Source organism: Ornithodoros turicata, chromosome 8, assembly GCF_037126465.1.
Source record: "Ornithodoros turicata isolate Travis chromosome 8, ASM3712646v1, whole genome shotgun sequence".
NCBI classification, from domain to species: domain Eukaryota; kingdom Metazoa; phylum Arthropoda; class Arachnida; order Ixodida; family Argasidae; genus Ornithodoros; species Ornithodoros turicata.
The window spans coordinates 19,581,541-19,724,846 of NC_088208.1; the positions used below are offsets into that span (position 1 = coordinate 19,581,541).

The 143,306-nt window shown below is 45.8% G+C and overlaps 6 protein-coding genes across 12 annotated transcripts in view; 2 read left to right on the plus strand and 4 right to left on the minus strand.

Moving 5' to 3' along the window:
- The window catches only part of LOC135366615 (gliomedin-like), a 17,439-nt gene extending 13,611 nt beyond the window's left edge, over positions 1-3,828 (minus strand). The window contains exons 1-3 of the mRNA XM_064599399.1: positions 3,394-3,828; positions 2,639-2,717; positions 1,629-1,745 (exon numbers count right to left, since the gene is read on the minus strand). Of these exons, the coding sequence (XP_064455469.1) occupies positions 1,629-1,745; positions 2,639-2,717; positions 3,394-3,768 (571 nt within the window). The 5' untranslated portion in view covers positions 3,769-3,828. The remainder of the gene's footprint in view (positions 1-1,628; positions 1,746-2,638; positions 2,718-3,393) is intronic.
- A 1,672-nt stretch (positions 3,829-5,500) lies between these two features.
- LOC135366617 (NADH dehydrogenase [ubiquinone] 1 alpha subcomplex subunit 10, mitochondrial-like) lies at positions 5,501-14,643 on the minus strand. Its single transcript, XM_064599405.1, has 8 exons — positions 13,988-14,643; positions 11,208-11,294; positions 11,005-11,126; positions 10,849-10,937; positions 9,871-9,925; positions 7,259-7,374; positions 6,965-7,079; positions 5,501-5,754 (listed from the first exon to the last, which is right to left on the minus strand). Exons 1-8 carry the CDS (start codon positions 14,526-14,528, stop codon positions 5,629-5,631), a joined length of 1,251 nt encoding a protein of 416 aa, XP_064455475.1. The 5' UTR covers positions 14,529-14,643; the 3' UTR covers positions 5,501-5,628.
- A 1,066-nt stretch (positions 14,644-15,709) lies between these two features.
- LOC135366616 (heme transporter FLVCR2-like) lies at positions 15,710-86,448 on the minus strand. Of its 5 annotated transcripts, none has more exons than XM_064599403.1 (10): positions 86,299-86,448; positions 36,416-36,527; positions 29,693-30,030; positions 26,835-26,999; positions 24,758-24,899; positions 24,051-24,185; positions 22,543-22,610; positions 19,669-19,772; positions 19,492-19,602; positions 15,710-16,690 (listed from the first exon to the last, which is right to left on the minus strand). In XM_064599403.1, the coding sequence occupies exons 2-10, from the start codon at positions 36,453-36,455 to the stop codon at positions 16,393-16,395; spliced, it is 1,401 nt and encodes a 466-aa protein (XP_064455473.1). In that variant the 5' UTR covers positions 36,456-36,527; positions 86,299-86,448; the 3' UTR covers positions 15,710-16,392. The 5 variants fall into 5 exon arrangements, with proteins under 5 accessions (XP_064455473.1, XP_064455474.1, XP_064455471.1 ...); XM_064599404.1 differs by lacking the exon at positions 86,299-86,448 and adding an exon at positions 63,674-63,799; XM_064599401.1 differs by lacking the exons at positions 36,416-36,527; positions 86,299-86,448 and adding an exon at positions 33,077-33,236.
- Positions 38,818-62,795, plus strand: LOC135366039 (polycystin-1-like protein 2). Of its 2 annotated transcripts, XM_064598691.1 has the most exons (12): positions 38,818-39,297; positions 43,056-43,242; positions 46,226-46,391; positions 47,150-47,372; positions 49,869-49,999; positions 51,196-51,393; positions 53,413-53,658; positions 57,392-57,727; positions 58,224-58,367; positions 59,190-59,386; positions 60,042-60,273; positions 61,944-62,795. In XM_064598691.1, exons 1-12 carry the CDS (start codon positions 38,880-38,882, stop codon positions 62,469-62,471), a joined length of 3,006 nt encoding a protein of 1,001 aa, XP_064454761.1. In that variant the 5' UTR covers positions 38,818-38,879; the 3' UTR covers positions 62,472-62,795. The 2 variants fall into 2 exon arrangements, with proteins under 2 accessions (XP_064454761.1, XP_064454762.1); XM_064598692.1 differs by lacking the exons at positions 46,226-46,391; positions 47,150-47,372 and having other exon boundaries at positions 49,864-49,999.
- Positions 86,449-86,886: 438 nt separating the features above from the next.
- On the minus strand, positions 86,887-109,927 carry LOC135366619 (coiled-coil domain-containing protein 93-like). 2 transcript variants are annotated; one of them, XM_064599406.1, is made up of 18 exons: positions 109,788-109,927; positions 109,314-109,421; positions 109,150-109,244; positions 107,212-107,323; positions 105,596-105,697; positions 105,111-105,170; positions 104,752-104,931; positions 103,529-103,579; positions 100,253-100,339; positions 98,936-99,028; positions 96,368-96,430; positions 92,388-92,702; positions 92,028-92,136; positions 91,872-91,954; positions 91,764-91,801; positions 89,427-89,511; positions 87,200-87,313; positions 86,887-87,114 (listed from the first exon to the last, which is right to left on the minus strand). In XM_064599406.1, the coding sequence occupies exons 1-18, from the start codon at positions 109,806-109,808 to the stop codon at positions 87,052-87,054; spliced, it is 1,779 nt and encodes a 592-aa protein (XP_064455476.1). In that variant the 5' UTR covers positions 109,809-109,927; the 3' UTR covers positions 86,887-87,051. The 2 variants fall into 2 exon arrangements, 1 of the variants encoding a protein (XP_064455476.1); XR_010414230.1 differs by lacking the exon at positions 86,887-87,114 and adding an exon at positions 87,769-87,937 and having other exon boundaries at positions 87,228-87,313.
- A 276-nt stretch (positions 109,928-110,203) lies between these two features.
- LOC135366620 (insulin-induced gene 2 protein-like) lies at positions 110,204-120,179 on the plus strand. The gene is made up of 6 exons (XM_064599407.1): positions 110,204-110,357; positions 110,893-111,090; positions 112,267-112,385; positions 113,893-114,059; positions 114,932-115,031; positions 116,825-120,179. The coding sequence occupies exons 2-6, from the start codon at positions 110,904-110,906 to the stop codon at positions 116,867-116,869; spliced, it is 618 nt and encodes a 205-aa protein (XP_064455477.1). The 5' UTR covers positions 110,204-110,357; positions 110,893-110,903; the 3' UTR covers positions 116,870-120,179.
- The last annotated feature ends 23,127 nt before the right edge of the window (positions 120,180-143,306 follow it).

Sequence of the window (143,306 nt, forward strand, 5' to 3'; positions counted from 1 at the left end):
GGTATAATACCGGCCTGGTGGCAACCCTAGTGGCATAACCCTTTGCGGAAATGCTTGCTGGGGATGCAACAGCGAACGCGCGGCGCTATTTTATTCAACCGTCCAAACTTCGACAAAGCATCTGCAACAAAGGGGTCAGGAGAACCTTTGCCTGTTTGCTGTGCTATGCACAGACAATCCAGGGTTGGACAATCGTCGTCGCTATATGCCTTCCTTCATATACCTGTTTCTGTGGGCCAGGTGGCCCGAGTGAGCGGCAACGTCAGTGCGCCAAAGTACGCAACGCGCGGTAGTTTAGCAGACGACGACGGCGGCGCCTTCAAATACATGGGCTCGAGCTGTTCGCACTTGGCAAGGCGCACCACTTTGTCTGTTGATTATCTACACTCTACATGTTTTTGGAGCTTCCCTTGGCGCCATTCCGCCTGAAACACCATGCAGAATTCGTTGATGAAACTACCTGTTATTGCATCCGTATAGCCGCTTGGGCCCAAAATGGCGCTGCGCTCGATTTGGCGTACTTCGCTGCAGCAGCGGCCAGACTTGTACGTAACGCGTTACTAGTAATTGCGTTACTTGTAATCAATTACTTTTCTGAGTAATTTTTCGAGTAATCAGTTACTTTACTGTCAAAGTAATTTTTCGAGTAATCAATTACTTTTCTGAGTAATCGATTACTCAGTAATTGATTACTTTTCCGGCAGGTATTAGCTTATCTTTTAGATGTTCTGCCCCAAGTCAAGCCCCCGGTGCCGTCAGCCTTTGTTGGGCTGTTGCTGTTCTACTATAGCAAGCGCAGGTCATTGTAATGACGTTCTGGAATTTCAGGGTCTCTCTCTCTAATCCCTTCCTACACCAGTGTGATGGTACCTGAAGATTTGGAGGTTTAGTGAGTCATGGGGAAGTTCCACGCAATGCTCTTCCACAATCGGGTCAACGTCTTCCCTTGCGATAAATACAGTAGACATACAGATCTCCTTATCCTAGGCGTTTTTGTTTTTGTTGTCATCTCAGCTGTTCCGCTGTCGAACCTTTCTTTGTTTGTTCTTTTTTTTTTTTTTTTTTTTTCTTAGGCACACAAATTTGCGTGAATGCAGAGTAACGACTGGAGTAACGCGTTACTTTTTTACTCGTTGCTCAATTACATTTGGAGTCGAGTAATTGGTAACGGTAATCAATTACTTTTCCCGCAGAAGTAACGGTAACGGTAATCAATTACTTTCTTCGAGTAACGGGCACAAGTCTGCCTGAGCAGCCCCATACTCATATCTGATGTAGTTCGTCAAGGTCCCGTAGCCCAGGGATCCACCGTGCTAAGGATCCCAAGTTATTCCTCCCTGCGGGTGACTGCCAGCACAAGCAGGGACGTAGCTCTGAGAGACCCCAGAGAGATTCCGGCCGCGCGATTCCTTTTCTCCATCCTTCACGTGCACGTCGCTCCCTACCAGTGTTTCACACTGCGATGTAATGTGTTCGACAAGCGTAATTTCCAAGCCTGCGTTCTTTTGTTTTGTTTTATCTTGCCCAACAGGTGGAAATCGAACTGATCATACACCGTACCGTTTATATACGCCCTTCAATATTCCTACACACGTATAGGAGGATGGGATGAACAGCCAGAGACGAACCTTTCTCTCCTCTTTGCCCTGGTCTACCTTCATTGCCTTTCAGCCCAGGTGGACCTACTGGTCCTGGAAACCCTGGAAGCCCCATGTCACCCTTCAAGCCAGGCATCCCTGGTATTCCTGAAATAATATTGCTTGTTCAAGCAGTGCTATATATATAGGCTAAGCGATTGAATCAACTGATTTCGGGGAGTTGATTTTACCATAGGAGAACATGAAAAATCGTAAACATTTTTCCCCCTGAGGACTGGGAAGAGTATTTAGACACTTTGTGACCAGGAGAAAAAACATGCGCAAAAATCTGTCTTGTCAGAAAATATGTTTTTTTTTTCATTTTTGCCCGCAGTTTAAATTTGACAAAGTTCACAGTTTTAAGGCAGTGACGTGGGCAAGTTGGTACATCTTGAACGGGGAATTCCATTGTTTCCTACAGCGTGTGCTTTGCGTGGAGTTATCTTTCTTTTCTTTTTTTCTCGCGGTAAGAAAGAACGCGTGCGAAATCCGAAAGTGTACCGCGTGACACGAGGCGGACGCGTCTCGACACACTACCCTCGACTTCAGAGCCCTCAAACGCACACAAAACGGACTACATCCGTCATCTACCGAGAAGCCACCTACAGGTGAGCTCTGACCTGAAGGTCGTTTCTCGGCATATAATAGATGTAGTTATCTTTCTGTACATTTGAGGGCTCTGACATCGAGGCGCCAAGCACAGGACCTTCTGGACAGAGCTGATGGGCAGCTGGCGTTCGTCGGTTGCACGGTCGTCCCACCAGTTGATGCCGTGCGCCACAAGCATATCGTATACGAAGTAAAGCAGTGTTACCCACAAGATGACACTACTTTCAAAAGGTCTTAGTCTTCTTTATTCCTGAATAGTCGTAGATGGTCAAATTTTCAATGGCGGTCTAATTTTCTTGGTTTTTAGAGGCACAAAAAACAGAGAGAGAGAGAGAGAGAGAAATGGAAGTCATGCACTGAACAACATAATAAACAACTTTTTTTCTGCTTACCCGGGATGCCTGACTCCCCTTTGTCATTGGGGCCGCAGTACTCCTTTGCCGTTGTACAGAACTCTTCCAGTACTGGAACCTTCAAAACATGTCACATTTTACGATGCCTGGAAATTAACTTCACAGTGCAGACTATATGCCGTGGATCAGCCGTACAAGACATTTCGTAGCAGACGACAGGGCCGATGGTGTCGCGCCCACACGATTTACGCCTATGTCAGGCGGGTGGACCAGGACACGAGGCTATGGGTTGTATATACGTCACCCTTTTGGGAAATGGTTCTTCCGCGAAAAACTTCGATATGTAATATGCTCTGACCCCTTCGTGACACTTTTTGCAATACACAACGCTGCTGCTATATGCCGGAAAGTTGCGGTATTTCTTTTTCACGCGAGGGCTTTCAGAACTCTCGTATTGTGGCGAATCTGCCTTTGTGCACTGACATTATCTGACATTGAGGTGTCATACCAAAGACAAGCATAAATAACATCGTTACATGCAATTATTTCATATCTTATATTATAACCAGTGTGCCCTGGGGTAGTGAACGAAAAATCAAGTAGCAAATTTCATCATTGATCCTCTCTACACGTTGCCGTTGTTCGCAACTCTCTCTAGAAATATTGTCGGAAACCGTCTCCGCACGCGTTGTTGTCGCCGATATAGCAGACCGTCACCCGCTCTGCGTGATCGATACCCAGTTCCTTCAATGCTAACATTGCACCACACAATGCACACGCCTGCAGAAACTTACCGGAATCCTCGCGTACGAACTGACCAGCATGGTATTCCCAGCAGCATCCGTCATGTCCTGTCTAGGAAAAAATTCCACATTCGGCACTGGGGTCTCGGAGGTCTTCGTGTATCCAAATCCTTGCACAGGTTTCTCATCACGCTTGCTCCGGCCGTAAACGCGTCCACCGCGTTCAACGTCTGCTGCGACTGCGAGGAATTCGTGCAAGAAGTGCTGTTTCAAGTATATCCCATCACAGCGCGTCTGCAACTCAGCAATGTCGCAGCTGAAGCGGAGGTACACAACCACGTTGACAATAACGCCGAGTATGTAGAGGAGAACGATGACGAAGCACAAAATAACGGTAGTTTTGCTGTAAGACGGTTCTGGAGGCATACTGGCGTTTCTTCTGCGTGGACTCCGGAAGCAGGAGGCGTCGTCTGCGAAGAGACGGAGGCATGTCTGGGGTCTTTCAGGCGCTTTGAAATCTGATGCGATAACGTTATGCTTTTATCCGGGTCACATGCGCCTTGCGGTCGCCTTATATCTTTGTTAGATTTATGTGGACGATATTTTATGAAGACACTCCTTTGTTCGAAGCACATTGGACAAGCGCGAGTGTCTGGATGATTGGAAGGTGACTGAAACCTCCACAAAGATCAAAGACTTACGAGTTTGTTTGTTGTTTTCTCTCTAGCTTTAAAAGGGCACTAGAGTGCAAAAATATCCTAGTGGAATGAAAGACGCCGTTACTCTGATGTCAAAACAAAGGGAACGGCAGCCATCCGCTGCGTCGTTCGTGATTTATGAGGGTTGAAAAAAAAAATAATAATAAAAGAACGCAATTGAAGCTTTCCTTCTCCTTCTCAAAAAGGCCGACAACGCGGCGCGTGCTCTCATTGGCCTTTGGTCAAACGATTTGTCCAATCGTCGCGGGAGATCGTTTGAAGAGACCAATCCGAGGCCTCTTCTCACTGTCGTGCTTCTTGTGAACGAGAGGGAGAGTGAAAGCGTACATTGCGGTTTCTTTTATAAGTCACGAACGACGCATAAAAAAAAATGTTAACCTTCGTTATACGCGTAATCGCTTTATTCGAATTATCGCGTTGTCCCTACGCTGTCCAGACCGAAATGCCTGCATTTTGAACCGGATTATTTACTCCGTTTCCGAAGTGCAATCTGGTGAAGGCCCGTTCTGCAAACCAGCTTAGGTTTTTTCAAGGCTTGTTCTTGAGAGGTACTCTCACCGTGGCACTTCCTCTTTTATGGAATTTTCGCGTATATCGAATATTTCCGCTTATATAGATTTTTTTTCCCGTCCCACTGGCATCGTTTTACGAGGGTTTACTGTAATTGAATCTTTTGCCAGCGTGCATATTTCCGTGCCATCGCGTCACCATCAGCAGCTTAAACTCCAGACTAAACTGCCGATTATGTTTTTAGCAAATTCCTAAACTGTTCATTGTCCCTGTCATCCGACAGGTCATCCGAGATTATCCTAGACAAACGTAAAAGACATGTCTTTGCACCGATTTGAAACTGCATTGAAAGTTTCACAGCGAGGAAGGTAATAGAAGCGGAGAAAATGAGCGTCGCGAATATCGAAACTCATGCGCGTCTGACATCACAGGTCACGCCGCCGCCAGTGAGGGAGCACACAAGAGGTCAGGTGCTTATGGCTGCCAATAAGATTGTGCGCAACTCTGAGCCCTGTGGCGTTTGCGCTTTGCTCGGGAGTGCGTTCGAGGGCTTTTATTTCGCTAGGCACGACATGCAGTATTCATTGTTCATTGTCTCCTGAGTATTCTGGCGCGCAACACCATGCGTCCATCGTACAATGAACCACACGTATAAAACTTCCAAGCAGCATAAACGATCGAAAATCGTAAATCCAAATTGTCCTCCTTCCTACTTTATACTGTCCAGTTAACCTGCTAGGGCCTGCCGTTCGGCACCCTCTCTGGTGAGGGCGCCCGGGGCACCTGCCCCCCCCCCCCCCCGTCGCTACGGCTCTGGTAGGAAGTAAGAAGAACAAAGTAGGTTGAAGAACTTTGCACCTGACAATCTGCTGTCCCACCCGGTACCACCTGATTTCTGCCCACTGGATTTTCACAAAACACAAAACACGTAAACGCGGGTGCCTAAATGCCTACCCCGGGGAACTGTTCTTTGCAACTGAAGGAGCTCTATTTATTTCAGCAATCCACAACACTCTACAGTACACCATACACCCCCTGTTCTGGCCCAGATGATGTGCTAAAGCCTGGAAAGCTGCACAGTGTTGGTATCCATAAAGTGCCACTTGTTGTATCCCATCTTGAACAAGACGCTGTCTCCCAGTTGGGGGTTGTAGCCCTTCTGGTATATTTGCCTGTTTTGAATCTGCACGTGAAAGTCAAAGGCGAGATTCAGCACCACACATGACAACAGAACACACCAATGAGCCTCACCACGGCTAGCACCGTACGTCAAGGATTGGAACCGTTCTTTTTTTTCTTTTTGTTTGGTTTCGGTTCAGGCAGCTGGTGAAATCAAGCCCCGCCAGACCCCAAAAATAACATAGCTGAATGACTGCAACAACTGCGAGGAGGAAATACCAAATACCTTGCGCATTTGGGTTGCAGTTTGGTTTTGTTGAGTTTTGGCTTCGGCTTTGTTGGGCAACGCGTCTCAATCCGTTTTGTAAGTTGTAGTTCCGATCTGTCACAACGCACGTTACGTTTTAACCATTTTGCAAACCAGTAACTGCCTACATTTCTTTTTTTTTGTCAGATCCAGTCCAGCGAAAAATACGGGATTTTAGCGGTTTTCGGTTCGGGTTCAGTTTGGGCTCCAATCCCTGCCGTATGTTACACCTCTTTAGAAATTCATTCAGCATGAAATCATGGTGCACCTCATTCACAGCTCATCACATTGCACTACTTCCACAATCCACCTTTTGACATCAACTTCACAAGGCTTCAACTTCAAAACCCTTCACTGGAATTCAACTTCAAAGCCTATCACTAACGTTTAAATTCGAAACCCATCATTGAAATTGAACTTTGAAACCCACCACTGGAATTCAATGTCGAAGCCCACCACAAGAATTCAACCTCAAAGTCCATAATATGGCTTCAATTTCGCATCACATCACACGACAGGCCGTTATTCGACGTCGACTTCAACATCACGTCATATCACAGCTCATCGCTCTACATCACAACATTCTCCATGATGTGGTAAATGATGTCCAGCCATGATGAGACCATCATGAGTGAATTTGCCAACCTATGGCTAGCACTCTTTCAAGGGCTGGAAACCATCACGCCGGTTACCGTATTCGATAGCCCGGACCGGAGAAAAGGGGTGGGGGGTGGGGGGGGTGGGGGCAAAGGTGTGGACGTGTGCATGTTAGAATAAGGTAAACGCGGTTCTCTTTGTGGATTCTTTTTTTTTCTTTTTTACTACAATCAGTCTAACGCTGCTTTGGCACTGGAGTTTGAGCAATACTAGCACTTTGAAGCCTGTCTGGAACAACATCAACAACAACAACAACAACAAAAAATAAAATAGAGAAAGAAGAACGTGTCGTCCTTCACCTGCTACCTACTTTTTCTACGGCCCATTCGTACTCCAACTGATCCTCCCCGCTTACGACCAGCTCAGGCACCTTCGACGCCGGTAAGACGAAGAGACCAAGAATTTGGCCCTTGCATGTTGTGACACTGTAATTGCACGAGCACTGCTTAATGCCAGCACAAATGAGCACAAATCTGACTTGCTCGGGTTAAACCGCATTCCTCCCGACCACGCATCTGGGCAAGTTCGTTTACGGGGTCTGCCCCGAGGGACATGTGGCGGGGAGGCATGGGATACCACGTGCACACGACATGTGGCTACGTACTAGTAGCGGTACTCAGTCCAGGCCTCCTCGTGGGGTTTCTTCCAGTCATGGAACATTGGGCTGTGCTTGTCGTCCAGGTTTTTCTCAAAGTTGATTCTTTCAATGTCCTCGACCACCTAGAAGGGAGACGTGGCAGGCCTTGAATCACCGTTTAATTTTGTGTTGTAGCATTTGATTTCAAACCAAGCACATGGCACGGAACAAGGCTGTAAACTGATATTGCAACTCAGTATGAAACACCCACACTTCACGAGGCAAAGGCAACAGCATGTGGATTAAAGAAGGCCTTTGCTCAATGACCCCTGTCTCACCTTTGCCTACAATCTAGAAAGGGAAGAGAACCTCACTGTACATCGTGCTCACAGGCAACTGCTGCCACTCCTTTTTGTGACAATGTGAACATATTAATTGCCACAAGAAGGCGTACGCCCCGCTCTCCTTTCAGATCACGGGCAGTAACTGTATCGTTCGACGCAGTGCTTGGCGTAGTGTGTCGTGTCGCAAAGGTTCTGTTTTTTAGTTGGTGCAGACACTTGAACTCCAGTATCATCTGGTTCAACCAATCACTCCAGATCCCAAACACAGAACGTCTGTATTTTGAATTCGCTGTCTCCATGGTTGACTCTGAATGGGAAGGTCATGCTTGAATCCTTCAGTAGAGGTCAGGCATTCTGCAGTCTAAATGGCATTTGCAAAGGGGCTCACTTTGAAGGGGTTGCAACCAGGGGGCAGGTCCACAAGCTCACTCTCGGGGGTGCTGTTTCTTTACGTGACGGGGAAGGGTAGAGGTGAACCAAATGTTTAACCCCGATGACATGCGGGGCGGTTGCTCAGTTTCCTTTCTCTTATTTTCCCAGCAATTTGTGGAACTCTATGCCTTCTGAGCAAGGTGACTCCATGTCTACGAGTTTATTTAGACAAAGGTCTTCTATCCATTGAATAGTAATTATTAGTTTGTACGTTCTCATCAATCGTCAGACGTTTATGAGTTTTCTGCTTCCTACGTGTATTTTGCTCCGGGGCTGTTGTGTACCCGCATTTATTACTATTTTGAGCTCCCTCACAGGCTTGCCTTATGGCTCTATTTGTATGATGCGTCTGCGCATGATGTATTCAAATAAATAAGGTTGGAGTTATATATGTATGCTACATCCTGGTTGCGACCTACCAGGTTATAACGACCATATCATAATCGGCAACCCCTACGAGGAGCCCGTCGGCACGATCTGCTAGGGGCGCTACTCATCGGCCCGCGAGGTCTACATCGTTATTGGACAATGGAAATTTTAATTTTGAACGTGCAGAAGCGGAAGTACGACTACCCTAGCAGACGACAGCAACAGCTCTTATGAAAACGCGTAGAATGATGATGATAATCAACTTTAGAAAGAACCCTCTCCCGTGCGATGTCCACTGCTTGTACAGAAATACTAAGGTAAGCTGAAGTACGAAGTATTGTAGAAAGTGAGGGAGCAATAACCAGGTCGATGAGTGGCGCCACCGCTAGCTTAAGTAAGCAAGCCAAGTAAGTAAGTAGCTAAGTAAGCTTAGTAAGTAAGGTGACCGCCTTAGGCCCCGCGCACGAACCCCTCAACCAGGGATTACTTTTTTTTTTTTTTAAATATAAAGTACGCACTTAATCGTGTGAAACATGCCCCGCGACGTGCCTTTGCCTCAAGCCCCGCACACCCCTAGCACCGGCCCTGCTCTGCAGGAAAGTCTTGTTCATTTTTAAGTGTAACAAAGTGGTCCTGCCAGATTTACCTCCCTGAGTGTAATCACAGTTAATAGGACTTTGCCACCGCTTTTTACTCCTTGTATTGTATTGCGTATGTGGCCAGTTTGGATTCATAGCCTATCTGCTTTTGGTTCAGTCTTAAAATTACTATTCTCGCAGTCCTACAAATGAGGCACAACCTTGCTTTATGTACTGATATTTACTCTTAAACATCAACTGGCTATGCTACAGTCAAACAGCGCCTTGTTAGACTTTGCGATAATCGACAGACATGCGCACAGGCACACTTGGACACATGACAGGTATCAAAAACATTTCTCAACCGTTTAGATTATGCGCTTCCTTGGAAGTGGAGCTGGGGCCATGTTTACCTATGGGTCTTTCGCCACAGTGTTATCTTCTGCGCGCTGTTACTACCCAGTCGAAAATCACAAGCTGGAACCATTTGGAAACTCAAGTGGTTCATCTAAGCTGGTTTATGGAACAAATCCCAGTATAGACTACCTCAGATGGATCGACCATCCCAAGCAGCACAACATCTTGGACCAATACTGGCAATACTGGCCCAACATTCATCCAATGTTGGGCCGACTTTGCCAATATTGGGCCAAGACGTTGTGCTGCCAGCTAGAACCAGTCTTAATGGATACAGCTGGAACCCATTCAACTGGGTATTATCCAGCTTAAACCAATTGTACATGGACCCCAATTCTGCTGGAACCATCTCAGCTAGTCAGATTTCCTGCTTAGACCAGCTCAGCTGGCCTCCTGTGGTAAAGCTGGAACCAGTTCAAAAACCGTTCAGAACCAGCATGGTCTCTAACTTGTTCCGGCTTGTGATTTCTTGGCTGGGATAGTAGCACTGTTACTTTACCACTTCAGTGTCTCCAAAAGAGCTCCAGTCATAGATGAGTAGCTCTGAGGAGTCCCTGAAAGACAGAAAAAGTCGCTGGTAATTTATGTACCTTAAGCACAACAGAAACATGATGCACAGCGCTCTGACCAAGCAACCCGATTTCCAGGGAACATAACTGGGAAGCTAGGACAATGTTAGGTCACAAGCTCCCCTTTTCACGCAAAAGGGGTGCGTAAACAAAGATAACGTCGCAACACAAGCTTTCTCGATCGGGGTGAATTAGTTCCAAGTCCTCATTGTGCAGTCCCCACTCAATCGTCTCTGCCCCTCTGACATTTTGTTGACAGCAGTCGCTCTCCATCAGCTGTTCAACGGCTAGAAAATCGTCAGGTTCGAGGTGACGCGAGTCTCAAAAGATTTTGAAAGATTTTGTGTGTGTCTGGTTTGCCCAAGACAGCAGCATAATTAGGGTGACATTGCTGAAAAAAAAAAGAAAAGGTAGATTTAAAATAGTAATTATCATGTCATTATAAATTCATGCCTTGCCTTTATAATGTGTCTTTACACCATAAGTGCTTCATCCCTCCCTCCTTAAAAAAAATAATGGCGCCGTGACGTTACACGTAAGATTTGTCTGCCTATAGTCCTCCTCATAACGAAGGATGTAACGATAATAATAATACGTAACGCGGAATTCACGTTGTTAGATAACATATCCTTCCTTTGTTTTCCTGCCAATCTTCACACTGCTAGTACGTGAAAACTAAAGTAGGCATCTTCGCAAGGTCAATGCACTGCTCAATAAAGATGTCCCCGATGCGTACACGTCGGCTTTTCTGTGACCAACACAATCTATATCTACGAATGCTGCTACGGGCGCTGAGTGATACAGCGTACAGATCTCAATTCACGACCGAATACATGGTCAAATGCTACGCTCGCACAACGGTCCAAGCAGTCCGTTTGCAGCCGCAACAGGACTTTGCTCTCACAAACCTTATTGACTTCAAGTAGTTAAACTTGTACTGGCGGTCTATTTCATCGAGGTAGTCTTTCGTCAGGACCTCACTGTTCACTTCGTACGGCTGCAAAAGAAAAGAAAAAGACGCTGCGTATCCTTTCAAGCTGGAACTAACTCTCGGCAATCCTTACGATGTTCCTCTGCTTGATCCTCTTCAAGCTGATGTCGCTGGGGACGTCCAAATAGATGACCAGATGGGGACGCAAAAGTTCGGGGGTGGTGTTGTTGCGCAGCACGTGGTAAGTATCAAGGGCTGGGAGACAACACAAGAACAACATTCCATAACAAATAACAAAGAGAGAAAATATTTTTGCAATACAGTATGCCAACTCACCTGGTTTGCTCATGTACCCAAATCTGTTCATTGTGTTGGCAAAGACCATGTCACTGAAGGCACTTCTCTCAAGCACAACCCCCTGACCTATGTCACACAGAAATACGGAGTTAGACACCATTTAGATAAACATGCTACACACCGCTCCCTGTCCCCCGTCGAAGAGTCGCGCAGAATTACGCTGACGAAGTCGGGACATCGTGTCGTGCTTATCAGTGATTCAGTTTCCCACAAAAGTTATTTAGTTTACTTATTAACTTTTCATTCACTTACGAACGTACCTGATAGACCGTGGATTGGAGGTTCACACACGGGGGAGAATAAAATATGTACAACAATTTCAGTGACACTATCATAACACATATCTAATAGGGTTGAGAAATATGCGATATAATATACGCCATATTCGTAACTAGACAAAAGTGTAAGTGCAAAAGTGACAAGCGAGCATGAACAGTGACGAGCAAAATTATAGATTACATACTATAATCTGTTTAGCATGCATCTGTCACCCGGAAAATGACTCTTCGCCTTAACAAGTGTCGTTCTATGTCTTTCCTGGGTCGCATTTCTGACCACATCCCCACCTTCCACTACTCACTCAGCAATGCAATTCTCACTAAGGTTGAGATGTACGGGTATCTCGGGTGTCGAAGACGATGTATTGATTTGCGATTTTTGGAAAAAGTAATTAACGGTGAAATCGACTGTCCCATGTTGTTATCATCCGTTAATTTTCTGTGTACAACAAGGACAAGGGCACGAAATTTGTTCTACATTAGTCATTCAGACGTTGCTTCTCCTTTGTCTCGGTTACTGAAAGTGTATAATGACTATGGTTCTGATCATGCGACATTTCGATAGTATATCTTTCTCTTAATTTAGTTATCCCAGAATCTTTAATTAGCCAGCATTATGCATGTGTAGTTCCCTGTTGTATGTAGAGTATGTATTGTGTTTCGTGCGCCACACTAAAGGCCACGGCTGTTTGTGGGCACTTTAAATAAAATCAATCAATCAATCAATCAATCAATCTCGGCGTATATCTCTCGGATGACCTGACGCGGAAAAAAAACATATCGAGTCCATCACAAGTAACGGTAACCGTTCTCTCCGATATACCAGGCGTACCTTTAAAGGAGCACAGAAAGCACTTCACTCACGACAATTTTTTTTCAAACTGAGCCGTTAACCTGACTGCTAAAGTGCACCATGCGAAGCGATTCCCTCGATAGATGCATACATACGTATCGTGGAATTCGATTTTCAAAATCACGACCGCGTGCGACGGTGGCAGCTGGCCGCCGCAGTGGTTTTGACGTCTTCGCGGTGCAACTAGGGTTGCCACCAGGCCGGTACTGTACCGGCACGGCCAGTTATTTGGGCGCTCTGCCGGTTGCTGGTGGGAAGGTGATACCGGCAGGCTTTTGCCGGTATTTGTGGCTCAGGACCTTTCATAAGGGCTTTTATGGGATTTTCTCTTAAACATTCCGCTACAGCTTGAATAAATCTGGAACACAGACCCAGCTCCGCAGTCACCAGTCGTTTTCTTAGTTATTCATTCCTATTATTATTCATTGTTATTACTATTATCGTCGTTATTTCTAGCATCAATGATACAGCACCACACAGGAACATATGTTTCCTCGTATTATCTTGAGCGAGCACGCTCTCTCTCTCTCTCTCCATGCGTGTGCTCGCCCACCCCTCACCCACTTTCCCTTTTCCACGAGCCTTTCCCTTTCCCTCTATTTCACGTCCTCTCCCTCAGCCGGTATTTTTCACTACAAAAGGTGGCAACCCTAGATGCAACCCACTAACTCAGGGGTCGGGAACCTGTACAGTTTATCTAAGGGCTGTTTTTTCCTTTTCTTTTTGCTGAGCAACTTCATGCACAATTCTTGATCCAAATATTGTATTTGGTGTTCTTTATGTATACCAATTCGTTCATGTAATTCCAGTCTCCCATGTAATGTCTCTTGACCTTAGGGGTACCTCGAATAAATAAATAAATGAATAATGTGTAGCACTAGTCCAGGTTTGAATGTTGCTGCCTTTTCAAGAACATTCGTACTACCATTTGTCTGTCTGTTTTCGGTCCGTACCCCAATGCGAAGTTCTGGCAACAATGTTCCAGAACCTGCTTATCAGGAAACATTCCAGGGCATTCAGTGGTATTTTCACTGTCCAGGAATAATGTCGTATTTCGTGGAAGCCTTCTGCGCGCCACCTGAATCTTCGTTGTCCACGAGGTCAGTCAGCTTGAACCTGTGCCGACAGATGATGTCGACAGTTCCCGAAATGCGAGATGGGACTTTAATATTTACTGGGCAGAAAAAGTCGACGTGCAAGCTTCGGCTTTCCACCAGACAACACTTCCAGCCTAACAAAGCTGTGCCGATCGCTGATGCCGCCGGCAGATACATACCATTTACGTTTACGAGGGCAAGTGGCTTTCCAACAACCCTTCATCGATCACAAGTAAAACATGCGTGGATATCCATGCCCGCAGTACATGAAGAAGCATGTCCTACTTGGTTTGGTGAATGTGAAGGTGACATGCACCCCCACCCCCTTAGCCCCCCGTGTTTTCACCACTGCAAGCTCATCATCAAAGATGCCAAGGTTTATAGAACCTTAAGTTCGCTGAAATTCGCCATACAGAGGATTGAAGGTGGGGACAGTGGTGTCCGGATAAGCAGGACATGACCGTATGTAAATTTGCATGCAGTACGCAAGCTGCTGTCTAACGAAACACATTGTAAAAACCCGTAGCTCACCCGTATTGAGGACGTGCGCCAACGCTTGTAGGTACTGTTCGACCCGCATGCGGTACATCAGAATTTGCATGTTTGCAACATTCAGGTTATGCGGGTCTTCGTAGAATTTTTTTATGTCGCACGTCCTACATGACTCTGGCACCAAGTGATCGATACTTCGGTAGTCAAAACCGTAGTCATCCACGTAGATGAGGTCAAAACTCGGTTCAAAATAGGGCCTCAAGTCGAACTCTTCCGCTATGGTCTTCACAAGCGTCGTCTTGCCAGCACCGATGTTACCATCGACGACGATGACCTTGGTGTTTTCGTCAAACCTCGAAAGTGTGTCCTCGAATATACCATGGTACCATCTGAATGTCTTCGTTTCGTACGGAAATGGCTTAGGTTTCTCCGTAGGTTCCCTGTACTGCTTACTCGTCATAGAAGCCGTCAGCACTCGGGTTGGAACTGAAGTGACGGCCAAGATCTTTGGTGCATGGCCGACTGGTAACTTGGCAAAGGGTGCACCGCACAAGGTGAGGCGAGATATAGATCCTGCCATGCCTGACCACTGTTGTGCGAGGACGGAAGCACCCGTACTTTTATTGTGAAAATACGGCAGACGATGTCAGCAACGACCTCACTCGCACAGACGAGCCAAACCAGAACTGGATTGATTTGGATTGGCTGGAGCCTCGTTGATGACGCCGCGCCGCTGTGATCGGCTGCTGGCTTTTTGACAGTCATAAATATTTGGTCATGAGAGGATAGAGATAAGATAGAGATAATTGGTCATAATCACGCCCTACTATAACTACGATGTTACGTACAATATATAGTAGCTTATCTTTCACTCGAAATTCCAGTCCAGTCTATTATTGACAGTATTGATCTTGAGGCCAGTGAGGTCGCTCGCGTCGCCATTAGTATTCTTTAGGTAAGAGAAAGCGTGCTCGTTTGTGTAAGTTTTCTGAAAATGACTCCAGAGATGAAGCGAAAGGTGGAAGTACTGCTTTGCATTGCCAGGAAGGCGTTCCATTGGGGATTCATGCCGACTGTAATTTACCTTGGTAGGTTTCCTTACGCCTTCGAAGGCGCGGACCATGCTTACTTAACCGGCTACGTATTTGTTCGCCTTCGTTTTCCTACGTATGGACTACGGTTTGTTTCCCTATTATTTGACCTCTTGATACTTGTGATTCACTTCAGGATTCAGGAAAGGATCCGATCCAGGGATGCCAGAAATTTCACCGCTGAGGTAAGCCATGACAGGATGATGTAGTCGAAAGGTTTGTAATCGTTCGTCTTACGTTTCAGTCTCCTATGGCAGTAACGAAGCGACGCGACCATAAAACCATAGCTCATCAAACATCCTCATAGCTTCAATGGCCGGCTCCATCCACTAAGCTGGTTAAAAGCATCACGTAGCACTGTTTTTCACTTGAAAACTTAGCTACATAGCTATATGAAAGACTGAAGACGTCTGGTGGGATACCATTTCGCACGGGGAGCAGTTTGCTTTTTTTTTTTTTTTGCCTGTAGAATTTTGTTTATCTGATGAATATATAAATGTCCACATTGCTTGTGCTCCACCATGTGAGCAAGAAATGTGGTTCACACTTACTTTGGTGTGTGATTTTGTAACATACACACTGTTGTAAGCCTGCACATGTTGCGATGCATGCAGAGTTTCTGGTTGAGTATAGCTGCTTAAATAAAACTGTTGCGTGTTAGTTCAGAAGGTTGTGCGGTTTTATAAAACATTTTATTTTCTTCAATCACTTTTAATGTACAGAAGAAAATGGCCTACATGGAAGAGTTTTAATACTCCCCCATGTAGTCAGATGCTATATAACAGTCATGAGTTGAGACCAAGGTTTCCACAGCAGTACAGTCAGGTTGAGTACAAGGAAGAAACCTGTCTTTGCCGAACCTGTTCAACTGACCTGCACATACTTGTGACTAAGCAATCAAACTCTTTTGTAGCGTGTAAACTAACTGCACTTGTTAAACGAAAATGAACTCCTAACATGGCAAGCACATTTTCATGAGCGACGCACGTGGAAGCACATTTTTTTCCCCCCCGTGTAATGAAGTTCACGCTGTCTATAATTTGAGTTATATAAAGCACTTCCAAAACTTCAGTATGTAGCAGGTATAGTTTTATGAAAATACTAACCAGTGGTAAACAGTAGGTGACACTTTCATTTGGGTGAACTGAAAGAACACGGTATTTGTTCGAAAAACCCCTTCTCAAAGGCACATTCGGAGATCCGAAAGACCCCCTCCAGCACCCTCTTCATTCTTGAGGTTTGCTCCAATGAATACTGTGGAAGCACAGGATAAACAACAACACTGCTACTGCACAGAATGCTCAAAATCAACCTGCTTTAGTGTGTGGCTCCACAAAGTCTAGTCACACTCTGTCACGTGTCAAGAGCACCGGGAGACTGGTCGTTGCTTCCCAACTGAGCCCTGCACCGCCTCAAATCCGACTTGATGAGGGCGGTGAGGATGGCACCAATTAACATGGACACCGAGAGTGCTATGTTGGCCGTACGATCCCCGTACAGTTTCATCACGGCGGAAGCGGCCATGGTGAACGTGATGCCGAACACCTGTGCGGAGGCGTTGAGGATTCCAGAAGACGTCCCCTCGGGCGCGGGGTAGGTCAACTCGGAGGCAAACTCGAAGCCGAGTGGGAGGTAGCCCGTCATGAAGAACCTTGAAACGCGCAGGCAGATGAAATTTGATGGCAAAGCAGGAATGGGCATAATTATGTTGTTTTGTGTGTTTTAATATAAATACTCTGCTTAACTACATGTATTTAAATATGCTGCGTAATTACTCTGCATAAATACACTGCGTATAGAAATAAAGGTTTTTACGCACAGGATATAAATACAATCGACCCCTGTTTATCCGGACTTCCGGTTCTGGACAAGATTTTTCCAGGAACCACTATAGGAAAGTGTCCAACATCCTGCTTCGCTTATCCCATCCTGGGTCAGAGTCAGTGTGCGACACACATTTTCACCAACCTCGAGGGTAGAGTCAATGCCGCCTAGATACGGAAAACTTGTGCGCTCGTCGACGTGACGTAACAATTAAGAGTCGGCCAATGAGGATCGTGTTTTCAACGGGCGTAGCCAATCGCAAACGTTCTTTCAGCAGTCGTGGCCATGGAGAAGAACCACCGTCGTCTGCGAGTTGTAATCGAACGTCCCCGCGTACTAAATGGAAAAAAATTTGGAAATAAAGCGCAAAACGGTCTCAATCTTTCTCAGAACTGATTTTCTGGAAAGCATCCTGGCCTTTTTGTCTAAATATTTAGGTCTGCAGGTTCCAGGCGAGCTGCAATAATTTGAGGGCTCTTGAATTCGCAGAACAGTGAATCGCAGTAGCAGAAGAGTTCTGACTCTTAATTGAAAGAGGGAGAGCAGGCAATGCACAGGCTTTATCTATCTAGGTGGTGGTAGAGTGAACTACTGCACACTATGCTTCAACGATTTTCCCATTGTACCTCTTCGGGGTGTTGACCGAACAAGTTGTTTGGAGCTGCAGAGGAAGGAAGGGCCTTCGGTGCGAAAGTAGGAAAGGCAGTCAAAAAGTCCGCCAGCCGATTTCCAGTAACTCGACGTGGACAGCTCCGAGCACTCCGGAAAACATGACTCTTTTGCTCAAAAAACACCAGCGCGTGCCATCATACAGTAAAACCCGCGGATAACGTTATCTCGTATAACGATATCCCTTGTAAAACGATGGTTTATGATTTTACCGTCAAAATATACATTGTTTCTATGGGGAAACTACCCGCGTACAGCGATGGAGACCGCGGTTCCGAGTACTCTTCTAACGATGTTGGACGATGTTGTTCGAAAGCGAGCTTCTCCTAAAGCACGCAGGCGTTGGGTGAAGCCGACTTGCGGAATGGTGACGTGTAATGTTGCCTGTAGTTGTCCTGATAGGTTCCCTCCACGAGTCCTGGTCGCTGTTTTCCCAAGCCAGTGCGATGTCACACAGCTTCGCGTTGTTTTTTAAGCATCCGTTTCTTTTTGCTTTGCTATACGCGGGCTGGAGCGCGACTTTTCGGGGACGCGCTATTTAGGTCAACCCTCGTTTAACGATGTACCCCGAATAACGATGGAATTCGCAATTACCGTCAATATCGTTATACGCGGGTTTCACTGTATCTGGTGAACATGTCGTCGATATTGTCAGCGGCACTGATGACAGCCCCGAGTCAGATGACGACGCTGAAGAAGCACATCTGCGGGGACGCACCAAGAGGCCCGGAATGCCCTCAGAGCTCCCCTGGTGTTTCTTTGAGCAAAAGAGTAATGTTCCTGAAGTTAGTGCCATAACTAAGAGCTCGGTACTTTAGTAGTCTCGCACAAAATGAGTATGGTGAGTTTCGTGCGCATTACGAAATAAATACGGGCGTCGTGGACAGCTCAAGATAGTGTGTTTCGCTTATCTCGACGCCCCGCTGTGCGGGCGTTTTCACTGGGAACAGTCAAGTCCAGATAAACGGGGGTCGACTGTACAGTGAAATCGCTCCATTACGGACACCCACGGGACCAGGAGTCTTGTCCGCTGAAGGGAGGTGTCCATACACGAGAGGTACTGAAGTAAGAGCATTAAAGCTTGCCGGGGGAAACCCAGCTGTCTGCTGTTACGGGAGTACAGTCGCTGTCCGATTTTTCGGACTCTGCGGGAATCGCGCAAAAGTACGAATAATTGAGCAGTCCGAAAAAACGAATTTCGCTTCAAAATAAACTTTGCTAAGCACTAGTACGCTGGAAAAATATGTTTCTAGCTCTGCTTGATAACATCAGCTTCTATTTCCCGAAGCGACATTTTGTCACTGTACACTGACAGAGGCACCGCCGTCATCAAGTTCGCAAGTCGGCTTCACCTAACGCATGCGTGCTTTAGGTGAAGCACGCTTTACAGCGCTGTCGCGCGATACGGTGCTGGCCGTTTTGAATCAAGCCGTTGGCCAAAAACGAAGACTCAAAAGCTTTACAACAGACCGCTTCTACTCAGAGAAATGGAAAATGAACAATCATTGCCTATTTTTTGCCTCAATATTTTAGTTGGTTGATTTCTTTTGATACGAATTTCGGATGATACCAATATGTTCCGTCGCCCCAAGAGAGAAATTCGCTGGTTGGGCAAACAGAGTCCGAAATACCGAGCGACGGGGCTGCACGGCGTCCGAAATTTTGGACGTTCTTATACATCAACTCTATGGGACCCGCGGCCGTTCCGCGAAAAAGTCCGAATAATCGAGCATGTCCGAAAAATCGGGTTCGCGACTGTATTCGCCTTGGAGAGGTGTCCGTAATGGGAAGTCTCACCGGCCACAAGGCTGCTGTATTGTGTAGCTCTTTTTTTTCATACTTCCTTTCTCTTTTCTAAAAGGCTTTAATAATGCACCACAAGCGCCTACATTTCGAGAATTTTGTGTAACTGATAAACTCTCCATAAGGCCACTTTTCCACCTGCTTTATCAAACTCACCCTAACGAAGAGGTAATCGCAAATGTCGGCCACAGCGACCCTGCACTCAGGACAAACGTATAGGCAACCATGCCCGCCAGGGACAGAATGTACACCACCAAGGTCGTCTCCCTGGAACGATCAAAGCGACAAACATTTTGCTTATACGGTTTGGGTTGCTCCTTGAGCTCTGCGTACTTGAACCTGTGAGTGCGATCCAGGACAACGCCACAGGCCACGGACCCCGCCATGCCTGCGACAACCAGAGACAGCCCCATCCAGCCAACGTTGGCCTCTTCACCCTTTGGAAGACAAAAGGATGACAACGTCAAGATCAATCAAGGAACCGAGTATCTTCAATATACAGGATGCCTTCTTGATTACGAGTACAGATTTCTTTTTTTAAAAGGTTATTAGAGCAGCACAGATGCCAGTTTTGCAGCTCTCTTGTACAGAAGCGTATACGGAGAGGGGAGTCAAGTCCTGTATATCACATAAACAAAATACAGAAGCCGACACTCAGGTACAAAGGACTTTGTACCTGAGGAAGCGTGGACCCCCATGCGAAAGCTTGTACAAATTAAACTTAAACAAAAATCTTCAGTGTCGGCTTCTGTACCCTCTTGTACGGCGAGGCAAATATTGTGTGAAAAAGTGTAACGACTAAATGGCTGCTCAGCTAAATCCATTCATTATGACTTTTCACTAAATTTTTGGAGGAAATGTGAGATAGCAGGATTAGAACAAACTACTTCGCGAGGATTCGAAAAAAATTCGGTGAGCATCATACTGAGCACTAACCATCCCCTCGATACCGAATACAACATTCGCTTTCATTTTGCACGAGTAATTAATTCGTAAATGATGACAATAGCAAACCGAAACCCAAATGCGAAGAGCCGAAACCAGAGCCCTCTAATACGGCGGTTCATCCGGAGGAGGATACCGTGATGTCACCCGGCATTGTCGTCTGCTTCGACGCCTGCATTTTTTCTGCCGGATGATGTCAGCAGTGCGTTGCTGTCAGCGCCCTCTTGCTTCACACAGGCATGGCGCTCGCTTCGTAATAGATTCGTTCGAGTAAAATCTGCGCAGTTTTGGACCGAGATATTTCGTACACATGTTCGTGGCATCCCAAAGATTACGGATATACAGTGAAACCTGCGTATAGCGATATTGACGGTAATCGCCAATTCCATCGTTATACGGGGTACATCGTTAAACGAGGTTTGACCTAAATAGTGCGTCCCAAAAAGTCGCGCGCCACCCTGCGTGTAGCAAAAGAAAAAGAAACAGATGAAAAAAAAAAAACTCGAAGCTGTGTAACATCGCACTGGCTTGGGAAAACAGCGACCAGAACTCGTGGAGGGAACCAGGGAACATACTAGGACAACTTCTGGCAACATTACGCGTCACCGTTCCGCAAGTCGGCTTCACCTAACGCTTGCGTGCTCTAGGAGAAGCTCGCTTTAGAACACTGTCGCGCGACTCGCGGGTGGAAAGCACGTGCTGGGCCTTTTGAATCATTTCGCGAATTTGAGCAGCATTGGCCAAATACGGAGACATAAAAGCGTTACCACCGACCCCTTTCACTGACACTACTGGAAAATGGACAGTCGCTGTCTATTTTCTTGCCTCAATTTCTATTTTGGTTTAATTCTTTCGATACGAATTTCGGATGATAAGAATTTTTTCCTCTACCCCGTGAGATTCGTATCATCGAGATATTGCATCTTATCTGCGAGGTTACGCGCACAGGCAGCGTCCAACATCGTTGTACGAGTACTCGGAACCGCGGTCTCCATCGCTGTACGCGGGTCGTTTTCCCCGTACAAACAATGTATATTTTGACGGTAAAATCATAAACCATCGTTTTACGAGGGATATCGTTATACGAGATACCGTTATCCGCGGGTTTTACTGTATCACAACCTTTGTGGTGATTTTGTTGCAGAGTCCCATTCTAAAGGCTCATTCACACATGCGTTTCAAAAAGCGGCGCCGCCTCAGCGTTCGCAGCGCCGCCGAGAGGGGCCTGTCACACATAGCCGAGCCGCCATCCTGGAAACGCGCTTCATTGTTGTTGCTACGTGAAGATCGTACCGACACTTCCAGCTCCCTTCCTCAAAATTTACATTGTGAAGCATGTTATCCATTTTATACTTATCGTGAAGCATTTCTGCTGGAATCATCAATCGTTGGGACGACAAACGCGACACAATAGCAGAGAAAGAACGGCAGAAGAAGCGAGACACATGTTCACATACCGACGACCAACACACGGTTACACACAAGTCGTATTTATTTTCGTCGATTCCGTGGTTTGCGCAAATTCCCAGCTCATCGTTGACAGCTCAGACACCAAGCAACTATTGGTGACAAGGAATTTACTCACGCGGAAGCACCAAACACATACACACGCACAAATGACAAAAGATCCCAGCGCGGTATCGGGAGGCCCGCCATTGCCCGCCGGCGCCAAAAGGACGCCACCTCCACCCCTCCGAGCGCTCCGATTGGCTGGATGAAAAGCGTTCGCGTTTCTGCCCTCCGAAGCTGCAGCACGGAGCGGTTCTCAAAAAGCGGCTGGAAACGCTCCGCGGCTCGCGTTTCGCGGCGCCGCGAACGCGAAACGCGCTCAAAAAACGCATGTGTGAATCCAGCTTAAGAATCCTGAAAGAACCACCACTTTCCACAGATATCCGTCACCAATTTCTGAAGTGCAAATGAGCAGAAACGGAAATCACACACGTCAGGAGTGCAGGTAGAACACGACCATGGGCACCTGTGGCTTATCTTGGCCGCAAGCGAGCATTGCGACGTAGTGCGAGCATTGTTTTTCCTGCACTCGTGATGCACGTCTCCCTTCCTTGTATACGCGAGCATCATCATAATGTTTTCCAAGGGAGGGGCAAAGCGATTCTGGGGGGGGGGGGGGGGGGGGGCATTTGGCTGAAAACATGGTGCCCCCCTCTTTCAGTGCCACCTTTCTGTTGCATGTCAGAATCATCGTTCAATTATTTTTCTTCATCAACATCACTGTTCTACTTCTGTTTTTCCAAGATGACTCACCGGATAGTATGCGAGAACCACCTGGTTCAACAAGGTTGAGATGGCATAAAATGTTCCCACGTTGATTCCTGTAGGAAGGTAAGAAGAAGCGGAGTTGAAGACCTTCAGTATTAGTGTAGAAGGTGAGGCAATGCACATGTTTTGCTATGTCTACTAATTAAGAAATACTTGATGTAGTTCGAGATGAGTTCAATTTGAAAACTTCAGTAAAAAAAAAGTATTTAGCTAACTGAGGCAGTACAGTAGCTGCCCTCAGTGATGCCATCCCAAGTGTCAGATCATAAAGCTTTAGAACAATACATTTTCTGGTACACCATCACAGAATCCACAGGAACATGCATGCCATTTCACATGATTTCCTGGCTCAGTTTCACTCCAGTGAACACTTTTAGAGAGTCTTGAGACTGTTTACCTAAGCACTTTGGGGTACCAATGAAACTGGAGGACTTCACTGTACATGCCGAGAAACCCTATCTTTCAGGATATACACTACTTTTTAGAATAACGTGTGCCGTTCTTCGAAGGAGAAAGCTATTTTCTTACAAGAAGCTACCCAAGCAACAACATCACAGCCCAATACTGGCTGGATGTTTGCAATATTGGCCCAGTATTGGAACTGGACGTAGAAGCACGGAGAGAAAAAAGTCAGGTCTTCGGAAATCAAACACCACTAAAAAAAGTAGACACTGAAGCTTATTAGATTAATTAAAGGTACTAGGTTTCTTGGGGTGGACCACACTTCTTCAGGTACGGACCAGTATTGGACCACTATTGCCGGTACCCAGCCAACATTGGGCGAAGACACTGTGCTGCTTGGGTTTTTTTTTTTAAATAGGTGAAGAATACTCAAAAACTCGCCTTAAAGCGAACCTGCATCACCCTGACATGGCGTGAGACGTTGTGAGAGAACAGGAGTGACGGAGAAGCAGTAAAAGAAAAAGACAATGAGGGCCAAAACTTGTACATATTTTGCTAAATTAAACAAATTTTGTGAACAAAATGAACTGTGGCTAGCACATGATGGTTATGAAAGTGCTAGGTACATGCATTCCAGGTTGGAGTGGGAGGCCTCATTTTTAAACTCTCTCTCAATCAATCAATCAATCAATCTATCAAATAGGGTTTATTGTTGATCAAACAAAATACATACAGTGAATATACAGATGGAGAATTCCCAGGCGGTGGTTGACTGTGACACACAGTCTTTATTTGAGGACAACATCTCACAATATTACAGAGCGTTATAGGTTTTTCCTTATTGTTCGTGTCCTTTTTAATTTGTGTGATTATCTGTTCATTGCATGTCTTCTGTATTCGCGTTTGTACTGTCCCTCCTTCTATGGCATTCATGCCAGAAGTATTACAAATAAATAAATAAATAAATGGAGGTCCTATAGTTAAAAACTAGTCTCAAGTTGCCTTTGCTTGTGTCCGTCGTACACCCCATTTGTCGGTACTCTAAACTTGTGCCCACCAGCTATGCTATGTGCATAAAAAGACGCTCTTACCATATGTGATGACTAGAAGCATGTAATTCCAGTTACGTAGCAGATCCCCCAGCGACCTTCGGTAAGAGACGCTATCAGATTCCAACCGGGACACCTGAGCCTGGCTCGGAGGAGTGGGAGGTCGGTCACGAAAACCTGCCAAATTTTCTATGTCAAAATTTCTATGTTTATATCAATGTGGTAGTGCAATAGCTGCCTGTTGATTTTTTAATTGTCGACTGTTGAATTTTGATTTCAATTCAATTCAATTCAATTCAATCTTTATTCCTCTTTCAAGTGGAAGAGTAGCTAAAAGCCCAAATGGCCCTGATTATTTGGCTATTGGTTTCCCTAATTTGATATTTCCCTTTTTGAATTGATTTTTAATTTCTGATTGAATTGAGCGATTGATTTAATTTGTATTTCATTGAATTTGAAATGAGTTTGAATTTGAATTGATTTTGATGTGATTTTTGAAACTGAATTTTGATTTGATTTCCCAAATTTGATATTCCTTTTGGAATTGATGTTTAATTTTTTATTGAATTTGAACTGATTCTGATTGAATTTGTATTTCACTGACTTTGAACCAATTTTTGAATTTTGATTTTTGACTTGAATTGTCGACTGTTGGTTTTTGTACATGTCAAATTTCCACGTCGATATCAATGTGGCACTGCATTATGTGCTAGCTGATTTTTTAAACATGAAACTTCAATACACCATACCAAGCAAGATGGCCACGAGTAAAATGGAGGTGAAGATGGCAACACCGTAGACCAACTGATTCAGGCCCGTGCCAATTACATCTTTGTCCTCGCTGTTCTGGACCACCTGGGGAGGTACCAGGAATCCGAGAGCAATGCCCAGCTGAAATTATGTAACGTAAGTGATGTCAATTTCCACGCCTGATGCAAAGCCAACAGTTCTTTGCACTTTGACAACCACGGGACTAGTTAAGGGAGCACTAAACAGCAAAATTTTTTTCTTGCGGAATGGATGATGCAGTTACCTTTACACCAGCACAGAAAGAACGAGATTCATTGGTAGCGCCGTTCGTGATTTATGAGCGAAAGAATTTGTGCCAAACACCAATGGTCAGATTCACAAAAAGTTTGTATGACGGAATCGGTCGTAACACGGTCGTACGAGGAAGTTAGGACGCAGTCTAAATTCACGAAGGGCACGCGTCGCAAAATCCTTACAATTTACGTCGGAATCCTGCGAGAGCTCCCGAGCGGCCTTACGAGGAAAGATGGCGGCGTACTTGGCAGCGGTGCATTTGGAGACGGCAAGCAAAGGCTCGGTAATGTGCGCCCATGCATTGCACTTTGCAACAGGCCCTTGGGGACCATCCCCCGTAGCACCAACGGCAGCACTTGTTTGCTCGATAATCCTCAACAAGTGCTTCAATTTCGCACTCCGTAAAATTGGACCGTCCAACACATTTTGCCTGTGATTGCATGGCACCCACTATCAAGCTTGACTACCCAAAGACAACTGGGGACAGATTTACTACTACTTCTTCTAACGGAACAACTCTAATTGGTAAGATTGCAGATTTTTGTCATACCATACCCATTGGCAGTTTCTCTCTGAGTTGCATGGGACAGGAAATGAGTAACTCTCTCTTCCTCGGCGAAAGGGGAACCCTCTCCACTACGATGGCTTTGTGAATCGTGCTTACAACCACTTACCACGCCTTCATACATGTGTCGCAGGCTGCAATGTCTTAGGCGCATCTTGTCGTGACTTACGACTGTGTTTGTGAATCCGTCCCCAGTACAGTTAGTTTGAGTAACTGAGCCCCCCCGATTTCTCCCTGAATTTAGCATGCTGAAAGGTTTTCCATCCGAGTTCGCGTGAATGTAGATCACGTTTATGTACCCAATTTTTACCCCCCCGAATTTAGAAAAAAATATTTCCCAAAAACTTCAGGCTCTAGACATGCAGTTACCTTTACACTAGCACAAAAGATTCATCGATTCATGCGCCGTTCGTGATTTACGGGCGAAAGAAACTGCAACTTACGCTTTCCCCTCCCTCTCATTCTCAAGAAGCAGGACAATGCTGAGAGGCCTCGGATTGGCCTCTTCAAACGACCTCCCGCGATGATTGGACAAAAACTGTTTGAGGAGACCGATGGCAGAATGCTTCGCGTTGCCAGCTTTCTCGAGAAAGAGAGGGAAGTGTAAATTGCAGTTTCTTTCGCTCATAATTATAGAGCCTGAAGTTCTAGGGTTTTACCCGATTCTTCCCCGAATTTGCACCCCGAATTGAAGGCTACCTCTTTAGGGTGAAACCCGATTTTTACCCGGCAAACTGCCCTCACTGGGACATGTGTAGGAAGGCACTAACTTAATTGTTTGGCAGCAAATGCAGTTACATCACCATTTGTACCAAACCAACTGAGCCCGATTTCTCCCTGAATTTAACATACTGGAAGTTTTTCCACCCGAATTCGCATGAATTCAGTGCACATGTTTATTTACCCGATTTTTACCCCCCCGATTTAAAAAAAAAATTTTTTCCGAAAACTTCAGGCTCTACTCATAAATCAACCAACGACGCAATAGACCAATTCCATTCCTTTTGTGTTGATGCCAAGGCAACGACATCTTCCATTCCACCAGGATAAATTTTTGCACGTCAGTGCCCCTTTAAGTAAGGTCTTCTGTTGTCCCCCTTGTTCCATGTGTTGTTTGCGTATCCCTCAAGCTCAACAAAATGCTGCCCTTTCCGACGGTACATTGACTCGTTTGTGTTCTTCGGACTAGTAACGTTGGAACTAGTTCACCAACTGACCTGGTTCCCGAAGACTCCGACGGCACAGGCGCGGGAAACTTCTTTAGCGCTGAACCAGACCACAGCCAGGCGTGGCGGAATGCTGAGGATGAAGATCTGTGACATCGCCACCACAGTCTGTCCGACTAGGCACACCACAAACCGGTCGGGGTGCACGCTGAATACCTGGCATAACAAAGGGATTAGTACGAGTACACAATGATACCGCGCACAACATGATGATTACGATGATGATGATGATGATGATGTACAATCATGTCTCGCGTATCCGGACCCCTCTGTGCACACCCTCTGCCATTCCGATGGTGAATTTTTGGATCAAGTCGGGGCTGCGTGTCATTTGATCAAACCGGTTTATTACACCAGGAGAAAGAAATGAGAGGAAAGTCAGTCTCGTGGCACACCTTATTTCCAACTTTCTTTTTTCTTTTTTTTTCTTTCTAAACCTAGGAAAATTAAGAAATGTTTACATTTTTTCCTACGGGACATCAATGCCCAGCGTTTCTTTGGCCCGGGCCTGAAAGCTAGAAATACGAGGGGGTGTTCAAGTCAAACCGGGACTTTTCATTTTTTTGCAAATGTAAAATGAACTTACAGGCGAGGAATTAGTTTTATCAACGTGGATCTCCAGCTGCACTAATGCACTTGTCCCAGTGTTTCACGAGGGCTTGGACGCCAGCAGCGTAGAAATCCCTACCGGCGCGTAGCAGCCATGATCGGACCGCATTCTTGACCTTGTCGTCGCAGCTGAAGCGGCGGCCACCAAGGAACGCGTTCAGTGGCCCGAAGAGATGGAAATCACTGGGGGCGAGGTCTGGACTGTAAGGGGGATGTGGCAGCAAATCCCAGCCAAGTTCCTGTAACATGCGTGTCGTGAGATGCGCGGTATGTTGGCGTGCATTGTCCTGCAGGAGGGGGACTCCTTTGGTGATGAGGCCCGGTCGCTCTTGGCTCAGCGCCTTACGCACATCCTTCGGAACCTGGCAGTAATATGCACTATTGCTGGTGGTACCACTGGGCAGAAAATCATCATGAACAATGCCAGCCTTGTCCCAGAAAACCGTGGCCATGACCTTACCCGCAGACGGGGTGCTTCGAAACTTCTTGGGATGCTCGGATGCTTCCACTGCTTTGAGGCGCGTTTAGACTCAGGAGTGAAATGGTGCATCCACGTTTCATCGCACGTGATGATCCGATCAAGGAACGGCTGTCCTTCAGTGTCGAAACGGCACCTTAGATCTTGAGAGATTTCCAGTCGTCTCTGCTGGTCAAACAAGGAGAGCTGCCTTGGGACCCAACGGGTACTAACTTCCCGAAACTGGAGGTGTTCGTGAATGATAGTGTTCAATGTTCCCACAGAAAGGTCTGTCTTTCGAGCCAGTTCGAGACATGTTATCCATTGGTCCTTGAGGAACGGGCGCTCTACAAGTTGGATGTTCTCAGGAACTCTGACACTGGGCTTTGAGCCGCTCCGGCCGGGATCGTCCTGCACTGATGTACGGCAGTCTCGGAACCGTTTGCACCACTCAAACGCTTTGCTGCGGCTGAGTGTATCGTGGCCATACTGAGCCTGAAGTGTTCTGTGAATTTCAGATGACTTTACACCTTCATTCACGAGAAATTTCATGACAATTCGCTGTTCGATGTGCGCGCTCACCTCGTTGTCGGCCATCTTGTCCAGCACGTGTCTTCTGTTTTGCACGAGCTTTGGGCCACCACGTGGTGAATGCGGAGGCCTGTCGCGTGTGAAAATGACGAAAAAGAAGTAGCGAGAGCCATTTGTACACTCGGGAGACAGAAAGTCCCGGTTTGACTTGAACACCCCTCGTACTCAAACGTCGTTTGGATAGCGGAAGCCTGCACATCGACTGATGTTGACCGACTGACTAATGAGCATCGTTTCCAGTACTTCCATGGCTGGATACGGATAATGCATTCCGGATCACCGGATAAAAAACAAAGTTTGCAAGTTTGTTCCCTATCGCGCACACCAGATAATGAGTTTTTCCGGTTTGTTAGAGTTACGGATAACAGAGACATGACTGTAGACCACGGATTAGCAGTTGGTGAAAAGACACTAGCAATGGAATTCCAATCCTGGTAAAAGAAGCCACCGTTACACCATGCTTATTACCCTCCCGTCAGTGGCGTAGCGAGAACACCCCCCCCCCCATTAGTTTTACGCCCAAACAACAGCTTCATTCTGAGATGATGAGTGGGGAGTTTAACACTCAAGTATTCATGCAATGTGTTGTTCCTTCTCACAGCACAATTTATTTCTGAGGTTCTGCACATGAAGTGCACGTTCTCAGTGTTACTGTTGTGAGTAGGTGCCAAAAGACAGTGCGCGTACAAGGGTCAGGGGCATCAAGATGGGCATCAATGCAGCGGAAAACGAGACCGATCCTCCTGAAGATATCCTGCGGCAGACTCGAGGGATCGCGGACTGGACCGGCTGCTACCACCAGAGACATCTTTAGAACTTCATCTGCAGGCCTGTCCTGATGACAACCCCAACATATTTTCCAGGCATCCCTTCCACCACCGAGGTTCACCTTTTCCAGGTTTCCGATTGGTTCCGTATATCTACGCAAGGTTTGGAGTCCGTTTGTTCCCACATTCGTCTCCAGCTAGTATCACCACCCACTGGTATTAGACCATTTTCGAATCGTTTCTGCGTCGCAATTCTTGGTCGTGTCACGCTGGTATCTCGTCCCAACCTTTAGTGACGGTCGCTTTGACTGACCACCCCAACTAGCATCACAGTTACTACGAATCAGCATAAAAAAAAAAAAAAATTGAAGGGCTCTTTTCCACCGTGTTACGTACAACAGCTGGACGCAGTCATACGCACGTACCTTAATCCACGATCCGAGGCACGTTCCGAGCGCCCCAATGATGACCACAAATCGCAATCCCTTGCGATCGAGCAGCCAGGACGCGGGAAAGATGAGCGGGATGTAGGTCACCATGTAGACGACGGAAGTCCAGTTGACGGCTAGCTCGTCTACACCGTAGTAGTGTACGACGATGTTGGTGATGATGGCGTACTCGATCCATTGGAAAGCGTTGGACAGGGAGTACAGGCAGAAGAGGGCGAGGATCAGGAAGCGGCCACGGTAGACGCGTGTCCGTCCGGGCGATTCCACGGAGTCGGGAGGGGTGGTCGCGTACAGGTGGTTGATGGCATCTGTTCCTGTAGTTGAACAAGTTACTGCTGTAATGACACGTGCTGTTTGCACGTCTGCTTCGTGCGTAAATGTAACGCTCCGTAATTACGGCAGCATGCTACAAATATGCTCAGATACGTAATAATAATAATAAATAAATAATGATAATAATACTGTCCTGCATAATATATTAGTAATAATCCCACATCTTCTGTCAATCTAAAATGCAGGAAGTGCTCTTTTTTATTTCCTTCCTTTACGTTTCACTCTACTTGTGACAAAAATCTTGGTCATTATCCGATAAATGGATTGTCGTATTAACGAGGGGGATTTACGTGCCGGTAGAACGGTTCCCGAGAGAAACGATCATAAAGTGAGTATGTCAGATTAACAGGGGTCATATTAACAGGTGTCATATTAACGGGGGTTCACTGTATACATTTACAGATACACGTTTCAGAAAGTAGTTTGTCACACTAATTAGTTACACAAAAAGTAGTTACTTTACAGCTCTGGTGGTAACGCTCCTTCTGTTCCCGACGATACCGGGTACTGACACGCATCGCTAAATCCGTTGACGTTGTGAGGTTATTTTCGGAATGTAGGGCAATTCGTATTGACAGGCGACACAATTTGACCGAGCAACACGTTGAAATGGTGCTTGTTTCCTAATGTCTTTACGCTTTCAATAAGAAAATGCATGCAAGGTGCTCTGAGTTCAATTCCAAAAGAGATTGCCATGCAATCAGCGCGTTTTTCGTGGACGACAAAATCTACATATTTTTCTTCCTAGTTCTCTCGCTGGCTCCGTGGAATATCCTAGCAGTGCAACCGAAGAATGATGTCAGAACACAAAAAGAAGTAAACTTTTTCTGAGCAGCGATTGCCACCGAAGTGCACACGATTGAGTGGCATGTTACCGTAAAACAACAAATGCTGGTGGCACCACTCATAGTGCCAGTAGTGCAATATCGTAGTGCAGTAGTGCAATATTGAATGTGGCTACTCCAAGAAAATTCATGCCTTTTTGGGACTTTTTATAGGCCCGGTTTCACCAACGCTGATTAACGTTCAACCGAGATTACGGGTTGCTAAAACGTGAAGTTCTTTTTTACAAACGTTATTTGATGACGTGATGAATGTTTCGGTGACAATAACTCCGTTTAGTGAAGCAGAGTTAAGCTTACATCCAAGTTAAGGACCGTTGATTTCGTTTCAAATGTTAAACGGCGTTGGTGAAAACGGGCCTCAGTGACTTCAGATCCGCTGGAGTCCAGTTCCAGCCGAATTAAGGCTTCTTGCACTGCTCTCACTAGTGTTTATGTATGTGCTCCGCCCTGTGCTTCAAATCTGTGTCGTAAGGTATGCTCACAAGCGTCGAAGTTCCGCCGGGTTACACGCACTGCAACGTAAGATAACACAGCCGCATTCCATGATGAGCACAGGGAAAGGGGGGGTGAGCGACCGATACGGCCCTCCACGGTTTCGTCTGTTTTGCCTTTCATCCTCGGATGACGCAAAGTATCGATGCTCCGGAGACATGTCACGTTACTATCACCAACTGTCGCCTGCCCACAGTTGACAGAGAACATGAAGCCCGGAGACGGTTTATGTAACTTTAGAATATATACCATTGTCGGAGATACTTTCGTACGCTGAATCACTTTTCGGAGCACAGTCGGCTTCGTCACTCTGGTACACTCTCTGGTAATCTTGCATATCATTGCCGTTTGGTCTTTCAGTTAACTATGGCCTAGCGACCGCTTGCGATTACCGGCACGCGTTATCCCTTTATATGGCTAGTGTTTACACGTCGTGAAAACGCGTCGCTGAAAGAAGGCGTCGCCGCTATGAGGAACGCCATGTTTAGTTTTTAGTTCAGTGTTGCTAGACCGTTACACCAAAATTTGAGTAGATGCAGCCGGTGCGTGCGCTCCTCGACAGCTCAGTCGGTAACTTTAGCTCGGGTAGCTCGGTAACTAAAAGCTCGGGTTCGGCATGTTCAGAATTGTGATAAACAAATGAGGATGCACTCGGAGTACGCGGCCTCGCGTGTATCATTGAGATAACGACATCCGTGTGATGTCGGTCAGCATACACCTTTACATAATCGCCGCAAACCAAAAGAAACATCGCGACGATAACCACAGCTGAGGAGTGTCGAGTCTACAGCTCGTAGCAAGGCGGACACCCCCGCAGCAAGTGCTTTCTCTTTATTTCCCCTCAACGCCGCTAGGGTGGCTCGCTTCCCGTTCCGCATGTCGGAGGCGCGTTCACGTTAACTGTGCTTCAAGCTGTACAACCTTTACTACTAATTTCTAAATGGTTCGTAAGTGGACATGGTACGGCAACCAGCAAGATATATAGTAGGAAACTTTCAGGACATTGCAGGGGGTGTGTCCCTGATTTTCACGAGACTTCGATAATAAATGCTACATATATTCCACAGCCAGATTAGTAGGGAAGATGAGCCCGTTCTGATGAGCCGTCTCCTATCAATGCATTTTCCAAGGGGGTCAAGAAGTTTCCAGGGGTCAAAGTGTTTCGAGGAGCGAGGGCAATTCGTTCAACCAATAGACACTAGATAATAGAATGACGACTACTGGAACCTGCCGAATATGCGGCGGATCTGGCGGGTACGCTTCACATAACTGGGCATACATCATGATGACGACCCGTGAGCGAAGAGGGCAATTTCCACTAGTGACCTTTGAGATTCAGGGGGACAACGCCCCCCCCTTGCCCCCCTCTCGGTACGCCCGTGCATAGCCTCCTATATACTGATCAGTATATAGGAGGCTATGGCCCGTGGTAGCAAATACCGATGCACGAATACGACGGAAATCATTGCCGTCCGAGATAACGGTATAAGGAGGAACAAATCTTTGCTGCGGAAAGTCAAGGACTGTGGGCCTGGTATTACACTACAGTGGCTAACCACAGACCAAGACTCTGAAGCAACGCGTTCCTTTGCGAACAGTCAATGTCAGAGCCATGTCAGAGCATATATATAAACTGACGCCCTTCTTCGCTGTTGCTGGTAAGATTGTGGTAAATTGGTGCGGTAAATACCGGTATGACCAAAAGACGAAGGACCCGCATGCTGCCCGGATATGAAGACCACCTTATTTTGTCCTGCAGCTGCGCCGTGGCGAAATGTACAAGCTGATAACACATTGAGGGATGTATGGTCGGCACCCTTCTCTTCCTCGTCCATGCACGGTAAAAATAGCGCTGTACCTGCTTCTACTTCATCAACTCCGGGGTGTTTTCTTTATTAGTTAATTTTTAATTAAAAAAAAGCTATGGGATCAGCGTAAATGCCGTTCTTGCAGTTGGGTTATACGACTAGGCGGACATCCTCTCGAAGAGGGTGTGTAAGTACTAGACGACTAATCAACAAAAATTCATTAATTCGCTCCTTCGGGCAAAAATGTGACAGCAGAAACGGGAGACAGTCCTTGTTGACGGCATTTCTATTTTTTTTTGTAAATACCGAAACAAGCGCGGCGGTGGAATATCCGTCGCTAGAGTTATGCAAATCAGCCGAAATCAAAACCGCGCACCTCAGGACACTCAGGAACGCATGATTTTCACTGTCGACAGGCTTATCTAACCCGTTGCGGATAAGATCAGGTAATTGAAGCAGATTTACACGTTAGATGTGTCAGCCTATTTGTGTGGCGACATGCTGAACTGCCGTAGGGTACGACTGCGGATAATAGACCTCTACCCGAGAAACGTCATCATGACGTTGGTAGACAGACTGAAACCGAAACAAATCGGAAGTGGAGGGCTGGGTTGCACGAATGGGCATAGACAACGAGATTTGGCCGAGGCAGACCACACTTAGGGACGACACAAACATGTAAGCCTCATACGCCCGGAATCATCGAATGCAACAACTCAGGGAAAAGAGGCGCTGACGCCAGGAATCGAACCTAGGAATTCGAACGAAATTTATCTGACCGGAAATCAAAAGACCCAGGTTCGATTCCTGGCGTCAGCGCCTCTTTTCCCTGAGTTGTTGCATACGAATGGGCACTTGTTCGCTGCCTCCTACCGCAAGAAAAATAGGACCGAAGGTCGCGTCACTTTCAGGGACCATCGTATATAATCCCCTCAAGACCGTGGCTGTCGGGCGCGACCTTGTTCGCTCCTATAGCTTCGAGCGTAGTTCAACTCTACCAAATTGGTGGCGCTGTCGAACAATGTGACGGCATTTGCTTACAAACAGGAAGAGGTGTATTATTCGACGCCGTGCTCGAGACGACAATGTTGGGTTCTGCAACAATGACGTCGCACGATGTTCTGACTACAATGGGGGTTTCTGCAAGGGGGTGTATTTACATACTTTTCACCAATATTGCGCAATCTCACAAGATTTTAGGGGGTGTAAGGAGGTCTGAATAAATCACTGCCTCCTGCGTTCCCAGTGCGCGCCGTTTCGGTTTCGGTTCATTTGAGTAGCAAAATTCGGCGATGGGTGTTTCGACGGACATGCTCGGCTCAGTTCATTAATAAGAAAATAAAATAAAATAAAATAAATAGAAATAGATTTCAAAGCGGATTGGCTCCAGGGGGAACCAGCGCCAAGAGACGAAACGCCAAGAGAACAGACAGATGGTGACGCGCAGGAGTTATTGTAATGCCAATATTGGCCCAATATTTTGCCGACATTGCTAATATTGGGCCCCCCCCCCCCCTGGTTTTCCTGTGTCTCGTTCCCTGGACTTTCGGGCACACTTTCAAAGCAGGTGTGGGGAAGCTACCCCGTGAACTCCATCCAAACCACATACTAACCCCCTTGTCTCCCACGCTCTACCTGATGTCTTCTCACCATTTGTTCACGTAGGTTAATCGCTCACAGGCCACAGCCTTGACACGTACGGTGTTTGGTACAACCCAAGCAGCACAATGTACTGAAAGTCGAGTGCAATAGGGGTGGACGGGTATGTGGAAGGCCTTGAACAGACTCATGAAGCTAAAGAACGTTGATAAGACACATACCGTCCACCCCTATTGCACTCGACTTTCAGTACATTGTGCTGCGTGGGAACGTGTTCATCGCAGCTGACCTGGCATCCTCGACAGCCTCACTTAGGACGATACCAACAAAAGGTCAAGGGACCATAAGTGAATATATTGTCAACGGGTATAACCGCACGAGCGATCTTATCGGGCGAGATGTCGACGAAGGATAGCAAGAAGGAAAGCACGTTCCAACAAGATACCGCTGAAGAAATGCTAAACGAGGACCTGAACGGCGTCAGAAAAAAAAAAAAAAAACACCGATGGAAGATTTGTCAGAAAACGTGAAGATGGGCGACGAAAGCGGAGATGCTATAGCAGACGACACGAGCAGACGAGCGGAAGAAGACAGAATATTCTGGTGCGAGCGGACAGTCTTTCCGCAGCGCAGAGAATACACGGGAAGATGGTCACACGTGCACTCAAGTACCTCTGACGGTACCTCTTTCGCACTCGCGTCTCTTCCGATCCGATCTCTTGCTCGACAAAGGCCCGGATTCGCCAACGCTGGTTAACTTTGAACCGAGATCAAGGGCTGCTAAAACTTGAAGTTAACGCTTAATTCTTGCTTACAAACGTTAGTTGGTAACGTCATGAATGTTTCAATGACAGCAACTCGCTTTAGTAGAGCAAATTAGTAAGTGTCAAATTCAAGTTAAAGTGCCACAACGGACTAAATCTCGTGTCTTCAGAGTCCTGCCAAAGTTTTGCTACTGAAACCTTCTTGTCTCACTTTATATTCCTGCAAAATATTTTGGATCTACGTTACGCGAAAGCTAGAGAAAATTAAATTTTTATTTTTAAGAACTGTGACGTTATGTTAGGCTCCGATGGAAGCGCCCGGCTCTCACCTGGCAACGTTGTTGCCCTTCGCGTCATCCCGGGGACTCACTTTGTGCACTCCGTTAGCGGAGCCCTACGTGACATATCATCCGACCGCTCCGACCTTCGAGAAAACACAAAGGAGGGAGAAGACATCTCTCCCATTTTCCCCCTCTTTCGATCAGTGTCACGTGACTTCTCCACCGCATAAACCTCCCCGGACGCTAGTGTTGTAGCTAGGAGACAAGTGCCCTCTCCAGAACATGACATCATTGCAATTTGTGAGCTTATGATTACGTCCCCCGCATCTCGCGTCATCGAATGTGGAAGATCAGCAGATTTTCAAAAATTGACAGAAATGCACAGCGTTCGTAAACAGGATTGAAATTTCGCGTATAGAATCCTTGAGGCACCTTCTTTTCATGGACTAAATAAAATAAACTCTGTTTTCCGAGTTCGGAGTGGCACTTTAAGGGATCGTTGACCTCGGTTCAAATGTTACTCGGCGTTGGTGAAACCGAGCCTATTCGCTCGTGTTGATACCCAATCATGACTTACCGTCTTTCTCAGCATAGGCTTTCTTCAGTTCCGCTGTCATGTCGTTCCCAAATTATTCGTTGCTGGTGCGCGTGGCTCTCCTCACTAGGCGGGGTAATAACTTTGAGTAGCCCTATAAGAGACAGACAAAGCAGTGACGTCAATACAGTTTCAATATCTCGGAGGTTGCAATGTTATCTTTTGTGAAGCATGACGTGGAGAGTCCCCCACAAGTGGCGCCGCGCCGTGTCCGTAGCGGAGACTTCGCGGTTGATGCTACGTCACACTGACCTGATTACGACACATCAGGATATCGGGCATCCAAGGTCGCACTACTGTGCTCATGGCCGCTTTTTCATAGCGTTCTCGCCAATTTAATTGTGCAGTGACAAGGCATGGTACAGCGAAAATATTGTGCATGCTGGCTCTTGAAAGAAAGGAAACAGGGATTCACGAGTGCAAAAATTTATCAAAAGATGTCGTTACCTTGACACGAACATAAAAGAAACGGAATTCATAGGTTGCTTCGTTCGTGATATATGAGCAAAAGAAACCGCAATGCGCGCTTTCGCTCTCCCTCTTCTTCCCAAGAAGTGCGGTAACGCGGAGAGGCCTGGAATTGGTCTCCTCAAACGACTTGTAAAATCATTGCGACAGGACGTTTGAGGAGACCATTCAGAGGCCTCTCCGCGTTGTCGCGCTTCTTGGGAAGGAGAGGGAGAGCGAAAGCGTGCATTGCGGTTTCTTTCGCTCATATATCACGGAAGTAACCTATGAACCCCGTTCTTTTTTTGTGTTGGTTTCAAGGTAACAGCATCTTTTGAGCGAAATTTTTGCACTCGTGAATCCCTGTTTTCCCTTGCATTCAAGAGCCGGCATGCACAATATTTACGGTGTACCATGCCTTGTCACTGCCCAATTAAATTTGCGAGAACTCTCTGAAAAGGCGGCCATGAGCAGAGTAGTGCGACATTGAATGCCCGATATCTTGATGTGTCGTAATCAGGTCCGTGTGACGTAGCATCAACCGCGAAGCCTCCGACACAGCGCGGCGGCACTTGCGGGGGACTCTCTACGTCACGCCATGACGTCAGCACTAGTCGTGCTCTCTGCAAGAGTTGAGAGGTTTCTAGAGGGGCGTTCACATCAAAGGCCTCCTTCTCTCGTTATGCGCTATGGATCGGCTGGGGTCGTTCCCGCAGAAGAGTGCATGTTATCCTGCAGGTTCGGACCCGTAACTTTGGGACAAACATAATTGGAGAGCAGTAAATATTAAAAAAAGAAGAAGAAACAAGTGCTTGGCAGGAAACGCATTTTGTAGCCCACCGGGCGCTACCGTTCAGCACTGCCCGGTTTATGTTCCAGAATTATACAGGGTGTCCCAGCTAAATGCGAACATATTTTAAAAAATCTGTATATATATATACGTATACTATTACTTTTTCCAAGATGAAATCAATTGCAATATAGCATATGCTCAAGGACACCCCTTAAGAGGGCATTAGCAGACTCCTAAGGCAATGTTTTAATTAACTTTCAATAAATAACTTTTTAATTATAAAAGCTACGAAGTCGTCCCAATGATAACATCTAGTCCCTTCGGTCACCCGATACCGGAGCCGTTTTCAGCAACAAAAAACCGTTCGATAGATCGTCCGCAAAAAATACGTGAAGGAACACCATTTTTTCCTTATTTTGTTCATTGCGGATCTTCGGAGACACGTCTTTCCTTCACCCCCCAATGTGAGAGGGTGACGGAGCACAGTGCCGCCTCATGCGTCGAAGATGAGCTTTAACATGCGGAAACAAAACGAAAACAAATGTATCGTGTGACTCATTCGGAACTGCCCTTACCTTGGGTTGCATTTTCTGTTTTATTTTAATCGTTTTCCAGGACGCAAGAGGCGATAGCGTGCTCTTTCACCCTCTCACATTAGGGTGAAGGAAAGACGCCTCTCCGATGATGCACAATGAACGAAAAGGAAAAATGGTGTTCCTTCACGAATTTTTTGCGGACGATCTATCGAACGGATTTTTGTTTTGAAAACGGCTCTGGTATCAGGTGACCGAAGGGACCAGATGTTCTCATTGGGACAACTTCGTAGCTTTTATAATTAAAAAGTTAATTATTGAAAGTTAATTAAGGCATTGCCTTCGGAGTTTGCTAATGCCCTCCTAAGGAGTCCCCTTCAGCATATGCTATATTGCAATTGATTTCATCTCGGAAAAAGTGATATCTATATGTATATATTTTAAATATGTTCGCATTTAGCTGGGACACCCTGTATACTCGCCTTACATCACGCGAGTAAAGCCGAAGAAAACCATGCGGCCTCATCCAGGTTCGGGTTCGCATAGTCCATTCCTACCCAAACCATCACGCCAACACTATCGCCAACGCCATCACGATACGGAAGCAGACGACGAAAACGATGATGAAGCCATCGCAACTCCACTGGGGGCGCGGGCAGGCAGCCTGCAGGTAATGTCGTCCATTTTCTCCGCGGCACGCTTCCTACTCGGCTGCCTCTTCACCCTGTTGCATAGAGCCACGACCTCCAACGTCAGCAGCATTCAGTGCATAGTGCAACCTTCTTCCGGTTATGTGTTCGAGACCACGTTCCTGTTCGGTTGCACCCCTGCGAAACCGTTTCCAGAGCGGGTGCAGCTCAGAGTGTACATCAGGGACTCGGAGTCGGATCGCCTGGCATGGTACCGCGGACGTCTGATCCACGTCTTGCCAGACCTGGGCATCTACCAGATCAAACTACCCCTGGGTGATGAAAGCCAAGGGTACCAGGCGAGGCTCAGGGTAGAGGCGGTGGATAAGGGTGGCCGAGCAAGCGAACTGAAGGTCGAGCCCGTCAAGGTGGGACCGCCTCGCAAGTGCCAGCCGCTTGAAGGTAAACCGCGTGTTGGTCGCCGCAAAGTCGTCACCATCTGGGTGCACAGTTTTTCAATAGACCTCTCGCTGTTTGTAAACAAATGACGTCATAGTGGTCGACAGCGCCACCAATTTGGTAGAGTTGAACTACGCTCGAAGTTAGTGGCGAACAACGTCGCGCCCGAAAGCCACGGTCTTGAGGGGAGTACGATGGTCTCTGAAAGGGACGCGGGCCTTCGATCCTACTTTCCTTTCAACAGGAGGCAGCGAACAAGTGCCCATTCGTGGAACCCAGCCCTCCCCTTTTGATTCGTTTCGGTTTCAGTCTGTCTGCCAACGTCATGATGACGTTTCTCGGGTAGAGGTCTATTGAGCTAAGCTAAAGGCCTGTTCCGACATAAAGCAGCGCTCTCTTATAGCGCTACAAAACAGCCTATAAAAACAGCGTCCACTGTTATCGGACGGTTCGCACTTGCAAAGCGGTGCTAGCGCTATAATTCAGCGGAAGTTCGGTGGTCATTTCCGGTCTCTCCTATCATGGGGCCTCCGGAGTTCGACAGTATGCGGACGAACAAGTTCGATCAACTGACTGAACGAAAAATTACCAGACATTTTGAATGACAGAGTCGCCGGTTCCAATGTGGTCGACGTGCAGTGAAATGCGGAAGCAAAACAACTCCACGACTTCCTCGACGTCATCGCTGAAGGGCCGCCTCGTTGGCCACAAGAATGTAGTGCTAATATTAGCGCTGAAAAAGTTGACACGAGCTCAACTCCGGCAAGCGCTAAGTTTTAGAGGTTCGGAGCACTGCGAGGAGGATATGATATCGCGCTATTTTCTACCGCTACTTTATAGCAAATCGCTATATGTCGGAACTGGCCTTAACACACATTCACAGCATTTTCGTTGGGAGGAAGGTGTGTTAGCTTAGCTCAATTGGTAGAGCCCTGGACCGGTAATCCAGAGGATGTGGGATCGAGTCCTACAGCTGGATAACCTTTTCATTGACTTCCTTCTTTCATTGTTCTTAGGTACTTTAGGCTTTGTGTGTTGTTGTCCCTTATTCTGTGTTCCACCCTCAGAACAGTAATTACCATCTTGACGCATCACTCGCGACAAGTAGTGTCCCCACACGAACTTTAAGGGCTGTCGGGCTACTTTTTGTGTCGTTCTTAGTCTGAACACGGGTACAATTGGGTTTCTCCTCCGGAGAAATTATAATGTAAAGCCACGAGGTGCCGCCACTAGTTTTCGTATCGACGGACTGCTTGTCACGACCTTATGCTAGCGGCTAGCTATTCCGCAGCTAATACCCTACACTCTTAAAACGGAACTTCACCGCACTGGAAGCGGGAAGCGTACGCATTTTTGTGACAATTATGATCCGTATAAGTGTCACACACGACGAAAAGCATACACCTCACGTTCTCAACAAATCAGAAGAAAGAACGATGTCATTCGAGATGATGGTTGGCTAGGAGCGTGCTATGCGGTGAAGCTCGTTTTTAAGAGTGTACGGTAGTTTGAGGGTAAAGTTTGGAGAAACCACGTGACGAAGTGTCTGTCCAATCACAAGGCAGCAATAAGGCGGCATTCGTAGACCGGCATGGGACTACTGAGGAAACCACGCGCATCTCACCTTGAAATATTGCCCACTTATTTGGGAGAGGGACCAATGAAGTTGCTCCACGGGTAATAGGAGAAAGAGGGAAACTTGGGAGCTGCGCAGACAGCTGAACTGCATGCATGGCGTACAGGAAGAAGAGTATAAGGCTGGGCTTAGATTGAACACGACTATATATAGTAAGGCTGCATTCACACGGGCCAACTTTGAGCACCTACTCGAACAAACGTCTTATGACCGACTTCAAGACGGTGCGCCGTCTCCGCGTTTACACGTATACCAACTCGGTAACTCCACCCACAAACAAACGGCAATCGGAGTATATATGGGTTCAAGTCCAACTGCTGGTCAGCTTATTTCGCCAGATCATCACCAGTATTTCCAAAAAAATGCCTAATGACATGTTTTAAAAAACGATTTCTCAGTACCCTTGTAGGATTTGAACCCATGTCAGGTAGTACTAGAGTCACTAAATACGGAGCAGAGCAGCGACATTGAACCACGCCGGCGAGCGAGCCCGCCATCTTGAGTCAGGCGCGGCTGCGTCGCCTAGCAACGGGACGCCAGTCCCCCCCCCCCCCCCTTCTCTGCTGGAAAACAACGCGCAATCGAGCCACCTCTCAACCCAGGAAACCGGTTTTGCATGGAGAAGACCCAACATGGACGGCCAGTTCTTGGAAAGAGAAACCACGTGACACAATCGGCCCAATCGCGGACACCGAACGGCGGCTCCGGCGCGGAAAAGGAATTCAATACTCTGTATACCCCTATTTAGTGACGCTAGGTAGTACGAAATCGCTTCACGCCCTCGGGGGTCACGTGGCAATGCCCCTCACGTTGATTGGCTAGAACACCACCAACTCTCCCAAGTTCTCGGTCGACCGCCGGTTCGGACCAACTCGAGTTGTTCGTGGTGGTGTCGGCCGACTCGGACCAACTCCAAAGTTGGTCATATAGTTGCTGGAGAAAGTTGGCGCCTGTGAACGCAAGCTAAGGTTAGTCCGAATAATTCGCCAAGGTTCCCAGACTTGGCCTTTCTCGTCAAAAGTTAAAAATACCCGTATTGATATATAGCTCGTACAGATCTCAGTTGTCTCGCGACGTAAACCGCCAATTATTTATAGCTCGTACAATTTAAAATATAGTTTGAAATCGAATGCTATTAATACATGCGACACATAGGAAAGTATGTTGGTTTGTGCAACGCCGCCTCTATGCCGGCGCAAGCAGAGATCGCTAGGTAGCGCAAACGACAGGCATTTTCTACGGTTTCCAAATAGCTATAACACGTTAAAATAAACATACAGCACACGGCAACACTCATAGCGTCATAATCCAAACGAAAGAGTAATACGTAGCAGTTTCTCGAGTCACAAGACGTATACTTCTGCTTCCGGGAAAGGGGTACAGACGCGCATATATACATGGGCAGTGATGTTTCTTCTTAACTAATTTTAGTTCTTAATTTTACGAATATTATTAATCAACTGGGATGTGTGTTTGAAAAACGAGGATTTCAGGGACGTATTGTTTCGGTACAGTTGTTCAGGGAGGTTATTTTGGAAGTTATTTCGCTATCCACCCAGTCGAATATATAAACTTCTCCACATTCCGAATAGAAGTTCGAATTGCGAGAACTTTTTTTTTTCTTTCGAATTCGAACCTCGACATGTTCGTGGCAACAACACTTGAGATGGATGGTTCAGATCCGGGTCGGTTCGGGAGTAATGAGTATATTGTAATAAGTATAAATAAATATATAATATATAATTATATAATAATATAAAAAAATAATATTGTAATATAGTAGTAAGTTTATTGGGGTCCGAACAGACGCATTTTGAGGATAGTAGTGACCTTGGTATAGTTTATACATTCCCGAATGATTGGTCAGCGAAACAGAGAAAAAGAGGCCCCGCGGTCTTCACGGAGGTCTTGGTTTAGACAAGAGGTCCTGTGCGCTCTCTTTCTGTTCCTGTTGCGCTGATTAACCATTCAAGTAGGCGATTTCGTATGTTTGTAAGCAAAACACCGCGAGAAGATGCAGTTACGTTTATTTACTATGGCGACTATATACGGGGGCACAAATGTATGTCAAGGCCCTTGCACTCTTACGAAGCCATGGATTGTAAACCAAATGTGTGGATTTCAGGCTTTTCGAGGTCCGTGTTTCCAGCTGCCCCTGGTGAGGTCCACTCGACGCTCGCGCTAGCTGTTGTGGTTGGGAGTTACGCCGAAGCCTGCGATGCAGCTAAGGATGCCATTGCCCTGTTGCCCCTGGTAGAGCGCATCAAGCCTCGGTCTGTGACGCAGCTGGAGCATGCTTCGGAAGCACTCAGGTGATCGTCACGCGATGTTCGTAGAATATGTTCTTGGGATTACTGTCCGTGCAAGCGTTACGGAAAGGAGATAAGCTATCAAGAGCAGATTTCGAGGTAACTCGTTACTGTAACTAAGTTGCTTTTTTTTTTTTGCTAACTTGTAACTTAACTCGGTACTTTTGCGCCGTGGTAACCTCCAGAGGAACTCGTTTCTTTTCAGGTAACTGTGCCAAAGTAACTTAAGCTAAGTTCCAAGTTACTTTTAATTCGCTTTTCACTCACGTCCACATATCCCTCCAGTCAGACTTGTACGTATTTGGAGTATTGTATTTAAAATACTGTATTTTAAATACAATTTGCGGTATTTTGGTACTCTACTCAATACTTTTTGTTTTGTGTATTTGTACTCTATTTAAAATACATTTTATGGTATTTGCTACTCAGTACTCTAATTGCATATTTTGGATCTCCCTCTCAAAATTTTTGTGTCTCGTCTTTTCATTATCTTGCTTGTTAAATGGAAATTTTCTGAGTCCCTCGGGCTGGACCCGGACATTGGCCCTTCTTGGAAGTCTCCATTTAGAAATCTTGGCCTGTGTGTACTAATCCTTTGTAAGTGGGGGTTCTATTATGTGTGCCCTGTGGGACCTGCTAAAGTTTGCTTTGTTCTGGGTCACATATACCTAGTGGAGTTATGTGGTGTCTCTTTGTCGTCTTTTGGGGACTTGTGTTTAGATGAGTCCTATCACACAGGGACGACTTGAGTAGTACACGGGGTTGAGGTGATTCCTGTCACATAGCGGCGACATGCCGCACTGACCAGTGACATTTTGCGTTCAAGGATAAATAGTATCTTAATTGTATTTCAAATACTTTTTGAAGTATTTTGTACTCTATCTTAATTACTTCAATTTTTATGTATTTATACTCTATCTTAATTACATTCTAACGTCAGTACCTATTATCTTATCTTAAATACATTTTTGAGTATCTTGTACATGTCTGCCTCCAGTTCTTTCATGGCATTTTATGCCACAAAACGTGATATTCAATCCGTGACGGTATTCTATTCGGGAAGTAAGAACCGCGCTGCCATTGAAATGAAGCTGAACCATTGTGCGCAATACCAGGGAATAAGATGCAAAGCGGTCGAATTGTTGACCATAAACGAAAACGACCTAAGCGTGTTGCACTCCGCCGCAGGCAACTCAAGGTCTAACTCAATTGCTCACGCGCGCTGCACCTGTGTAGTGCTATTTTTGTCCAAAAGAACTCCGAAGTAACTCGTTCTTTTTTTTTAAAGTAACTCCGTAACTGTGAGTTACATCTTGGGCTAAGAACTTCGTTATTAACTTAGTTACATTTTTCACACGGTAACTTAACTCGTAACGAGTTCTTTTTGACGGGTAACTTTTCGATCTATGCTATATCAAGTCCCGCTTGCACGAACATTGATGACATTCCTCAGTGCAGTCCTCTGTTGCGTTATTAGCATCCTATACGAAAGAGCAGCGATGAGGACAGTAGCGTGTGGCCGGAGAACGAGTGAAGCTATATACTGCGGACACCACTGAGGAACTTCCTAAAGGTTCGTGCAAGCAGGACCAGGTGTCTCCAACAACGTGTCTTGCTGCAACGAGACACATTGAACAGTGCAACAAGTCTTGCTCCTCCTTGTCAAGTGATGACGTCATTCTTCGTTTCTGGAAACACGTGCACTGTATAGTGCATGCGCAGGAGTCCTACTGTATACACTCTCGTAGAGCCAAACTTCGTCGAGGCAACCCTTATATTGATACTTTATTCGCTCCCTCAAGCTCAAATTTTACGTCGTTCCAATTTATAAAATCATCTTAACATAAATTTTACGCGGAAATAATGAATTGCGCATGACACATCTATATGGTTAAAAATGGTCCTAAGCACAACAATAGCAGAAAGCGTCCTTCGATGCCACACCCACACAGCTTTTCCGTCGCAGCCAGAGGGACCACTCTCCTCAACATGACTAATCGAGATCGTCGTACGTCAAGCGTGAAAGAAACGTGCCGTAGTGTACATACGGGATTTAAAAAAAAAACGCAAAACGACGTCACGTTTTAGGCCCGGCCAATACTTGACAGTGAAGCAAGGACGTGCCCTGCCCGCTGAGCACGCTGGCTCGCAATGCACGAAGGGAGAGAGGCAAAAACAAGGCGGGTAAATAATCAAGCTCCGTTTCCAAGCTACACAATAAGTAATAGTAATAACAATAACAATAAGTAACCCTTCCTTCTAACGAAATCACTTTATTCGAACTTTTACGTTATCTCGAACGAGATGCATGCGTTTCGAACCCGATTATTCTAAGTGTCCCACCAGCAGGCTCCACTTATTGCGAAAGAGGAGCCGGTAGAAGCCGTATGGGCAACCTTGCTTACGTCTTTCTCTCTTACATTGTCCACCTAAATAAGAAAGGAGCTGCCAAGTTGCTCACCACCAAAGCTTGTTTGCTTGCTCAGTGCTTACGCGCGCGCACTTCCGAAGCTACTGCCACCGCTCTCGTATAGCACTTCCGCTTTATCGAATTGTCGCTTATATCGAATTCTCTCCCGGTCCTATTGACTTCGTTATAGCGAGCGTGTACTGTGCAGTGGGGAGTGGGGGCTAATGAAAACAATACGTACTGATTTGTACAGCTTTCTGCGCACAGCAGGGAAAGTGAAACAGCAACATCGTTTCCTGTCGTCCTTTTCACGCGGTTGACCACTCCTTAGTGAAGGACTCACTATTCGATTTAATCATGCAGAGTAATCTAAAGCTATCGGAACTAGAAGGTTCAAAGAAAAAAGTTTCGAAAAACAATTATGGTAGCGATGTAGCATGCGTCATCACTCGTCAGTACAGTCGTCGAAACGGTATTAGGACACATCATTGCCGCTGATGGCCTCACGTTCCTCTAGTCAGTGACGCGGCTGTTGCGGTCACGTGACCGTATGACCAATGAGTCTGTTTATGTCAGGGCCGTGGGTTTCGCCATTGTCCAGCTCCCGCCAAGTCGGCAGATGGCTTTGGCACAAGTAGCATCCAGATGGACGCAACTGCTACGGCGAAGGGAACCGCAGCGATTGATACCAGGGCCTGGAGCACCAGGAACCAGCGCCGCGTCCAGCGACGTAAACAACGCTGTAAGCTATAGTTCCAGCATATTTTCGGACTTGATACGCACTTGGTCAACAACGCCTAGATAGAGAAATCCTGCTTACTCGTCGACGTGACGTAACAACTAAGAGTCAGCCAATCGGCAGCGTGTTTCAACGGCAGTAGCCAATCACGAACGTGCTTTTCAGTGGTCGTAGCCATGCAGACGAACCACCGTCGTCTGCGAGTAATGATTGAATGTCCCCGCGTAATAAATGAGGAATCTTTAAAATAAAGCGCAGAACTCTCCCATATCTTTTTCAAGCCTGATTTTCTGGAAAGCGTGTCGCACTTTTTGTCTACATATTCAGGTCTACAGGTTCCAAGTGAGCTCCGATCATTTGTGAGCCCTTGAATTCGCAGTACGGCGAATCGCAATAGCAGACGGATTCTGACTCTTAATCGAAGCAGGGCGAGGAGGCAATGAGCAGGCCTTCTGTGTCTAGGTGGCGTTGTTCTGAAAGAGGGTACCGTGACGTCACCCAGCATTGTCGTCTGCTACGAAGCCTGCATTATCCCTTGTCAGATTATGTCAGCAAGTGTACTGTTGCTTTCAGTGTCCTCTCGCTTCACAGAGGGGAAGCGCTCGCTTCCTAGTAAATTCTTTCGATGTCTGATTTTATATGTACACGTAGTGAAGGGAGAGGAGGCAACAAGCAGGCCTTCCCGTATCTAGGTGGCGTTGACTTTGTCTGTATGTGTAATTCGAGTTTATGGTTATGTTATTGAAAGACACTGTTCCCAGCCGTCGGACGAAGCCCGCTTGGTGTCTGCTGTTGCCCTGCTGCGAGCCGTTGTCCGTCTCCACCGTGGTGCTGTGGAAGGCGCTGCCTGTCGTCACGCTGTTTCTCGTGCGCTGGTTGGGACGCTGGATGCCATCAGTCGTGCCGTTGCTCCAGCTCTGTCCACGGGGTCGATCTCGCTTAGGCTGGCCGGTGGATACGGACTCTGCCTGGCCAACGAGCAAGGTCTTTCTTTGGTTTGCTCTCGTTCTTATCGTAGCATATTACAAATATAATGGAAGCGTAAAAGACAGCTTCGTGTGTCCGTCTTTTCGGCCGTTGTTGCATAGAGAGCTCATCGTAGGGTTCTTTCTCACACACAAGCCCGCGCAATGATAACATGAGAAATAAGCTCTTTCCATTTACTGACATTTCAGTGGCACTGGCGCTATTGTTATGGAGTGAATCATGAAAGATACAGCCATTCGCTCGTATGAGAAATCCGTCATTATGAAGGGTTTTCCGTAACATGGTATAGCCCGCTATCAGAACTTACCCACCTCACCTCTTAAGAAGTCTGTGGGAAATTTTCGTTCGCAGGGTTCTCGTAAACTTCGCTACATTTCTACACGAAACGATTACAGGCGTGTTCCCATCGAGTTTATCCAGGGAATGACATATTTTTGAAGGCCTGATGCGATCCACTGATTTTTTGGCGAATTAAAGTGTGTCAGATTCTCAATTCATGGGAGCCTATGGGAGATGAAACAAAATCGCATCTCTCGGCACGCCCGCCCGCGATATTTGGGCCAAAATGATGTCATTCCCTACAGTGACAGTCGGGGAATCGATTCCAATCAACAAATTCGACAAGCTCACTGCAGTTTTCCAGATCCCTAGGAATGAAAATAATGGTTTTGTCGTTAGCTATCATGTTCTTTAAGCCGACGCCGGTTACATCACTTCCTTAAAGCGCGGGAGGAAAGCAAAGCGAAGAAATCAATTTTGCGACGGTGCAACCAACTCTCTCCGGAAGCGAACGCTAACTAGACCGCATGGGTCCGCCTTAATCCGAAAGCGGAGCACGATGTGATCAAGGTGCTTAAAGTCACCCGAGTGACGGCTGCTGGGTCCACTTGCCGTACGCGGTGGCGAGCCCGACCAGCGAATTCACGAATGCAATATACGCACATTTTGCCGGGGCAATGGCCTGCAATGGTTGCGTTAAGTAGGCGCCCTGGAGCCCGAGTGTTTCAGACTCCACTCACTTAACGCGACACAAGCACCACTCGCGCACTCGGGAGTGCAAGACCCTTGAGCCGCTTTCCCGCGCACTCGTTCAGAAATGGGGGCTTTGAAGCAGACGACAGGCGCCCGGGTGCTTGAGATTTTGCGTGACGTACTTCCTGTTGAGCGCCGGCAGGACGGCCTTCGAAATGTGTGTTCGGAAACAAAATACGGACTTCTGTATGTTGCCCAATGCCCTGATTTCAATAAACTGTAATATTTTTGTAACTCTTATCATGCTTTTGTACTAGTGGACACCCTCCACACGGATATCGGCGCTGGATGATGATGATGATGATGACAATGATGATGATTGAAAGAAAAAAAATGGGGATTGTAGCCCTCATCACTAGGTTATACGCGGAAAATGCGGTGCTTTAATGCACACATCTCTTCACGCTATGCAGCCGTCTTCACAGTAAAAAGTTCGTATGACGTCTGTTACAAATTCCCATCTTTTCCATTTCATTTGCTGTTACAAGGAGAAGTCTTCGCAACCGTAGTAGCCTCTTCCAACGTTATTATAGGTTCAAACTAAGCCAACGTGTCCTCCGTCTGTCCGAGCAAACGCCAAGCGGCATCCGGGAGCAGTGTGGCGCTCCAAAGTTGCTTTCGCTGTTTAGTGGCCGCTCCAGGTGCGTGATGCTCCTGATTTCAGTGCGCCAAAAGAGGGGTGCCTACATAATGCAACCAATGACTGCCTTTTTTTTTTTTTTGAATCCCACAACCCTGGTTGAATGCAAGCCATACCCCGGCCAATCCCGGCCCGTCTTGATGTGGCTGCTTAGATTACCTGCCCGTAAATGCACGGCTACGTTACGACAACGGTTCAATGACTTGCGTCACTTCTTTGTTTCTGTGCAATAGGAGACACTGCTTAGCAAGTAGCAATTTTATTTTTATTTATGTACTTATTTCTACAAACCGCAGTCTATGGCTGGAGGCTGAACTTATGCCAGGAGCAGACATACATACTGTGCAAACAAATCTAGTGGGGCCAGGTGTATTTTTCCATTCAGCAGTCGCGCGTGGAATGAAATATATTTAAATATATCAATACGTGAGCGGAAAGGTACACTATTCAAAGAATGCATACTATATACGTAGGGAAGAGGAAATCTCAGCAAAAGCGAAATATACGATTAATACTGTATATTGATTCGCTAAGTCGTTCAGTATTAAACCGAGGGCAGAAGCTCGTGTAAATTGCCTATCATAACGCTTCACGACAAATATCGTAGTTGTAGATCAAACCGATTCAAGTATTTTGACATGTCCGTCGAAATAGTGGTCCCAAACGTAGCGGAAGCGCGCGCAGTCCAAAACCGCCGGGTCTACAAGGGCTTTATATGCTAAGAGCTCAGCGTCAGCAGAAGCCGATTTTATACTACTCTTTACGGGTAACCATGCTTTATACTGACAGCAAGTAACAATAAACAATACGTTTCAGTGCAGCTGCCCCAGCGGCAACCCTTGGTTGGCGTGAGGCGAGTTCCGTAACCCTGGCACCAGCGTCGCCCGCTCGCTGCCTGGTCCTGGATGCCAATCCATTTCCGTGCGCCGGCGACACGGTCCTCAACACACAGGTGAGCGGATTTTGTGTCTTTCTAATGGCATTCGAGCAAAGTGTATACAGTCAACCCTCGATTTATGAACCTTCGATTTATGAATTTCCTCGAAAGCTTCCTCGAAAGCTTCGTTTGGTTCCCCTCGGGGAACCAAACGTTTTACATGCATTTTTCCGTCGTTTTATGAACCTCGATATTCGAATAATGAATGGAATTTCAGGGAACCGGAGGAGGAGGAGGAGGAGGAGGAGTGTCGTTGGGAGGAACCCGAGAGGTCTGCCTGCCTGATTAGGCGGCATGTTTCTCGGGAAGGGAAAGGTGGTGGAGAGGACGAGAGGAAGGGGTGAAGTGGAAGACCGAGCGGAATCCGCTCGGGGGGAGAATAGCTGCGTCCATGGGCCGACTTCAGGGGAACTGTGCCGGCATACGCCTATTACACATCTGAGGGAAACCCAGGAAAAACCCCAGACGGCACAGCCGGCCCGCGGATTCGAACCGCGGACCTCCCAGTCTCCAAGCGCACGCGTTACCGCTGCGCCACCGGAGCTGGTTTCAGGGCACCAACTAGGAGTTGCCCAGCGTTTCTTTGCCCTCAATTTATGAACGGATCGTTCCGAGGCCAACAAAAACCTTCAAAGGGATTATTCGTGGTCTTATGAATGACGCCTGAGCAGACAAAACGTTTTTCAGGTATTGCACCCTCGGTTCTTAACCCCTCGAAATCCGAACAACAAACGGGCTTTTGCAGAAGTGTTCCTGACCTCAATTCATGAATAAGGTGCCCGCTGTCACCCGGAGATTAATAAACGTAGGTTAAAAACCCCAGAGGAAATCCGAGACCAGTTGAGCGCGAATGTGCTGACATCTCCTCTTTCCAAGATTGACACAGCGGAAGGCATCGTCCAAAGCAAAATTAAACAATTTAGTATTGCATAATAAACAGAGTGTGAATGTGCTAAAGTCTGTTCTTTGTGAGATTGATACAGCAGAAGGCATGGTCGAAAGCAATTTCACACAATATATTGCATTATAAGCACAATACCAACTCGGAAATATTGTTCCATTGGCTCGATACTACTCACTTAAAGGAATTTTCGATTTATGAATCCCTCGATTTATGAACAATTTTTCGGGGAACCGAGGGTGTTCATAAATCGAGGGTTGACTGTATAGCTGTACGAAACAGGCTTATGTGATGCGCTTCCTGTGCCCAGTTTGTGATGGTGAAGGCGTCGACAGTCAATGCCTCGGTGGAGTTGTATCTCAAGAAACGCAAAGCTGAGGGATGGCAAGCAAGCTTTGCTCACGCCATCAGGGGTTTCGTCACACTGCACAGGGTGCGCATGCCCACGCAAGGAGACTTCGAGGTCCTCGTCGAAATTAAACCGGAAATGTCCTTGGACTTCCTGAAGGTAACGTGTTCCATGTCGGTTCTTTCTCATCCATGACGAAAACCCGAGACTGGGAAAAAGACGAAAAACAGACGACACAACTGTGTCGTCGACACAAATTGTGTCGTCTGTTTTTCGTCTTTTTCCCAGTCTCGGGTTTTCGTCATGGATCTTAGCCACCAGCTCGCTTGCTTTTTAACCATTTTATCTTCTTTCTCATGTTACGTATCGTTACTTTCGCTCAGTGATTTATCCAGCCCCTTTCTTGACACCTCCAAATACCTGTAGTCAGTGACAACATAAGTCATACACTTGACCCCACCCCCCACGCAAGAATCGCTCCGCGCGCGCGAATGTAGTGCGGCCCGGCCAAGTGGGGACTGGGGGAGAGAGAGAGAGAGAGAGAGAGAGAGATCCGGCACTACATCGCGAAGCGGGGGCGTCGTGCAAAGGCTGGTAGCCAATCGCAGGAGCCTTCCACGGATGAGTGGGCGGTCCAAATTGTAGGAGTTAAGTTGTCATTGACTATGAATACCTTCCAAATGGTTGGCGACACCCAACAACATTTTTTACTGTACACCCCCAACAAGAGGCCTCCCAAGCAGAACAATGTACCGAAAGTCGAGTGCAATAGGGGTGGACGGTATGTGTCTTATCAATGTTCTTTAGTTTCAGGAGTCTGTTCAAGGTCTTCCACCTACCCGTCCACCCCTATTGCACTCGACTTTCGGTACATTGTGCTGCTTGGGCTGTGTTATTATTACAGCGTATTGTGAGGAGGAAGATCACCGATCCCAATCATCCCCATCGCTCTGATCATCGCGCGAGACCGCGCCCAATTCATTCTGGTCTCGGCCTCCATCCTTTCCGGCTCCTTATAAAGAACCTTACCTCCATTGGCTACACCTGTCTCGCTTTCCTACCTAACAGTATTTGTAATAATAGCGCCACCCATATCTTTGTACCCTCCACTGTGCTTCTCATCTGACTTTTCCTGATCGAAGGGGGGAGGGGGAAGCTGGTGCTATGTTGGAATCTGAAATATGGGGTGAAATCAGGTGTTATTGATACAATCGGGTGTTATCGGGTTATTTTTATCTTTCCGCCCAGCAAGCGGCCCGTAGTTAGACGTGTGCACATATTGGTGACACATGGATTCTTCACGATTTATAATCGCAATAACACCGCATAATATAACACTAAACGTGCTTCGCATAGTCTACTGTTGCATGCACTCAGATAATATTTTCATGAGACGTGCGCACAGATCGCTACGTGGATACAAGATACAACATAAAACACGATTATAGTTCGAAGAGAAATCGGTTTTACACGAACTGGTCGGAAACCGATTCGGGAGGAAATAATCGGGTGAAATCGGGTGTAACCGGAAAAGGTCAGACCCTTATAAACACCTGATTGTGATTCTAGTTACATGACTCCTAATTAGAGATGGGACGAATCCAGAATTTTACGAATCCAAATTCAGATCCGAATCCAAGGAAGGTTCTGCGAATCCACGAATCTTACGAATCTCGAATCTTTCGAATCCTTTCTTCGAAAAGAGTTTAAAAAGCCAGGGAAAAAACTCTTTTTACTGAAAAGTGTTTTGAAGCAGAATTTGATATCTTTGTTAAAAAAAAAATCGGGAGAAGACATACCCCATCATATACTTCTTCCTAAGTGTTAACTTATTTAACATGCTGTTCATCGACTATAGGAAATACATAAACTCAGGACTCCGAATTCCCACCATAAAACTTAAGAAACAATTAAGGCAAAACCGTGTTACTTTTAAACTTCTAAATATCGGAGCTTAATGTTGTGGTTTTGGCGCGCTCGGGGGGCCGCGCCGGTCAAGCAGGCTTGGAGGCACCGATTTTAAAAAGAAACGAACAAACGGGATTGGTGGATTAGAAAGATTCGATCCGCTGTTTTGGGCAATGGGATTCGGTTGGCACATCCCTACTACTAATTGCGTAGTGATCGCATTGTCCTGGGGCTTCCACTCGTAAACGGTTCCGCGGTACCCTCGAACAGGTGGTGTTCACGTCAGACCGCGAGCCGACGGAATTGGACCTGCAAGTCCCACCACCCACGTGGGTAGCGAACCGCACTCTGGTTCCGTGGGTGCCTCGCAATGGCAGCGACCTCTACATCGGTGTGACCCTCAAGCTGGAAGGTGTGGTACAGAAGCGTGCCTGGCCGCCGCCTCGCATCCCGTACAGGTTGGGAACAGCTCTGGTCACCTGCCGTACCTGGAAGCACTACGCCTGGTCTAGACAGGTAAGTCCTATACCGCGAAACCTTAATCTGAAACGGAGTGGCCTTTGACCCATTGGGCGCGTTAGGTAACTGCTCTCTTACTCCTTCTCGGGCGATCCAAGTTTCGTGCCCCTGGGACAGCTAGTTAGGGAGTTTTCGGGAACAGGTCCGGTGCGTGCAGCCGATCGGTCGGTCGGTGCTTCGTCGAGGAACTGACCGGAGACTCGCCAAAACGAGTTTTCGGGGACCGAAGGGGAACAACCGCCTCGCAGAGCCATTTATAGGGAGAGTTTGGCCATTCTTTGGTCTTTTGCCGCCTCATGGGTGGAGCCTATTTTGACGTCAGAGTCATCGTTGCGCCGCCCAAAAAGCCTGAATCCGAGCGCAATCCGCTTATCAGCCGTCTAGTCCGCGCCATATTGATGCTGTCCTCCAGCTGGTCCACAGCTTCGTGGTCGCGCTGAATGTAATCTACAGGAATAACTGGCTTATGGCCCACTCGTCCTAGTGATAAGGGGGGCTTTGTTGCCGAACTGAAAGAGTTCAAGGACGAAAGGCTTTCGAAGCAAGAAGTTCACACGTGTCTTCTCTCCGTGGATTGTAAACAACGATCAGCATCAATATGGCGTCGGCGACCGTCTGACGACGGGACAACAACAGAGCACGACGAGGGAGGTCGTTCAGCCGTGACGTCGCATGACGCGCTTTAAGTTAGGCTCCTCCTAATGGCCAAACTCTCCCTATTAACGGCTCTGCCGCCTCGATACGTGTGGCGCCACCTCTCGTTAAGAATAGAAGAAAACATTCGTACACGGAACAATAACAAGTGTACTCCCACACGTATATCCGACCGATAAGATATTGTGCAACCTACGAAATAGAACGTTAAGTCACCACAGCATCCCCACATGGAACGGCATTCAAAAATGGCGGCAGTACTCATTTCCGATATTTTCTACGGCGAGTTTCCGAACTTTAGCCTGACTCACGATGAACCGGAAATATCAACACAACGCGAGGTTTCCGAGGAACGAAACTTTGTGAGGAACAATTACGCCAGCCAAGAAATACTTGGAATCCGTCGCGGCGGCGGCGGCCATGTTTCACCACCGTTGAGGAGTCCCCGAAGGAGAACGATCGGAAGGGAACCGATCGTGACCTCGAAGCGGCCAGGAAGATCGCCGCGCGGGAAGGATAATCTATCTACGAAGTAAAGCGCATGCGCGTCGCTCCCGTCTCCCAACTGATCGTATTAGGTGTGCCCAACCGGTTCCCGAAAACCCTCGGGACGCTTGAACACGCTTGCTGTGCTGCTGTTTTTCCCTTGTAGAGGAGGTTGTGTCCTTCTACATGAGTCCCGACCGGCGATGATGGTATGCCACGGAGAGGCGATGACGGTAGCCTATTTCAATGGCCGCGCCGGTGGAACTGAGAAGCGAGTGCTCCACGCGCGTGTCCATCCTCGTCGTCGTCCACCGGCCGCCACATCACACCCCCCTCAGACGCGGAGCGGTGATAAAGCAGATGTCCACAACTTCACTAGAGGAGGGCAGTGAGGGCGACCGTGGATGACGTGCACTGCTGGAAGTGTCCACGGGCGGCACAGCACACGTGCACGGTTGAACAGGTTGACGGCACGCCACACGGTGTCGAAGCATCACCCTCTTTCTCTTTTTCTACTCTCCCTCTGCTTTGCGTCAACCCACGTCCTGTGTTCTCTTTCTTGGCTTTCGTGAAGCGGAGGGAAGAGGTCACGTGACGGAGCACCAACGCCCCCTTTTCGTGCACCCTCCAAAGCCTGGGGCGTGAAGAGCGCGCTCGCGTACGAAACTCTGAGTACGAGCGTGACAACTTAACGGCAGGAGAGCGAAACACTCGTGCTCCGGAGCAGCCACTTAACGCACCCAATGTGTCTTGCGAAAACTTCGTCCGTCGCCGTGAAGGAAGCAACCGTGGTGGCGCTTTTACTAGTGAGGTTTAGTATATCGTACGCTACCACCTTTACGTGCGTCAGGGATAGCGTTGGTGGTTCTGCGCACGCGCAGAACATAGAGAGAGCTCTGCGCATTGCGCAGAACCACCACGCTGTCCCTTACGTACGCAAAAGCGACAGCGTATGATATACTAAAACACAGAAGGACTTTCGCAACGCAAGCGCGGGGAGAGACTGCTGCGTGCGTTATAGCGCTTGTGTTTCAGTGGATCCCGTACTCGCACCTATATTCTAAAACTCTCCAATATCAACGGTCAAGCTTTTCGAAGTCAGCTTCTTTCAATCTTCCAACTGGCTCTCGCCGTGCAGACGAACGACGCGGTCTGCGCAATTCTGCTTTATTCTATTTTATTTTTTTAATAGCAGCACAATGTCCCGAAAATTGAAATGCTCAGCTTGGAGGGAACCTCTTTTCATGCACGACGCCCAACAACAGCTGCGAGTGAACAAAAAGCGGCAGAACGAAATAAGTAAATCAACAACCTATCCCATATGCCTTGTGTGTCCGCACCTGCGCGCTTGAAGTTTACAACATCGTGCTTCCCCAAGCAGCACAATGTACTGAAAGTCGAGTGCAATAGGGGTGGACGGGTAGGTGGAAGACCTTGAACGAACTGGTGAAACTAAAGAAGATTGATAAGACACATACCGTCCACCCCTATTGCACTCGACTTTCGGTACATTGTGCTGCTTGGGTCACTAAAGTACGTAAACAATGTATGGTGTGGTCTTATCTCGGGTCATATCTGACCGGAGATGATAAGATCCAGATCCAGGCGTCGGTTGAATTCACTAAAGGGCTGGTTTGTGAAACCACGTGTGCTTTAATTGAGGGGAGACCAAGGTCCCACCATGCAGTTTCTACGAGATAGATAAGCCAGGTTAGCAGACTAGTTGTTACCTGTGGCAAAAAATTATCGTGGCAAACGTGAATATTGTTCAGACTCCTTCACGGAGCGAAGTACAGCACGTTGTAGACGTCGACCACAGTGATGCCATACAGCCGCGCCATTTTTATAACTACCCTCAAGCGGTCGGTTCTGGAAAGATCACTATGTTGTCCTGGTCACATGCCACCGGTAACACCATTTTGAGGTCATGTGACTTGGTTTATATCTCGTTTTGGCGCTAGGTGGCATTTTCCCAATGAGCATTGTATATTATACGATGCTTCTCAGGCGACATAGTTGCTATTCCTCCGAAGTATGAGTGCATCTACCGGCTGAGCAAGTATCCGCGCCGGTGTGGTTGTCACGTCTTGGGCAGTGGTCAGCAGTGAGAGGCCATTTGCGAATCTACGTGCATATGGGATGAAAACAATTACCGATGTCCAAAGAAGTTGCTAAACGACGGACAAAAGAAACAGCAGTCGTGCTGTTTACAAAAGATGTTGCCGCTGGTCACGGTCACAGGCATTTTGATGGTCACGTGTATGTTGACGTCTGCAATGACGTGTTACCAGGACATGGCCAGAATACATTGCGTTCGCACGGCACGCAATCGTCTATGATGTCTGTCAACTCAATAAAGCGCACCACAAAGGCCTCAATTTCTTTCAATGGAGCACTGCACACTTTCAGTGGAGCCGTGCCGTTGCTTGTACATTGAGGCTGAGTTCTACAACCAGAGAACCTCGAAGAAATAGGTACCGATTAATGGTATTGAAGTTATACAAACTTCGTGTCCGGTGCACGGTGCAGTGCAATTAGAGTCTCGTCTCAAGTGTTTAAGCAACTTGAATACAACGTTGACACGCCGCAGGGTTGCCGCGCCGGGCTGGCTACCTCTTCCTTACGGCTGCACTGTCGCTGTTCCCACCTGTCCTGGTTCTCGGGCGGCCACTGGGTCGCCCCGAACGAAATTTCCTGGCGCAAAGTGACACGAGGTGCCAGAGACAAGAGCTTCTTAGTTGTCAGCTGCGTGGTGGCGCTCTGGGTGCTCTACGGTCTCGTCCTCGTCTGGGCCAGGAGAGCCGACCAAAGGGACGAAGTCTACAACACTGTCATGGACCTGCACCAGAACCTGCCGACGGATCAGCAGCCTTATATCGTCACGATCATCACCGGGTTCCGCAGGAACGCTGGCACCACGAGCAAGGTATTCAGGGGTAACCGTGTTGGCAAACTGAGTTCATTCCGCAATTTTTATGAGAACGCACGCGATCGGGTTCTTGAGAGACGACTATCGGCATCCAATCACGACGCTTACAAAAAAGACGATATTCTGTTAGCAACTGGTAGACTTAGCAGGACAGTGGAGTACACATACTGGGTTTGTAGTACGGTAGAAACATATTGATTAATCGGACGTGCCTTTGATGAGTATTGAAACTTGGAAATTTCACTTTCACGTGCGTTCATATAAAATGCTGGACGAAGAAGGCTCGCGAAATGAAGGGCAGCTGGCGCTTCCAAGTTGCAATTGCTCGTTGTATAGGTCCTGGTGTAAGCTTATAAGGTCGTTGGCTTATAAGCTTGTAAGGTTGTTCCACGATACTCCAAACGGTGAAGACGAATTAGTACCGCGGTAGCGAGCTTCGTTGTGATTGTGCGTGGACCCTGTCAGTGTCCTATAATTTCGTGACAATTTTCAGGTATGGCTACAGCTGGTTGGATTAGACGGATCATCACGGAAGTTCCTTCTCAAAGACGTCAGCGTAAACCCGAGCACGTTGCAGCGCAAGTCCGAAGATTATTTCCTAGCCACCACAGAACGCACGCTAGGAGAGATACGAGAGGTCAGTCTCTCGTTACGTTAGTAAGGAAATGGCGGTTAGGATTGCTCCGTACCCTACTCAAAGGCACTATCGCATCCGGAAATGTGTGTATGAGACTGATACAGTAATGTTTGGCACCTCTTCATAATCTGCTATGCGCAAAATTATCTTCAGAAAACGGCTTACGTATGGGATGAACAACTTTAAAAGATTTTCATTCCCTCCGTACATAAGGCAGCCCCATCGATAGTAGCATCATGATGACGTAGGCCAGGGACCTACACCAATGGGAGCACAGCGCAGGCGATTGTCTCCGAGCTCGTCTGCCTCGCGTTCGCGAGTGTGAGTTCTGACTCGACCACGTCGCGTTAAACACGGTGTCACTTTCATGGCTGTAGGAACGTATCCTGCGCTAACCCAGAAACGATATTCCGACATTCCACAAGCCGATCACAGATATCCGCGATTTGCTGACGGCCGCAGGTCGCCTAGCTAAAGGCGCCCCTGATAGGATATGTCCGTGTGACGTTGTTTCCAAATTCCAGAGAGGGAATTCCTTGATACTCTCAACCTTATACGTCTGCTCATGCCGTCCATCGCATCAAATTGCACAGAAACCGGGACGGACACGGCAGTCCCCTTAATTCATAGAACAGGTTATTAAGTGCAACGATGTATTTTCGCATCGGGTCGGGACCCCGCGATATTCCAAACAGAGACTGTTCTCCTCCTTTCGAAATGCAGACGGTTCCCGACATGGGACTTTTCTTCCAATCGTAGCTTCACATGGTGGCTGGGTTATACACTTTTCGACGTCTCTCGACCGTGACGTTTCACGTGCAGGTGGTGTTCACCCTTGAGCCAAAGGGCAGTAGACCCTCGTGGTTCCTGCACACCGTCGTGGTGCAGGACATGCTTGAAGATCTGGTCTGGGTGTTCTTCGTTGAAGAGTGGTTGGTGCCCAGCGGTTGCCATCAAGAAAGCTTTCGCTTCAGCCCCGCCAACGGAGAACAGCAAGCGGACTTCTGGACACTATTCAGGTACACGGGTTGCAAGTAGGTCAGCTAGTTCACGCAGTTCCCCAGCTTCCCTCTTTTCCCTATTGCCCGTGGAGCGACCTCGTTGGCTCCGCTCCCAAATAAGGGGACGGGTGATGTGCACGCGGTTTTTTCTATGGTCCAAGGTTGGTCTACGTGTACACCCTCACCTGTAGCCTTGTGAGTGGACAGACAGTTCGTCACGTGGTTTGCCCGAACTTTACCCTCTCTTGAAGCCCTGGAAGCCACTTCTGTCATCCATTAAGAAGACGGATCATCATAATCTTCAAAATAGCATGACTATATACTGACTTCATTTAAAGGTTAACGGCCGTATGGCACCGAGGTCATGGGCACGTACGCGTACTCTATACATGGCCATCGCAGGTGCAACAGGTGCGCTTGCAGCCAGTCGAGGACATCCTAAAATACGTGCTCGGGCTTGACCTATACAGGCGCAATACGTGTCAACATGCTCTGCTTAGTGGCGCTATGCGAAACGTCTATTGGCAAATTGGTTCCTATTATCCTAGAAGACTGCTTGTGCAAGACTTGTATTGCGACGCAGTTAACGTCTCGGGTTTTTCATTTACCCGGTAGGCTCAGGAAAACTGGGGTTCTCTTTTCGATCGTCTAATAAGAGCACATCTTACCGTAGGCGTCGACTTCAGCGCCACTTCTTCACGGGTCACACCTGGTTCAATGTAATCGCCCGCTACCGGAGCTCCAAGTTTACCCGTGCTCAGCGCGTGACGAGCGCCCTCTTCGTCATCCTGTCGGCGCTCATGTTCAACGTCATGTACTACGACGTGGACACAACGTCGGACTCTGAACACATGAGCCTTTTCGACGTGCCTGTCCATCTCAACGACTTCTTACTTGGCATACAGGTAACGAACGCAACCACAGCATGGTCAAGCGAGCCATAAACGTTCTTGTACTTCAGTAGTGCACAAGTAAAATGAATGGAAGCGCTGTCTGTTGAAGGCATAAAGAACGCAGTAGATCGAAAATGTGTTATTCCCTTTTTCTCGTCTTTTGGCATCTCGTCGTTTTGCAGTTCGTCGTGTTGTGGCGCTACGAGAAACACACTGCTAACAAAAATTCGTGCACGTTTGATACACAGCAAGGTCACTGTTGTAACGTAGTTTTACAATCCTCGGAGCAGCACCAAACACAATGTTGTGAGGTTATGGTATCGTGCAGCATACGTGAATTTATCTAATCGTAACGTCATTTCGAGAGTAAGAGTGAAACTTCAGTTAGGGCAACTCAGAAACTTGGAGTGTATGGTCTGTGTATGTGCTACACGTAGATTGTATAGATTAGTTAAAAGGAGAGAGAGGCTTCTGCACTTGGAGCTACGGAAAAACTCATCCGATTAACACCCTCTATACATATCCTGCTTGTAAACGATGATATGATATGATAGTGATATTATGATAGTGATATATTATTACATATGATAATATGATAGTGCAGCCGAGAACTGCGGAATCCGATTAAACCTCATACAAAAATAGAGCGTTGGGGGTAACTCGTTACTGTAACTCCAGTAACTTCTTGAAGAACTCGTTCTTTTCTTTTCTTTTTTTTTTCTAACTTCTTCAAAGTAACTTGGGGTAAGTTCCAAGTACCTTTTGTTCGATTCTGGTCTACAAACATCGCAAGCTGCGTCCTCCCTCTCTAACGAGAGGACAACACGTGCTCGCCGGTCGTATACGTGCTCGGCGCGTCGGACTCTCCGTTCCCTTGTTGTTGCGCGGTGAACGCTGCAAATTGTGTTTTGGCCGTACATTAGGAGACTCAAATGACGTTCATCATAGCGACGAGCAGTTTATTTATAATGACAGAGGGCACTGTGTAGCAAGATTAAAACTTGGTGCGGTTCTACGAAACGTGCGTAGAGGACAACTCGTGGAACCTAAACTTTGAATGCCGGCTTTGTGCGCCGTTGAAGAACCTCATTACGCGATCGAAATCATCAAATGCTTCCCTAAAGAAGTACATGAAGGCACGCTTCTTTCGTCATATCAAATACTGGCATAGGTTTTGTATATCAGAACTATTATAAAGCGTCTTAATTACGCCGTTCATTGTGAGATAAAGATCTGAATTAGTTATACAAAGGTCAAAAACTAAAAAGTGTATATTAGGTAACAAGTAACTTAAAAGTAGCTCGTTACTTTTCCAGAGTACCTTAGGAACTCCAAGTTCATTCATTCATGCATTCATTTTCATTATCTGTAACCTCGTTAGTAACTTAGTTACATTTTTTTTGCGCAGAAACTTAACTGATAACGAGTTCCTTTTGTCCAGTAACTTCCTCATCTCTGCAAAAATATTTGAAATCAAACGAGTCTCTCTAATATGAAACAGATCACGTTTTTCTTTTTCGTTCTCCTTCGTCGAAACGCGACAGCACTCGCAGACGCACATAGGAAGGTCAAACATACATTTTTTTTTCAGGATTACTTTAGACGATCAGATTATAATCGCAGAGTCACGTCATCAAGGTTAACAGTTCTAGCAGGCATCTCATTCTACGCTCCTTTCGCAGGTAAGCCTAGTCACTGTCCCGCTCGGCGTCTTCGTCATCTTCGTCTTCAGCAACTGCAGACCACGTCCCATGAGCCAACAGCAGAGCGCCGAGAACGACCCACGGACGCGCCACCACCACCGCATTTCCCTCTTCAGCTACATGGACAACCTGTCCCAGAACTGCTCGGAGTCTTCGACGGAGCACCGCACGCAGCTCTTGCAAGAGTACGCGCGCATCCTACGCGAGGGTCGGAAGGGTCTCCTACCGTGGTGGTTCCAGCTCGTGGGATGGGTGGTGGCCCTGGCCGGGTCCATGTTGTGTTCGGCCGTTATATTGCTGTACGGTTTTTCGTACGGCAACAAAAAGAGCAAGGAGCTTCTGGTGCGTTCTTTGACCGGCCTCGTCCACAACGAGATCATCCTGGAGCCTCTGAAGGTGGTCTTGATCTCGGCTTTCTTGGCGAGACTCATCCCGAGGCCTCCGGAGGTGGATGACTACAGTATCAGAAACACCTTGACTGATTTACCGGAAGATCTTAGGCCTTGAAGAAAATACTTCGTGTACTGGTTACTGAAACTCTCAGTCGTTACGGCACTGAAAGCTCAACCGTGTGAGGCTATAGTTGGGAGATATTAACGTCGAGATAATCATATTCGAAATAACTGTTGAGGCATCACGTGTAATATGTGTCCAGTTGTATCATAGCTGTTATCGAGAAACTAATATCGCTCTCACATGATAATCTGAACTGTGCAAGCTGTTCGCTCTGTTACGTCTGAAGGATTTTAATTACGAAGTGATATCCCCCCCCCAAAGTGATGCTCTAATATGGGGGCCATTATAGGGCAAAATAAATGAAATGAAATAGTGCATGCAAGTGTATTCAGATTTTTAGTATCCTCAGCGTAGATGAGATTATCCACGGTGAATGAACGCCTCATAGAGAGCTCGTGCTGTAATACTACTCATACTCTTTTACAAAGAATTGCGTTTATACGTTTAAAGTTAGACGAAGTCCCGTTTGCAAATATTGGCGCTGTCGGATTGATCTAATATCTAATATCCAGTGGGAACTTATACTTTCTTGATGCACATCGTACCGTATAGACTCAAGTCCGACCTAGAGATGCGAAGCCAGGGAAAAAAAAAACCGGAAACTTTGGGGGGAAAAGTTATTTTCGGGTTTTTTCCTCGTCTCCGGAAAAATTGCCCAAAATTTCCAGGCGACAAAATTCAAAAATGTAAATTTTCGTGCCTTCCATGCGTTCCAACCCGCCAACAGTGCCTTGGGTGCCTCTAATCTGCCGCCAACAACCACGAACTTAGAGCTCCGTCGGCTGCTCCGAGCGATCACCGTCGCGTTCACGTAATGTCGGAGTTCTGGTCGGAGTGGACGGGTTGTTCCAGTTACCTAGCGCTGAGTAGACAGCAGTCCCATGCGATGCTCTGCTCTGCATTTATGCCTAGAGGGTGAACACTACTGAAGTTTCTAGCTCATTTGTACGCCGTGGCTTGGCCGGCAATGCTTCGACTCAGCAGTAACCGCGTTTATTTCCATTTTTCCCAATTTTTCGGGAAAAAAAAAACGAAAAAGAGACGTCCGACCGTCTAGTCCGACCTGTCTGTCCACTGCCCTCCCGCGTTTCCTCAAATACGAGAAAGAGATGCTTTCTTCACACATCAACGTTCATTGGAATTCGTCGACGCTGCTCTTGCAACTGCGGGAAGAAATTATATCAAACTCTCACCTGACTGTTACCATGACACATCCGTGACTGACGCGGACACGGTTACAATAAGTCACGCATAGCCTAGCTCAACACAACTTCCATCAGCGAAGTCAACACGCACGAGCCGTATAGCCACGCTGTTTCGCTACAGCTGTGATTGCATCACTCCTGCTTGTGTATCAGAGAAAACTTTCCGAGACTTTAAGGAGGCCGGTGTTGACAGTGCTCTTGAAGAGCACTCGAGATAGATCCGCTTCGGACCACTGTTTGTGTTGGAAAGGACGCAGGTATTGGATGCGTAAGGCACGTCGATTCTTAACTGTCTCGTTATCACTGGGGGGCATTGGTCTCTATTTGCTGGATAATTTGATTTAGCAAATCGTTTCCCAATGGACGAAACGCTAGTGTTTCCTCAAAGGGCGTAGCGGCACCATATATTGTTTATGCACCTCTCAATGTTTACAAACAAATGGACATCAGATGGAGCAACAGCGCCGCCAATTTGGTAGACTGAAACTACGAGGGGCGTTCAAGTGAAACCGGGACTTTTCATTTTTCGCAAAAGTAAAATGGACTTACAGGCGAGATATGAGTTTTTTTTTTTTTTTTTTCAACGTAATCTTCGGCTGCACTAATGCACTTGTCCCAGCGTTCCACGAGGGCTTGGATGCCAGCAGCGTAGAAATCCTTACCGACGCGTAGCAGCCATGATCGGACCGCATTCTTGACCTCGTCGTCGCAGCTAAAGTGGCGGCCCCCAAGGAACGCCTTCAGTGGCCCGAAGAGATGGAAATCGCTGGGGGCGAGGTCTGGACTGTAAGGGGGATGTGGTAGCAACTCCCAGCCAAGTTCCTGTAAGCTGCGTGTCGTGAGATGCGCGGTATGCGGGCGTGCATTGTCCTGTAGGAGGAGGGCTCCTTTGGTGATGAGGCCCGGCTTTCCGAAACTGGAGGTGTCCGTGAATGATAGTGTTCAACGTTCCCACAGAAAGGTCCGTCTTTCGAGCCAGTTCGAGACATGTTATCCGTCGGTCCTGGAGGAGCAGGCGCTCCACAAGTTGGATGTTCTCAGGAACTTTGACACGTGGCCCTGCCGCCCCGGCCGGGATCGTCCCTGATGTACGGCCGTCTCGGAACCGTATGCACCACTCAAACGCTTTGCTGCGGCTAAGTGTATCGTGGCCATACTGGGCCTGAAGTCTTCTGTGAATTTCAGATGACTTTACGCCTTCATTCACGAGAAACTTCACGACAATCCGCTGTTCGATGTGCGCGCTCACCTCGTTGTCGGCCACCTTGTCTAGCACGTGTCTTCTGTTTTGCACAAACTTTGGACCACTACGTGGTGAACGCGGAGGCCTGTCGCGTGTGAAAATGATGAAAAAGAAGTAGCGCGAGCCATTTGTACGCTCAGGAGACAGAAAGTCCCGGTTTGACTTGAACGCCCCTCGTACTATTGCAAAAAATCAAGAAGTCACAAGAAAGCCACGTTTAAATATGGTTTTTCGTATTGTAAAGTTTTGATCCTATTAATATATATTATTAAAAGTGAAATAATAAGACTTGGACTACATATTACAGGAACGTTAACAAAAACTAATTTATTTAATGGGCAATTTAACACATAGATTAAAAAAAGAATGGTCGACGTTTCGACAGTGGCACTGTCTTCGTCAGGACAGTGCCACTGTCGAAACGTCGACCATTCTTTTTTTAATCTATGTGTTAAATTGCCCATTAAATAAATTAGTTTTTGTTAACGTTCCTGTAATCTGTAGTCCAAGTCTTATTATTTCACTTTTATTCAACTTCGTAGCCGTCTGATATATTAACCTATTTGTTCTATATATTATTAATATATATTATTAGTTGTAGGGCCTTGTCCTGCACCATTTTACCGGTAACCCTGTCTTTTCTATTTCTAACGATGGCTACCGGGCTTTTCCATCGTAAGCAGCCTGAAAGGCACGAGTTTCTCTCGGAGTGCACGTGGTTTATCTATACAAAGTAAGCGCGAACTAAGTCCTAATACCAAACCACATTCCGCACAGGATTACGACGTTGACTTTTCAGACGATGCAGCTAGAGTCATTAAATAAGCTTTCCTTTCGGTTTCAGTCTGCCTATCAAAGTCATGATGACGTTACTCCAGTAGAGGTCTATTCTGGCTTTATATGGCCACGTAGCGAGGGGGGGGGGTGGGGACAATAAGCGGACCTTCTGTATCCAGGTGGCGTTGGTTGGCTCAAGTAGGTATAATCGGCCGCGTGAGCCGAGAAAAAAGAACAAAGAGGAAAAAAAAAAGGCACGGGGTCTTCTCTATACGCTCTGCAAGTAACCGAGCGTCCTGCGCATATCTCCTCTCCCGGTTACTCCATTCGGGAAGCCCCATTGGCTAAGGCGGCGCCCTCCCTCTTCCCTCTCACTGCCTCCTCTCATGCGCAGAGACGCACTTGCACAGCGTATACGTCGCGGGGGATCGTGTAGGCCGTCTGCGGCTGCTTTCACCGACTGTGTTTATAAAGTTGATTGCGCAGTTATAAATATACCACAGAAGGAAAATATTTTGTACGGTGGCCCCCCATGGACAGCTTGACGAATGGGACAGGGTTTCGAGTCACGTTAAATGCCACTTCATTGCACCTTTAAAAAAATGGGTAGTCTGGAAACGTCGACTGACTTTGACGTCGGAGTTGCATTTGACTCTCGCGTATTCGGTTTCGACGTAATTATGATCCGATCCCCTTTTTGCGGGTTTCACGCGGGTACGAGAGCAAATCGTAACGAGATTGAAAACAAAGGTGATTGAAAATAATTTGAGATTTGATTAGACATAATGACATAGTGTTGTCTCGAATCGGTGGTATCCCGGATGTCCTGGCCCCCTCTTCAATCTCTGTCGTCACATAGTGCTCTACCCGAGAAACGTCATCATGACGTTCGTAGGTATATATGTTGGGTGTTAGCGCCGCGAAGCAACTATGACGTTCGTAGGGAGATTGAAACCGAAACAAATCGAATAGACAGTTGTTCGCTGCCTCCTACCGCAAGCAAAATAGGACCCAAGGTCGCGTCCCTTTCAGGGACCATCGCATAATCCCCTCAAGACAGTGGCTTTCGGGCGCAACATTGTTCGCTCCTACTTAGAGCGTAGTTCAACTCTATCACATTGGTGGCGCTGTCGAACACAATGACGTCATTTCTTTACAAACAGGGAGAGGTCCATTGACCCTAGGTAGTGATGCCGCATACTGCCGAAGACGGGACCTCCTCAGTAAAATTCTGGATCCGCACTGGCCTATAGACCTCTACCCGAGAAACGTCATCATGACGTTGGTAAACAAACTGCAACCGAAACAAATCGGAATGGAAGGGCTGGGTTCCACGAATGGGAACTTGTTCGCTGACTCCTATTGAAATAAAAGCCTTAGGACTGATGGTCGTGCCCCTATCAGGGACCATCGTAATCCCATCAAGACCGTGGCTTTCGGACGCGACCTTGTTCGCCCCTAGCTTCGAGCATAGTTCCAACTCTACCAAACTGTGGCGCTGTCGAACACTATGACGTCATTTGTTTACGAACAGGGAGAGGTCTATTGCCATTAAACCTCGAATGGTCTTTATCATATTAGGAATTATTTTATCTTTCCTGACTCCCCCTTTCGTTTCTCCTTTGGTCGAGTGTCTCCATAAAATGCTTTGGCATTAGCTTCGTCCCAGAGACAAATGCCTAACGTTAAAAGAAATGGCCACGCTATCTCGCACTGGAGCATCATTTGCAGCATTTCTGCCTGTGACAGCTGCAATATAACCTTACACACATTGCGCGTCGTCAAGACACTGACGAGTCAGCGCGGCGAGAAGATGTAGAACTGTAGATACAGTGCTCAAGGGTCGTTATGGTCGACGTCGATCCGGAGCGGGTTCACGTGTTTCGCCGGTTCTTTCGATCAGACGAGTCGCTCTGCCATGCAGGGATCGGAACCGAAACTGAACCCGAACCGAAAACCGGAAAAAAACGTTATTTTCTGACGAACCCGAACCGAACCGAACCCGAACGATTTTTTTGCTTGTCCTGAGCCGAACCGGAACTGAACCGAAAAAAATTGATACGGTTACCGGTTCGGGAATCGGTTCAGAGGTGAATTAATTGTACTACTGACCGACCTTTTTTTTGCTCACCTGAACGGTTATCTCACGCCTTTCTCTTACAATCGTGTACAGTGAGCGTAAGCTTGCTTGCATGTAGCAAAATTACTGCCCGTGGACCGGTTAAACCGAGGCCGAAAAAAGTAACTGTTCCCAATCCCTGTAAATGCCCCGACCGCTGACAGATTTTTTTTTTGTCTGTGTATGTGCGGGGGTGGGGTGGGGGGGTTCTCCCTGAGCCGAACCCGAACCGAACCGATATACCTGAACCGGTTCAAGCTGATAATTTCGGTTCAGCGGAGCTAAACCCGAACCGAACCAATATGCCTGAACCCGAACCCGAACCGGACCGAAAAAAATGCCGGTTCCGATCCCTGCTGCCATGGAGCGCTCTTTCCTATACTCCACTGACGGCGAATAACTCGACTGGCAGGTCTGGAGCGACTTGTTTTGTTCCGCGGCAGAGAACGTGTGTCTCACTGGTCGATCCGGATCGGATTCGCGTGTTTCGCTGGTTGTTTCGATCGGTGCCCATCCAGCTCATACCAGGGCGATTCATTCCGGGACAACTCATACCAGGACACCAGCTCCAGTGGCGTAGTGGTTAGGATGATCGCTTTTTTACGCCAAGACTGGGAGGTGACACGGGTTCGAATCCTGTCATCGGCTGTGCTGTCTGAAGTTTTCCCTGGGTTTTCCGAACACTTTCCAGGCGAATGTCGGTACAGTTCCTCTTGAAGTCGGCCCAGGACGCATACTAACCCCCCTGTCCCCCACTCCATCCTGCTGTCCTCTCTCCATCTGTCCACGTCTGCACGCCGCTCATAGCCACAGTTACTTCGCGGCGCTAACACAGAATTAAAAAAAAAAACATACCAGGACAACTCACACAGACCCCCCCAGCTCATAACAAGACTACTCATACCAGGACAACTCATACCAAGACAACCCATACTCTCTAAGCAAAAAAAAAGGAGTAAAATGGGGAGTAATGGCATCTTCTAGTCCTCTAGACAGCAATGACTCCCCTCGCATTTACTCCCCAGGACTGCAAATTGTCACTGAATTTGGCAAGTGGTCTTCCGAACGCAACAGTCTACGCATAAATATGAGGCTCTTGGTCAATTTGAACGATATAAGGCTGTATAACTCAGCCAACTTAGCAATTTTCCACTGACACAGAGTAAGAAAGACTTAGCGCTTCTTTCTTCCCAAACTATGCCCTATATATGTCGCAATATTTTATATCACTCGATATATCACGGTTGACGGTTTGGTTCAAAGTATTTTCTTGCATGCACACGAATTATGTACCTGGCACTCTTAGAACAGAACGTGAAATGCAGTCTCCATGCAGACCGTGACATTCATTTACTCCCGTGCATTTACTCCCGAAAGGGACTATCTTTTGTGGCAATGCATTTAGTCTCCAAAAGGAGTAAAATTACTCCTTTTTTTTCTTAGAGTGTACCGGCATAACTCGTACCAGAACAAATCACACCAAGTGAACTCATACCACACTCATCTCACACCTATTCAAGACGCGCCTGGAAAGACCGTATGAGGCAAAAAAAAAAAAAGTCACAGAATGTGACTTCTTGATGATGATGACGATGATTGAAAGAAAAAAATGGGGATTGTAGCCCTCATCACGAGGGCCGGCGGTGACCTCTTATAGTGAAGGAAATGTACGAATCCCACAAACAACATTTACTGCGGCACACTGAAGGGTTTTTAAAGCACACCACATGGGAAATTACCCGATAAAGGTCTCAAAACCAACAGCATTGCCGGGTGGACATAGCATTCTTTCGTTGGTGGTGGTAGCAATAACACGCGCTGAAGATTGGGAGGTAGCGGGTTCGAATCCTTCCACCGGCTGTGCTGTCTGAGGCTCCCTCTGGGGTTTCCTGCAGACTTTCCATACGGATGTCGGAACGGTTTACGCTGAAGTCGGCCTAAGATGCATACTAAACCCCCTGTTCCCCACTCACTCCAGTTGTCTCTCATCAATCACGTTTTCGCCGCACATAGTTGCTTCGCGGTGCAAATACGGAATGAAGACGCTCGTGTATATATGAACGAAAAATTTCGCTCGAAATGAACGTTTTCGGAACATCGTAGAACGTGAAGAAAAAACAATGTACAAGTTTCCGGCGATGCAGAATGAAAAATAACAAAGGCGGTTAAGAGCATCAACTGTTTACTATATATACAGTGAACCCTCGTTATTATGACCATGGTCGTTCCCGAAAATTTTGGTCATAATGCGGAATTGTCATATTAACGGGGGGGATTTGCAGAGGTTTCACTGCATTGTTCCCCAGGAGCATGGTCGTAAAGGGCGTATGTCAGATTATCGAGGGTCATATTAACGAGGGTTCACTGTACATAAAAAACAAGACTTTCGTGCAGTAGGCTGCACTTCTTCAGGTTTGAGGACCTGTTACAAGTGGTGAAGCATATATCAAAAACCAAGTCACATGGTACAAGAGGAAAGGGTAAGGGTGAAGAGAACTACTAGACCTTGTCCAGCCACTTCCTATTGATTGCGTTTTGTTTTTCATTTCTGTTGATATTTGTATTGCGTTTGTAGTTCTCTTCACCCTTACCCTTTTCTCTTGTACCATGTGACTTGGTTTTTGATATATGCTTCACCACTTGTAACAGGTCCTCAAACCTGAAGAAGTGCAGCCTACTGCACGAAAGTCTTGTTTTTTTATGTATATAGTAAACAGTTGATGCTCTTAACCGTCTTTGTTATTTTTGTTTTCGGAACAGTACGAATGTATACCCGCGATCTGGAGCTACATCAAAGGTTGTAGTACAGGTTGGTACAAAGGTTTACGGAACACGCGAGCGACGTGCTTTTTCATCGGTGCGACAACCCTAGCGGCCGACAAAAGCGGGTGAGTTCACTGCTTCGGAGGGGTGGAAGCGTGCGCTCTTACCGACACACAGTAGTATAGTTCCAGTGGAAGCTATACCGCGGTGTGTCGCTTAGCAGCGCACCCTTCCACCCAGGTCCCCCAAGGTCGCCATTTTCCCATGTATTTGTTCCTATCCCGATGCGTGCAATGCCGGAGGCCGCCCTTAGATACCCCATTGTTACCAGACGTTGGCTTGCGTTGGATTGTAGCGCGCTAAAGATCCAGTTGAAGCACAATCCAAGCCAGGCCAAGTCACCGAAGGAGAAATGGACGACTGCGCCTGCGGCGCCTGGTACGACAGGTACGCTATGTGATGCACGCAGCCGTGCGCTAGATCCTTCCGATCGCTCAACACGCTTAAAAACGGGACCAAAAAGTGAAACACGACACAGAAAGTTGTTATACGCGTTTTATTTGGACATACAAAGACTAGATTCATTCGCAGAAACAACAAAAACATTTTGCCGCTAAACTTAGCGCGCTGAAGTGATCCGGAACGGCAACAGTGGGGTATCCAGTGGCGGCCTTCTTCATTGCACGCTTTTCCGAGGTGAGTTTGGGGGACCTGCTTCCACCCCTTTGAAACAGTGAACTCACCCGCTTCCGCCAGCCGCTAGGGTGTTGCATCGAAGAACAAGTGCGTGTTCCGTAAACTTTTGTCCCAACCTGTACCTTTCTTCCAGGCGGCCATCCTTCTCCGGCGTCAGATTCTTCCGATCTCCCAACTCGGGGAAAATCTCCGGATCTCCGGGGAAATCTCCGCTCTTGCCGCTGACGCATGGAGAGACGGTTATCGTTCCGATCACAGGCGACGAGATCGGTGCCAGAGCTGTCATTCACTGATACGATTCACCCGTACGTCGACAATTTATCGTCTGTCTGGAATGCCGCCCGAAAATACGTTGGGCGATATCGGAAGAGCCTGGATGTCGAAATAGTTTATGCATATCGGCGCTATGCATACTACAGTCAAACTCCTTTATAGCGAACACCGTTTTAACGAAAATACCACTACAACAAATGTTTTTTGCGGTCCCGCTGGAGCCTATAGGTCCAATAATGGACATCCTTTTTAACGAAAATACCTTTACTGCGAATTTTTTTTGCTGTCCCCTGAGCTTCGTTGTAAAGGAGTTTGACTGTATAACGAAAGGACAATTAGGGAAGACAAAGAAAGAAAGGAGGAGAGAAAGAGACGAGAGGCGAGAAGAAAAACGCGAGCAAGATCCCAGCGCCCCGCGAACCTAAAATGGTAACGTAATAATAAATGTCTGAAAGAAGAATACGATAATTTGTGGGTTTACGTTCTCTGTTTTTTTTTGTTTTGTTTTTTTTTAAACCGGCATAGAAATTAGGCATTATGTTTGAAGCCGGAAAACAGTGTAAAGTAGGTTGATATCGTGGGAAAGAGTAGATTTTTTTACGTGAACGCACACAAAAAAAGCTAAAAGAACAACGCACGTGTTGCCAGGGCCGAGCATACAGAAGAGTGTGCGTTCGCGCTCCGAACAGTTCGGTTCTCGGTGTTTTCTGGGTTTTACCAGAAACAACGATGACGCATCGGGTGTTAAAGCGGGTATAATCCCTAAAAACAAGGCTCTGCTAGTAGACTACTAACTAAATCGGTCCCACGTGGGACTAACAGTATTGGAAATAAATAAAATAAAAATAAAACGACGTGATCGTCTCGTCCGTGAGTCCCATCTACACCGTTTATCGTAAAGAAGAGTCCCTGTATAGCACCGCGAACGGTATGTAAATACCGTTATCGTCTTCCACGCGTAAACACTTCAGCTTAAAAGTATCCACACTTGGCACGGAAAGAGGTATCTTATGAAACGTATCTTGCAGTCATGCAGCATGCCCTCCACGGAGACTTCGCGTGGATCCCCAAAAAATTAGGTGAGCACCATACCGAACACGAACCATCCCCTTGATACCGAATACAACATTCGCATTCATTTCGCGCGAGTAATTAATTCGTAAATGACGACAATACCAGACCGAAACCAAAATGCGCACAGCAGAAGCGTCCGGAGGAGGATACTGTGACGTCACCCGGCATTGTCGTCTGCTATGGAGCCCGCATTCTACCAACACCACCTATAGGTAGAGAAAGCCTGCTTATTCGTCGTCATGACGTACCAATTAAGAGTCAGCCAACGAGGATCGTGTTTTCGAAAGCCGTAGCCAATCACGGACGTTCTTTCAGCGGTCGTGGCCATGAAGACGAACCACCGTCGTCTGCGAGTTGTAATTCAACGTCACCGCGTACTAAATGGAAAAACTTGTAAATAAAGCTCAAAACGGTCCCAATCTTTCTCAAAACTGATTTTCTGTTTAAATATTTAGGTCTACAGGTTCCAGGTGAGCTGCAATTATTCGCGGGTACTTGAATTCGCAGAAAGGTGGAGGCAATGAGGCAGAAAAGAGGGGCAATGAGCAGGCCTTCTGTACGGCGTTGGTCCGGAGGAGGAGGATACCGTGACGACACCCAGCATTGTCGTCTGCTACGAAGCCTCCATTACCCCTTGCCGGATGATGTCAGCAGTGTGTTGATTTTCAGTGCACTCTAGCTTCACAGAGGCGAAGCGCTCGCTTCGTACTAAATTCGTCTAAATAAAATCTGCGCAGTTTCGGAACGAGCTATTTCGTACACTTATTCGTGACACCCAAAAGTTTACGGATACGCCACGACCTTTGTGGTGATTTTGTTGCGGAGTGTCCCACTTTAATCAAGCCGCAAAGCAATGTTACTACGAAACATACAACGAGGTTCATAACATCCATCCTCTAGTCATCGCTGCGATTCAATCGAAGCCACGCTGACGGAAATATTGGCGCAATGAAAAAGGCCACAGCAAGAGGCCCCCCCACTTCTCTGTTATACTTACACGATGCCGTATCGTCCGAGACGACATGCGCAAAGCTATATGGAGCCAGGCGTGGATCGATACTCTGGGGCCCTGCCCCACCTTCCCCCGACAGTAGGACACTGCGACAGGGGGAGGTGGGGACGGAGGTTAGCATGGCGACGGGCGCAGCGCCAGAGAGGGAGAATTAGGACATCCGCGGCGCGCATTGATGCAGACATGGCCTGCTGCTGCATCAGTCTCCTGTCGTCAAATAAGCAGACGGCCATTTTGAGGGTCCGCGAGATACGTCTGGAAGGTGAACGATATACAGGGTGTCCCAGAAAACGTGTCATTGAATTATAATAAAAAAACTACACCACCTAGAGTCATGCGGTCAACGGTATTTGTTCTTACTGGGTTTTTGCCACCTCCTCATGTGAATGTCGTGTAACGTAAGTCTATGTAAATTTTTGCGAGCTTAAGTCGGAAATTTGCTTAGTAAAGGTCACTTTTTTACCCCACCAATGTGAAGAGCGTGTCTAATTTACTCAAATTTATTATAATTGACAGGGATATTCAGGAGCTATCTCATCGAAAAAAATAGCCGAACATTATGCTCTACGGAGGTCGCACAGAATAGCGCACGATGAATTTTTCAGCGCAACCTGTGTCAGTCCGACGAAAGGAGGTTGGAAACCCAGCCCACCCCGGCATCGCAGAAAGAGATAACGCAGGCACGGCTTATCACGTCCGACTTTCGCTGGGATAATGCTTTCCCTCTCCCAATTTTAGGAACTGTTACTTTTTCTACTATCACTGTGTGGGCTGGCTTCGGAACCTCCTTTCGTCGGACTGCGAGCGATTGCGCTCAGAAAGACATCGCGCGTTATGGTCCGGTGCTCCGAAAAGCATGATATTCGGCTATTTTTTCGGATGGGATAGCTCGTGAATATCATTGTCAATTATCACGAATTTGAGTGAATTTGGCACGCTCTTCATATTGGTGGGGAAAAAAAAGTGACCTTCCCTTGGCAAATTTCGGAGTTCAGTTCGCAAATATTTGCATAATTAAACTTGGGGTACATGACATTAACTTTACAAGGTGGCAAAAACCTAACAAGAACAAATGCCGTTGACCGCATGATTCTAGGTGGCGTAGTTTTTTTATTATAATTCAATGACACGTTTTCTGGGACACCCTGTACAGTCACTAAACAAGCTTATTTAGTGACTCGAGTGGTTGCAGGGGGTGGGGGGGGGGGGCGACGAGTATAGCACCTGTCGTATATAAGCTGTTGCGTATATCTAAGCACAGCTCGTTTCCGCGTGTGTTTTGGTGAGCCACGGTTTTGGAGAGATACTGGATTATCTCTCGCTGTTTCTCCCTAAAAAACGGGAGGATTTGTTGCACTTCACAAATAGGGTTGCCACCAGGCCGGTATTCTACCGGCACGGCCGGTTATTTGCTCTCTCTGCCGGTTGCCGGTAGGAAGGTGATACCGGCAGCATTTTGCCGGTATTTGTGGCACAACACCTTTCATAGGGGCTCTTACGGGGTTTTCCTTTCAACATTCCGCTGCAGCTTGAATAAATCTGGAGCACAGACCCAACTCCGTAGTCACCAGTCGTTTTTTAGTTACTCATTATTATTATTATCATTGTTGTCTTGAGCCAGTACGCTCGTCCTTTCTCTCTATATATACTGTCCACCCCTCGATTACTTTCCCTTTCCCGCGTACATTTCCCCCTTTCCCTCTATTCCACTTCCTCTCCCTCAGCCGGTATTTTTTACTGCGAAAGGTGGCAACCCTATTCACAAACGCTTTTATCCTGTGGCGGAACGGTTCACCTTGCACGCAGGGTGTTTCAGGTACCACGTAAGAAATCGTAATTTAAAAAAAAAAGCACGCTATAGGGAAGAATGTAGCTCAACGGCATATATCTGTAGGGAACATTTGCCGTGCTGAACAAATAATTTTATCGAGCTTAACTTGAAGAAAATTTAATTCGTAAGGTATTTTGTAACGGAATGGAGTAAATCCAGCAAGTGCTTTCTGGTTCTAGCAAAAAAAGAGTTACATTGACTTTAAAAATTTCGAACTTCTATTCAAGAAACTAAACTTCTTTAAATTAAAATCTCAGAGAATTACTTTTACTACGTGAAAAAAAAAAAAAAAAAGCGTCATATTAATGGCGCCGATCATGTAGTTTTCCGCACAATGTTTTTGTTACTAAAACTGTGACATTATTTAGACCTATATTTTTTGCTGTTCCGTTCCGTGCTAGCCCCGCGGAGCAACTGGAGCCATATGCTAGGGGTCTGACCTTTTCGAGTTCAACCACCCGATTCTTCCCAATCATTACACCCCCACCCCCACCACACCCCTAATCAGTTTGGGACCAATTCTGATAAAACACGATTTCTCCTCGAATTTGTTCTGATCCTGTATCACGTTGTATCATGTGCACTGTTTAGTAGCAATATATGCGCATGTCAGATGAAAATGTTATTTTTGCGCTGCAGTAAACGATGCAAAGCGCATTGGATGTTACAGCACAACTTCCTAGCTTGAGGGCATAATTCGTGAGAAGCGCGTATGTTTCACGATTTTTTTTTTTTTTTACTTTAACTGAGCGTCACTTGCTGGACAGAAAGAAAAAGGGCACCCGATAACACCCAAATACACGAATAGTACATGATTTCACCTCAAATTACAAATTTCGAAAATTATTTTTTTCTCCTCCTCCGAACCCTGCAAAGGAATTTACCCCGAAAAATAACATGATACATGTGCTGCGCGCATGCCCACGCGACATGCAACGAGAAAAAAATGCCGTTTTAATGTTTTCTTCTGATCCAAAAAAAAGAAAGTCGCAGACAGACTCCATCCATGCACGTCATGCGATATCAAATATCAAGAACATGATATGCGCGGAGAAAAACAGTATAAAATTGCTGAGCTTGCAAGAGATATCAGATCGAAGGGCAAGATCGTCGAACGTGCATACTTCCATATCTCGTCGACGGAGGTGATTGGTTCGCGCACGTGCAAGTCACATCACAGGAATGTTACGTTCACAGGTTCACACGTTTACATCACAGGAATGTTACAAAGCGACTGAAAACGAAAGTAGAGCTCCACGTGTCACCCAGCGACACACACACAGGTGGCGTGATACTCGTAAGGTTACCTCCTCTCCTTCTCCTGAGAGACGGCGGTGTCGTTATCAGTATCCGGGTGTCCGCACGAGCGACTTTATCGGGGGAGATTGTCGGAGGACAGGAAAGCACGCGCCAAGAAGGTATCGGGGAAGAAAACGCAGAAGAGAGCGCTCCAAGCGGTGCTGCTAGCAGACGACAAGAAGCAGAAGACACAGCTGCAGCAGCCAGATGGAGTCATTATGGTGCTAGCAGACGACACAAAATACAGACGAGCGCTGGAAGACGAATACTCGTAGCCATTTTGTCGTCATTTTGTTTGTCCGTTTGCTCGTTTCGCTGCAATACAGCTGCTGGCAGAAGGAAACCTAGTCACCTGACATTGGCCTGAGCTGCTTACGTATGCAGTCCGTGGAGAAGGCTGCATTAGAACACGGCCCATTTTTCAAGATACAGTCAACGCACTGAATATGGGCATCTGGGCGTTCAGTTAGAAAGGAGCAGGTGCTCTGTTGGAAACAAGGGTCAGTCTTGTCAGACAAAAAAATGTCAGCCATTTCTGTCAGTCTATATATGTCAGTTCGTTTTTCAACACAATTTTCGTTGACGCTTACCGCCACTGTCATTCACCCTGATATCGAGCATTCAATCGCTTTATCTCCCAATCGCATACCTTTCGTCTCGTAAAATTTGTAACAAAAATAATTGAATATAAAATTGATTGTAAAGTGCCGAATATGAACCACAGGGAATATTTCACTCTGGCTGCTCCATCTTTATTGCTCTTTTGTAACCTGTACATCGATTATTTTGCAAATGAACCAAGTCCATATAACTGCGAATAGCTTTGATCAGTCTCAGAAAGTAACACTGCGTTACAGGTAATCATTTATTGAGCAATTAACCAGTAACTATAATTAAAAACTATCTCTCTCTCCAGAAAGCAACTTTTATGTAAAGAAGTTCACTTCCCAACAGTGACGATCCAAAAGCGAACCGTTGTTGGTGAGCACGGGCAAACTAAATAAACCAATCATATGAAACAAATATAGTGTTGGGTCTCACATCTATATATATATATTTTATACGTCAATCAATAAATCAATCAAAGTGTTGCGTAAAAGAGAATAGCTAGTTTTATCGTATCGCAAGCCATCACCCCTTTGCTTACGTGTGGGGTAGTAGTGTACGATACACAAAAACTATCTAATGAAGCCCAGTGAAAACCGTATCAGTGTACTCTATCGGAAACTCTCAGCGGAAGCCCGCCTAGATAGACGCGTTTTATCGTACGAACATCACGCCACCAAACGGGTTTCTCGTTTCATGCCCCTCGTGACGTACTGCCCTGCGCGTATACGATAGCGAATTCTCGTATAGTCTTCTGACAGGCATCATGCGATACGAAGACCGTTGACCCCCGGGCGTTCCCAGGATTTTTTTTTTTTAGGGAAGGGCAGAGAGCTCCAAACTTTTAATATGCAGAGGATCCGATGGATAAGGTTATAAGGTTATTTTGATTTTTGACGATATGAATTGATTTCTCGGAACGTCCATGCGTTGAACCCCAACGGTATGAAACACGAGTATCTGTGGGCTTTCAATGAATATTGTTTTTGTTGAAAGAATGGCAGCCAAGGTTGTGCTGAAGACTGGGAGGTGGTGGTTCGAATCCTACCTCCGCGGCTGTGCTGTGCTGTCTGAGGTTTTCCCTGGGTTTTCCGAAGACTTTCCAGACGAATGCCGGCACAGTTCCCCCTGAAGTCGGCCCAGGACGCATACCAAGCCCCCCCCGCTCTGTCCCCCACTCCTCCCTGCTGTCCTCTCTCCATCTGTCCACATCTGTACGCCGCTCATAGCTACAGTTGCTTCGCGGCGCTAACACACGGGAATAAAAAAAAAGCTATGTCGAAGCATTAGGAATAACAAACGCAAGCATGGTCTTCAAAGGATCTGGATCAGAAAGAATATGAATCTACCCGATCAAAAAGATATGCTATGTGATCAGATTCCTTAATCGGATCGAAAAGATAGCCACGACCTGAGATCGTGTCGTGTTTTCGTCGTGTTTCTTCCCGTTCCGTCTCTCGTGCTGCAAAAAACTTCTTAATTTCGCTGCCACTAAACTTAGCGAAATTTCTCTACTGAATTCGCGGTTTCACTGGATCACTTCGTGCTATTGTCCCTACCACGTTTAACAGAAGTAGTATTGTATGTACTATGTGATTACGCTGCGCGGCGGATCAGTTACCTACAATTAAACACGTGAAAATAAAGTTCGCCATTGCAGCTTTTTCTGCGCCAATCCTTGCTAGAAATATTCGCGCGCCCTAAAATTTCGCGGAATTCGTAATAGTAAGGAGATAGCGAGCGTTGAGGATTTTATCTGAAAATCATCGTTAAAAGTATTGGGGAAAATATTGTCAAAATTATGTCCAAAAATAACAAACGTGGCTTTGCGTAGAGGGCGTGTACAATGTGAGCACGCTACACGCACGCGTGACACACTGTGATCGGATCCGACACTAGACCCGAACCGAAAACCAAAGCTGAGCCCGAACTGAACCGAACCGAAACTTATATTTTGTCACGTTGAACCGAAGCGGAACTGAACCAAAATAAATTTAGGCGGTTACCGGTTCCCGAAACGGTTCCGACGAATAATGTGTGAGATCGAAACTACGATTTTTACACAGCGGATTCGAAACAATTACAAAGAGATTCGAAACCGCAACTGAACGAAACAAAACTGCAACCCAAGTGAAGTGCACGAGTCATTTCCACCTCGCAGCTATTGGGCTCATTCAGGTGTGTTCGTTTTGAGAGAATCCTTCTTGGCACTTGTAGGCTTCCTTGAACGCGTTCGTGGTAAACTTCAGCCGATTGGACCTCCTCTCGTTTCGTCCTCGTCCAACAGACGAGGTTCAGAAACTCCCAGTGCTCCTCGCGCACGCGTTGCATCCTGGGAGATTACTGGAATGAACTGTCCTTTACGTTTCGATTTCGCTGACCTTGACCCGTCGTGGACAATCGGTCGGTCGGGAGAGAAGGAACCACGACAGCTCGGGGACATCCTCCTCCTTTGTTATCAGCAAGTTCCCAGAGTTCAAAGCGGCGCTAAGCGCTCTGGGAATTTCTGAAATCGTGCAGTGGCTGAAGTTTACCACGAATGGATATGTACCAACTACCTCGTTCCTTTAGTTCCCTGTGCGCGATTTTTGTCGTTTAGCATCCCCAAGTGTTCATTTGGGCTGCGAAAATAATGAGCAGGATGAAACATGAACATAGAGCGTACAGCATGCTATTGTAACGTTGCACCTGAAATGCAGATCTGTTATACACACAGTGTTGCTGTGAACCGCGGCTGTGTCGCTAACACCAACAAGAGTACATTTGTGTTGCTTGAGAATCGTAAGGATGTGCTTGCTCTTAACCCATGCCAATCGCCAAAATTCACTTCCCTGAACTGGTTCGAACCGATATTTTGCGCTGCTGCGGAGCTGAACCCTAACCGAACCAATATGCCTGAACCTAAACCCAAACTGAAATTAAAAAAATAATAATAATAACGATCCAGATCCCTGGCGCACAACTATACGCTTATGTAACTAAAGCTCGCTATATTTTCGCGATGACGTTTGGAATGCAGTGAAAAATACCATGCGGTAGCTTTAACGTAGTATGCTGTGCGATCACTCAAGGCAGTAGGCCATCGTCATATCTCACGATAAAGGCACGTTTTACGAGCGCAGTTTTCGCGCGAAAAACACCTGGCAAACGAAGGAATATCGCACTGTTGAGGGCTGACCGTCACTCCATCCTCAGACGCATATGACCTCCCATAACATTTTTGTTTATGACTCCGGCGTGTTCTGCAATAAATGAAAGGCACTCCTGCTAAAGCACGACGAGCATAGGCGACCCTCTGCGCGCGCGCACCTTTTAAGAGCTCTCCACTCTTGCAAAGAGCGTGTAAGAGGAGGAAGAGGGCACGTTGTGACGTCACCAATCCCGCTGGCAGGGCTCGTGACGCAGACTGCATGCTAAAGTCACAGGTCTGCGCCATGGGGCAGCTGAGCTGAGAAGGAAACAAACAATAAACGCAGGGGGACATGCTGTCGTCACGCGAGATGATTGTGTGTAAATTTGATTGCGCAGTTAATACGCCGCAGTGCGAAATTATGTTTTGGATGATGGATTCCTGATGGACAGCTTCAGGAATGGAACAGGGATTCGAAACGTCTTATACATGATCCCATTTTCTCCTTGAAAGTGGTCACGACACTTTGATAGATGTGGTTCATAGCAACATGCAGGCCAGTGATATATCCAGATCCCCCTTACCATCACCCTGACATTCCCCCATTTGTTTGGTGACACCCCCCTTGTCTTTCATTCCTGGACACTCCCAACAGTGGGGACTTTGTTATTTCAGCTTGAGACGCATATCGTCAATGATAAATAGCACTGTTACAATGTTGCGTGTAAGGCACTGATGCAGGCCTACGGTACTACAAAGCCACAACTAAACCAGTACAACACGACAGAGTATTTCTGAAAAAAAGAAAGAAAGAAAGAAAGAAAGGAGGAGAAGAAGGCGAAGTATAACTGTACGGTGTCGTACTTTGCGAGATACGAGCACCAGAGTAAACTACCGTGCGAACCCCTTACATATGAAGAACAGGGGCCTCGACTATTCCCATTGGTTCACGAAAGCACGTGACCTCGTCCGATGTATACGCAGTGCCTGTTTCTTACATGTTCATTACCCCCCTTTGCACTAAAACTTGGAATTCAGTTTCACGTCGATGCAAATAAACATCTTTTACAACATGGGACGAAGGGTCATTTCTCCTTTAAGTTGACAGTTATGGCAAAAACACGGCCAACAAGCACGTGCACAAGGTTACGTCATATGGCGTGGGCGTTATCAGAACAGAAATTGCCGTGCGTTTCGCATTGCTTTGTGGATTCAGCAGTCGTGCGAATGAGGAGATAGCACACAAGCGTGCAAAAACAAAGGCGTCGTTTCTTTTGTGCTTGAACTCGTCTTTGACGGATGGAAGCTGCAGTAAGCTGTGCCATAAAGCAACATTGTGTCGTCTGCATATAAAGCTCTGAAGGAGGTTCAATTCTGGTTAATCCCGAAGTGATTGAGCAACGCAGCGCGAACTTATAATGAGAAACGTTCTAATTCAGCGATGAAAACAATTAAGATGGCGGCGTAACGAAGGGGTGTTGCTGCTCCACAGATGGCGCCGTGACGCGCAACACTCAAGCGGCTGAGATCGCGTCGCCACTTTGATGGTTCTGAAAACGGATGGTCAATCACTTGAAATTTATACAGTGTTCCATCTCCAGAATAACTACCGAGCATGACATGCTGGTGTGCTTTGAACGAGTCGTAAAAATGAGATTATTGAGGTTCATGCATGATTTTTAGATCCACCTGAGGGAGCGCATACCAGAAGAGAAACAGACAGAAAATAACACCTTAAACCTAAGAGAACTGATGTTCTGAGGATGGAACAACATAGAAAGGACAATCGCATACAAGGAAGATGTGGGTTCGAGTCCTACAGCTGGCTAACCTTTTCAGTGACTTTCATCTTTCAACCTTAAACCTGTTTTCAATGTACTGCCCGAATTCCGAGGCATGCCGTTCCTTTCTTTTACTCTTGGCACTGTATTCTACAAACAGAGGGAAGGGGGAATATGTTTATTGAGAAAAAAGAAAGAAAAGGTCAGCCATACGGAGGTCGGCCTGCTATTCCAAAAAAAGGGCAAAGGAAAAAGGGCATAAAAAAACGGAAAAGAAGGAAAGAAAAAGAGAAGGAAAAGAAGAAAAGAAAAGGAAGAAAAGAGAAGAAAAGGAGAAGCGGAAGCAGCTGGAAAACTCAAGGGCCCCGATCTTGAACTTGCCGTTATCTCGTTCGCCACGTGCTCTTGCGCGAGCATATCAGAGCAGATTTGGAGCGCCCGGAATTTGAATATAACGATAACGATCGCAATGTGAAAGTTCAAGATCGTAACCAAGGAGTGATAACGTGTCGCATATTCGTAGCGAAGTTACTTTTTTTCTTTTTTTGTTCACGTTCCCGCGCTTGATCGAATGCTCAGTCATAGTATTGTGATATAATGTGATCGTATGTTTATACAGGATTTTTTTTTAAAATGCTCTACGGGGTTTTATAAAACGTGGAATTGGCGCTTGTCTTCCCCGCGCTATCCCGATCGTCGCGGTTGATGGATATTTCAACGCACGTGCGCGTTTCAGATTTTTTTTTCAAAAATGAAATGGCTTTCAAACGAGTATTGTCTCCCATTCTGCGATCTCGCTTTTGCAGGAAATCTCCCAATTAAAGAATTAATGAATTTTAAGTAATTAGTCACCTTGTAATTAAATACTGTCTTCGAGATAATGTCCGCATGGCCGAATGATTCAGTAAAACGACATCTGTGCCACTCTCATAGCTTTTTTCTATAAAAAAAATCTATAAATGATGAAATAAAAACATCATCCGTAAGGGTTGTGCTCAAGAAATGCACTGCACTCCCCCCCCCCCCCCCCCCCCCCCCACACACACACCTCCCTTCTCGGAGGCTACTCAAATCAACCACCCTCAAAGACTCGTTGCGGAAAATGTATAGGCCGCCGGTGAACCTGAGGCGCTCGCACGAACCTCAGAAAGTACTCGTACTCAGAAAGTTGGTGGTTTCGGATTGGGAAAGAGTAGATGTCGTCACCGCGCGCTCTCGAGTCTGTCTCCCAGCAACGGCGCGCGCGAGCAGACGAAAAACTAGGGAGGTGTGGAGTCACGCTTTGAAGAAGCCAATGCCGCAAAGCCGCCATGTTGACGCCCACGCTTACCATGCATGAATGCTGTGTATGCCGATTTCGCAAACTTTTTCAAACGTCTTAGCTGCTATGTATTTACTCAACTCCAGAATGTAGTGTGTTGCTAAGCGTATAGCTACACTATTGTGAGCGCATCGCGACCTTTATGCATGGGAGTCAAGATGGCGGAAATTCGTAGCAGACGAAAATCGACCTTCGAGTAGCAAAATGTTGCCAGACGCGTTCGTAGATTTGGCATCCCACGACGGTACACTTCTCAAAACTAAAAACTAAAAGACCTCCCCGTGTTTATGTAAACAGTGCAGACACTGAAGCGTCACAACGGTGGGGCCCGGCCACCCTTGGAACTATACGCGTATTCTGGCGTATATGACCACGTGTTTGCTTGTCACGTGGGGTACAATATTTTGGAAGAACACAAAGCGATACATGTAGGTTGCAATGAGAAACTCGGTATGATCCTGAATATATCACTCGTTGCTGCACTTTAAAGGAACGCTAAAGTGCAAAAATTTCTCCTCGCGCAATGAAAGATGCTGTTACCTTGACACCAACATAAAAGGAACAGGACGCATCCGTTGCGTCGAACGTCATTTCTGGGCGAAATGAAGAAACGCTTTCTATCTCCCTCTCTGGAAGCGCGGTAATGCCGAGAGGGCGCGGATTGGTCTCCTCAAACGATATCCCGCGCTGATTGGACACATAGTTTGAATTCCTCTTGACAAGGATAGGGGGGGGGGGGAGGAAGCGTACATTGCGCGACGCAATTGACGAATTTCGTTCCTTCTGTGTTAGTGTCAAGGTAACGGCATCTTTCATTCCCTTTCCATTTTACACGAAGATCAAATGTCAGGAGCGATGCGTCGCTACGTCCGACGTCGCGTGGGTGAGAGCCCAAGGCAATCCGTTGACCGAGAATCTCCCCGATAAGTGCGGTATACTTTGACGGCTGCGTCTTCTGATTAGATACGCCGCTCGTAATCTAGTGTTTGAAGAAGGACATTCGGCGCTGGTGGAGGAGGAGGAGTGTCGTTGGGAGGAACCCGAGAGGTCTGCCTGCCTGATTAGGCGGCATGTTTCTCGGGAAGGGAAAGATGGTGGAGAGGAGGAAAGGGTGAAGTGGAAGATAGCTGATAGCTGCGTCCATGGGCCGACTTCAGGGGAACTGTGCCGGCATACGCCTATTACACATCTGAGGGAAACCCAGGAAAAACCCCAGACGGCACAGCCGGCCCGCGGATTCGAACCGCGGACCTCCCAGTCTCCAAGCGCACGCGTTACCGCTGCGCCACCGGTGCTGGTGGCGCTGGTTGATGCAATAGTTCCGTGCTTCGATAACGGTGCCCCCCCCCCCTCTTTTGAGCTACCTCCCTTCAAAAAGTATAGCTACTTATGGAAACGTCGTTATCTGTAATGCATTTCGAACGATTGTGCTGATTAGTGCGTTTGGGTAAGGGAAAGCGGCGGTGAAATCTTCTTTCCCATGTAAAGTTCCCATACAACACATGCCTTTTCTTTTTTTCTGGCAACGCTTCTGGCGGCGAACTCCGAGTTGTTTATCACTATGGTTTATCACGTTGAACACTGATGCGTTGTTGACAAGGAAGTGTTTTGTCCACAACGCACCAGTACTCATCGACGGAAGTGTTTCTATGTGTTCGTGAAGTAAGACGTATTTGCTGCCCCCCCCCCTTCTCTTAGCAGGATAGGAAACAATGGACAACGAATAAATACGAGGGGTGTTCAAGTCAAACCGGGACTTTCAATTTTTCGCAAGAGTAAAATGAACTTACAGGCGAGAAATTAGTTTTATTTTTCAACGTAACCTCCAGCTTTACTAATCCACTTCATGCACGTCTACATTGCTGCCAATTTTTTATGTTCTTATATTGCAGGGAGCTTATCCAGTGTTGAGTGGTTAGCAGATGGTACTGATGCCATATGAGTGTTTATTTAATTTTCTTGACGTTTCAATGAAAGCCTACCCGGCTACATGCTGACTCTAATTGGGTAGGTTTGACACCGTACACTATGAGGGCGAGTGCATCACGGAAAGCGATGATAGGGTCACGAATAATATGGGGATGTTAGTCATTACGAACAGATCAGGGAGCCAACTGCCAGCCCAATGCATTTTCAACTATCGTCTACGCGCTGCGTGCGGTAACCTTCAAGGAAAGAGCATACAGAAGCGTTTCCAGCATGCGCATTTTAGCTTTATCTTATTTATTTTTTGTACATGTTTAATTTTTCTCTGTTCCGGCTGAGCAAGCAGTAGCTTACCCGCAACATTCATACGAACCCGTACATGGACAGAAACTTATAAAAGAATCAATGTGGTTTCCAAGAAATCGTGAGTAGAGGTCAGGTGGTACTTCAAGCACGCAAGACACTGTCGCTCGTTTAAATAAAAATTGTTCGGTTTTCACGGAAACATAAAGAGTATGTTCACGACCGGCATCCTCTGCACGCAGTTTTCACCAAAAATCAAGTAATTATAAATAGTAAGTCTAAGTAAGTCTAAATCTAAGTAAAATAGTAAGTAAAATGCAAGTAAGCGGAAATGTACTCCCTGACGCGCTTTCCTTTTGACAGGTCCAATGTGGAGAACAGACGACAGGTTTCATCAACAACATAGCGGGCATCATGGAGTGGAGAAAGGAGTCTGTTATTAAATATAGCGATGCTTACCAGATTTTGGCGTTTTTGGCGCGGCGATTGTTGTTATCCTTTCTGATTTGAAACATTCACGTACTAGGAACAGCGAGAAAGAGCACAAGCGGAGCAGTGCGATGCGATGTCGTCTGCTAAGAACGGCCGCGCTGACTGGAGCAAGAGAACCATAAAAAAGCGCGACTTGCGCGCCATCTAGTGCACACGCTACGAAATTCAACCGCGAGACTGATACCCAACGGAATGCTCCTGAACTATCGTTGGGGTTGTCGAATAAATCCAGAACAAATGGGCCTGATCACTAATCAGCGTGAAGCGTCAGCGAAGAGTCCGCCGATCCAACGCCATCCTCTTCCTGTCTTCATCCCTCGCCGCGTGAAACAGATGATTTGAAACAGACGGCCGCCCTCGCGACTCGTCTCCATAGCTACAGCCGACGAAGCACACTCGTGATTGGCGGACAGGCTTTGTGCGTTCGAAATCGTCCGCGGCCATTGGCTGAAGTGGATGACACTATGGTGACACTATGGTATATATATATAGTCACTAATGGTCATTAGCTGTCTCACGGTGTAATGTCACAAATTATAAATTATACAAAATGAGCTTGCAACAACATTCCAACGTTTATTCCATATAAGTTTTGCAGCGATTTCATTCACCATTACATGTTATATTAATAAGATACCAGCATTGCTTTTTGTTCAAGCTCCGCCCTTCTCTACAGCAGCAGACAACACTACATTTATGAACTAACATTTTCGAGTACACCTAGCTTTGCCTCGCAGACTGCTCTTTTAGTTTACCAACAAGGCTCTCGTTCTTTCGACATTCCTGCAAAGATGTCAGAACATGTCACGTGAGACATGTCACCATTTCTTCCACAAACTCACTGAACGATAGAAACATCAGTGCCTACCTCTTTGAATTCTTTCACTGTTTTGAAGTAGAGCCTCTGTTTGTCTACAAGCTCGAGGTACTGGTCGTGTAAGTGGTCACGTGATCCTTTCGCTTCTTGGCGCTTTTTCTCCACCTGATATTTGTACAAGCGATTGTGTTTGTGACAAAGCAAATGCCCTTTGCATAGGTAACATAATAACGCCCCTGATTAATCAATTATTCTTGTGTGCGTTATATAGGCAACATCAATGTTAAATCGCAGGATGCTAGCCTATGAGTATTGCCTAGGGCTGCCACATGGCCAGTATTTAACCTGCACAGCCCATTATTTGTCGCTTTTGTTGGCTGCTGGTTGAAGGACAATACTGGTAGCATTTTGAAGGTGCTTTGTGGAAAAGTTCATCAAGTTCCCTGAGCCCTTGGGAGGAATTTGGAGCAGATCCAACTGTGCTGACATTAAATCAGGAAAGTGGGACACAGACACTCTTCTAAGTGATGCTCAATCAGAAGCAAAGCATGTCCTCAAAAGTAAACGGCTTCCCTTGCAAACTATGTCCTATGTACAAGAACAGTCCAAATGGAAATAACAGTACATTCCGTTGCATACTGCTGAAGGAGCGCCTTTCTCTCCTGATACGCTTCTCTTCCACCCTCTCCGTCTGAGCTTCCTTCTCCCAATTCCCTGCTGTAACCTCCTCTCCCTTTTGGGCTCACCACTCACTCAGCTGGTATTTTTCATGTCAGAAGGTCGCAATCCCTGTGTTACCATTTATGGTACAACTGTACTGCAAAGCACCAGAGCAGGTCAAGGGAATGCTGGATTGAGTGATCGGAACTCTTGTTTTTCGTGGTTCGATTGAGCATCAAATTGTCAAATCAAATCAAAAAGCTCCGTGGCAGTAAAACGAAGGTTTGAACGAGTTTGCGCTGATTGAAACCATTCTGAGTTGAAAATGAAATTCTGAGACGATTGACACTACTTTATTGACGTACAGTAGAATCTCGATGATGCGAATCTCACGGGGACGCGGAAAAAATTCGTATCATGCGAAACTCGTATCAAACGAATTAAACCAAAAGAAAAATTGAGGCAAGAAAATAGACAGTGACTGTTCATTTTTCATTACTGCCAATGAAAGAGGTCGGTTGTAACGCTTTTGTGTCTCCGTTTTTGGCCAATGCTGCCCAAATACGCGAGGTGATTCAAAAGACGTAGCGCGTGCTTTTCACCTGCGAGTCGCGCGACAGTGGTCTAAAGCGAGCTTCTCCTAAAACAAGCCGGCGTTAGGTGAAGCCGACTTGCGGAATGGTGACGCGTAATGTTGCCACAAGTTGTCCTGGTATGTTCCCTCTGCGTGTTCTGGGGTTCTGGTCGCTGTTTTCCGCCAGAGCGATGTCGCACAGCATCCCGGTTTATTGTTGCGAGGGGGGTAAAAAGGTCAAAACAGAGATAAGGTGATAAGATTCTGGTCCGTTCAATCCCTTTGATCTTATCTCCACCACCACCACCAAAAGGAAAGTCATTGCTTGCATTGGGCTACATGATGTAAGGGAGTTCGTGGTGAGGATCGCCCTCCCTTTTTCCCTTATCGAAAGACGCAGCAGCATGACTCGCGCGCTCTCGCGCCACGAGGGAAGGACTTCTGTCGCATCCTCGGCTCATTCGTATCATCCGTAAAGGCAAGATAACGCGTTCGTATCATCCGAACTCTAATACATGGGAAGAATAGGCATTCCGGCCGGGACCGGAAAAGAATTCGTGTCATCCCGAAATTCGTATCATCCGTGATCGTATCATCGAGATTCTACTAGTTGAGATGAAAAGTAATTTTGCAGCGGCTGACATATACGAAATATAATTTTCTGTAGGCTAAGAATAATTGCAATAGCAGATTATAGTTCCTTACTGTTGTATGTTAGTTGTTATTGTTAGCTCCCACACAAGTGTTGTGCATTTGTTACTGTATGTATCTTATCTGTTGTATCTGAGTGTTATCTCTCTGGTTGCTGTTATCCTGCAATTATAAATCTTTACATAAGACGATAGATTTTTGTGATTGTTGACTGTCTGCTCTTTTTCTTTCTGTGCTCAGGTCACATCTCTACACAGTGGTGTTGGCTCCGTAGCAAATTAGCAACTCACGTACAATCATCCCTTTCACAACCTCAGTGAGGTTGTAAGCATACCCCATTGCGTTTAGGAACACATCGCAACAACGTTTTCTGAACACATATCAGATTCATACCTTGAGCCTGTTCTGCTTCACTCCTTCAACAATTTTCTCAAACTGCACAAGGAACTGTTCCCGTGCTGCAGGGCTGTTCATGGCACTGAAATATCGAACATAAGAGAGCTCTTGAGCAAAGGCTTCAGCTGTCTTTACACTACCAGCTACACTACCTTCACTGCTATGCTTGGTCTCGTATATCGAGCATGCAGCTACATTAAAGCATTTGTACGACCAAAATGATTTCATCCACAAAGCAGCACAAAGGACGGGCTAAGATACGGTCGTAAGACATTACCAAAAATGAATTGCGTATTATTAGACCCCAAGGTTTCAGGGTTTAACCCATTTCTTCCCCGAATTGAAGGTTGCCTCTTCAGGGCAGAGCGTCGAACCGAAACGTTTTCCGGTTTGCTTCGGGTTCGGGTACGGCCATAAAGGTTCGGTTCCGGTTCAGCTCCGGAGTTCACACATATGGGTTATATTAAGCAATTCAGAGGCTGTAAACCGTTTCGGAACCGGTTCGAGGTTCTAATATGCCACAAAGTTATAGGTAGCCACTAAAAATGATACAAGATCTCTTAGTTACGTTTTTTTATGTGTTTATTTCTGTTTTTCGACCAACAGGACCCCCTTTCCCCCCTTCCCCAAGCAACGTGCCAATCTATGCAGGCAGACCGCTCGAATCTCCACATCACCCCCCACCACCACCACCACACACCAACCCGAACCGGTAACCGAAGTTTTTAGATCGGTTCGGCTCCGGTTCAGCTCCAAGATGCCACTAGTAATTACGGTTCAGTTCCAGCTAAAAATTACGGCTAATTACGGTTTTCAGTTCCGGTTCCGGTTCGGTTCGACGCTCTGCTTTAGGGTGAAGCCTGACTTTTACCCAACAAATTGCCCTCGCTGTGAAATGTCTGAAGGAATGTACACCAGCTTGTTTGGCAGCAAACACAATTACATCACCGTTTTTTACAGTGCTGGACAAAAGTTTACGGGACACGTTCCGGCGTATTCTTTCCTCAGCATGCCACACTAGCAGCGAATGGGACTGTAGAGACTTACAGACATGTGCTTAGGCAACCCAGTGACCTGTTTGCAAGTCTGTACACTGTACCAATCCCTGCAAGCGCGTCACTGTGAGGAAGGAATGCGCCGGAGCGTGTTCCGTAAACTTTTATCCATACCAGTACCAGTACTTTCATGAAACCGGTACAGTTCTCTTGAGTAATTTGCCCCGAGATCGAACGGTGTCGGTGCGCTGTGGAGAAACGAACTACTGTAGCGTGGACAGCTTCCTCGCGCCGTCTGCTTTTAGACGTTTATTCCGCTCACAGTGCAGTAGGTGGAGCATTGGGGAACCGAATAGTATCGTACCATCGCGGCACAAGTGATCTTCCAGTGAATATAGTACGCTAGAATTACAGAAATGATCCATCAACACCGAACATTGGCCGGTGTGTTATCCACACTAGAAAGGTGACTGTGTCTCCCCCTACAGGTCGATCTCGCAGCGAATAGAGCACGATTTCTCCTCAAATTTAGCCTCCCCTCTCCTCTCCTCCTGAAAGTTTTTCCACCTGAATTCCCATGAATTTAATGCGTACGTTGATTTCCCCAATTTTTACCCCCACCCCCCAAGCTGTGAGAACCCCCCCCCAAAACTTCAGGCTCTGTGTATTATTAACACCCCTGTCACATGGGTGGTCTTCAATAATCACTGAAACCAACGGCCATTGAACATGCTCGTAGCGCCACCAAGTATGTAACGTGTCTACCTATCAGAGAGCACTGGATCCAATGCTGTGCGAGGAGTTGACATGTTACATGCTTGGTGGCGCTACGTGCACGTTCAACGGCAATTGCTTTCGATGATGATTCAAGAATATCCAGTGACAGAGGTGTAGATGCTGTTAAATTCTTATAGGTTTAAACAAGCTTGTTCATTTGGGTGCTTGACAAGTGAAAAAGAGTGAATTAAAGAAAAATCAAGATGTTTCACATTATTACGTCGACTGCATGACGTGGGTGTGCTTAGCATCTTTGCTGCAACTTACAACTGTTCAAAAATAAAAATGCATCGCCTGTTCCTAGAATCTTTAATTAAAAGAGTTTTCTTCGATTGTGTTGGATTTTAAGTTCAATTTGCATAAGTTAGGAAACATATTCCTAATCACTGTAATGCAACCTGTATTCCCAAGTGTTTCATGGCTGACGACAAATTACGAATTTTGCAGTCTCGTCAAGAAATCATTTGACCTCAATGGAGTCAAAAAGACTACGTAATCCTTACACAAGCCACTGGTACTATAGCAAAAGAAATACCAATCTAAACGGGAAATGTTTACTTACTCTGTGAAGGTTTCCAGGATAGAGTTCAGCAGGCCAATCTGTGGGGGTTTTCAATGTAGAATGAAACATCACCTTCTATTCCGAGGCAACATCGTAACTGTCGCTTACCTCCTTGTCCAAGTAGACCCTGATATCATCCAGAGTGTTGTAGAGAGTGTAGAACTGCTTGGTCTCTTTGTGTGTTGCAGAGACTGTGAAGAAAAGAAACAATCAAACAAAACGACTGTCATTGCAAAAGCATTACATGAGTTATGTGGTTAATACCTTGACTGTAGAGTTCAATAAATCTCCTCTGATACTGGCTCAGCTCCGCTCGTGAAGGTACTTCGTCTATCTTCCTCTGAATTACAGCTATTTCCCTGTTCTTCTTAGCCTGTTCACACACACAAAGAAAAATGCGTACGTCACCAGTGCCTTATATCAACGTCTCAATGCTGCTCTTGTTAGACTTGTTAGTTGGCCTTGAGCATGTTTAGAGCCTGAAGTTTTCGGGAAATAATTTTTCCCACATTCGGGGGGTAAAAATCGGGTAAATAAACATGTGCACTAAATTCACGCAAATTCGATCAGCTCGCTGACCTGGAACCCAACCTAACGCCTCACGGACATCGTAGAAATTCGTACCAGAAGCATGCGCATGTGCTGCAGCTTCTCCCTGTCCTGCTCGAGCTGCTGCGACACTTTATCCTCCTCTTCCGTCATTGCTGCTCCACCTGCGGGGGATTTCTTCGCTTCTTCGGCGGAGCCCAGCTCCTGCAGTGCTCCTTGCAGCCTCTTCATCTCTTCCCTGCAGTTGCGGCGGAACTCAGTCTCCTGCTGGCCGAGCTCCTCGTCCAAGCGTAACAGCGCGCACAGCTTTCTCAGGAGCGGCTCGTCGTCACCCGAGCCCATTTCTAGGCGTTCTGTCGCGTCTTCCTCTGCTTTAAGGGCTTTATCTGCCTGTAAAACAGTCATACGGCGCTTTCTTTTTTCTAATGCAATAAAAATGATTAAGGTTGCAGTCTTAAAGGGACCATGAGGAGATTTCAAAAACTGCATAGGGCCCTGTGTTTTACGGAAAAACCCGGTGAAACCAGTTTTTACACCCCTTCCCCCCCGATTTGCATCATCATCACTTGGGGTAGAACCCAGTAACACCCGAAAATGAACTCTGAAAAGTTCCAATTCAGCCACCACTGGAGAACAATAAGCACTGGACGTCCACCACAGCTGTTCCGCACCTTATCTCAATCTAAAGTGCGAGAAGTGGTAATTTTTTGTCCTCCACCCGATATCACCGTTTTACAGATCCCGAAATATAACCCGATTTTGCCCTGTTTTACGGATCCTCAAATAAAACCCGATTTTTACTCCCAGATTTAAAAAACATATATAAACCCCTAAAACACAGGGCCATCGACCATGTGGGGTATGAACCCAACGTTGGTTATAACCAAGATATTAACTAAAAACTAGAGCTGGGCGAATAGCAAAATTTGCATTGCAGACAGTTTACGAATATTTCACTCGCACTGCCAATTGAATCCAAATAATTTCTTCGATCGAATGAAGCAAGTTTTTCATTTTGAAACATTTTGTGGTGTTGTGCTCATTAAACGATACAGTCGCCGTCCGATTTTTCGGATTCGGCAGGGATCGCGCAACAGTCCGAATAATCGAGCAGTCCGAAAAAACGAATTTCGCTTCAAAATAACCTTTACTAAGCCCTAGTAGGCTGGAAAAATTTGTCGATGCTTTCCTAACGCGCTTCCAGCTCTGCCTGATAACATCAGCTTCTATTTCCCGAAGTGACATTTCGTCAATGTACACTGTCAAAGGCACCGCCGTCATCAAGTCTGCAAGTCGGCTTCACATAATGCATGCGTGCTTTAGGTGAAGCTCGCTTTACAGCACTGTCGCGCGACTCGCGGGCGGACAGCACGTGCTGGGCCGTTGGCCAAAAACGATGACGCAAAAGCGACAGACCTCTTCTACTCAGAGGAATGGAAAATGAACGATCATCACTGCCTATTTTGTTGCCTCAATATTTCAGTTGGTTGATTTCTTTTGATTCGAATATCGGACGATACCAATATTTTCCGTCACCCCAAGAGAGAAATTCGCTGGTCGGGCAAACGGAGTCCGAAATATCGAGCGATGGGGCTGCACGGCGTCCAAATTTTTTTACGTTCTTATACATCAACTCTATGGGATCCGCGGCCGTTCCGCGAACGAGTCCGAATAATCGAGCATGTCCGAAAAATCGGTCGGCGACTGTATTCAGCTCTGAACATGTGAGCCTTTTCACCCAACGTAACATATGGCGAGAGGAGGGTCCGTCTGTCCTGTGTATGGTAGACTGCATTAGTGGGATGAACTGCACTGAGAGTTAGTCAACATGTTTCATGCAGCCTGCATCTGTGTGCATCTCCTCACTTCTATGTTTACATTGTGAATATTTCATGTATTTTTTAGAAACTGCACATATTTCCATCTGTTACTGTACATAACTCTCAAAGTTGGGAGTATATTTACTGGAACATGCAGTGCCCAGAGTACAGTGTTGACCACCATGAGCTCACAGAAGTTGAGACTTTAGTGGCAAAATATTGTAAACAGTGTAAAGCGGGGCTTCACCTAACACCAAAGTGTAATGAGGTGAAGCCGACTTGCAGAATGGCGATAACGATACCGCGCGTCAGCACTTTCCGAAAAATATTTTTAAATTTCGAATACTGAAAATAGGTTATGAATAGCATTCGAATAGAATAAGATATTGGTTTCATATTCGAAATTTCGAATATTCACACAGCTCTACTCGAATGTAATGGTGACGACAACGAATGTACAGTCGCCGTCTGATTTTTCGGACTCGGCGGAGATCGCGCAAAAGTCCGAATAATCCAGCAGTCCCAAAAAACGAATTTCGCTTCAAAATAAACTTTACTAAGCCCTAGTAGGCTGGAAAAATTTGTCGATGCTTTCCTAACGCGCTTCCAGCTCTGCCTGAAAACATCAGCTTCTATTTCCCGAAGCGACATTTCGTCAATGTACACTACCAGAGGCACCGTCGTCATCAAGTCCGCAAGTCGGCTTCCCCTAACGCATGCGTGCTTTAGGTGAAGCTCGCTTTACAGAGCTGTCGCGCGACTCGCGGGCAGACAGCACGTGCTGGGCCGTTCGTCAAAACCGAAGACGCAAAGGCGTAGCTACGACAGACCTCTTCTACTCAGAGGAAGGGAAAGTCAACAATCATCACTGACAATTTTTTTGCCTCAATATTTTAGTTGGTTGATTTCTTTTGATTCGAATATCGGATGATACCAATATTTTCCGTCACCCCAAGAGAGAAATTCGCTGGTCGGGCAAACCGAGTCCGAAATATCGAACGACGGAGCTGCACGGCGTCCAAAATTTTGGATGTTCTTATACATCACCTCTATGGGACCCGCGGCCGTTCCGCGAACGAGTCCGAATAATCGAGCATGTCCGAAAAATCGGGGTCCGAAAAATCGGTCGGCGACTGTAATCGTGATGCAGATCATGCATTCCTGCAATCCAGTGTGGGTCTACGTATGCAGAACCCAGAGAAAGTGACACGTGCGCTGGGTTCATCGAAAGCAGGCACCTTCACAGTGTGAATGTGCAGGTAAGGAACACTGAACATGGGTGACTGAATTGATGAGCGTATGGCTAAAAGAATTATCAGCAGTTGAAAATGCTTTAAAGGGTCTGGATGCAAATGAACTTGGATCCTTATTGTGAAGGGGCTCGTTATTTCATTCCTGCGTCACCACCAGCAATGGGGTAGAGTAGCGCCCCCTGGCGATGAAACTCCCCATCTCGCAATAAAGTTGTCGTTGTTGTTGTTTTAAAGGGAGAAAAACAGCATCGAGAAAACAGGTCGATTTAGGTGACACACGCACATCTTCACACAGTTTTTTTTCTTTCCATGAGACATGTACCGATTTGTTTGTTTGTTTGTTTGTAAGAAAAAAAAAAACAAGGAGAAATTGAACTCGTCTCCCGACTTGTTCTGCTACTCCGATTTGTGCAGATGCCCTACTCTGTTACTGCCTCAGTTAAAAATGGTTCTGGTCTGTTAGAAAGGTTAGAATGCTCCGCTAAAAAACACACTGAGACACTTCGAATTCGTGAATTTTATTTGTTCCAAATTCTAATATCGCTATTCCACTGTCACCGCTAGGAATATATCGTGAGACTCTGTCTTTGCAAGAAAAAGAAAAGATAAAAAAAAGAAGAAGAAGTTGAAGTTGTCGCGTAGGTAGACTAATTGCGGCACGTGGAAAAATAGCGCTCGAAACACATCAGACTTGTGAAATTTTGAAGGGTTATATTATGCTCAAGCTTACGTTAGGGTTATTATGCTCGTTATTAGGCCTAATTATTGTTATTCGGTAATTAATCCTAATTACCTCGCTACTTAGTTATTCGGCCAAAAAAACTAATACATATCTAAATAATACGTACGCATACGTATACATATCACTAGTATGCATTTGGCACAATATCACTAATACGTATGAGGTAATTAGTACTAATTACCAATCCTAATACTAACTAATTGTTGTTATTAGGGGGCTTGTTATGTTGTAGCTCCCTACCTCTCTTTGGTCCTTCTGCTTGGCTTCATAATCAGCACGAAGTTTGTCCACCCGTTCACGACACTGTAGTGTAAAAACACACAAACAAATTAGACAAGTTAAAACTACATCCAATGCATAATGTGACTACCTTTCTTTTGTGTGTGTACATATTTGGGAACATTTGACAATGACAAAGTTGACAGTAGCGCTCATCCTGTCATGTATTTTTTTTTTTTTTTGTATCCAGTCTCCCCTTGCACCCCCAGGATTTAATAATTGTTTTTAAACTTGGGTGAATACGAAGGATATAGTAAAAAAACAAAAAAACAAAATGAATGCATTAGTTGTATAACTGAACCATGCACAGATGCAGCACGTGTATGCATATCAACATGTGTACAGCACGTATAACATGATATATTTAAAGCCTGAAGTTTTAGGGTTTTACCCGATTCTTCCCCGAATTTGAACTCCGAATTGGAGTTTGCCTCTTTAGGGTGAAACCCGATTTTTACCCGGCAAGTTGCAATCACTGGGATGTCTGTAGGATTGCACTAACTTACTTGTTTGGCTGAAAAATGCAGTTACATCACCGTTTGTACCAAACCGCTACAGTTCGTTTGAATAACTGAGCCCGATTTCTCCCCGAATTTAGCGTACTGGAAGTTTTTTCACCCGAATTTGCATGAATTTAGTGCACACGTTTATTTACCCGTTTTTTAATCCCCCGAATGTAGGAAAAAATATTTCCCGAAAACTTCAGGCTCTAGATATATTCCTAGGGTTCAGAATATGAAGTAGCAATCACTTTCGGGGTGTCAAATTCCCTGGCTTTTCCAGGTTTTCACAGACAACTTCGTGCAAATTCCACGACCAAAAAACAAAAGAAAACCTCGTGTCTGCTGCTACGTTTTGATACAGATCGTTCATGAAACAGATTATTTATTGAGCATTAGTGAACCTGCCCTAGTTTTCTGCCTCCGAGCCTGTCGCAACGGTGAACTGCTGCTACCCGCGGCAGCGTTTCTGCGGCGTGGTCGCTCTACTGCTGATCAGCGCTCGTGATTTGCTGCGCACGGTCATGGAACTGTCTCAGATGTTCCTTTACTTCAGCTGGTTTTTGGGATATTCCCTGTCAATATCCCGACTTTACCAGTCGCATCAAATATTCCCTGACGATTCCCGGTCTTCCAGGTTGGTGGACGCCCTGACTTTGTCGTACGCCATCTCTTGTGCCATTTTTAGCCTTACGTGTGCAGCCTCCAAACCGCTCGAATACATGTGCATTTAGTTTAGAGGACACATTGGTTTGATTAGAAATTCTGATACAGTCAAACCTCGTTACAACGAAACACGATATAACGAAATTCGCGATAGAGCGAAATAATTTTGATTCCCCGGCAGAGGGCCATAGAGATCAATGGATTTTAACTCCCGGTACAACGAAACACTTTTTAGCTGCCGCCTCGATACAGCGAAAGAACGAGATAAGGTTTATGACCCCAAAGCAACTTGAAAACAAAGGGCGCAAGCAGCGTCCTGTTCCCGCGGCGAAAGATGGCACGCGCGATTAGGGTCGGGAGGAATCTGGTGCCTACAAAAGGAAGTCTGAGTCATTAGGGATTTTCTTCCTAGGCTTCTCCTTTTCGCGCTTGTTTTGAACTGTCCGGTTGCAGCCAAGTAAAACGAGCACGAGACGCAAGGCGCCATCGCGCGCGTAGGAAACGCTTCGTTCGCGTGGCGGTGTAAATGACGAAATCAGCGTAGGTGATTTTCTTGACGGGGACAAACATGCCGTAGCAACGGAGAGCCTTACGGAAAACGCGCTGTCATAGACGTAGAAGGTTTGCGGGAGATCGCAACACGATATGTAGAAAGCTGCGGAGGCTTCGGCGGCGTACGAACAATGCGTGACATCGCGTCTTCTAGGCACGACGCAGACGCGTACAACCGGCTATTTGACGCAAGAATAAAATACCGTATGTGCACTTTGGCGCAGTATTTGTAGTTGTGGTCATTTTTCACGAAAAACTTTTCCGCGTCGTAGCGGGAGTTATCGACGCTTATGTACAGCGCGCGCCCTCGCAAAGGTCGCGATCCGTGACCTTCAATTCGGTACAACGAAATGTTCGATACAACGAAAAAAATTGCAGTCCCCGTGGGTTTCGTTATATCGAGGTTCGACTGTACATGTAATTTTCTATTCTATTTGGAAATCAGTCCGAATGTAAAATTATTCACTTTGGTATTAGAAAAATTCGAATAGTATTCGCACATGCCTACAATTTTTTTCTGCCTCACGTAGAAATACAGAAGGGGCTTGTTGATATTGCACCAGGAACGCATAAATAGAGCATCATTTGGCAGATGGTTACGTTTACGACTGTCAACCATGTGCAGCCTTTTTAAGTTTCACTAATGTCACATCATCATTCAGCAATGTTGCTTACAGCTAAGTAATAGATGTCGACGCCTCGTTCACCGCTACTCCGACTGACTCTGCACGCTTTCTACAGTACATGGCAAGAGAAGTGACACACAAAAAGCACTGTGTGGCCAAAGCTAACCAGGCGTGAACAAAACCACCTTTTCCAGTATTTGCTGTTTTGCTTCTAGCTGGCGTTGAATTGAATTGAGCATCCTCTCCTGCTTGCTGACACCGGGCGCGAGAGAGAGTTGCTGCAAAGGGAAAGAAAAGAGAGAGAAACACTTGCATCAAATTGATGAAGAGTAAATTTACCAAAGCAGATTCCCAGTATCCCACAAGGCAAAACAATCAACAAGGCTGCACACAACTCTTTAAGGGAGCAGTGAGGTGACGTTTAACGCGGCTCAAAACCCTTTCTCATTCATCAAGCTTTCCGCCAGGAGTCACTGAGGAGTCATCTGAGGAGTCACCGATGAGTCACTGATGAGTCATCTGATGAGTCACTGATGAGTCACTGAGGAGTCACTAAATATTTTCGGGCGATGTAGAACTCATCGTAAATTCCAAAATATTTCCGCTGTGCGGTGTATAACTGTGCTACGAAGAGTGCAGAAAATTCAGCGGCAATTTAGCGGTAAATGCGAGAGAAATTCGTTAGCATTAAGTGCCTTTTCCTGTCCATACTTGACTTTCGGGTATTCACATACGGTCTAAACTAAATTTTTGGTTGTCCACTTCTGGTCTAAACCTGACTTCCGGTTGTCCGCTTCCCGTCTATACTTGACTTCTGGTTCAACACCTTCAATTAGAATATGCAAGTATATTTAGCTGTCCTTTAATTAGCCTAAATTACTTTCAATTACACAGTAATAACAGTTTGATTATCGAAGGTAACCGTAGGTTTTCTCGGGTTTCCATTTTATTCTTGTATAATTCAGTTCATTTGCTTTAATTATTCTCAATTCCTCTTTAATTGATTAATGTTACTTACCTTTAATTACATTTAACCTCTCTCTTAATTACGTATACCTTACATTCATTACCTTTAAATTCGACTTTCTTGCTTTGCCTTTAATTACTCTTACCTCATACTATTAATTACCTTCGACTACTTCTTTCAAATAATTTACCCCCATTTACATTTATCCTCTTATCTCCCTTTTACATGTTCACTTATACCTCTGCCGTGGTGAGGCTTCACCATCTCACTCACTCACACTCACTCACACACACACACACACACTCACTCACTCACACTCACTCACTCACAGTTAAGCCCAGAAAAACGTACTTTTACCCTAAATTTGCACAGTCATCACCAGTTTGGGTAAAACAAGAAAAAACCCAAAGGCCTGTAGATGCTCATCAGAGAGACATCTATAGGGAATGTTTTCCTCTGGCTCCTTTACTTTTATATATGTTTCATAAATTGTATTGTGATTTTGTACATGTATCAATCAAATCAAAACTGCTACCTTGCGGCTGTAGTCCTCGGCGATTTGTTGGATCTCTGCCGTCTGCATCTCTACAAGGCTCCCAACTGCTTTGCTTGTCAGTTTTCCCTGAGACCGTAAGAAAAGAGTTAAACATGTAAGAAGCACATGCTTTATCTTCCCGTGTGTGCTGTATCCCCTCTTTGGTGAAACCTTATAATATTCATTGTTTACAGATTGGTAATATTTTAGTCACTCCATTAATGTGCATAAAAAGCAATGTTACATCTGCCTTAATATGCAACTACAATAGCAGCGGTCTTGATGGAGGGTGGAGGGGTGGAGGAGGGGGATTTAGAGGTCAACATAAATAATAAATGGACATCTATTCCTTATTGAGTGTGACTACTGTCCTTATTGTCAACTAGCATTGTATTTCTGTGGCATCCTGGGAAACACAAAGTTTGCATAAAATAACACTACACATCTGTTGCCGAGGTAAGAGATATGAACATAAGTGACAATGAACGTGGCCAACAAATATTGGGAAAAAAATTAACTCATGCCTGTACAAACAGGTTGTGTATACTTTAGCAGCAGGCAAGCAAGAACTGCCTGTGAGATATCTTGCCGTGCTTTGCTTTCCGTTTCATCTTGAAGGCCATGTTTGCTGCCTCTTTCATCTTGCCTTTACAGAAATACGTGGACAACGCAGTGTTTAATGACAGCAAACACGCAACGACTTTTCAGGTTTCATACTATAATTTTTCTCACAATCACTTTACTGTAGGTGTATTAATGAAAATTATTTAAATGACCAATGTTTAAGAATTTTCTAATTTTTCAAGACAAAATGGTTCAACCTGAATAATCAAGAAGGAAAGACTGCATATGTGTAACCCTATCCTCTAACAAGCACAGACACATATGCTCCTGATATTTTGCAACTGTGTGTCTTTCGGACACACTGTGGCATTCCTAGGTACGTTCAATGTTGTAGCATGGGCTCACACAGTACAATCAATTGAAATAATTAAGTATGCATGAGTATTGACCGCTGCCAAGCTTTCTTACTCGTTCTGCTGACAGGTACTTTTGTTATGAAGGTACAGTACCAATATGACGCCCGTATGGGACTTTTGGGAGCTCAATAAATTGATTGATTGATTGGTTGATATGACAACACCGACCTGTTATGCTAACCATTTACTATTTGTGATTTTGGAGCAGCCATGCACAGAGAAGACTAGGCATGCGAAGGCCGTTGACTCATAATTATTTATTTAATTTAATTTAATTTAATTAATTTTCATCAAGGGCCTTTCAGGTATTACATGATGGAGAGGCAAAAATTAACTTCTCATACACAATTCATACAACACGATAAATATATTGTGATATATATTGTGGTGTCTGCCTTAAGGCGGCGAAAGCTGACAAAGCTCCTTCAGGAATGGCGGCAAAGGATGGGCAAAATTACGGCATTTGAGGCACATGACTGTTGAAAAAAGCTAAGAAGAACATCAAGCATATTTCCTACAGTTGCATATCGAAACCACCCTGCTGTTTCACCTTTTTGCATTGTTGGTTATACTGACAAACCGTCATGGCAAAGCTTTGAAGCAGACGGAAATGGCAAACTGCAGCATCCAATATAGTTGCACAGTGAAGCAGAACGCATATTATACTTACAGCTCTCAGCTTTTAAGCTCAGAGAATATCAAATTTTGCTCTTCAGAATGGTAAACCGTAACTAAATAATGTGACTTGGATAATCTTCTTCCAAGCGAATACTTCTCATTATAGGGGCACGGACGGCTTTGTGCTTCTCCCTGTCACATTAAAATGCCTCCCTCATCACATTTCCTATTCTTCACCATAAAATTCTTGCACAAAACTCCCATATCCTTGCACCACTCTAATGATTTTCACAACCCAGCATGCACCTCATTTTATAGGAACATTTTTATCTTCTAACCCAATATATCCTAACCTGCCTTGAACAAAGTTAAGAAACCAGCATGTGGTTGCCCCTCTGCTGTACAAGCTAAGTGTGTGAAATGCTAGCCACGCCATCCAGAGGCGCCAAGCAGTCGCAATCTGCTGGCCTCTCCCCGGATCCCAAAGTCCCAAATAATGTACCCCCCAAATACAGGCCTGTGGCGACATATAGCAACGTGCTAGGTGAAGCGCTACAAAACAGCGTGGGAAAAAGCAACGCTCACTGTTATCCATAGAAATCTTAAGGAGAGTGGCTAGAAGGAAACGCAGGGAGGAGAACAAAGAACTTGAAGAGGGGGTCTTCCTTCTCTCTATGTACGTGCTTGGAGGCAGCCATATTGAATGAGCCCAGGATATGTCACAGATTTTTAGCCTGTGTGAGAAGGCGCAATTCCGAAAACTGTTGGCAACACTCGCTCCGCTGCCTCCATTGGCTACGGATCTGTCACTGTCCGCTCCTATCAAGGCTTGCAGCTAAGGCTGGTTGGGGTGGCGGCGGAGACCACGTCCCCATGTGGCACCTGTGTCGTGTCTGTTCCTTCATGTCTGTTTCTTCATGTCTATTTTTTTTTGTCTTTCAAATCTCGGAGTTTCATGGATTAGGGCTGTGTGTTCCCGTGTTTGGCATGTACTTACTGGACTCCATTATTTTTTGCATGCGGCGTTGCAACGGTAGCCGATTCAATATGGCGCTACCCTCGCCCGTAAGTCCCAGTTTAGGAGGGTTTCTTCTAGCACGCTCCTTAAGATTTCTATGCTGTTATCGGACGGCTCTCCCCTCCAAAGCTGCAGTGCCGCTATAATTTAGCGGAAGTCCGGTGGTCATTTCCGATCCCTTCCCATCAAGGTGCCTTTGGAGTTCGACAGCACGTGGACGATGTAGCTCGATCAACTGACTCAATGAAAAATTCCAACGCAGTCGGAGCGCTGCAAAATACGGAAGCAAAACAGCTCCGCGATTTTCGTGACTTCATCGCTGAAGGGCCCCCTTATCAGCCAACACTAGTGTATTGCTAATATTGGTGCTGAAAAAGTTGACAAAAGCTCAACTCCGGCAAACGCCAACTTTAGCGCTTTGGAGCACTGCGAGGAAGAAAATATAGCGCTATTTTCTAGCGCTATATAGCAGATCGCTATCTGTCGGAACAGGCCAATCGTACACTGTCAACCAATAAAAACTGTCACATGCTGCCAGGTTCAAGCGACACTGCTTTCTCTCGGAACATCCGTCATGCATTAGTAGATGAGGGAACACGTGTTACATGTTTCGGGGATCTTACAGCACACGTTGGAGCAAGCAAAAATGCAAACACACACCTCATGGGCAGCCAAGGGGGCCATGCTGCTAATTAGGGCACTTGTGGATTCCTGCATTCATGCACATTCATAAAAGGGTAGAAATGCGTGAATCAATAGACCATTCAAGGATAAAGCCTGCACAGTTGCAGAGATTATGATAATGCACAGGAAATTTAAGGAATTTTAAGTGATACAGACACAGCGATATAAAACAATTATCAGCTGTCCACTGTCAGATGCATAAAAACAAATAGAGCCTGAAGTTTTAGGGTTTAATGTGATTCTTCCTCGAACTGAAGGTTGCCTCTTTAGGGTGAATCCCGAATTTTACCCGGCAAATTGCCCTCACTGGGACGTCTGTACGAGTGCACACTAACATTTTTTTGGCAGCAAATGCCGTTACATCACCGTTTCTATCAAACCAGTACAGTTAGTTTGAGTAACTGAGCCCGATTTCTTCCTGAATTTAGCATACTGAAAGTTCTTTTCACCCGAATTCACATGAATTTATTATGAATTTTTATTATGAACTTAGAGTGCATGCTTGCTTACCCAGTTTTTACCCCCCAAATTAGAAAAAATATTTCCCGAAAGCTTCAGGCTCTAAAAAATAAACAATTGCTTTGCTTCTGCAATAAGCACCGCAGAAGTTCAGTGTCGGCTATGATCCATTGCTACATGTGAATACCATAAAAGTATTGCGTTGTGATTGCTTGCTAGTTTTCAAACTAGAATGAATGCACTGATTCAATAATTTGTAATTAAAGGAAAATGTCTCCAAAGAGGACATGTGTCCTCCCTGCTACTTAGCACACATATCTAGTTGTACAGTACTTCGGGTACCTGTGCATTAGAATATACAAATAGCATAACTTAATCTCTTCAGATTGGTTTACAATCATATTAAAGGGGTCAAGAAAAACAATTAGTCGACCGAGTGCACAGGAGCAGCCTCCTGAGAAAAAAAAAAGCCTCCTCTTCACACAGCTTTATTACGACTCTTTCGATCATGTATCACGATAACGGAAAGATGACCAGAAAGCTGAGAGTGGCAATGACGGGCCTCACAATCCCAGTTCATCGTTCAGTATTAGCAACGGCGTTCACATGCAAATGCATCATTCATTACTGTTGATGTTAATGATCTTGAGAGCATATAACAGGGCATAAGACATGGCGGTTGTACATTATTCATTACAAACAAGCGAGCGAGATACTTCTCTGCAGAAAAGAAACGTCACCTCTGCCTGCGTAGCAACAACATCGGCAGCGTCCTCCTTCGAACCCGACGAGCTCCTCGTGCGATTCGCCCCCGCCGTACGGACTCCGTATTCCAGGAGGGTGGCCTCCACCTGGAGGGCCTCAGTGGTGAGCAGGTGACGAGAATGGTGGCGGTACTTGCGTTTGGGGCAGTAACGATCCTGCGGAGTTGGCAACCCCACGATGAGAGAGTTAAAGGGGGACGTGGCCCCCGAAAATGGGGACCGGGTAAGCCTCGTTCCTACTCCCCACTTCGCGTAACCGTCACTTTTGGTAAGACCCGGAAAAACCTGCTAATTTCGGGTACCGTAAACATTGTTGTTCACAGTGTTGCACTTACTTGCAATGCTTTGTATGACCTGCAGAAGCCTTCTTCTATAGGTTCTTTCAGAGCTTCTTCCTTTAAAAAAAGAAAGAAAAAAAAAAAAGATGACCCATCTCAGTATGCTGGCTACAACACCGCGGTGTCAAAATTTGCCAGAAAGATCGCCTGCACACTTATCACATGCTGAAGCTTGTTAGGCTATATTAGATATGATGGATAAGACAACATCTAGAATCTAATCTAATAGACAAGATTAGTGACAGGACAGTGCTAAGTGCACTGCATATGTAAGCTCTTCAGCCTGCAAACGGCAAGCATGTATCATTCATTTCGACCCCTGTGCTATAACTGACAAACAAAAAACTTCTTAGCCTCAGCTGAAGTATACTGGATTTTTTTCCAAATTACAAAAAAAACAAATACAAAAGGACTATGCTATACATGCTACAGAGACTATACAAAAAAGTCATAGAAAAGTCATACAAATCTCATACAAGCACCTGCGGCAATGGAGAATGGCCTTTGTTAAAAAGGTACACTGCATACTGCCGGTGTATGTCTTCCGTTTCAGCCTTTGTCTCGATCGCTTTCTTAACCAACCACTGCAACGAAAGAAACGCTCACTATTAAAGGCACCCATGAATTGGGCATGGAAGCCTCTCTCCCCTATTGCACTGTAAATATATGCTTTACTTTGGCAGCTAACACCAGGACCTCTATGAGTGGGGCATGCAAGTGTGGCATCCGCCCCAGGGGGGACAGTGGACGGAGGATGTGATAGGCAGTGATGGCCAGTAGTTAACTACATGTAGTTAAACTACCTGATTGTAGTTAAAAAGTAGTTATCAACTACTTGCAGAAATGCAGTGGCAACTACTAGTTAAACTACTACTATTTCGAGGAGTTAACTACAGTAGTTAGGTTACTGCAGGCACCGATTTTGCCGCAAGCTTTACGGCACGATTGTGCTTCCGACTTTTACCTTCAGCTACTTGTTTGATAAGAACGGAGGTGCAGAGCAATTGTGACGTGCACGCGTACTAAATCTTCGCTTTTATCGCTGCTTGTGATTAATATTTAGGTGTCCAAGAACACTATAGAATGAGATTAGTGTTGATGGACAACGTTGAGTAGTTATAGATGTAGTTAAAATACACTGCAGTAGTTAAAGTAGTAGTCTTAACTACCTTCCCTGAAAAGTAGTTGAACTACTAGTTAAACTACTTCATTGCAAAGTAGTTAGTAGTTATAGTGAAACTACTGTAGAAGTAGTTAGTGGCCATCACTGGTGATAGGTTTGGTGATGAAGCGAGAGAATTTTCACTGCAGAACTTTACTTTACTTCACTTTAACCTTTAACTTTAACTTCACTTTAACCTTTTTTCAGTTAGAATCTGTCTGTAGATCCTCGCAATGCAGAGCATTTATGAAAAAAATATGTATGTAATTTTTTTATTATTCCATGTTAGTGCCACGAAGCAACTGTGGGTATAAGTGGTGTACAGATGTGTACAGACGGAGAGAGGACAACAGGAAGGAGTGAGGGACAGGGGGGGGTTAGTATGCGTCCTGGGCCGACTTCGGGGGGAACTGTGCAGCACAGCCGGTGGTAGGATTTGAACCCACCACCTCCCAGTCTTCAGCACGACCTTGGCTACCACCACCGAGTGTGATGCCTTAACTCGGTCGGTTAACTTGCTTAACTCGCTACATTCATAAATTCCGCGTACCAGTCTCCTCAGACGACCTCCGCGCGATGACTGGTCAAATAAATTAAGGAGACCAATGGGAGCCCGCTCTACATTGGTGGCCTCCTTAAGGAGGAGAGGGAAATCACAAATTCTTCGTCCCTTTCAGGGACCATTGTATTCCCCTCAAGACTGTGGCTTTCGGGCGCAACCTTGTTCGCCACTAGCTTCGAGCGTAGTTCAACTCTACCAAATTGGTGGCGCTGTCGAACACCATGACGTCATTTGTTTACAAACAGGGAGAGGTCTCTTACAAAGTACACAAAACAGCGGTGGTATCTCAACACATTGTCACTTCAGCTCAATGACATTCAGTACCTTTGCAAAGCACTAGGGGACCAAAGGAAGAAAAAAAAATACTAAAGTACCTGAACGACGGGAAAGATGTGCTCATAGTCCAGACCTTGGATCTGATGCGGCTCGATACGATGAGGACATTTCATCCGGGGAAGGACAGCAACTATTTTTTCTGTAAGGGATCTGCACAAGTTTGCCGTTACCTTTGACTCAGTCATTTTTACGCAAACTACGGATAATATGCAGTGACATCACGAGCAACTAGATTATAACGACCGTGTCATAGGCATCCGTTCCCAGCACCGCATTTAGAAGCAATTTCTGCAATACTTTGTCCTTCAGCTTACCTTAGTATTTTTGCACAAGCGGGGGATGTCCCACAGGAGAGGGTTCTTTCTAAAGTTGATTATCATCATCATTCACTCAGCTGTCTCGCGACGTAAATCCCCAATTATTATTATCATCATTCTACGTGTTTTCATAGGAGTTGATGCTGTCGTCTGCAACAGTAGTCGTATGTCCACCTGTGCACGTTCAAAATTCAAATTTTTCGCCGTCCAATCGTGGTGCAGATCTTGCGTGCTGATGAGTAGCGCCCCTAGCGGATCATGCGGACGGCCTCCTCAAAGGGGTTGCTGGTTATGACGTGGTCGATATAATCTAGTAGGTCATGAGTGACATGTGCAGTGATAATAATATGCATCTTAACGTATAAACATGATGCATGGAGGCAGCTGCAGGAAACACAGGTGGTGCAGGGTCACTTGTGAAGTACAAAAGTGTACAGTGGGATTCAATGAAGATACCACCAGGAAAGGGAGTGAAAGTTCAGTAATTTTGAAAGCGTATAGCTTCATATCCTTGCTCCCGTACTTCGGATTATTATTATTAATAATAACTTGAGGAATTGTACTGTGACATATAATGACAATGTTTCAAGGTACCACCACATAGAACTTGGCAGCATGATCACACATACAAGTCATCACTTCTCAGTTCTTCGCACTTTTCGCGCTAATTAATTTTGAACACTTTTGAAACTGAAAGGTGGCAATCCTCAACGTTTGCAAAGAACAAAGTTGGAGTCGGTCCCGGATTCGTTGATAGACATCACGTGATATTGAAGTACGACGTAACGCATTCAAGACAAGTTACTGTAAATTATGACCCACCCAAAAGTTAACTTTATTACTAATTACGATTAGACTTTTTCTGAAGAACAACTACTATTGAGAAGTTCCGTTTAAACTGTTGACGGTTGTAAGTTGCGAGCTCCGTCCTGTGAGGTGATCTGCGCCATCTGTTGGCCATTCTCTCTCTCTGCGTCGTCTGCTAACTGTATCGCTGCTGTTTGCAAAAGCTCACGTCCAAGTGATTTAAACGAATGTCTGGTTTGCGTTCTTGTGTTCCGGAATACACAAACCATGCAACTTCGCAATGAAATGTATACTGCACTTGCGAGAAATACACAATCTCGCCTGATGTATCGTCTAGTTGCTTGCATTCTCAATAGATGGTGCGCAAGTCGCCTCAGGGTTGGAGCGCCTCTGAAGTCTGCTAGCTTGCTTTGCACAGCAATCTTTGGAATACGATTGCTGAAAAAATGCTGAATATACAGCAGGACTATTACGTATCTGAAGCGTCCAAGTTACAAATTTTCAGAAAACCGTACAGTTTCTACAGGTTTGCCATTCACTTTACAGTTCCTTTAAAGTATGTTTGGATAATCAAGGTATTTCTTGCAATGTGGTTTCCATATTTTATCAAGATGTGGTTGCAGACGAGGTTTTACCCAAAGCTGACCCACTTTCACGGCCCACCAGCGTGCCTCCCCAAATGAGGGGCCGAATGGGATTACCACTATTCTGGGCATAGCTAATCCCTTGAGGGAGTGTCATCCAAAGCTTAGAAATGGCAGTTGGTGAACGGCAAAAGGTCCAGCCGTCTGCAAAGTCTGCAGTTGGCCCCACCCCTCACCGGCACTATACTGTAGAAGTGCAAACACGTACATTTTCTGTCCTATGTTGAGGTTCTCGTTGAAGGGCAAGTCTACGTCGATGTCAACTGCGCAGACTTCGATACCCCATGCCAGGCCTCCGACAATCTAGCAGAAGATTAACATTTCTCATTGCATTTTTTTTTTCCAACAGCTGTTTGTGGGTCATGTATTTACCTTGTCAAAAGGCGAGAGGCCTTTAATTCTTGCTCGAAAATATCCGGCCGCAACGAGCAGCTCGTTGATCTCCTGCATCTTGGCATTTTGGGCTTCATTGTAAACGGCCTGCGAACAGGAAGCGTAACTAAGAGGTTGCCTGTGATAAATTCGAATGTGATGTCACCTAAATCCCGCGCACTAAATAGGACGCGAACAAGGTGCATGAAGCATCTCCCTTGCTTGACTGTACTCATGTAATCAACGCCTTGGCTAAAGCGCGAACAACTTATGATATTTGGAAAAGGATAAACGCGACGAGAATGAGACGTGAACAGGACGAGGCCAATAATAATAATAAAGTGTTAGTCATGTTCGCGTCTCGATTTGCGTCAAATTGATCATTCTTATCACTCTCAATTATGCTCTCTGCTGTTCTTAGTCTCAGTAAAGACAGCAGCAAATCAAGGTATGGGAGGTAATACTGCGCCCCACCTCCACTGAAGTCATGCGCATCTCATGAATTGCAGGCAGTGCAGCAAAAAAAGGTTGAAATTAAGTTATGACGGTAGTAACTATAAATTCGTATCACAAGCGCGTGCCGCCTGTCAACTCAAAACAGAAACACACACCTTCTCGACGCTAGCGCCACCAACTATTCACGTGGCTAGCGAAGAAAAACAAAAACTCTGTCAAATACTTTTTATTGCATGCTTCACGTAATGCACATTTTAATATGTAGTATCGATATAATGCTACTGAATATAATCGGTTGGTGGTTCAACAAGAAATAAATGAAAAATAGCATCCGGAAACAGGAAGTCTGGTGACACAGTATGACCAAGTGTGAGGAGTGCGGTCTCATTGGTCGGTAAATCGCGCGAGCAGGCACGAGCCGAACACGCAAAGCTGATTGGTCGAAGACTATCGTCTGTTTTGCGCTGGTTGCTCGTGGAGGTGTAAAAGTGAAACATAAACAATGCCAGAAACAAAAACGTGTTCTTGAGACTTGTACGCGTGTAGATGACTTTCAGCAATATTCCGACAGGAGAGTGTTGAACACAGGTGAGACAAACCATTTTCACGCTTTCAGAAGGCATACGGGTATGCCTTTTCGTATTGTAACAATCCTCTTCTGTGCGGATCTCCATTTACAGCTTTCTTTTCCATTTGTGGTTACTTTGGGCACATTCAGTGTTGTTTAGTGTTCGATTACCACTGCTGCCTGCCTTTCTGACTTTTCATCTCTTTCTTCATGGAGTAATTCGCACTACGGTTTCTTCCGAAAACCGCGAAGCCCCATCTCGTCATGAGACAATGCCGCATTCCATTGCAGTATGGGTCTAAGATATCTGCTGTGTTGCCTTGCGTCGCATCCTTTCCTTTATTTCTTTTCCAGTATCATTGAAGACATCGGAAGTTACTAATCGTTGTTATAACTTTCGCTCCAAGTATCGCGTCAGAGAATGTTTGTCGGGTCGTGTTTGCAACAACGACGCTTTAAGCTTAGACATCGTCGCCTCACGTCTTGACACTTCCGTACTTCCTGTTGCTCGCATATCGTACGATGCTCACCATCTTTTTATATCGTTCTTTTCAGAAAATATAATCATGGACCCTCACACAAGACGGCTCATTTGGCGCATCTGTTTCCTATTCTTCGTCGGCGTATTCTTCAGCTTCATGCTAGACTTCTTCCAAGTGCAATATCGTCTTTCAGCTTTCGAGCGGAATCTCCTCGGCTCAATGTTCATGTCTTCCCCGTGGTGGGTGCCTGCAATCTGTGGCACAGCGGCTGGTGAGTGGGTTCGAACGCATGTGCCTGACGGTGCGGGACCCCCTCCCCCCTACCGGGTGCGAGTGGAACGTGCGAGCTATCGCACGCTCCCCGCGATAACACCGGCTATCAGAGGACGATGCGTACGTGTGCACTCGCGCGATGCTCTCCCCTCTATCTAAAAGTGGGCTGTTTCTGGGAGCTCGACCACTGATAATGGCTGTCTTTGTTTGCTTTGCTTTGTTCTGTGCATGGCCACGTATATCGTGCTTGCACATGTGCAACATCATAGATCAACGGTAAACAATGAGAGGTAAAGGGAAACATTGCACCACAGAGCATATCCCAGCTGTGACCTAAATTGGCAATCTCCTAGAGGAAAACTGCCATGAGACTGTGACTTTCACACCCTCTCGGGAGGTTGTTCAAAATAGCAGCACTGGCGTATATATAAAAAGGATGGGATATCCATGTATATAGGGTATCTGTATGTTCCATATTTGCTTCATTCGAACCTCTGCTAGTTTTGTAAAATGAGAACCTAAATTTCCAGATATATTCAAACTGAAAGGCAGAGAGATAGTGCAAGTGATGGACACTATAAATTCTAATTCCGACTTTTGCTGTTAGCAAGGTGGCATATACTAATTCCGCAAATGTAGAAACAATTGCAAAATAGGAAGTTGTGCAGGGGGAGGACCTGGTTTTATTTTTCTACACTAATATAAGGTAAAATCGAGCGCTATTGACACATTCGGGTGTTGTCAGTTGCTTTTTTTTCTTTTTTGTCTTTTTTGTCAGTCAAGGCACGTGGAACTCCCCCCCCCCTGCCCTTTTCATGCACAGAGGTCGGGCAGGGTGTCGGGAATTCCGTGTTGCGACGTTGTGAGGCAAATTTTTACAGGATTTTCATGATTACTCGCATGGAACACACGATTTTTAGGATATCCCTTGAAACTTTCATCTTCAGTGTCAGCCAGGTAGACTTTCTTGAGGGTGTGTGCCCCCCCCCCCCCCCCCCCCCCCCCCCCCCGGAAGTTTCGGCACTCGGCGCCTATGCAGTCTGGGTTTAACCTGAATTGCTCCGAAACTGATTGTGTGGAGTAGTAGGGAGGCATTGAGTTTAACTAAAAGAAAAGACAGAGCAGAGGACATGCTCTGCAATATTTTCATCTTTGTCCCATTCTTTTTCTGCAGTGTCTGTCGGCCTTCTATACCCATGCCTGGACAACAAGTTGGGTGAGACCTTCCCACACGAATGGTCCAACGTCATGAAGTGTGTGGCCCTCTTCGTGGGAATCAACCAAGCCAGTGCTGTATCCTTGACCTGCAAAAACTGTGTACAGGTGCTTGTGGGAGCCTAATTGGTTTGCTCTAACGTCACACAGTCTGGAAGGCACTTGCCAATATCTAGCTGTCCCGATTGATATTTTGCTAGGGTAAGGTTAAATCCTGTTTTTCCTTAGATTACCCCTTGAGCTTACAAGAATTGTACAAAAAAGACAGCACAAAAAATGTACATACTGCTCTCATACACACAAGCGACTAATTGTGCATTCAATTCAAATTCTCAGTCAAATATGGAATTCTACACTCGCATTTGAAACACCTAAAAAAGGAACGTATCTTTCCAACTGAAGATATTCAAATAGTTCTGAAGATACGACAAGAGAAGGTATAACCTATAAAGCAAAGTGAGTGCTGCTTCATGCATCCTTATGCATATACTATTAAGTATGTGTGCATATGTCTTCAATTTGGTACAGTCCACTTTGGTTACCTTAGTATTTACTCCATAGCTGTGCATATATAACTATTCACTGCAGCTGTAGAATAGCTCAGTTCTAAAATGACTAGTTGCATATCCCTAATACAAGGTGTCTACCAACCTGAAAAACAGGGAATTTTGATGCAACTGGGAAAAGTCAGGGTATTATTGTCAGGGAACTTGCTTAAAAAGGCAGCTGAAGTCGGGGAAAATCAGAGACAAGTGCCGTCACCATGTGCAATGAATCGTGAATACTGATGAGTAGTTGAGTGGCCATTCTCAGCACTGTTGCCGCAAGTAGCAGTTCGCCAATACGACAAGCTCGGAGGCAGAAAAGTAGGGCAGTATTTCTAATTTCTCAATAAATGATCTCTTTTAGTAGGGATCTGTATCAAAACGTAACAGCAGGCGTCACATTTCCTTTTGTTTTGGTAAGGAATTCGCTTAAAGTAGTCAGTGAAACCCTGGGAAAGCTAGGGAATTTGAAGACTACAGCCTAGTAGACACCCTGTAATATATTGTGCATTCATCAGCATAGGTTGAGGATGCTCTCCCAGTCAGTCTGTAACGAAGGAGAAAAAGCTCCAGAAAGCCGTAGCTCTAGACATGTCTCATGATTAGAGCTTGAAGTTCTAGGGTTTTACCTGATTCTTTCCCGAATTTGCACCCCGAATTGAAGGTTGCCTATTTAGCGTGAAACCCGATTTTAACCCGGCAAATTGCCCTCTCTGGGATGTCTGTAGGAATGCACCAACTTACTTGTTTGGCAGAAAAATGCAGCTACATCACCGTTTGTACCAAACCGCTACAGTTAGTTGAATAACTGAGCCTGATTTCTCCCTGATTTTAGCGTAATGGAAGTTTTTTTCACCCGAATTTGCACGAATTTAGTGTGCACGTTTATTTACCCGATTTTTACCCCCCGAATTTTGAAAAAAATATGTACCGAAAACTTCACGCTCTATTCGTGATGCATGACAAGAGCGCATCTGTGAGGCAACAAAACTGTACATATTGAGTACTTGCAGTTTGCTCCCTTGACTGTGGTTTGACAGAAAATTGAGCTGCAGAGCGACTGGCAGCTGTCTCTCTCCCTGGTTCTGCTGTCTGTGATCCTCTGGTGGCTCTGCGATCGAACCAACGGTGGCTTTGGGCTCAGCACACTCACCGCTGCTGTTGCCACGTTAGTGGCCCACTACCTAGTCTACAACCGAATCGGAAGGTGAGCTAGCCCCAAAGATTTTTTGCGCATAGTGTTCTCGCTGCTTGAAGCAGGCCTCTCGAAGGGCTTCGGGCATCTGCTCTTGGTCATTCTTTCACCTGAAGCTTTGAATGATCATCTGAACCGTCGTCTGTTTTCCGAAGACTTTCCGGTCGAATGTCGGCGCAATTCCTCCTGAAGTCTGCCCAGGACGCGTACTAAACCTTGTCCCGCACTCCTTTTTGCTGTCCTCTCTCCATCTGTCCATATCTGTATGCCACTCACAGCCACAGTTGTGCTGCGACACTAACACGAAACAAGAAAAGAAGGGTCGTCTGATACTATGTTGCTTTCTGGTTGAGATCCTTGTGAACTGTCTTTTGTGACAAACTGTGAAGCATTGCAAATACCGGGTGTGATTTTACTTTTATTCGTTACAGACTTTTTATAAAGAACAGCATAGATGCCATTCGATCGATTGTTTCTTTCTTTTTTTTTTTAGTTGTACGTATAGTAAGCCGACATTTTCTCTAAGAATGTATGTGACAGCTAGATGACTAGTTAGCTAAAATTCTTAATGAACTCTTTAATTAGTGACTTTTGGGGCAAAAGTGAGTGGTTCGTTTGCATAGCAAAATTCGACGATAGAAATTTCGAAGCACATGCTTATTTCAGGATTTAAAAAAAAATAGAATGGCTTTCAAAGTGTATTGTCTTCCATTCTACCGCCTTACTTTTCCCCAAAAGAGACTAATTCAAGAGTTAATTAATCGTTTTAGGTAATGGATATAATGAATAAAAAAAATTAATTCTGTGCTATATTATGCAAAACTTCAAACGTAGCCTTTCTTCTACCATAGCTTTAATGTGAGCATTTTTTTACTGCGTTACAGGTGTTCCGAGAAAGACTTGACTTTTGTCAGATCCTGGTTGCCCTGTGTCTTTTTCTCGGGGGGTATCACCGTTGGAAACATTGGTCGTCTTTTGGCTCTGGTAAGTACATAGGTGTCTGGCACTCCTTCACTTTGCTCATTGCTCGAGCCACAAGCTAAGGGTCATCATTAGAGCTATACAGTCAAACCTCGTTACAACAAAACGCGATATAGACGCGGAGAGCCTTACGGAAAACGCACTGTCATAGACGTAGAAGGTTTGCGGGAGATATATAGAACACGATATGGAGAGAGCTGCGGAGGCTTCGGCGGCGTACGAACAACGCGTGACACCGCGTCTTCTAGGCATGACGCAGACGTGTATAACCGGCTATTTCACTCAAGAATAAAATACCGTAGGTGCACTTTGGCGCTGTATATGCAATTGTTGTCATTTTTCACAAAAAACTTTTCCGCATCGTAGCGGGAGTTATTGACGCTTATATACAGCGCGCGCCCTCGCAAAGGTCGCGATCCGTGACCTTCAATTTGGTACAACGAAATGTTCGATACAACGAAAGAAATTGCAGTCCCTGTGGGTTTCGTTATATCGAGGTTCGACTGCATATATATGTTAGTATTATCGTAAGGGCTTTATGTATCATTGCTGACATGTGTCCAAAGCTGAAATAACAAAGGCCTCTCCCCCGGGACAGGGGGTGCACAGGAAAGAAAGGAAGGGGTTGTTGCCAAAAACTTTGCGGGGGCAGTGGGGGGGGGGGGGTTCTGGATGAATCACTGGCTGACACTGCTGCGGATGCGATACTTGCTTAATATTGCTCCACATCGAAGTTCATCCTGAGTGCGTATGAGGCCACCGCTTCTGCATTGCATTTGCTTGACCACGGACAAAAGAGTTCGCACATCGGACTCTGTTCTACAGTGGCTCCACTTCTCGTGGGATAGTTTGAGGCGAAATGCGTGCAAAAAAAAAAAAAAAAATCGAGGCATTCTTTTAAGGAGCAGTCCAAAATACTGGAAGTGGAAGTGTACAGTGAAACTTCACTTGAACAAACATCAGGGGATATCACGAGACAGTTCACTGAACTGAAGTGAGTACAGGACTGCTTGCTGTCATGAATGAAACTAAAAACCGTGATGTTTACATGATATTTAAAGACATTTATTTTGCGTTTGTCACAAATGCACCGAGACGTCTCATACTTGGCAGACACCACGGCTTTAAAAGATCAATAAGCAGATTGGGTGTCGTTTCACATCCGCTTCGTGCTTTCCATGGTTCCGACTTTCATAAAACTTTATCTCTCGTCTAGTGATGGACTTCCTTGTGTAATGCGCATATTTTGTGGGGAAAAACAACAACAAAAGGCCGAAAAACACACCAGATAAGAAAAACTACGAAAGAACAGGAACGCCTGTTCTGGTGTGTTGCACGCATGCAGGTTGTACGCCATTCCGATGCATGTAACTGCATTGAGGCTATGGCTACGACCCAAATCTAGCATGCTAATCAAGTTCTAGTTGAAAGCCAACATGGCGCCGACCACGGTGAATGAAGAGGCATGCAGTGGGGCCGTAGAAAAGATACTATGTAGAACTGAAACATGTGCCACGCTAGGATTAGTTAAACTGGAAATTATTGACATTGGCTACACTAGTGTTCCGGCGTGGGTTCTTGTGACACCCCTCCAAATTGTCTGCCAGAATGGCCCAAAAAGCCAGAAAACCTGCAAATATGAGTTTTACGGAACACCTGTGGAACACCGAGACCCTTAGGGACGAAAATCCTGGGAATATCCTTGGGTTTGGTGAACCTTCATCTTGTACTTTACAGCTGCAGAAACGTTTGCACCGTCTCTGATGTAGGCTGTGCCCCTTTTTCTTTCTTTCTAGGACGGTGACGCCGAGCCTTTCTCACAGAAGAGGCATCAGGAGTGATAGAGGAAGATTTCCACGTGATAATACGGTACAGCATACCCGCACGCACATGACATGAGAGAATGGCAGCAGTGCCGCTGTTAGAGAGGGTGGTCTCATGCTCACTTCTGTTTCACTTTGTTCTTCGAGGATTGCAGTGATTTTATCCTTATTCCATCTCCTATTTATTGAAGCACAAATTCATCACTCATTGTAACCAAGCATTCTTCATTATTGTTCATGGTGTCACACAAAAAAACTGTGCTCCATTTAGTACATTTTTTTTTTTTTTGTCCTAAGTTATAGGTAGGGCCTGACTTTTTCGGGTTTTATTTTTGGCCAAATTCGGGGGGTAAATATCGGGTGATATTTTTCATTCGAAAATTCGGGTGTATTCGGGTTAAATCCCGTTACGGCATATTCTGTCGTCAGGAATTCCGGTGATTTTTTTTTGTTTAATAAAAATTTGTCTTAACATGGAACTAATGTTTAGCAATGTTATCAAACTTTATTTTAATGCACGCTTACGAGTGTGCCACGCGACCCGGATGTTTTCGGGTAGATTCGGGTTAAACCCGAATTTTACAGATTTCGTTCGGGGGGTAAATATCGGGCGGATACGGGTTTAACCCTAAAAAGTCAGGCCCTTATAGGTAGGAGCTTGTAGAGAGCTCGCATCGCGCAGCTTCGGCAGCACGTGCATGCAGGGTCAAAACAGTAGTGACCGTGTGCGATTATTAAAGATACGACACATTTATATTGTTCAGGCCAAAATAGCTTTGCAGATTTTGTTATTGAACGGTTGTATATTTTAAGAGTTGCATACTTGTGTACTCTTTGCACGATAGAAATACCGTATTTGTCCGCATATAATGCGAACCCGCGTATAATGCGAAGTCGCTTTTCAGTGATCACCCATAAGAAAAACACGATTGAGTGACAAATTTATTGAACACGAATTTATCCGCCCACAAGCGAACAGTGATGCCCGCTGCTGACGCCAAAGGCGAATGTTCGACTCGTTCACGTCGTACTTCCTCGACAGCGTCAATAGCGTCGTTCAACCAACGCACATGTCGCGAGAGCTAACACAACTGTAGAACGCAGCACACGTGGAACGGAGTGACTCACGTTCCTTTGGTGCCTTCTCTCAGGCGTTTCGTTGTCACGTGACGCACTGCTTGCGCTGCCGTAGACCAATCACCGCGGGGCAGGGAAGAGCAGATAGGAGAAGGAGCAGGGGAGTAGATTCATGGTTACGGTGTTTATTTCGTATGAGATAACAGTCCTCATACGAAACAAACATCGTAGCCATGAACCTTCCCTCCTATTCCGGGGTTCCGTGTTTTTGGCGTTTATCGCTGTGCAGATACGATGCCCTCGTGTCTGCGTAGCGATAAACTCCGGAAACACGGAACCCTAGAATCACAAAGGTCTGCGATGGCCGTGGGGCTACGGCCCCAAAGTGCCGCGTATAATGCGAATGCGTTTTTAGCAACTAAATTTAGAGGTAGAAAACCTCGCATTATATGCGGACAAATACGGTAATGCGACACCTTTGTTAGAGTGAGGGTATTTCATGCACAATTTGTTTTACTTTTTCTTATCTCTTTTTTTTTTTTTTGCTTTTTTGCGATAATTTTGCTTCGAGTGTACCTGAGTTTCAACTTTGGCTCTGCTAGACGTAAAACGGTAGTGTTTGTTAGCAAGTACAAGAAGTTCAAAGATAAGTCTACGGCCGTACCTGGGAAAGTTGCGGCTCGCCGACGGGGGTGGTTTCGGCCGTGCTTTCAGGAAGGGGAGAGGGGCAGGTGAATTAAAATGTTGTAACGAAATTGCGGGAAGTACATTGATTATCCAGAGACACTTGCGACTAGTGAACGCAGAGAGAATCAAAAACTCTCTGCTGATAAGTAATCCAGTGACGGATATTTGGGTAGGGGGCGTACATCCACCCTTCCCTCGAAACTGCGACTGCTTGCTACGGTGAAACTTCACGAAAAGACCTGTTCCTCTTGTTCTCTATGGGTGTCAAAAGTCCAGCGTGAATCCCTTACGAAGTTGGAAGATCATGTTGAATTTTGCGATGCGATTTGATAAGCTGCAACATGGGTAGTACCAACCCCATTCTGTAGTATCTGTTCTTATCAGCTTAATACCTGGTACGAGATATAACTTGTTTTTGGAATGCGATGCGATTTGATAAGCTGCAACAGGGGTAGTACCAAACCCATTCTGTAGTATATCTGTTCTTATCAGCTTAATACCTGATACGAGATATTAAACCTGTTTTTGGAATGCGGCGGAGTGCTTGAAGCTTGCTTCACCACCGTCCTTGCCAAGCACTGCGATCGAGAGAGAGTCAAAAGTTGAGTCTAGTCCAGAGGCACAAGCACTAACAACCTGAAAAACACTGAGGCTTTGGTGTTTCTCATGTTCTTAGTGCCCAGCCAAACAAAATAAGACTTAATTAGTCATAAATTAATAAATAAATAAATAAATGGGTAATTGAGCAATAACAAAATTGTCAGGGTGACTCTGTTCCTGCTTTGCAGGCTGGAACGATGTTCAAGTTAACCTTGACGAGAGTTGTACAGTCGTTCAGCGAAAATGTTTGGATTTATGAAACTCGGGAACGGAGGCCTGTGTTTATTTTGGAGGACTTTGGGAAACTGTACATCATCATCATCATCATAAAATTACTACAATAATAATAATTTTTGTTACTTTTAATTAATTAATAATTTAAATAATGGATTTAATGATAATAATTAATTTAATAAACATTAAAAAATAATATTACTTTTTCTTAGGGGGCCATTAACAACCTTACTATAGAAATCATCTCTCTCTTCTTCTATTGACGCTAATCTAATATGTTTTGACTGACAGGGAGCGTGCATGACCGAACATGTACACATGGCCAAAGATACCAAATAACCTTTTCTTTTGACGTCAATCAATCAATCGGTCAACAAGCTTATTAATGTAAAACCATCTGACGTGAGGTTGAAATCCTTTTCCTCCACGCAAAGCTAGCGCAGGGCCCCTCCCGAAACATCTTTTTCACTGGACTACGTCCCGTCACACATACGAATTGAGAGAGGAGGTCTTTTTGCGGAGCTTGACCGTAACAGGTTGCAGCAGGAAGTTAAGGAACAGCCGAGACTTGTGTTGTTGGACGCCCTGTATATTGTTTGGAGCGTGTGTTTCATAAGAATGTGCCATAAGCTCAATATCAACACGTTTTAGTGTTTTTGTATGTTGCTACAGGCGGGTGGGCTGTTGATGCCTACCACAGCGTTGGATAAAGATTTGTTATTGCGTTTGATTTGTTCCGTCGTCAGTCTTTTCACATTCCAGAAACATTTTGCGAAAGGAGACTCCCACGACTTCATATGCTCTTTATCCAGTGAGGTGTAGAGCCTGAAGTTTTCGGGAAGTATTTTTTCCTACATTCGGGGGGTAAAAATCGGGTAAATAAACATGTGCACTAAATTCATGCGAATTCGGGTGAAAAAAACTTCCAGTACGCTAAATTCGGGGAGAAATCGGGCTCAGTTATTCAAACTAACTGTAGCGGTTTGGTACAAACGGTGATGTAACTGCTTTTTTCTGCCAAACAAGTAAGTTAGTGCATTCCTACAGACATCCCAGTGAGGGCAATTTGCCGGGTAAAAATCGGGTTTCACCCTAAAGAGGCAACCTTCAATTTGGGGTGCAAATTCGGGGAAGAATCGGGTAAAACACAAAACTTAAGGCTCTAGTGATGTGCTGTATTTTAGGTACTCAAGGTACTATTTACTTAGGTACTATTTTAGGCACTCAAGTACTACTATACGGACTTCTCTGAATGATTTTACTTTACTTTAAGTGCTTTTACATTTCAAGTTGTGTATTCTAAGTGCTTGTTTTCAGTACTTTTCCATCAAATACCCAGCTGGTAATGCAGAAAGGAAGAAAAATGGAAAACATTTCTGTCTGTTTGAACAAGAAAACACAGTGTTGTTTGGTCTGGAAAGGAACGTGAAAACAAACTTGAAATTACATTTAAATGTAATATAAAACAGAAGGTTCAAAGCTCGCACATCATGCACCCCAATAGGCAGCACAGTCATTAATGTTTCAATCTCTTCCGTGTTCATAAGACCACAAGATGTGCACTTGTGAAATAATATGTTGTACAGTGCTGGACAAGAGTTTACGGAACACGCTCCGGCACATTCCTTCCTCAGAGTGACGTGCTAGCATCGAATGGCACCGTGCAAACTTGCAAACGGGTGACTGGGTTACCTAGCCACAAGTCTATAAGTCCGTACAGTCCCATTTGTTGCTGGCATTTCATTCTGAGGAAGGAATGTGCTGGAGCGTGTTCGGTAATGGTATGTCCAGCACTGAACTAGGACAAGGCAATCAGGTGGATCTGGAAGGAGGGGATGTCCTGAACCCCCCTCCAATTTCTGTTATTATATAGAGTTTCAAGTTACTTGGTAATACACTATTAGGATGGTGTCCAAAGCTAGACCCACTGCCCCCTCCCTCAGAAAAATCCTGGATCTGTCCCTGCAGTCAATTATTTGTGCACGTTTACATACAAGAAATTTCATATGTTTCATTTCATATTCATGACATGAGTAAGCAATGGCAACTGGACCGGTGACTGGTAAGTAACTGGCCATGTCATGCACTTGCAGGTACTTTCCAAAGATGCCAATGAAAAGCATAATTCCTTTCACACTTTTTGTCACCGCCGAACAGTGAGACGTGGAGCGATACAAACTCCAATGTACTTAAAGCAATTTGCCAGCTACTTTGTACTTTAAGTGTGGATGCAATGTGGTACTTTGTACTGTGCTTCATATATACTATATGTACTATAGTCCCTATCTTGCTGAAAGCACCAAGTACTGGTGCTGCTACCTCTGAAAGTCCCAATAGAAATAGAAAAAAAAAAAATGGAAACGTAGGTCGGGCACTGGTGTGGCCAGCTGTTCCAGGACGCTTGACGTGGTGAACGTCCCAAATAGGCAGCATACAGGGTGTTGTTTTACTTGTCACAGATTTTTCATCAAAAATGCCCTATTTATTACTCCGGTCTGAGGTGTGTTCCCATTCTATAAAAATAAAACAGAGTTTCTAATTCTTCAATTATTGGCAATGTAAAGCCCTTTGAAAATTGAAAGTGCATTGAGGCTTGTCCTATGGCTTTTGTAGGTAATTTTTCAATAATATCCCCAGCAACACCAAACATCCTCTGGATGTATGAATAATGCCCTAACGGATTCGCACGTCCAGTGGATATCACCCAGATATTCATCAGGTGTGTGAATCCATTAGGACATTATTTGTATATCCGGAAGATATTCGGTGTTATTGGGGATTAGTCTTGCTCAACATTTGAGAAGCACTAACTGATGATGCAGCCTGACATCGACCTGAGTCATCTGTAGGTATTTACAAAACTATAATTATTAAAAAGTAAATAGTTATAAATTTATTGAAGTAAATTTCAAGGTAAGTACAAGTTGCACATACAAAAATAGAGCACACATAGGACATGTTTTGTTGTGTGATGGAGTGACAATCCTAAGAATTGAAGGTTTTTGTGACACATTGGCTTATGTTAAGAAAGTTTGTAAAACACTGAATTAACTTGCATCAATGCCAACCTGCATTTTGTGCCAGTGTGGTGTAATGGCTTGTGCACTTTTAATAGTCGGTAATACGCCATGTCAGCCTGTTCCTGCAGAGGGGAGAGGGTATAGTTTGGAGAAGAATAAACCAGAAGAATAAATGGTATCCTCCACGGCAAATAGGGGAGAGAGGAAAAGTGGAGAGCTGTGCAGGACAGCTGACCTCCTCGCATGGCGTATAGAAAGCCTGGCACAACGAATACCAAAACCTCCTCCTCCGCCAGTGAGCCGGACCCTGGAGAGATCAAGTGATTATGAGAACCAATGGGAATGGCCGAGGATCTCGCTCCCCTTACATCAGAGCCCCACGTAGAAACGTACTCGCGGATTTGCGTCTCAAGAAGTGTAACACGCAGAAAACTACCGTAAATCTCTCTAATGGACCTTTTTCACAACGGCTTATGCGCATGCGCATGGCCTTGAGCCGCCGGAAAAGGTTATCTCAGTCTCCATTAGATGGCGCAGTATGGGAACGACAGAAGTGGGGACCAGTGGGGGAGACCGCACGAACGGCGCGAGCTCGTCGGTCCCACTCCAGACCGGTTTTAGTCCTTTGTGCTACCCACGTGGATTTGTTTTGACGCCTGTTTTGTTTGTTTGTTTGTTTGTTTGATAAGGGGTAAAAGGAAAGGTTAGCCATCATAGGAGAGGCTTGCTATCCTGTCTGTCCTGCCTGTTTTGGATACCTGGAGAGCCGCTGTGATACGACGCGTATGTGAAAAAGCGAAAAGGTCCATTTCGCGGTCCCAAGTTTTTCGCGGATCGGGCACAAGGCATATCTTCGTGCGGCCACAAAATTTCGTGTATTCTGGCTGTTTTGCACTTACCGCGTTTTTGTGAAAGCGACATCACACATGCTCGTGCTACTGGGTATATAGTTTATGCACTTTACTATAATGACCTTCGCAACAAGCCGTGAAAACAAAGTTTACCATTACAGCGTAGGTTTTGATGTGTCCCTCCTTGATCGAAATTATCAATTCGCGAATAGACGAGTTCAGAAAATCCCAGAGTGCTTAGCGACGCTTTGAACTGTGGGAGTTTACTAATACGAAAGAAACAGGTGGCCTCCAAACTGTTCCGATTTCTCCCCTAACGGTCTATTGTCCACGACGTGTCGAGGTCAGCGAAAGCGAAATGTAAAGGATTATTCTTCGTTCGCCCGCTCAGCAAGCGCCCAGGATGCAATGCGTGTGCAAAGAGCACCGTGATTTTCTGAAATCGTCTATTCGATTCTTCAAAAATCAGGAAAATTCGCGATCATTTAGTGTTTTACAGTAATTCTTTTTCTCTCCGTCGGAGGTGTCCAAAGTACTGTAATTAAATAAGCTTTTTCCTAAATAACCCTAGTCCCGAGGTCGATCCTCCTGCACTCTAAAATCAGAACTTCACCACATAGCACGCGCCTAATATTGCCACAAACGATAGGGTTATCGCTTCTGATTCGAAGAGAGAGGAGGCGTACGCCTTTTTTTTTGTGGCAAATTGAATATATGATAATTGCCACAAAAAGGCGTACGTCCCCTTTTTCAGCAAACCAGTGGGAAAGGGGATGATGGTTGGCTGGGAGCCTGCTACGTGGTGAAGTGACCCGTGGCGTCCCTTGGTGGAAGAAGTCGGCCCAGGACGCACATTCCCCCAGGGCGTCAGTCGCGATGTTGCCCACCTCTGTGAGGCCGACAACGGCGAGCCCTTTCAACCCCCCCCCCTTGTGGTGTTGTGAGTGTGGTGGTGTACTATGTGGTGACTCCACTACTCCATTTGCACTCCCCGACGGACACACGCACCCTCTACACATCTCCGCCCTTCATCCTCCATTTGTATTCTTTTTTTTGCTATACAGTCAAACTCCTTTACAACGAAACTCAGGGGACAGCACAAAAAAAAAAAAAAAAATGCAGTAAAGGTATTTTCGTTAAAAAGGATGTCCATTATTGGACCTATAGGGCTCCAGCGGGACCGCAAAAAAATATGCTGTAGTGGTATTTTCGTTAAAAAGGTGTTCGCTATAGAGGAGTTTGACTGTATTCGTGACGCTGCCCACTTCTGTGTGGCCAACAACGACTAGCCGATTCAGTCATCACCCCGTCCCCATTCCCATTTTTTAAAGTGGCAATCTCTTTTCATAAGCACCACCACCATCATTTTTAAGGGTGTAGGGTGAGCCATAATTGATGTTATAATTGATTGCAACGTCATATGATGACGTTTCTCAAATAGAGGTCTATTCGCAGTGCGCTATCTGCGTAGAAGTGGCGTGGTGAAATGGTCCAATTTTTTTTTTTTTTTTGGGGGGGGGGGGGGGAGTCGTTTTTCAGTTACGTCGTAACAGCTCAGTGTATCATTATCGACAGGTGTCTTAAGCTGAAATACGAAGGGCACCCTGTGCACTCTTAAAAATCAGGTGGTGGTGCTGGTGAAAAATGAACTTCACAACATAGCACGGTCCTAGCCAACCATCAACTCTAGAGTGACAAAATTATCTCCCTTGATTTGATGAAAACGGGGGAGGGGGATTTTTGTGGCATTATACGTTTCATAACTGCCACAGGGGGGGGGGGGGGATAATGGCAGGATCTGCTTGCGATCACGACTATAGCGAAAAAAAAAAGAAAGAAAAAAGAAAGAAACAAAGAAAGCTTTCATCAAATCAAGGGAGAGAATGTTGTCATTCGGGATGATGGCTTTTAGGATGGATTTTATAGTGTATGGGGTGCACAAGAAAGAGCAAAAAGAATCTAGGGGGGTGTCGCCAAACATTTGGGGATGTTGTGTTTCTGTGGGAAGGGGGGGGGGTCTGAAAAAATCCCCACTTAAGAACCACCACAATAGGGAGCCAGTGCTCCAAAACCTAAACTGAGCGCATAGGTTTAGGTTTATTCTTTTCTATTCTTTGTTCTTCTTTTTTCCTTTGTTCTAATAAATATATCCTCCCCACCCAAACCTTCGTCGAGAAGCGACCTCACAGTTTCTGATTCAGGAGCATTCCAAGACGCCGCGGCGGTCACGTCTCCAAATCGCGCTGACCACTGCAGAAAAAAGCAGATCTCACTTACGTTCTCGTTTTCCACTCCGAGCTATTCGTCTCCCGCTTCGATAATGTAATCTCTGGCCTTGACTAACGAATGGGGGGGTAAGATAAAACCACCAGGCGATCATCGACTGAGAAAAAATAAATGAAAGAAGAACGTCAGCGGAGTTTTGAAAAGGCGCGCGCGCGTTCTTTCGCGATACCGTAGTCCTCACAGGGAGACGTCGTTGTTCTGTTTCGAGTGCCTCGCCGTGTGCACGAGTGGATAGAGCGCTCCGAAAAGGGACAGATGTTCCGTGTAAGTGTGACTCCGTTTGTGATTTCACCGTTGTATACTTTCGAGTGTGGTGACCCCACGCTTCGTATACTGTAAACGTATAGTATTTATTCGCGATGCATCAATTTTCGCGAATCGCGCATTCAGTCACCTGCGAAGTTATTCGCGCGTATTTAATTTCGCGTTTGCAGGGCTGTTTCCTTTCGCGGAGTAAACGTCCAAGCTGTGTTCGCAAGCACAATTTTTTTTGCGATTTTTTTAGCGGCCGCGAAATTCGCGAAAACTGATACATCGCGAATAGAAATGCGTTTACTGTATTTGCAGTGCATATCGTGGTAGAAGGTGGATACCGTATAAGTAGTGATTTCGCGAGGAACTAAGTTCGCGAATCATTGAGTCCGCGAATTTAACCACCTCATACAGTATATGTCTTCACCTTAGAGAAGAGATGTGAGGTATCGCGAAAAAAAAAAAAAATAATAATAACTCGAAAATTGGCGAAAAAAAAGATCTTCCTTCGATGTCCAGAAAATTGTCCTAAATTTCTAATATATAAAGAAAAAGGTTTTGGCAAAATATAATGCGAGGATAAAATTGGCCATCCTTTTTTAATTTTTCTAAAAAAAGGAACTGTTTTTGTTTGCTTTTAGCTGTTTGAAATTTCCGAAAATTTTGCGTCTCTAATTGCAACGCCGTTCGACGACGTGCATGTGTACAGGGTGTGTGCTCTGAAAGGTCAGTAATATTTTCGCGCGTGACGCGATACCTAGCACCTGTCGGACAGAGTTCCACTGGCAACACAGTGAAGCATTTTGTTCGTAGGTCTCTCTGGCACAAATTCTTCACCGTGTGGCAGCCAAAGTATGTCCGTCAAATAGGTATCGTGTCACGCGAGTAAACTAGCTGGCTGACGTTTTAGAGCACCCCCCCCCCCCTGTATATAACTATGTCAGCCCGCAAAAGCACGTAGTACTATGGGACATGTGTCAGAGCATTCCTTCAATACCGTATAATTATTGATTTTTATAGTTTTTTCTAATGGGAATTGTTTTCGTGTTTTGAGGAAGAACTCTCTGTATAGTGCACACAGTTCTGCCAGCAAAGTTGTATCAGTAGACGATATTACAAAGATGTGCGTGGCGCAAAGCAGCATGGGAAATTTGAGAGACGCTACTCTGTCATCTGCTTCGGGTATGGTTTACCCCTTCTCACGCTGCAGGTATATAGTGTAGAGTAAAAGTAGCTGGGTTTTGGAGCTTGGTGACGCCCGAATATGGATCTACTGCTCTATTTCTTTCAGTTGAGGATTATGCTGCTCTTCTTCTCTTGAATGTCGGCCCGGGTGGGGGGTGGGGGGGAGAGCTGGATGAAGTAGCTTGACGATTAGAGTTGTAGATCGCAGGAAGAAAGGGGGTGGGAGTGTCGCTTGGTTTGGGAATATCCTTTGCACTTTTGGACCTACCTGCTGATACCCCGACATGCGGGAGTTCCTTCTTCACCGGACCTGACTTATTATTTTTCCTCGATCTGCGTATCTTTGAGGAAGTCACACAGCACTCTGAGTGCGATTTTTCGGTCTGAGCTGGTATTACAATTGCCCATTATCTTGGCAAAGGTGAGAGGCTAAGTTTTCTTAATTCCTTTTCTAACTGTTCACGTTCTTTGAAGAACCTCTTGCACTGCGCGTGATGATATGGTGGATGGTATCCGGGAGCACACACGTTGAGCAGTCAGGAGAGTCTGCTCTGCCCTGCTTGAAGATGACTGAGTTGTTTGCCAGGGCTCCGAGACGTATGCGCTGAATCAATGTGGTGTATTCCCGTTTCATGTTGGGAGGTCTGGAATACTTGAGCTCAGGATCAATGTGTTCGACTTATGCTTCTGATCGCAATATTTTCAGCCAAAGTTTCTTTGCGTATACACGTACTTTAGTTTTGGTGTTCAGCAGGTTTACTGGACCTCCTTTAGTCAACGGGACATAGCTAGGTGATCGACTCTGATGAGACAGGGCCTCTTCTGCCAACTTGTCAGCCAGATCATTCCCTCGATACCACAGTGAGCTGGTATCAAATTTGTAGCAAATTTGTCATGTCCGGTAAACATAGTTCCTGCGGGGCAGCTTTGGAGTCAGTACAAAGGATCCAGGAACTGACTACGCATGTCTTGATATATGTTAGAGCTTTCAATATCCCATGCAGTTCAGCTGCTGTGGACGATGTCGTGTGTGACAGCTTGTAGCTTTTTTAAATGTCTTCTCCATAAGCTGCGCTGGTTGAGCCGATTGCTGCAGTAGGACCATCCGTAAAAATCTTATTTGCTGACGGGTGGGCTTCTTCCAGTTGGCTTAATTAGTGCAAGTCGCTTGCCACGGGTCGGAGGTCAGCCTTCCTTTTAATGCCTTGGATTTCAGTCCTGATGGCCATGGTCGGCAGAAGCCACGGTGCCTTTTCACGAGTAAGGGTGTGCTTTCTGCATTTGGGAAGAGGCTTTTGTACGGCTCCAAGATGCTGGTGCAATGCAGATTTTTTTAGATCTTGTATTTGTTTAACCAAGTGATGCTGAGTGTGCCTGGTGATGATTCGGATCAGATAGCCATCGGGTTTCTCTTTTCCGATGTGCTTCGAGTGCACTCGACAAGTACTAACTGTGATCACACTGTTTTCGGAACTCCGAGGACTATTCTTGCGCATGCGAAGATAGCTCCTAGAGAGTGTTCCTGCTTCGCGGAGAGGTTCTGTATGACGGTGAGGCTGTGGGATATACTTTGCCTGATCAAGAAATTATGCAAGACTGCCAAAGTTTGCGTGCCCAACGGTAACCCCGAGATACTCCATTCCATGTAAGGGTTGCATTTGTTGTTCAGGCGCTTAACCTTGTTCGTCCAGGACAGCATTCTGTTAATGTGAACACCGAGGAATCTCTGTGTAGTTACTGGCTTGATATTGCCGAGACGCTTGCGAGTGCAAGGAGATATACAGTTTTTTCAATGGACAATCCATGCCTCGTTCTTGGTATTGCACTAGTTCTGCTTTTAGTCCTAGTTTGTTGAGATAGTTATATGGGAGCCAGTCCTTGTGACTGGACTTCCGCCTCGATGTCAATACATACGTCCCATCCGCTTGTCCCATACTACAGTTGGCAATACATACGTTCTTTGAAGAAATGCAATGCCGCTTCTATATGTCGTACTGAAACCGGTGCCTAAGAGGAACTGATTGCCAACAACATGCCCAAAGGCACATCATGCCATCAGCATAGACTGTGCAGTGAACCTTAGGCGGTATAGCAACGTTACGACAGATGCCATTATGATATCGAAAAGTATGGGGCTAAGAACCCCCCCCCCACACACACACACCCACACCCCTGTGCTGCATCTTGTTCAATTGTGTGGTGAGGGAGGCGATTCACCATATGCTGTTTTCATTGTGGTTACATGGTTGGTTGGTATCTGAGTTTGTGTTGGAGCAGGGAGGCTGCCCGTTCGGACGCCTGAAGCTCCATTTCATAAGGGTGAAAGGAGACGTGGTTCACGTGATGCTAGTGTTAGTAGCGGCTTGCTACGCCGCTGTCGTTTAGGAAAGCACTTAGTGCTTTAGTGTTTTCATGAAGATGCTGCAGTTGCATGTAGGTCTCTGATCCAGACTGTATAGTCGTCCACTTATTCCGAAGGATCTGAGGGCGTCTGATATGAGTGTATGTGAGGCAGTGTCACACCGGATAATATTGTTGTTCTTCTTCTACCTCCACATATGGCCGTCTCGTAACACCATGAGACGCTCTAAGTTCCCATGTGCCCTTGCGTGCAACCAGGTTGCGCTTACTTTTCTAAAAAGGTCCATTTAGCATTTGCATGTTGTTAGTTTCGTACTGTCGTAAGGACTGCCGGCAATACACTAAAGCTAGTAACATACGAAGAACAGATCAAAATTGGAAAACAGCAGAATAGATATATCCGCGAAAACTTAAAGGGGCACTGACGTGCAAAAATTTCTCACCGAGGTATGAAAGGGTGCCGTTACATTGACACTACCATAAAAGGAACTGGATTCATCGGTTCCGTCGTTCATGATTTATGAGCGAAAGAAGCCGCAACGTACGCTTTCCCTCTTCCTCTCTTTCTCAAGAGGTGCGACAATGCCGAGCGCGCTCCCATTGGTCTCCTCAAAACGATTTGTCCAATCCGAGCCCTCCCCGCGTTGTCGGGCTTCTTGAGAAGGAGCGGGAGAAGGAAAGGGTTAATTGCGGTAGAGTCAGACTTGGTAGAGTCAGCAGTATAGCACAGGGAGGGAAAGCTCTGGGGACGGACAAGGGATCTGGTTCCCGTGACGATCTGCCTTCTCTCAGTGCGTTCGATGTCCTTCGGACTGTTTTGATTTTGTGCTGCGCGTTTCAGCACTCGTTAAAGCTTGGCTACAGAATTGGCTACAAAATTGGCTACATACAAGGAAAATTGACTACTTTTGGCTACTTCCTCATGGCGCGTTGGCGACTTTTCAGAAGTCTGACCTGCGGCAACCCTGCTCAGTAACAAAATTACAGCAGTTTGTTGACGAGGTCATTTGAGTCTGACCAAATGTTTCACACTTTTGTATTTGTATGCATGTGCTCACATGCGTCTCTCTTTCTAAAAGGAAAAGAAAAGCGGGAAAATTTTCTTTTTCTTTTTCTTTCAGTGCCGTTTTGAGTGAAATGTTGTGACCCATCCTACTTGAACCCTTTGTGGGGTTTCTAGTATATCTGAATAAATAAATAAATATAGTCGCACATCATACCATCATTCAGAAGGGTGTCGATCTCTTTCCTGATTTGTTACGAATCGGAGGCATATACGCTTTCTTGTGACAATGCGTACATGCCTTAATTGCCGCAACAAAGAGTACGCCCCGCTATCCTTTCTCCTGCGGAGATCCTTTCAGAAACTAAGCCCACCATACAGAAACTGTCGACCTCCCAGACTTTCTATAGTAGACATCTCGGATGCCTGGTGACGTCAAAGCTGCGTGCTTCTTCTTTTTGTCCCCATTGTCCGAACTCAAGTTCGGATAAGATACACGTCGATAAGAAGCATCAATGCAAATGTTACTTGCATTCTGCATGGAAAGAGCAGATTGTAAAGAATGTCAAGTGCCACTCACCATAGCATGTTCTAGACTTTATACAGAGAGCGAGAGAGAGAAAGGTACGCCGCTCGTGCTAACACAGGGACATAACTGAGCTACCGTTTGTTGAAGTGTAACTACAGTGAACCCTAGTTAATATGACCCCCGATAATGTGACATACGCGCTTTACGACCATACACTGTAAACGCTTGCACACCTTTAAAGGTGTAATAATGTGCGTGGCGCAAGCCCTTTTTGGTGTAATTTTCGTAACATCATAATGGAGTACGGTTTAGCACAAATTTTCTTTACTCGCATGCTGTCTGTCCTCCAAAAATTCAGTCTTTCAAGTCTCAGCATTGTTGAACAGTATTGTAGACACTTGCACGTGCTCGATTATCGCTAGCGGTGCATATATGCATTAGCACGTATCTACTATATCCAAGACATAATGAGAGCAAGATTTGGACTGACACCTGATCTTTTGTAATGCTTTTTAAATTTTGTAAAATATCAACCTAGAGGTACAATGTTAGACAACCAGGTTTAATGTGCATGGCGCACACCTTTAAAGGTGTGAAAAAGTTTACAGTGTACTTCTAGGGAACAATTTAGTGAAACCTCAGCAAATGCCCCCGTTAATATGACAAATCCGCATTATGACCAAAATTTTCTGGAACGACCATGGCCATAATAACGAGGGTTCACTGTATAGTTATAACATCACACCGCCACCACCACCAACTACAGTTACTCTATACAGTTACCACGTTACAGAAGGTAAGAACTCCTATCTGCAGTTATGTAGTTACGGGTGTAATAGGTATAATTTTCTAGGCTCTTCTACGCTTCGTAATTCTATTTATAATTTATTGTTCAATACTTCTCCTTCACAACGTGTGCAACATTAAGAGGGGATATCACCCGTCGCCGCCCTATGTATTTTCTACGGGGCAAAATTTTCTATTTCTCTCGATAAATACTTGTCCGATCTTCACGATATCAGTCTCATTTGATAGCTTTTAACAATTATGAGAAAATGGATTTTTCAAATTTTTAATTTTCGCTCGGATTTTTCGTTGAGACGTTGTAGAACGTGTGGAAAATAGCCAAAAATTGACCTTGGACTTCTGAAGCGAATAGCAGAAAAAGAAATCATCCTAGGCGACATTTGCTCAATCCATTTTCCTCTAAAATGTGTCCTGAACGTGTTGGTACCCCTACCTCGCGTGTGAAGTCAGCCGTTCTTGAGATAAATGAAAATATCTTAGGGTATGTACAGCGCTTCCTCGGGACAACTTTTTCTGCCGCCCGGTGCTGCCACGACGCGGGCTTTACGTAGAGAAGGTATTTATCCGCCAAGTGTGCCCTTTATTTCAGCATACTATCCGAGTTTCCCGAGTATCGCGCGCTCCTTGAACAGCGGCACTAGTTACAGCACTCGGCGCCCCTAGCGCCACCTCGTGGCTGGGTAGACCCCGGCGCCATCTCGTGCCCAGAAACGACGAAACGGCGCGGGGTACATCCCCTCTTAATACTAAAACGCATTTTTTTCGGATACGGGCGAATAGACGTACAGCCATTCAGATACTTCTATCCATTTTTACGTCATTTGAAGAATTGTAACACCCAATCAGATGCCAACGCTGAGGTACACATAACGTTCTGATCTACACCCTTAAAAATGAACTTCACCACATAGCACGCTCCTAGCCAGCCATCATCACGAATGACGACGTTCTCAGCACGGGAGACGGAGGCTATTTTGTATCAACTATGCCGTACATCATAATGGCTACATAACAGGCTTCACCTCCCGTTATCAACGAATCAGGGGCGAGAACGTTGTCATTCGTGATGATGACTGGCTAGGAGCGTGCTATATGTGGTGGAGATACGGACCTATCAGATTCATCCATACAAAAGGTGTCACAGCCAACAAGTTAAAATCACCGTTTGGAGCCGACACAATCGGCGGACTAGCTTGGTAGAGTTTGTAGCCCCTTTAAAGTCACTTAGTTCGTATACAGTTGCCTTCTAAGGAAATAAAAAAAATGCCGAATAGATGCAACTCTCAAAAACTTTGCTTTAGCACTTGCACTGTCCTGGAATAGATAGTTCTGCTGTGTCATGAACATATATTTTTAGCTACCAACCAGCGCGAACGAGACTCTCAGTACTCTCAGTGCCGTGTGTGCCAAAGGGAGTCTGGCCATTAGGCGGAGCCTAAAAAAGAGGCTCGACCTGTCAATCAAATTGAGAGTTTTTCATTGGCTGCTGTTTTCTATGCGGGCCGCCATGACACCAAAATTTTCCCGAAAATGGCGGCGTAGCTTGGAACAGCGAAGAGAGGATTTCTTAACCAATTTTTTTCACAAATTACGTCAATTTTATTTCGCAAGTGTATATTCTGTTGCAATTATCTTGCAACTCACCTTTAAATTACGCCCCAGTGTCGATGTTTACCTGAAAATAACATGTTTCGTCGTCCTTGTTAGGCCTAGTAACGCCAGCAACACAGGCAAATAGCAAGAAAAACGCTACGGATTGCCAAAAATTTGCATCTTATGACATACTTTTATTCATGTATCCTTTGCCCAATCTTGATTCAATCATATGTTATGTTTTATAGTTAAAATACGTATAATACCGGCAGTCTGTTCCAACTAGCGGTTCTACCGGCCAATCAGTTCTGCTAGCACACACTTCTGCTTCTGCTACTTCTGCCCCTTCAACGACGTATATTTATCTGGATGACACTGCTTTGTGGTTGATTCTACGATGAATAGACCTGTACCGGAGAGACTTCATCATGACGTTGGTAGACACACTGAAACCGAAACAAATCAGAAGGGGAGGACTGAGTTCCACGAATGGGCAATTGTTCGCTGCCTCCTACTGAAAGGAAAGTAGGACCGAAGGTAGTGTCCCTTCCAGGGACCATCTAGTCCCCTCAAGACATTGGCTTTCGGGCACGACCTTGTTCGCCCCAAGCTTCGAGCGTAGTTCAACTCTACCAAATTGGTGACGCTGTCGAACACTATGACGTCATTTGTTTACAAACAGGGAGAGGTCTATTAACACAAGCAAGATGTCCAGTTGGACAAGGTTTGTAATGCGAATGAAGATAAAAGGGCTATTGCATTGCATGTACACCTACTGTACAGAGTTCTCGCAACGCTTGAAATGCGTCCGTAATTCGTAACCGCGTTGATGCACACTGTTTTATGTGTTCACCCAAAAAGGAAACCGCGGTGCAGAAGTTAATAACGAGTTCATATTGCCTACGTCCGGCAAACGGTCCTTTTAAGTCCGGAGAGTGTTTCATTACACATTTCAACGCAAAATGTGTACACGGCAGCCGATGCATTCGCCAATTAAGCATGCCGTAATAGTTTCTCCGGATCTGCAGCGAACTGCCCGGTGTTCATAACTACGAAATTCCTAGTGTGAACAGCATGACCAAGTTTTAGTAAGCAACGCCAAGAATGAAATTATGAAAATCTTGTCCATACAACGTAGCAGAGTTAGTTAGCAAGCATTTTATGTTGCACATTACGGATTAGCCGTAACAAACTTTTCCTTGGTTCCGCCGCGGGCGCTCTGGGTTGTGTAACTTCTTCCTGTTATGCCAGTCGGTTGGCGACTGTTTTCCAGCGAAGAGCCTCATTAAAACACCGAAGTAGAGGCATTATGAGCTAGCAACGTGCTCTACCGGGAACTACTAACAAAAAAAAAGGGCTAATGATGTTGGTAATATTACGGTTAGAGTGCGGAATTCTTGCTTAACACGTGTACTTATTTAATTCTGTAAAAAAAGCCATTGTTTCGTTCACTGCAACACTAGCAAGCCTTCCTGAGACGATTTTAAATGTACATAAGTGTGAATAAGCGTACAGCTTGGGACAAAAGTTTACGGAACACCGGGGTGTCGCATTTCTCCAATGGAGTGACAACCTATCAGCAAACAGGAGTGGACACACATACTGTGAGATAGGTGGAATAGGCGGGCACCCGTTTCTTATTCGATTTCTTGCTGACAGCTAGCAGGGGACCGCTCCGATGAAGAAATACGCAGATGCCGTGTTCCGTAAACTTTTGTTCCAAGCTGTACGTATATATGTGATAGGAATATTCTGGTAGTCAAGAACGGCGAAAACTTAATTGGAAGTGAAAACGGTGAACACGAGAAACAGTGAGCTTGACACGTGAACGAATCTGCGAAGACAAAAGCGTGTCGCGACATCAACAGGCCATTGAATACTAGCCGGTTATAGCCCATTGCGGCCCATGCCATTAAAGGTTATGGCCCATTGCGCCATACTGCAAAAACTTTGCGTTAAGACTACACCGTGTGCGCATATAGAAAGAAAACATACATAGAACGTAGCTACGTTCGATGTATGGTTCAACAAACTAGGAACCGTATGTATAGCACCTGCGGTATCGCAGAAGTTTACTAAACGGCACACCCTCTGTTGACATCGGTTTTTGCTTTCTTTTATTCAAATATATATAGAACACTGAAGCTTTCCCTTTAATGGATACAAGCTTTCATGCGGTGGACCGCATTTCGTCAGGTACAAAAACAACAGCATTGGAGTTACAAGCGTAATTTCATGCCGCAGGAGGCGTTTTTAGGAACATTTTGAAAATTCTCTGGCAGATAAGCAGCACTCGCAGATAAGCCGCGGGTAATACGAGAGGAGTGATTTGTGTGCCAGAGGAGACCATAGAGAAGGCCATAAACCATGTGGTCAATATTCCGGGGTCGGCATAATGTTCGCGGGAATGGGAAAGTGGGTGAGGGGTGGAGAGTATACAGAGAGGGAGAAAGAAGGAACCAGCGTACTCGCTCAAGACAACAATGATAATAATAATGAATAACTAAGAAAACGACTGTTGACTACGGAGTTGGGTCTGTGCTCCATATTTATGGAAGCTGTAGTGGAATGTTCAAAGGAAAACCCTGTAAAAGCCCCTATGAAAGGTGTTGAGCCACAAATACCGGCAAAAGGCTGCCGGTATCATCTTCCTACCGGCAACCGGCAGAGCGAGCAAATAACCGGCCTGGTGGCAACCCTATCCAGAAGACGTGAATCACTGTCACCACTTTCGTTAAAGCTGCTTGGGGGAATGCACCAGGAAGATCAGCCGACTCGAACGTGGACCCTTCCCTGTTACGCACTCTTCGTGCATCGGCAGGGCAGTGCTGTTCCAGAGACACTGTCGACCCTTTCGTTAAAATCGGCGTATGGAAAAAATACCTGAAAAAAAAAAGGCATGACATAAGCCGCACCGGTGGATAAGCCGCAGAACGCCCGTGAGAAAAAAGAAATCGCGCATAAGCCGCGGCTAATACGCCTGAAATTACGGTATATATACATCAGCTGGCACACACATGAACACACGAAAAGGGAGAGGGTAAAGGATACAAATTAACGGAGGGATGACATGAGACACACAGAGGGATGAGGGTTAGTTTGTATCCTTTACCCTTTCCCTTTCGTACGTTCACGTGTGTGCCATCCGAGTGTATACAGGGTGTCCCAGAAAACGACTCATTGAATTATAATACGAGAGCATTTGTTCTTATTATGTTTTTGCCACCTCCTCATGTGAATCTCGTGTAACGTAAGTTTAATTATGCAAATTTTTGCGAGCTTAAGTCTGAAATTTGCCTAGTAAAGGTCACTTTTTTACCCCACCAATGTGAAGAGCGTGTCTAATTTAGTCAAATTAATGATAATTGACATGGATATTCAGGAGCTATCCCATCGAAAAAAAAATAGCCGAACATCATGCTCTACGGAGGTCGCACAGAATAGCGCACGATGAATTTTTCAGCGCAATCTTTGTCAGTCCGACGAAAGGAGGTTGAAAACCCAGCCCACCCCGGCATCGCAGAAAGAGATAACGCAGGCATGGCTTATCACGTCCGACTTTCGCTGGGATAATGCTTTCCCTCTCCCAATTTTAGGAACTGTTACTTTTTCTACTATCACTGTGGGCTGGCTTCGGAACCTCCTTTCGTCGCACTGAGAGCGATTGCGCTCAAAAAGTCATCGCGCGCTATGGTCCGGTGCTCCGAAAAGCATGATATTCGGCTATTTTTTCCGATGGAATAGCTCGTGAATATCACTGTGAATTATCATGAATTTGAGTGAATTCGGCATGCTCTTCATATTGGTGGGGTAAAAAAGTGACCTTCCCTTGGTAAATTTCTGAGTTCAGTTCGCAAATATTTGCATAATTAAACTTGGGGTACATGACATTAACTTTACAAGGTGACAAAAACCTAATAAAAACAAATGCCGTTGACCGCATGATTCTAGATGGCGTAGTTTTTTTATTATAATTCAATGACACGTTTTCTGGGACACCCCCTATATACTTGTAACTCCAATGCTGTTGTTTTTGCACCTGACGAAATGCAGTCCACTGCATAAAAGCTTGTATCCATTAAAGGAAAACTTCAGTGTTTTATATTTTTGCTGTTACTTTTGCCAAGTGGATCTTGACCCAACCGTCTACATTCTTCAACTCTCTTTTATTCGTAAGCGATATGAAACGCAATTCGTGTGTAGAAAAATGTGTATTTATGCATCTTTAAAGAAAAAGGGATCGCCCGAAGAACGAGACATATCCCGAACGTCAGACATGTAGAAGATACTACAAAAAAGTATTAAAAATACACTAAATGTAGTTAAAAATCAAAGTGACTAGAGTAGATAGTGAATACGACTGGAAGTCTTTAAAATACTTATAAGATACTCAAAAACAAAAACAGCCACAGAAGTGTCCAAATATGCCTGCAAATTGGGCATATGATTTATTTGCACGCAGTAGTATATAGCTGCATTTCAAAGTGCTTATCCGGCCAACCGTCCTCTCTTCCTTTGAAAAACGTTTCCTGAGAGCCCAGTTTAAGGTCAGACGGTCGCACGTGGAGTTTCAAGACAAATGATAACAGCATGAACTTCCTTTCAAACGGCCTGGAAAGGTCGACAGTTGTAAGGTGTGGCAAAACAAAAGAGAATGCCCATTTGAATATTCGACACAAAGGAAAGAGTAATTAGAGTACTGAGAACTAAATACTGAAAAAGTATTTTAATTACAGTACAAATACTTTCCACGAAGCACACTCAGTAACATACTAAGATACCAATAAAGGCATTTAAGACACAGTATTTAGACTATACGGTACTCAAGATACCTCCAAGTCTGCCGAACGCACAGCTTCGCCAATGCAGTGAACCGAAGCGCTCGCAGTCCCCGTAGGAAATACCCACATGACGGCGCCACAGTCGCAACAAAATGGCCGCGCAGTGGTGTGGAAACAACGATGCGCCATCGATGCGGCATTTACAGCCATCTAAACTCCAACCGCGAGCGCCATCTAAACTCGAACTTGGCGGATGCATCCAGGTTGTAGCTTAGTTGCGATTCTGAGATTTCCGAATTACAATGTTGATTACAATTTGTTGTAATAAATGCAAGCGTACATGATCACACTCACATCTGGCACGGCGGTCCGTTCCTTCCGTTTATAACACGCGCTTTCGACAATGCGCGTTCAACATTCGCCCTAGAAACGATAGCAAATTAGGCCACGTTTTCGAATGGGTTGTCCAGAACTAGAGTGACTCTATCCAGAACTGAACGGGAGATACATCTGAGAGGTAGGATACAGAGCCTAGAGCCACTAAATAGGGGTACAGAGTAGAGCATTCCTTCTCCGCGCCGGAGCCGCCGTTCGGTGTCCGTGATTGGGCCAATCGTGTCACGTGCTTTCGCCTTCCAAGAACGCGTCGTCCATGTTTAGTCCCCTCCATCCAAAACCTGTTTCCTCGGTTGCGAGCTGGCTCGCCTGCGCGCTGCTCTTCGGCGGAGAAGGGGGAGATTACCGTCCCGTTGCTAGGCGACGCAGCCGCGCCAGATCCAAGATGGCGGGTTCGCTCGCTTGCGTGGCTCAGTGTCGCTACTCTGTTCCCTATTTAGTGACTCTTGATAGTGCCAGGCTCGGCCTATGATCTATAAATGGGGCATTCCAACGGGAATTTCCCTTTTCCGTTCGAGGAATGGCAGCTGACATGACACTGAATGTTCGGATTTTTGTCGGAATGTGCCGAATTTGAAAAAAAAAAATCATACCGGGACGGTTTTTCGACGTTTTCCGGAAAACGTTGAAAACCGCAAAAACCGACATTTGAGATACCCATGAACCTGAAACGGGAAGACTAGTTGAGAGCAGGCATGTTGCTATCACCGCACTGTCCTCCCCTCACGGGTGTTCGAAGACATGATCCGCTTCAGAAACGTATCCAGACTCATAAAGCCTTCCTTGGTCTACAGTAAGAGGAAAAAAGAAAGAAAAAAAACTGCTTCTGTAGGAGGTCGGAAGAGGCATCTAAGTTTGATGCTAGCTGCAGCGTTCGCCATTGCTCAACACACGACAGCGGCCAGCGCTCAGTCCAGTCATACCGATTTTCTCCGCAAGCGGCGCGCGTGGCAAATTTTCGCCGCGCCATCTGGTTAGCGCTCTGAAATACCTGAGGAAATTAGTTACAGTTACATTTTGCAGCTACTTTAACCAAAAGCGGTAGGTAGTTACAGTTAGAAAGTTGTCTCTGTACAGTTAGAAAGTTGTCACTGCAAAAAGTATCTACAGGGTGTCCCAGAAAACGTGTAATTGAATTATAATAAAAAACTACACCACCTAGAGTCATGCTGTCAATGGCATTTCTTCTTACTGGGTTTTTGCCACCTCCTCGTGTGAATGTCGTGTGACGTAAGTTTAATTATGTAAATTTTTGCGAGCTTAAGTCGGAAATTTGCCTAGTAAAGGTCACTTTTTTACCCCACCAATGTGAAGAGCGTGTCTAATTTAGTCAAATTAATGATAATTGACAGGGATATTCAGAAGCTATCCCATCGGAAAAAATAGCCGAACATCGTGCTCTACGGAGGTCGCACAGAATAGCGCACGATGAATTTTTCAGCGCAATCTTTGTCAGTCCGACGAAAGGAGGTTGGAAACCCAGCCCTCCCCGACATCGCAGAAAGAGATAAAACAGACACGGCCTATCACGTCCGACTTTCGCTTGGATAATGCTTTCCCTCTCCCAATTTTGGGAACTGTTACTTTTTCTACTATCACTCTGTGGGCTGGCTTCGGAACCTCCTTTCGTCGCACTGAGAGCGATTGCGCTCAAAAAGTCATCGCGCGCTATGGTCCGGTGCTCCGAAAAGCATGATATTCGGCTATTTTTTCCAATGGGATAGCTCGTGAATATCACTGTGAATTATCATGAATTTGAGTGAATTCGGCACGCTCTTCATATTGGTGGGATAAAAAAGTGACCTTTACTTGGCAAATTTCCGAGTTCAGTTCGCAAATATTTACATAATTAAACTTGGAGTACATGACATTCACATTAAAGGTGGCAAAAACCTAACAAGAACAAATGCTGTTGACCGCATGATTCTGGGTGGCGTAGTTTTTTTATTATAATTCAATGACACGTTTTCTGGGACACCCTGTATAGTTACTGCTACAAGTTGCTTGTAAAGGATTCCGCGTTTTCAGTTTTTATCTTTAGGCGGATTCGGCGTATGTGTTCCCCTATTTATTTATATATTATTAATTTTAAAATTAGCCCCTGTGTCTCCCCCCAAGGGGAAAAAAAAAACGGCATAACGAAGTGGTGGTACCCAAATTGTGAAAGAAGAGCCCCCTTTTTTGTGTGTGTGTGTGTTAACTCTAACGTGTGTAGCGATTATTCCCCATAATCTCTCCTCGGACATTTATATTCGACGTTTTTTTATGACACATTTTTTATGCCGCATGTTGTTCGATGTTTTTCGGTTGAAACCGAAAGCGCGGAAAACAAACACAATAACAGTTACGCGCGCAAAAAAAAAAAAAAAAAAATCTCATCGCAATGAATTCTAAATAGTGTAATGGTGCACTAGTGTTCACAGGCGTTTAATACGTTCTTGATGTTTCTTCAAACAAAGCGACAACAAAAAGGATGCAGTACGCATGTAATATCGTCGCAACGTAACAACGTTCCACGAGCAATGTACACGTAATGTCGTTGGCTAGAGGACAGGTGGCAGCCCAGATTATTCCAAGGCACTTAGTTGACGCATTTTTCGTTGCTTGTAGACGGCAATTAACGGGGCGCGATGATTTTTTGTTGTACTGGGAAATATTGCTCACTACCGATAATTGAGTTAGGATAATTGCCAGTTGTCGTGGTGGTGGACGTTAAATACTGCGCGTCATTTCTGTCGACCAATAAGCCGATTATGCGTGGATGTATCTGAGGGGTTGTACGATAAAAAAAACGAAACCTCTCCTTCTTCGAATAACTGGATGATTTCTACACTGTTAAAACAGAACTTCACCACATAGCACGCCTCTAGTCAACTATCATCTCGAATGATATCATTCTGTGTCCTTACTTGCTGAAAATGGGAGGAGGCGCCTATCTGGGACACATTATATGCATGTCCCAGATAGGCTCCTCCCCCTGTTTTGAACGCATGATAATACAGAAAGATATCATTCGGAATGGTGGTTGGCTAGGAGCGTGGTATGTGGTGAAGTTCTATTTTAAGAGTGTACACTGTTAAAACAGAACTTCACCACATAGCACGCTCATAGCCAACCATCATTCCGAATGATATCATTCTGTGTATTGATTTGTTGAAAATGGGAGGAGGCGCCTATCTGGGACACATTATATGCATGTCCCAGATAGGCTCCTCCCCCTGTTTTGAACGAATGATAATACAGAAAAATATCACTCGGAATGGTGGTTGGCTAGGAGCGTGGTATGTGGTGAAGTTCTATTTTAAGAGTGTAGAGTTATGTGGTCTCCCTGGTGGGCACTTGGAGCTCCATTTCTTCGGAACAAAATGGATTTCAAACTTGTGGTATTCCCAGAATCATTTACACGAACTGAACACAGTTGTGAAACATCTCGCTTGAAAACGAAGGTGAAATCATAAAAACGACTTTCGAAATTTGAAAAAGTCTGGCTCCCACCGAACGTCGATGGAAGTACTTCTTCTTCCTTCCCGTTCCTCTGCTCGGCCAACGTCAGCGTGCGTTAGTCATACCATTCATGCGCTGTTTTCTGAGTATCAGGGAAGCAGATGACCCTTGTTTCTTTCCATCTGTGTCTGAGCGATCTGATCCCCAATCTTCGTCCATTGTTTTGTTCCGGGAATGTAAAGCAGCGGCTATACGACCGGCGTGGTATACTACTTTTCCGCTCCATGCAGGGTGACGTCACGCGTTGGCCTTCGGAAGGGGAAAGTTTTTGAGACTCCTCTCCACGTTCCTGTTTCGGTTTGATTGCTCGCTTATTTGAGGCATAATTCTTCACACGAGAAAGAAACAAGGTATACTGTGGATGTTACGCACCAACTACGATGTGCGGCAATTTTTTCACCGATCGTTCCGAAGTATCCCTTTAAGCTTCATTTCCAGGTTCGCGTCGTTCCCTGCGGCGAGAGACGGCATGATGAGAAGACGACGAAGCAATGATGACAAATTAACGCCACATGGGCGTAGCTGACATTTTTTGAGGATATAGCAGGATAACATTTGTTTTGAATGGTATATAGCCTGCTCCTGTGGAAGCACACAGCACGTGATGCCCCCCAAAAACCGCACGAAAACTTGTTAAGGCATATTCATAACGTGCCATGTTTTCTTGCCAACTGTCATGGTGACGCTCATACTACTTCAGCGTGCCGCGCGAAGAAGCAGCAACAAGGCAAGCACACAGCTTCAATGCGCATGCGCCAACACCGGCAAATGGCGAGGCTTGAATGCTTCGTAGTTTCGGCAGTCGACGACGCAACACATTACTGGTATTGCGAAAAAAGGCTTCACCATGACGCATGACAGCCTACATACAAGCAGCCATGACGCTTTCATGCCAAAAAACATGGCGGCCGCCACCAGAGGTGGCTGGACATGCGCAAACGCGCACCCAGAAATGGTCCAATGAGCGTCACTGCTTCCTTCATTCTCTCATTTTCACATCAGCACGAGAACGGCTCAATAGCGGTTGACGACATACCGCTGTCTTTTACGAATGCGGTCTTTCATTACTTTCACTTGCTGCCGTGTGCAGCACCAGTAACCAAATAGTTTGCAGAAGCTGAAAGGTCCGGAGTCAACCTTATCAAGCAGAGCCTGGAGTCGTTCTCTGTGAGCTTCGTAAAATGGACACTGCACGATTATGCGATAATGATTAAACCTCACGGCGGAAAACGGTCGAGACCAATCAGCATTCAGAATGAGATAGTTCTGTCTTCTGAGTGTTGGAAACG

Excerpts from the sequence above, each read along its gene's own strand:
- LOC135366617 (XM_064599405.1), bottom strand. The coding sequence starts at position 14,528 with ATGGCAGGATCTATATCTCGCCTCACCTTGTGCGGTGCACCCTTTGCC. Across the intron at positions 11,295-13,987 it reads GGCGCACGTCCTCAATACGG|GTCAGGGGGTTGTGCTTGAG; the intron begins GTGAGCTACGGG and ends TGTGTGACATAG. Across the intron at positions 11,127-11,207 it reads TGGGTACATGAGCAAACCAG|CCCTTGATACTTACCACGTG; the intron begins GTGAGTTGGCAT and ends GTTGTCTCCCAG.
- LOC135366616 (XM_064599400.1), bottom strand. The coding sequence starts at position 31,509 with ATGAAAGGCAAAACAGACGAAACCGTGGAGGGCCGTATCGGTCGCTCA. Across the intron at positions 27,000-29,692 it reads GCCTCGGATCGTGGATTAAG|GTATTCAGCGTGCACCCCGA; the intron begins GTACGTGCGTAT and ends TTGTTATGCCAG. Across the intron at positions 24,186-24,757 it reads ACTCGTGGCCATCTTGCTTG|GTTTTCGTGACCGACCTCCC; the intron begins GTATGGTGTATT and ends AAAATTTGGCAG.
- LOC135366039 (XM_064598691.1), top strand. The coding sequence starts at position 38,880 with ATGTCGTCCATTTTCTCCGCGGCACGCTTCCTACTCGGCTGCCTCTTC. Across the intron at positions 51,394-53,412 it reads TGTCCTTGGACTTCCTGAAG|GTGGTGTTCACGTCAGACCG; the intron begins GTAACGTGTTCC and ends ACCCTCGAACAG. Across the intron at positions 59,387-60,041 it reads GACTTCTGGACACTATTCAG|GCGTCGACTTCAGCGCCACT; the intron begins GTACACGGGTTG and ends ATCTTACCGTAG.
- LOC135366619 (XM_064599406.1), bottom strand. The coding sequence starts at position 109,808 with ATGCGCATGACTTCAGTGGAG. Across the intron at positions 104,932-105,110 it reads GGTCATACAAAGCATTGCAA|GATCGTTACTGCCCCAAACG; the intron begins GTAAGTGCAACA and ends CCAACTCCGCAG. Across the intron at positions 96,431-98,935 it reads AACAGCAAATACTGGAAAAG|TGTCGTGAACGGGTGGACAA; the intron begins GTGGTTTTGTTC and ends TTTACACTACAG.
- LOC135366620 (XM_064599407.1), top strand. The coding sequence starts at position 110,904 with ATGGACCCTCACACAAGACGGCTCATTTGGCGCATCTGTTTCCTATTC. Across the intron at positions 112,386-113,892 it reads GAATCAACCAAGCCAGTGCT|AAAATTGAGCTGCAGAGCGA; the intron begins GTATCCTTGACC and ends GTGGTTTGACAG. Across the intron at positions 115,032-116,824 it reads TTGGTCGTCTTTTGGCTCTG|GACGGTGACGCCGAGCCTTT; the intron begins GTAAGTACATAG and ends CTTTCTTTCTAG.